At 40.3% G+C, this 144,179-nt stretch overlaps 1 protein-coding gene across 1 annotated transcript; it reads right to left on the bottom strand.

Annotated features, from left to right (window-relative positions):
• Positions 1-48,348: 48,348 nt before the first annotated feature.
• On the bottom strand, positions 48,349-108,057 carry khdrbs3 (KH domain containing, RNA binding, signal transduction associated 3; the record flags this gene model as incomplete). The annotated part of the gene is made up of 9 exons (XM_083680093.1): positions 48,349-48,440; positions 51,317-51,375; positions 60,954-61,036; positions 66,924-67,110; positions 68,303-68,442; positions 69,243-69,389; positions 73,348-73,464; positions 79,313-79,431; positions 107,967-108,057. The coding sequence occupies 9 exons, from the start codon at positions 108,055-108,057 to the stop codon at positions 48,349-48,351; spliced, it is 1,035 nt and encodes a 344-aa protein (XP_083536219.1).
• Between the last annotated feature and the right edge of the window lie 36,122 nt (positions 108,058-144,179).

The following is a 144,179-nucleotide window of genomic DNA, read 5'->3' as shown; positions in this document are numbered from 1 at the left end:
CACAACAAAATATGGAAAAAGTGAAGGGGTCTGAATACTTTCCGAAGGCACTGTACTTGTAGAGGTGGTTCAATATAAGGGAAATGGACCCAATAGGATCTGATGATTTAGAGTGTGACTTTTCAATGCGTTTAGACATATATGTATCTTCAGACACCCCCAATATAGAATAAGTAGATTTATCTTCTTTTTTTTTACCATCGAAAGATGACAGTTTGAAAAGAGAATATTGGCTGTTTTATGAAAGGTGGTGATCTTTAAGTGACAGTTTTGCCCAGTAATGACCTACTAAAAGAGGTAGTAAATTGACAAAGGAGACACTTAACATGTCTGACTACATTATAACGGAAAGTCACATTTTCAGTATAGGCCTACATCTTGCCCTCTCAGAATTACCAAATGGATTATAACCACAGACAATGATATTTGGAGAGCCAGTTTACTATATATACAGCTGAGAGCAACCATGCCCATGGTCTAAGCTATGACACAATATCGCACTGCATATTTTACAGGGCACCAATACTTGGAAAAAAGGGACCATGATGTGTTTTGCGTGACTAATATAGAGTTCTGTTCGTGTTTCCTGTCATTTTGAAAAGTCAGAAAAATGCTCACGATGTGTTCTGTTGTGTTTTCAAAGGTCTTTCCATGTAAAATGTTTCATTAGATTAGCTAAAACAAAATGGCCGCTATAAGCCAAAAATGTTTGATAGCGCCACCCTGTGGACAAACACAACTATATTCTATGGGTTAGGTGAACACATACCCCTGACCATCTGTGCCACATTTCATGACTTTAAGTCAACCAGATCAAGAGATATAAATATGTGCTTGTTATACCGCCACCATGTGATAGATCAGAAAATTACTGCACATATTAGGTCCTAAGAGTGTTAGACATATGTTTGCCAAGTTTGGTAGTGATACCATGTGATACCATGTCTGATTTCTAAGCATGTGAATAATCATCAATAATAATCATCAAAGTTTATTTGTTCAGAGCGACCATGTTGTTTATGCAGCTTTGCGTTGATGTTTTCTCAAAATTCTAATTGGCAAAAAATCCATCATGGTTTAAGTTATGGGTCCTTGTGAAGAGACAGACCTTTGTACCAAATTTTGAATTCTCATATGGTGAGGCTTGTGGCCTTTCCAAATGTGCATTTTCAATTGCATGGTGTTCTGCCACCTTGTGGCTAGATAGCATGACAATGCATGACAGGGTGTGGCCTACGGCCTTTTACCATTGTGCCAATTTGCAAGCTCTTCTGCCTTACATTGCAAAAACGGCGGATGCATGATAATAATAATAATAATAATAATAATAATAATAATAATAATAATAATAATAATAATAGGCAACGGCAACATTAACAATAGGATTCTACGCAGTTTCTCTGCTTAGACCCCTAATCACCAACGCAAACAAACACAATAGGATTCTACGCAGTTTTACTGCTTAGAGCACTAATGAATGCATTTCAAAGTGAATAAAGCACATCATCAACATGGACAGTAAAACTAATGACTTTGTTGTATTTCCTCTTACATTATTCATCTACGTTGCCAGTGTGGCCCAGTGTGTTATGGAGTTTATGTTTGTCTCTAACAAAATACATTTTAGGTAATTTTATTCAATTAAATTATGTCCAGCACAAACAGGTAGAATACAGTAAATTATTAGGCTTTTAAGATGGTCTACATTGCAAGCAAATACCAAATAAACCTTATTTTACTTTACTAGTAAAGTAATAATGTTTTAAAAATGCTCCATCTCTGTCCTGAATATCTCAAGTCTTAATTATATTCCTGGGTCCTGTTATCCTTAAAGAGGTAAATAACAATATGATTTAATATTACGACTCATCGACTTTGCCTCCTGCAAACGTTTGAGTGAGAGAGAGCCCCATGTCATCAACTCTCATTAGGTAATGAATAGTGATTGGTATGAAATTACTTCACCCCACTCAGCTGCCTGTCCATTAGTCCGTTAATCAACAGCATATGACTGCCAGGCAGCGCAAAATCCTCCTGCAAACAAATCACCCCAGCCTTCCTTCCTACCTCCCCAAAAAACACAATCCCTCATTTGCATAACGAGGGCGAAAGGAGGCCAATGTTTGCTCACAATCAAAATGCATTTATTCACAGGAAGCTGTCGTGTAGCACCTGGTTAATCCAGACCTGGTCTTTTCTGTAATCAAAGCTGAGTTCCAGGTTAAACTACAGGTTTATAATGCGCTCTCCTGAGGCCCCAGACTTTGCATTCAGAACGAGAGTGTGAACTCTAGAGAGTGAAGTTCAAGATTCAAACAGACTTACAAACAGGGGCATTCTACAAGTAATCATGATGAGGGCAACCACGACCTCATGCTCTGCATAACACAGGGAAACACACCCGTACCACATGCCAGAGGTACCATATCCATTGATAGATATCGACATTTTGAATTGTGTCAATGTCATAGTACCACAGACAGGTGATCACCACCCACAGTATGAACATGTATTAAGAGAGAGGTAACAACAGTCTCCCAGGTGCCTCATGACAGGACCAGTGAAATATGTAAATATAAACAAGATTGCTCTAACAAGGACACCTTGTTAACCAGCGTCATGCTATATGATGCAATGAGAATAAGCGCCCTTATCCATCTCCTTCAGAGAACACACATCATAATAGATGGGATAAGGTCAACACTAAATGTCAAATGTGTTTACCCTCAGGAGTGAGACAGATTGGCCAGTATTTATTACAACCATTACAGAAACACAGTGGACCACCTTTGAGCTCAGAGAGCCCCTTGCTGACATTTAATTGAGTGAAAATAAAAAGAAGAAAACAGAAGCAGAAAAAGCATAGCCCTGCTCCTATATAATACAATGTTTGGCAGTAAAGGTCATTTCTGTGTTGCACAGAGCGTAGTTCATTGATGATGAGAGACTGCCTCTTGAACAGTTGGTGGGAATGTTCATATTTGATCATATATTTTCAATATACTTAAGACAACAGCTTTCAAGCTCAATGGATGCTAAATTGTACTGCAACAGGAACACTTAATGTGTTTGTGTGAATGTGAGAAAAAGAGAAAAAGAGAGCGAGAGCAAGAGAGAGAGAGACCACTTTACATACGTACTGTACCTTTGCATATGTCAAAGGGTAGGTAACCAGGTAATACTGTAGAATACACTAACAACTTGACTCGTGTGACAAACACGACCACAGACAGGTGGTACAATCAGGAAAAATTCTATTTTTGAGATAATAACATGGTAAAATCTGAAATAGTTCTAGCACACTTCCACATTACCACTTCAATGTGGCAGTCCTAATGGTAAACTTAGTCAAGTTTCATCACAGTTCGTGTGTATCCTCCGTTCGTTCTGCTGTGTGATGCAGGAGGGGGTCCAGTGTTGTAGACATCAGTGTTAGACGGTGTTCCCCGACAAGTAAGCCCTTTCCTTTAGCAGTGCCGATTTGGCAGATTAGCGAACGTCGTATGAGTGTCTTCAGTTGTGTTCGGGTCCGCACCAGCTGTCTCAGTCAACACTACTACAGTAGTTCATGCAATTAAATTTCACCCGCAAAAATGTAAGGGTAAAGTGAATGGTAATCCTTGTAAACAGCACAGCACATGTGATTTTAAATAAGTTAGATATGCTCAGAGGTAATTATTATACCCTTGGTGATCTAGTGTACAACTATTGGTCTTTCTATTGTAAATGTGTCCTTTACCGGAAACAAATTTAAGAAAAAAAGGGAAAGCTCAGAGTTTAGAGGTAAACTAGTATGGTAGAGTAGCTTCGCCAAACACCAGAGGCCATACAGAGCCTCTCTTGTGAGATGAGGGTAAATATGATTTTGTATTCATGGGAACACAATCGATTGCTGTATTTGTTGTTCACTTGTCCCCTGAAAATGAAAAGAATGTGAACAGCTAAGTGAGATAGATTCTCCTGTTACTCCAACAACTCGGCTGTAAATATGGGGACATTCCCTGTTGCTTTAAGCTTGTCAGGCACTGTATTTTTGGAAGTCAACCACGAGGACCATCATCTATAAATCTTAAAAATAAATATATTCATGGTGAGGTGACCTTATATTCCCCTGTGTCATAGTAGAATCCCACTGGTTCATTACCTTAATAATGAAATGTGACTTCTCTAACAGAGTGCCACCAGCACTGGGACAATTTATTATTCACTACAAGCCTTAAACTGCACCAGATCGATAGAACAGGAGTAAGTAGCAGGTTTGCGGTGCTATGTGTCATCATTTTAATGAAATATAGATTTGGGACTATTAAACAGCTTGCTAGTGGTGGTAAAAATTGCTCACTTTTTCACCGCTAAACAAAGCCATCCATTTAAACTGGAGAAAAATCGATAGCGATTCATGACTAATATGTACCTTTCAAATGTGGGTACAGTTACGTTGGAGACTAGTAGATAAATCAAAGCAAAGGTATCACATTCTTTACAGTCATTGCTTCAACATATTCCTCTCAGGGCTGATTTTAAACAGAGTATCACCCTTCCAAATGGTGTGACTACAGCAGCTTGTCTATGCAGCTCATTATAATTTCATCTGAATAATAACCGTCAGTAATCTATTCAGATATATTTAATTATGTCATCACCACATACATTAGTTTGTGCTTTCATTGCCTGGGTCACTCATTATTGTTTTCATTATCCTGGTGCACTGCAGTGGAAATCAAAACGGCAATAGTTACTGATACCATCCTCATCACTTTCCTACATCTTTATAGAATCGTTTTAGGCGTATTGACACTGAGGGATTGCAGAGGACCCCCACAGAGACAGGTGTGTAAGATCAAAGCTGAACATTCATTGTGTCTGACCATGTCTGCTTCTGTCATGCTCTGACTATCTTCCACTATGGGTAGAACCTCAATGTAAAGATACATGCCTCTCTCTGATCAGTTTTTTTGGTGTTTGTGAATGACATTATTTTACCCCTCATCACTGGGCACTCTATCATCTAAATCATAGATTTGTTTAAAAGCATTCTCTTTTCTTTCATTTAATTACTGACAGTGTGTGCAGACAGATTACAGGGAATCTAACATTTAAAAGGACTTCTTTTCACAATTTTGAATTGGATAAGGAACAGAAATGCCATACATGCCATACAACAGTCAAGTGTTGTGATGGTTCTAGCTGGTAAAGAAACAGTCCTGTCTCTGAGTGTCTGTGTTAATGGCCCGTTTAAAGCCAACTGAGTGACCCATAAAAATATGGGGGAATGTTTAAGTGGAATAAATGGCTCTGTAAAAGCCAGCAGATCCGTTTTGTCATAGCTTCCTGTCACAGGGAAGTGTTCAAAAAGACGCCACATCCCCCCTCTCTTAGAGAGACACACCCACTCCAAACATGTATTTTTCTTTGACTGTTTTGTCAGAGAGATATGAAACCATACCCCCGTGCTTTATTTCATGCATCCAAATAGCTCTCTGGCCTATGACTTGGAGGTATTAATTTGAGCTTGGCTGAATTGAATCCCTTTTCCATTTTGTATAAAATTGACAACCATCTGGGGAAACCTTGGAAAATTGCCTAGCATTTAATAAGTGATGAAGAGATGAGGCCACTGTCAGTTGTAATAATGTGGCTGCTTTAAATGCATTGGCACCATTGCTATGCATAATTACAGTGGGCAGGGAACGCCTGTAAGCTCCCTCTCCATATCATGTAATGCAATTGAGCTCAGACCGGGTCATTTCATAAATGATGTAGCCCATTTTGTGTGGTCTGGTCTCCATTATCATATTACTGTCTCTTCGTATGTTAGATACAGTGCCTCCGGAAAGTATTCACTTTTTCCACATTTTGTTGTGTTATAGACTCAATTTAAAATGGATTAAATTAAAAGAATTTGCCATCAATCCACACATAATACCCCAGAATGACAAAGTGAAAACACATTTTTTGAAATTTCAGTAAATTTATTCAAATTGAAATACAGAAATACCACATGTACATAAGTATTCAGACCCTTTGCCATGACACTCTTAAAATAAGCTAAAATGCCAAAATGTCATGAACAATTCACTCAGAAAGTTGAATTGAGTCCATCTTAATGCAAGGATAATAGTTAATGTAATTTTGGAATTAATATCTTTGTTTTTATAGGGTCTCTGATTTGCATCTCAGGAATCGATTACACACTGTGTGGATTAGGATGTCACTACCAACTCAACTATTTCATAATTTTCTCTTGATCCTGACAAACTCCCCAGTCCCTGCCTGTGACAAACATACCAATAACTTGATACAGCTACCACTATTCTTCACACGAGAGATGGTGCGGAAACTGCATTGCATGTGCTGGATTTGTACCATCTAATGCTTTGTAGTAAAACCAAATAAACACATTTCCAGCCACTTTCTTTGCTGTATCACTTGAATTCATTTTTGCAAACACAATTATGGATATGAGATAGATTATTTTCCATTAAGGGATTCTTTTAGGCCACTTGGTTATAGACCAATTTTGTAGAGTGACTGAGCTGATGTTGTCCCATCGACTGTGCTTTTTCCTCTCCACCATTCAACTTTGTAGATTTTTGTAAGTCTCCCCAGGCCTCAGGGTCGCATTCCTGAGCAGTTTTGTTCCTCTCCATTTGCTCGTTTGTAATGACAGCCTGATCCACACAGTGTGCAATTTATTCCTATTCAAATCAGAGACGCTATAAAAACAAAGATATTCATTCTAAAATTACATTAACTATTATCCTTGCATTAAGATGGACTCAATTCAACTTATTGAGTGATTTGTTGATGACATTTTTGCATTTTAGCTAATTTTAAGAGTGTCAAGAGTCTGAATACTTATGTACATGAGGTATTTCTGTATTTCAATTTTAATACATTTACTGACATTTCTAAAAACCTGATGTCGCTTTGTCATTCTGGGGTATTGTGTGTGGATTGATGGCAAATTCTTTTAATTTAATCCATTTTAAATTGAGTTTATAACACAATAAAATGTGGAAAAAGTGAGTCTGAATACTTGGGGGTCTGAATATCTTTCCAAGGTGATTCACAGTGTACAGTGAATACAATGCTGAAGGCCAACTACTATACCAGGTGAAAAGTCAAAACAATTGTTGTCATGCACAAATGCACTGTTAGATTTTTGTGGATCAAGTGTCCATCACACACACACACACACACACACACACACACACACACACACACACACACACACACACACACACACACACACACACACACACACACACACACACACACACACACACACACACGGCTGTGAGTTGGTGATTAAGGAGGGAAAACCCAGACTCAGGTAAGCGGTTGAATAATATTGTTGATAACCTTTCAGCTGATTATTCCAATTAGAGTACACAGCTGGAGGAGAAAATTAATTCAACACTGGGCCATTTTGTCTATTTATTTACCAACATGACTAAATAGACCAGCATAAACAGAGCCTGATGATCAAGGCTCCTGGCTGTTTTTGGAATTACATTCAAGATATCCCATGTAGATGACCATTACTCCTTACATTTTTCTGGAATTGTATTGACATTTTGTTACACAATAATTAAGTCACTGCATTTCTATCATAACACAAGCGGAATATGGACAACTCCTTATTGCACATGATTTTTCTACTTTCTTTTTTCTTTGGAAAGTGTGTTGCGGCTTGCAAAATGCACTTTAAATAAACTTAACTCAACTTGACACATGTAGTAACAAAACACACTAATGTTAAATGCGAATTCCAAAGCAATTGAATTGCACGCATGTCACAAAATGTGTTGATTAAAATGTCGTTAGAATAAGCTTTACTACACAGGGATTGGGCAACCTAATACGTATAATGTTACTAAATTATCATTTGAAGGTATGGAAAAGCATCCTTACGATCAAAGTATTTTTTCAGAGCAGATAAGGAAAGACAGCACTATGGTAGTCTAGTCTTCTACCAAACCTAAGGGGTGTGCAGTACTTCAGTGGTTGATATCACCAAAGAACAGTGAAAAACATTCACAAATTTAAAAAGTTGGATATCCAACGGCTTGCACCTTTAAATATACAACTTTCATCGCTGCCAAGATGGAACACATGCTTTCTTTCTCTTTACGCAGTAATGTCGGTTTCCTCTGAACTAGTGTAATTCCCCTCCCAAGGGGAGAAGGTTGTTCCACATGAACTGGCACCTTAATAACCAGTTCAAGCCTCCCAGTGAAAAATCCATTAAGGTCAAGTCATGCATAGTTAATTGAACATCTCTTCTGGTGGTCTGCTAAGGAGAGCCATGAGCCTAAGAATATCACATTAATCTGAAGGAAAATGTTTTTATGATTATGGAACCCCAGATGTTCTTTATGGGAAAGCTGGTGCTTTTGCGTCATTATGATCATGATTCTTTCAGAAAAGCATCTAATTTTCCGAAACAAGTTAGTTCCTTATGATATAAGGCAAAAACAAAGCCTCCAGTATGGAAGCCTTTTTCTCCTGTCTGACCTGTCAAGGGGGGAGATTTCTGCTTTGCTGGCCTACTGGCTCTCCATGGGTCCAGTCTCTAACACATTATTTTGAATGATACTATCCTTCCACAGAGGATCTGCATGTCTAAGTTTCAGTGTGAGGATGCACAGTGAGGCTTCAAGAGCACCCTGATCTCTCCTCCACCTCCCTCTCCCTCTCCTCACAGCCAGCCTGTGTTCTCTGTGCTCCATTAGCTCAGACATCGCATCCATCCCGCCGCGCCGCACCTCGCATGGGGGAGGCAGAACCAAGGACGTCGGCATCTGAGGGGGGTAGGGAAAGGGGGGCACAGCACGCCACGAAACTACGCAGCCAAGCATGAAATCACCTCTCTTCAGCTTTAAAGGGCTTACATGGATTTTTAATGATGAGGCCGTATCTTTTATATGCCAAATATACTCAATGACTCCATTCTTTTTAATGCATATTTAAAGATACGGAGGAGGATGGGACTATAACAAGATTAATGGGATATGCATACTGAGATGGGGTGCCTTACTCCTTTTACATTAACATTGAATCTGCTATGTAAGAGAAACCAGGCCTCCACATTTTTTATAGAGGAGGGGGCTTTTCCCGTTAAGCAAACTGGCCAGCCAGCTCACAAATCAGACAAATTAGTCCACAAACCGTTTTAAACAAATGCATATCACACACAAAGGTGAAGCACCTAAAGCATTTAACACTATGATATGCATGGTGTAGTTTGTAATGTATTAATGATTCACATGTTCGATGCAGAGCAATTTTTGAAATGGCAAACAAAAATTATTAGGAAACTGCTCCCCTTCCTCTTTCGCTCAGGTGCTGCCCAGAGAGCTGAGATTATACTTGCATGAAATTTCATCAGGAGCACAGCACCAGGCCCATCTGCTCCACACAATGAAAAACTCTCACCAAGTGCATGGCAGTACAGCCAGAGGGAACTCGTGGGGAGCCCCAATCAAATAAATCACTCACTCTAAATACCGTTGGGAATCTGTGTGTGTGTGTGTGAGTGTGTGTGTGTGTGTGTGTGTGTGTGTGTGTGTGTGTGTGTGTGGAAAGTGCACAACCTGTATTCATAATGGAGCATAATAACTAGGTTATGTCTATTAATTGGTCTCATGTTGTTTTTTTGTGGACTTAAGAATCCGGAAATGTTATCAATACTCAAAACCATGCCTGATCACATATTGTTACACATTGACACCTGCGGCTAATCATCTGTAATATGGACGTTTATTTGCAATTACGGACGTTTAATTGTGGTCAAGTCCTGTTTCTCCCATGTAAAGACATTGTGAAAGGCTGAATGGGTTCTTCTGACACTTCTCCATTCAAGACCAGGACCCACTGAAGACTCATTGTGGGTCCAAGCACTGCTGTTTTTCTTGGTATATTGTTTCTCCACCACCCAGGGTAACCCTGAGAACCCTTAGATTTTTGAATTTCTTAGTAACATGACTTTGAACCTACTGTAGCAAAGGAGCTGTGTGATTTTTTGTGAATTGTAATTTGCAGCATTTTTTTGTTTGGAAATGTACAGGAAGCAAACTTAATAGTGCATATAAATGCTTCTAAACGTGACTCCAAACCAAAGTTTATATCACATTTTCATGTTTTTCTAACATAACAAGTAGAAGTCCCGTAGACTAGCCTAACCAAACCATGGAATGGCGCAGTACACATAGCACACCCAAACTCCGCCCAAACTCCTCCCAAAAATATCCCAAAAATATCCCCAAGGTCGCAGGTCGGATCTTGGGGCCATGGCCCTGGGCTAATTTCTGGCTTTTTTATTTTATTTTTTTCAGAGATGGAAACACAAAAGTTTGAGGCTTTGGGCCAAGCAGCAATGCCAAAAGTGACATTGGAAAAACGCCATGTGTTCACCTCTCCATTTCACCTAAACATGACAAAGAATGATCAGAAGAGCACTGTTTTGGTCCAAACAAAAGATCTGGTGTCAAGATCGAGTGCTGGCCTTTACATACGTATTTTACGCTTTGTTTGTTTTCAAGGATATGCGTATGTTTGCTATTAGAAAACGTAGCATATGTACGTTTTTACATTTTTAGTGTGGCTAGAGAGCGCAGCAACGCACAAATCAACATGCTTCACCTTTAATGGTTGAAATGCATAGTTCTATTCTTACTATCAGTGTTGATAAGTTACACTACATTTCTATTCCATGTACGACCACATTGTCCAAGTACACCGACTACACAGAGTGATGAAAGCAGCTTCAGAAGAAGGATGTATTACAGATAAAGTGACAAACACTAGACAGAGAATCATTCCACAGCCAAAGGCTCTTTCTCTCTCCAGTACTGATGTGTGTCGCCACTGTCAGTGTGAATATTCGCAACATCTCAGAGATATCTTTGTTGGGTTACAAGCCAATTGTATGCAAATGTGACCTTCACTCGAGTTGCTTATCTTGCGACACTTGAAGAAGGTCTGTGTTTAAGTCACTCCAATAGCCCTTCATTTTACAGGTCATGGAAAGGGTCAAACAAGCTCCCATGCGTTTATAGATATTTTTGAATTAATAATTAAACATAATCTCTTTGACAGAGGATAATGCTATCTACAGTAATTAGAAGAGTGAATTTCCACTACCGAAACAAGTCCAATAAGAATTTATCCCCTTTCCTTTGCCTCTTCAGAAGCACATTTGGCTCAATACAGCACATTGATTCCGGACCTATATAAATCCTCGCTGCTCATTTGGCGCCTAGCATTAGCGGGGAAAGTGCAGTGGATCTGCTGTTGGTGGGCGCGAGCCATTAGGTAGCAGACTGATCTGAGACAGAACTGAGATCCTGTAAGCCTAATGTCTCATTTGGCTTGATCCGTGCATTTGGATCTGACGCTGACAGGGAAAAGGCCATTACGAGACGCCAGAGAGGAGATTATCTTTCCTTGTCCAAAGCAATATGACATTATACCTGGATTATGAATACAAATTAAGTCATCACCCAGCCCAATGTTTAGATTTTTAAGGACATAAAATCACTGACTATAACAATTTTGTGGTCCACTTCCCCAATGACTTACTGTATCTTTGGATTGCTCTTCATTGCTTTGCTATGCCGTAATAGTGACCAACTCTCCATCGCACATTGGATTTGGTTACTAGGAAATGGTTAATAGGAAACAGAAAAATGCATGTAAAATGCTCTGTCAACAAATTTCAGACCAGAAGAGGGGTCACACTGAAAGTTAATATACTTGGCATTTTCAACTAAATTGCATGAGACAAAAGGCTAACTGCTCTCTAAGTAAGTGCCCTTTAAAAGTAGAACCTCAGAAATTACACTAAGCACAGAAAGTATAAAACCAAGTGTGCCAAGTAAAAGCTCACATGTCATATAGACACATATACACAGTTCATACACACAGTCCATACACACAGTTCATACAGAAAGAAAGAAAGATAAAGAGAAAGAAAGAAAGATAAAAAAGTGTGTGTGTGTGTGTGTGTGTGTGTGTGCGTGTGTGCGTGCGTGCGTGCGTGCGTGTGTGTGTGTGCGTGTGTGTGTGTGTGTGTGTTTCAGTCATCTCATTGCATTGGCTCCAGATTCTTTGACAGCTGAAAGTTTCTCCACAGAAACAGATTGTCAGTCTGAGGCGATTTGTCACAGAGGCCCTGGCGTGTCTCCATTCTGATCCAGACGCCATGGCCCGACGCTTGCTCCACTGACAGGATTGTCAGAGCTATTTGTCACAGCTCTGTTTAGTGATCGGATTGGTTGTACCCCCAGTGCCCTCTCCTTCGCTTGTCCGCAACAAATGCCAACAGTTCAACCTTTGCAGCTTAATCAAATTATCTACTCCCTGTAAAGTTTTTTTTTCTCTTTTACCTTTCATGAAATATAAAACCAGAAGCTGTATAGGAGATGGATGTGACATGACCTCTGTGCTTGCTTTCAATGTTAGCAGGATGGTGATTGCGAGACTGACCCCAATGTTTGAAAGGGATTCTGACTCCTTAGTTGACACATGTTGAGTCACTAATATAGATTATTTTGAAAAAAAAGTTCTCAAACTAATCTTTCTCTCTCTCATTCTCTTGTTATCTCTTTCTCTCTCCTTCTCTCTCCTTCTCTCTCTGTATTAAATAGACATTTGTGTTGGTGTCTAAAGGGAAATCAATAGACAAGGAGCCATGCATGTCTACAATGATGACTTTGGTTGCTGAAAATGTACATAGATTCAACTGGGAAATCCATTTGCAGAGGAATAAGAGATGCTGGAACAAATCGAGTTGTTTGAGTGTCTCTGGTGGGTGTGCACTACAACCATGAAGGCAATACTGGAGGAACTCCCATACAGAAGGACCATAGTGGGGATGGAATCTTAATTTAACAATTCCATTTGGTGTTATCTCAAAACAGATCCCACAGCTCTCCATGTGAAACCCAAAGCAATGCTCATACAGACGGATAAATAGTATATCATATCTGGACTAGAGTCTAAATCTAGTTAGAAAGCACTCATTCTTACAAGTCAGTGACTGAAGGATAAAACGCTGTGTTACAGCTATTAGGGCCGTATGACTTAGCAATGGGAATGGGCAAGCACAGTCAGCACAAAAACACCTCGGTGTTGTACTTCTTTCAGAAATGGATGAATTGCTGCATTTTACATGACACAGGAATTTGCTGTCACACAAACTGTAGAAGAGAGAAGTGTTGTGAGAGTGTGGTATTGCACCAGCTCAGTAAACAGCCGTTCACACTGGTGGTCCTCTTTTTAATGGTAACTTGACAGTTAATGAAAAACTATGATTCTAGCTCCACAGATGCCAGACCAGAAATATATTGAGCCTCACTAAGTGAAGACAGGGCAAAGTAATTGCAGCCTCAGACAAACGTATCATAATCTATGTTCTTTCTATATACTCTAGCGTACAGTATGTATGTCAATATCCATTTCAGACATGTAGTTGTCTAATTATGCTAGCTGTCCAATCTTGCGGCACACTAGATTATAATGAGGACCACAATTGAAATAAATGTATTATTTTTAATCCTCACACATTTTTCACATGTGTATTGTTGTACTCAAATGGCTGTGGGAGCTCTGTGTATTTCAAACATGTAAAATAAAGTAATTAATTCATTTATTCATACATGACAAATAAATAAATTAAACCCCCTTCTCTTCTAAACCCCCTTCTCTGTAAAGATATGAGCTAAGCATGTCATTGGATTCTCTTCATACTGTTGGCAGAGACAATAGGGCTTCATATATGAGACACAATTCTACACTATCTATTTTTAGGGTATTCATTTTTCCATCCTTCACAGTCTGGTACAGTTAGTGCTATAGTGGAACTCTGTTGCATGAAGACAAATGGATGGGTTTATGATGTCACCTATTTGAACGGATGAATTTATGATGTCACTTTTTCATGTGCAGGCGTGAACACATCATGTGGCTGTTGATTTGTGGTGTCTGCACTGGCCAGGGCTGTGACAGCGGTGCATGGCAGAGGCCGCCTCAGGGGCCGTAGAGTGATGGACACTGGGAACACAGTGTAATACTTGGCTTCCTAGTCGTTCCCCTTTCACCTTTAGTCTTCTTGGGCACCTACTCACACCAATGATGCATATACACATGCTATATAATATGTTGAAAATTGAAAATGTTGAAACCCTGGTAAAGTTGTCTGACCTGGATTTCCCCCCTTTCAAGTCACAGTCCATTGTAAAACGATATTCAAGATTCAAGATTCTTTATTTGTCACGTGCATACAAGTATGCAGTGAAATGCAAAAGTGACAGTGCCACAGAGTGCAACAATACATTTAAAATAAATCGAATATAAACAGCAGTATAAACAGCAATGTAAGCAATGTACACAATGGAATGACTATATACTATGGCATTGACAGAAGGTCAGTACAGTTAATTACAGTGAAAGATGAGTCTGCAATGGGTAATTATGTGTGTGCGTGTGTGTTATGATGTCAGTGAGTGTGTGAGTGACTTGAGGGGGGCACTGGTGGGGTCATGATTGATGATCCTGATGGCATGGGGGAAGAAACTCAGTGAGAGAGTTCACACATATGAGTGAGGTGCACAAGTTATTTAAATTAGGCATGTCCTCCTCTTTTTGCACCCACCTCCACACACAAGTGCAGCATAGTAATATCTTTGAAAATAGCATCTCATTAAATAGGTGCAGCGTGCACATGTCAGCATTTAAGGTTTTTAAAATCACCATGTTCATATCCAGTTATCTTTGCTTATGAGGGAAAACTAGAGGCAGAGTGAACATGTGTATTTTCCGTCTCTTTAGTCCATTCTGAGACTAATGTGCCTCAATGGAGAAACAGTGATTCTCTTTAGAAAATCCTTCACCTGTAGCGGAAAATTGACAACCTGAAAGCCTTGTCTGGAATTACACCATTTTAATCATTTCCCTGTGAAGTAACAGTGTAATTCCCATAGTAACAACGGATAAATTCAGAATTTCTTTAACCAAATCTTTATTTTGGGTGTAAATGGCATACTGTAGAAGGGTACAGACAGTTTCTTGTGAATTTGCTTGGTTTTGTGAAACTTACCTCACCAGCGATAAGCAAATGACTGGTGCATATATCTTCTTGCAAATATGTGTAATGATATTTTATTACATGTCATTATTTCTTCAGATTTGTGTTCTGTTTTACTTGTTATAAAGCATTGGTGCTTGTAGTAATGAATATTTGTCTTGGGCACTTGCTCATCATACTGTCGGATATCCACCACTTACGAACATCACTGACTGAATTGCCAAACAATCAGAGGATATAGTAGTTGTACACTACAACAGAGCGGTATATGATGGTGCTCTGTGGTTCAGTTGGTTAGAGCATGGCATTAGCAACGTTAAGGTTGTGGGTTCAATTCCCGCTGGTACCATATATACAAAAAATGTATGCACTCACTGTACTGTAAGTCGCTTTGGATAAAAGTGTCTGCTAAATGGCATATATTTGAATATTAATTCCTTCTAGAACACTCTGCAAGGTAACTCGTCTGCAAGGTAAACAGGTATGTAAGCATTTTAGTTTTCCCCCTTTATTCATCCAGGAGTCCCATTGAGGTGGAAATACCTCTTTTACAAGGGAGACCAGGCCAAGAAGGCAGCACATGCTAAAACAGACAAAATGAATGTACTGCAGTCCTAATCAAGGGTTAGATCAGGGGAAAGGAGCATAACTGAGGTCCACCGTCTGAGGGTTGGACACAGTACACATACAGCAGGAATTGAATAGATTGGTAAGAAAAAAATGTACCACATATTAGTTCACATGAGTAAAAACCAAACAGACTGTTGACCCGCAGCATGCGAGCCCAAATCTCCAATCTGTGTGTGGTCAGGGCGCTGGCTGAATATATGCCTACTTACTGTCAGAGCAAAATGAATAGACACAGATGTACTCCACAGCTTAGGATAATCATGGAGCCGCCAGTGCTCTGAGGGAAGAAAACCAACTACTAAATATCTCATTAATTTAAATTCAGACGGGTCATAAGATGGCTTTGCGTTGGCGGTGCTGACATTTTAATCACAAGTCAGACAAACTCTCCAGTTCTTAAACAGGGGTATGCACCGACCAATATCTGTGGACATCTGGAGAGAAATCTAAACCCAAGCCATTTCCCCCCTCGGGCCACCTGTGAGAATTATTCATGCATTGATTGCTGTTCTTCTGATAACCTGATACTCAGCACAGTAGAGAGGATATTCTGCAGGTCTGTGCTACTCTTTTCTTTGCCCGTCCCAGCGTGAGATATTCCTCCCGCAGGTGGAACTGTGATTTTAGCAATATCCAGGCATTTAATTTATGGCCTGAGGTCTTGCTAAATTATGCACTTACACAGTGAGGTCTGGAAGGGATGTGTCTGTAGGACGGAGCCACTAGTTCAATATTGTAGCCTTTCAATGCTCCTCACTCCAGAACAGACATGACGAGGATGGGTATGTGCATGTGTCTGTGCGTGCCTGTGTGAGTGCATGTGAATGTGTATGTGTGTGTGTGTGTGTGTGTGTGTGTGTGTGTGTGTGTGTGTGTGTGTGTGTGTGTGTCTAATGCTTTACAAAAAAAGTTCAGTACTTATGAAGGATTCAAAGTGATCAGTAATGAAGGATCAGAAGGTGGATCTTCAGATTAAAAAGAGAAGATGGTGTTTTTACAGGTGCAGACAATACAGGCACAAAAGCAGCAGACAAAACCGATGCCTGGTAGGAAGTTCTGGTATATCGATCAGCCATTCCTCAAAGAATAATTCATTGTGCATTCACATTTATACCTGGTTCTACGTCAGATTTAGTGTTGCACTGGTTGGGCAGGGTATGAAGTCAGATGTGAGACCTTAACCAAATAATGAGCTCATTCTTCGCCACGTCTTATCTTCCTCTGTGCCAGACTCTGCGGACCACAAAAGGAGTAAAACTCTTCTCTAATTAATGCTGGGCACCTGCATATGACTTCACACTCACAGACGAAGAGACGGGGGTCTAAAGTTTACTACAGCACATATGTTGTGAGCAAAATATGTCAAACAGAGTAATAGTATTCAGATACTATAGTATAGTAACAGAGTAATAGTATTCAGATACATCAAAGTCAGAATCATTACATTCATTTCCGCTTCTATATTCTAGGTCTTTATTCACTTGCATGGCTGTGGGGGCACCAAACTCTAAAGTTGACCTATGACCTCTTTTTTCCCGACTCTCTACTTACAACATCATCCTGATTGTAGGTGTGTAATATCTGTGCGTGCGTGTGTGTGCGTGTGTGTGTGTGTGTGTGTGTGTGTGTGCGTGCACGTGCGTGTGTGCGTGTGTGTGTGTGTGCGTGCACATGCGTGTGTGCGTGTGTGTGTAGGCCTATCTGCATCCGACATAAGTGTGTACTGTATGTGTTGACTTTGTGAATGACACCTTACTGCATTAAGGAGAAAGTGTGTTTGTCATACATCCCAACAGAAACAGGTGAGGTGAAGTGAAGATTGCTACACAAATCATTCCTGCCCGCCAGACATCTCCATTGGATTAATTCGGTTAGGTGACACGATTGACACAGTGATCCTATTCTGTCAGTAAATGCCATTTCACTCAGCGGAGAATGTATTCCAATTGCCCGCCTTATCCATGGCGGAGACTGTATTAAAATTGAAAAATAAAGTCCAGACTCATTGTATAGCCGTCCTTGACAGTGTGTGCGCACCTTGAAGAGCATGTCACGGTAAAGCAGTTTTAATAGAGCTTAATCTGTTTAAGACACAGGATTTAAAATCTTCAAAGCTGGTTAGACTGTGTGTATGGCACAGGAAGGTACTAATAATAGTGTTAGGAGTCATTGAATAAAGAGCCTGTGATAGAGAAGAGCATATTTATAATTGATCTTGTTGTCTGAATTTATTGATTAATTTGATCTCACTCCAGGGTAGAAGCTATTCAAACATGACAGTTCAAATAATTTGATGTAAAATGTAAGCTGTGAGAGGAAATAGAGCCAACTGATGATATGGTCTCTATTCATAGAATAAAGGTAATACATCTAACTGGTCACATTGAAGGAATATGGGAATAGGAATGAGTTACATTTTTAGGTCTACATTTGATTGATTAGTCATAAGTATTCACCTCATTATGTGCTGTGTGATCATAATGGGTTTTTGCATGTAGATTTATCTTTACTTGATAAGTTTGTAGACTGAGGTAGTCTTGGTATCTTCTTGTACCCTCCACCATCACAGGTTAATAGTTTTGATTGAAGCTCTTCAACACGTGATTAATACATGATGAAACCATTGTTGATTTGATTACTGAATATTTCTTTGCTCTGAATGCACAGGAAGTATCCTGAATTGTGTCAAAAGGAGAGAAATGTGCTTGCTGCTAGGCAGGGCACATATTTTGATATTGATTGCAGCCTATCGTCGCCTCCTTGGAGATTAGCTAAATTACCCTCGCCTTAATTGGGACTTGCACTTAAGTAGAACTCGACTGTGAGGGAAGATTTAAAATGCCATTAGCGTCAATGACAGCTCTGCAGTGGGTTTAAGATGGGCCTCGTCTGATCGTCGTCCAAAATGTTCAAGGTAATTGATGATAAAAAATGAGCCTGCCACAGCACCGTGATTGATACCAGTGACTCCCTAATTACAGAGTCGAGCTCTTGAAGGTCCCCTCTTACTCATAAATTGGAGGAAAAATCGGAGCCTCATGTACTGTAAGTACAAATGATTGCAGATCATGACTCAACAACCGCATACTTACATGGACTAAATCTTTGTATGGTAATGGTCCTTGAATCATGACAAGACTTTGAGCTTTTCATCCACCTTGTAAGATGATTCAAAGACTTCAGGAGGATGTGAAATGTTAATGTCATTATTGCTGGGTTGTTCCATACTGTTCAACTTAGAACTTTGGCTCATACCGTACTTTGTTATACTAGTTAAAAAAAAGTCTGGCAGAAAAAAAGTAGTGTAGGCTATTTACTTTCAGAAGTTACTCGTCACATATGCTATGCCTAACTGTATAACCCCTCAGATGTGAGTGTTCCTGATTTAAATAATTTTGTTATGATGTTGTGTGTAAATGTATTTTTCTTTGATACCTGATCCTCAGAAAAACATTGTTATCATATAAACATTGGAACTGAAATGTTGTAGGAGTCAATTAGAGTTATTTAGTTCTACAGTTAATTTGGTAAATACAAAATGCATATTGCATTGTGCGCCATTGCCATAACCATTGTTATACATTGAATCTAATTGGATGAAATGGTGTGAAAATGTAATCTCCTCTGTGAATTATTATTCGTGAACATCTCAGTAAATCATTTATGGATGAAGTCAACTCACATTCTAACCATGCATCCCTGGCAACCACCACAAAGGGTATAGAAAATAAATCCCCCATAGAAACCATTCATTGTAGTGCAACAGCTACCACAACACAGTCTCCTATTTAAAATGTGTACAGTACCTATACATACGTACATGTTCCCAATTCATGTCCTGGGTCCTGGACGATACGTCAAAAACTGAAGATACGCTACGTGAGGTCAAGTGAATTTGCGTGACTTATCTAAGACGTTAATCTTAATTAACTTTGAATTGCCTGGTGGTTAGGCAGTACTAGGCGTTTTGAGTGGTTATAAGGAAAAGCTGTCAGGGGAACGCAATAGCAAACATTAGCATTAGCAACATAAATTGAGCATTCAAATTGTGCTAAATTGGCATGATAAATCGGTAGCTATGAAGGAATGATATCACATGATAAAGAAAGCTCAGTGATGAGCGCCTTTTTGGTCGAAAACAAAGCACCTTCTAAAATCTGGTGTCATGGTCGTGTCATGGTATGATACTTTTTTTTTTACAAGGATATGCACACAGTTGCCACTATTAGAAAATGTAGCATATGTACGTTTTCACATTTTCAGTTTGGCCAGAGAGGGCAGCAACATGCAAAACAACATACTTCACCTTTAACCATGAGTAGCCTTCACACATTTGTGAGTAAGATGAGTGCAATGATATCCTAATGATAATCAGTGTCTCATAAAACCTCACCCCTCTATAAGAAGATCTCCATCTCCCTTTATGTATCCCATGAAAGAACAAGGTCTCATCTGCTGCTTTATTTTACACTTCATTTCACATATTCCTCATGAACCTGGGGCTCGGGACTCATCTTAGACCTAGATTGGCTGGAGAAACATTATGCAAATGTGGCCATGGTCTGAGGATCAGGTGAAGAGATGGAGCATATTTTTACACACCTTAATGATATGACCCACTCTTATACAGGCTCTCTACAGGAAAAGGGCAAACAATTACTTAGATAAAATGGTAGTTGTACATCCTAAATGGGTCTAAATTCAGTAATAAGATGATTGATGAATTTTGTTTATTGTTTCATTGATTCACAGATGCCAAAATAAGTACAGCATAGGGGTAAACTGACTTTCTACCTTATGAGCAAAAGCAGGGAATATCAAATCTTCTTGAAAACCCCTGAGTAGGGTTCACTGATATTGCAGTTCGAGGGTAAGGGCGAGTTTCTGTTTTTTTTCAATGCACCACTGTGGCATGGCAATGAAAACAACCACATGCCATAATAATAAGGAAATCCATTTGATGAATTATAAATCCCTTTTTATGAAAAAAAAAAAGCTATGCCCGAGGTCTGCCTCACTGGTGACCTCTATTTCACCTCACCAGTGCTCCAGTTTAACACCAATGGTGCCACACCTTCCTCCACTGCTTTAGCATCAATAAAACATTTACCATGAGCAGCAAACCTAATGGCTGAATATTTAATACAGTTCAACATTAGACTGTCATGTTAGTGTTAAGACATGGAGAACTCTAATGAGAATATTTTTCCTCGACTTCCCTCATTAGAAGTTAGAAACTTCTTCGCTTTCATCCTCTACTGTACCTTTGTATGTTGTTCCCCATTCATTTGATAATTCTGACAAATTTAATTGCACTAAATCTATAATTAAGGAAATTGTTAATTCAGCAGAAACAGTACAATTATACTGAATAATGAAGAACAATTATAAGGCATATGGCTGGACTAGGAGGAGTCACTATCTACTGAGATACAAAACAGACCAGTACAAATAATTTTGATCTAAAGACTTTTGTTGTCCATACTTTATTGTGGCTATTTCTTCTCTTTCTCTTTTATTTTTTTTTATTTTTTTCAATAATCATGTATAGTACACACCAATGCACTGACAGTGTAATTTATAATTATTTAAAATTATTCTAATTTATAGTGTACATGCCCCATACCCATGTCACAGCCTCTAGCCTCATTGCCACTTAGCCTCGCACAGCCTACAAAATGTATTGTTTTATTGTTCTATTTTGTAAATGTGTTATTGCTAATTTGTTAATATTTTGCTATATTGTAAATCTTTTGTTAATATTTGCTTATATATTGTTTTTTTATATTGTTTTTTATGTCCCATGCACCAACCTCACCAAGTCAATTTCCTGTATGTGCAAATATACTTGGTCAAATAAAAGAATTCTGATTCTGATTCTGATTCTGATTCTAATTCTGATTCTGATTCTGATTCTGATTCTAGTGCAGTTGTCACTTGACTAGTGATGCCTTTAATGCCCATGGAATTCAGACATGATGCAATGAGTTAAAATTGAATGACTGTTCTCAGTGCCAACATTATGGGTTGGCTGCCTGTAGTACTGTATGGCTTTTAACAGGAGAGCAGAAACATAGCTCACTCAGAAGAGGTATCTTACTTTTATCCATTAGGACAGACAGTCACAAAAGAATATCAGAGCCAAGGCTCTTCATGAAGCAGAGGAATTCAGTTATTTTAGAGACACAGCAGTCTGTGAATGATAAAATCAGAATGGTCATATATCTAAACATCTCAGTACAACAATAACAGACTATATAATCTCAAACCTATTACAGATCATATTGCTGAGCCATTTAACAGTGTATGATGGGTATGAGACTGACTTGTGCATGCAAGACAAAACAAAAAGAGATCAGTACTGTATGAGATTTAAAGGTCAGCTATTAATTCACCCACCCCTGAGGTCACAACTGCCAACTCCCTTCATCACCTCAGCAATGAATTTTCTCTCACCTCTGAAGTAAATGAGTGCTGTGTCATGTTAGATTGTGACATGTTTGTATAATTTCTCTCAAAATGTCCCTCATGCTGTCAAAGTCTATGAAATGTTCTTGTTGAAAGTCTTCAGGCTCCCTTAAGTTGATTTGTCAACACATTTTCAGGAGCCAAATCTAAAACTATAGAGCTGTGAGGTATGTGTGAGGATGGGGGTACAGCCAGGGAAAATTAGCTGACTTGTCCATTCATAACAACGTCAATGCCAGTTGACATGGTGACGTATAGTCTAAGACCAAACATACGCACAGTGGCATCTTCATTTGAAAAGAGCTCGAAGACTATTGATTGATTTGAATTGATTATTGGGTTAATTGGCTTGTAATAACTTGTATTAATAAGCATCCAACTCCTCACTATGGTGTTTGCTTATGACGGGAGTAATCCAGCATTTTTGAGCATTCATAATCACAAATAAAATATATATTTGTAGCATTTATTAGGACACATAATTTGAATACAGAAACAATCTACAGTCATGTCCAAGGAGCACGGGTACTGTAGGGAGAAATCTTAAAAAGCATCCAATCTTTAAAAAGCATCCATTAACTCTTTGACAGTGGTACAGGGCTCTACAATATAGGTTACAAAAGAGCTCTTGAGTTATTGAAATTCTCACATTATGTGCATAATTTATATTATTGTCTGTGGGCCTTGTGGATAAGCAGGGTGGCACCGTCAAGACCTGGGTTCAGGCAGCCAAATGGTTGGGTTTTAATAACTGTAGATATGATGCTTTCCGAGGGCCTGGAGGGGGGGTGACTTGGAGGCCATTGGAGGGTCTTAATGACCAAATTAAGTTAGCTAAATCACCACCTGGTGCCTCACTAACCAGGATCATTTCAGTTTAGAGGGCCAGGGCACAGAGTGTGCACTGCTGTCATTAGTCTCTCTATCTATCTCTCACTCAGGATGACTAGGCTCAAATGGGGCATTCTTTATCATCTGAATATAATAAAAGTGAGCAAGTCTACAGACGGCATGCCGGCCATTTTGTTGAATATTTAGATATCTTGGAATTGTCTGTGATTTAAAATGACAGTTTGATAATGCGTGACATTTCTTTTTCTGTTTATACAGTTTCATCACCAGCATCGCACTAGGTGCGACAAAAGATCGGTCAAACCATGTTTGGCCATTTTAGAACTTTGAGCATAGGAAAAATCTATCATGCCTGTGTCAGAACTGTAGTTCACAGATTGACAAGACCAACAGACTTGTTAGTTTGTCCTCAGTGTGCTAAAATCTTACATACTACACTGTATGAAAATGTTTTAATCTGCCCATCATGAATAATTAATACAGAAAATAATGCTTAAAATTGTATAATTCAAAATCAGATGACATTCTCACTCAGCGACGCACAGAACACAAGGCAGAGTAGTGAATGTACAGCAGACCCCCCTAAACAGTACCAATGATATCGAACTGTTGAGTGCTATGGCAGGAAGAGCTCTTTGATGACTAATTAGTGTAGGCAGCTGTCAGAACAGTAATGGCATCAGTTTGAAAGTTTTGATACTATGGTTATATTTACACTTTCACAACTCTTCCGGCTCTCCCAGGGATTATTGGGTTGCTAGTTAAGAATATGCTTGAGAGAGCGAAGAGAGGGAACATCAAATTTCCCCTTCCCGCTGTAAATGTGACCACATTAATTATAGATCTTGGAGCGGCAGTTAGATTCTTTCCACGTATTTTTAGAATACGAAGGGCTGATTTGTCTTTAATCAAGATGACACGTGTCAGCTCAGTTCAGATATACTGCAAAATACTGAAATGTACTTTAAGTTGTCAGGACGTGACATCATTAGGAGGTTGAGGTGCAAGGTGTCTATTTGTAGATTCAGGCGCAAGGGGAAAGAAGGGGGGTTGTGGGGTGGGGTGGCTAGGTGGGGGTGTTGGACAGGTATTCAATTATTTCAACCTGTAACTTCTTAAATGTTCTCACAAAATCACATTCCATTTGCATGACAAATGTGTTAGGCATGCAGTAGGCAGTTTCTTCAAAGGTCTACAGTGCCATCAAAATGTAATGGTTTAAGGCCACTTATAACACTCCTAAACAATATGTATGTAATATACATCATTTAGCTGACGCTTTTATCCGAAGCGACTTACATTGCAGTGAGTGCATACATTTTTCAGTATATATGGTCCCAGCGGGAATCAAACCCACAACATAAGCATTGTTAGCACCATGCTCTACCAACTGAGCCTCAGGGGACCTTCAGTGTTCCTTCAGTGTTCCAAGAACCGAATTTGAGTTCCAGGAAAAATAAAACCACTTCAGCAATGTCTATTTTTAAATATACAGTATAGCTTGCTAGCAATGTTAGCTAAGTAGATACAAACCGTGTTTTAATGTTTGGATGTTGCTTTTAAGTGCACCGAAAAAACGAAATGTATTTTCGCAGCGCTCTCTTGCCACACTCTCTAAACCAAAATGTGTTTTTTTTGTTGCACTGTAATTCACATGAAGTGTATCATAACACCTTTTTGGGGAGATTTACATTCAAACACCACTCAAACATCAGATTTTATCTCAGGTACAACACTTGTTATGGTTTGAAAACGCAATATGCATGTTTTGAGTCACTTTCTTTCTTAGGCTCTTCCTTCGAGGCATATACCCATTCTTAAATGACTTGAGCAATTTAGTCATTCTTTTTGGGTGGGCGGGGGGTAGATCAGCTTTGAAAATATGTAATTAACATTCAAATTCTATCAGATAGCATTGTTTGTTATTAGGCCTTGAACAGTGAATGCACTCCAACAGTCATTTGCTCAGTACAAGAATGAAATGAGAGATGTCTCTGAGCTAATGAATGAATTTCTTCAGAGGCCTTCATTTCTCTTGTGTCTTTTTTAGATTCACCTTGGGAAAAAACCTGGCGCAAAAAATGATCAATACCCAGAAAACGGCAGGTGACATTCTTTGAAGGAGAGAGATGTGATAATGGACCAACATCTTGTCTGATACCGACGCCGTCTGCGACTTCTTTCTCCTGTCTCTCTCGAGGTCGGACCCAGGTATATCATATCAACTGATTATTTCCAATGTGACTTTGATATCAAATTCACACTGCTCCCTAGTTCAGGGACATGATGCTTGCTTGTCATGCTGTCATAGAATATCAGTTACTGGTGAGTCACCACATTACCTGCAGTGCCAAATATATTGTGATACATATGGCACTATCATACCGCGATCATCTCCTCATCTAAATGATATGTCATGTTTTGAGATCAAGAGCAGTGGATAAAGCCACTCAAGCCATATCTGTCATTACATCCGTAAAGGAGAACTCTGTGACTGATGGCTGAAACACAAACTGTCTCAATTTCTCTCAATTTTTCTCTGATGGAGAGTAATGGCTTTAGTGTGGAGAGATAACACGTTAGGTGGAGTTTGGCTGAGCGGTATGATGTGAACCACTGCAGCACACCTAAGGAAGGCCTCCTGTATGTATAGTCACTGTTAGGGACAGGAGAGGGTGGAAGAACACATATTTAAGAACACGTATTTAATTCCTTTCTCCTTGTTGTGTTTTTTCACTTTATGTAGACAGGTAGAAGGTTTGAGGGGGAGACAGGTGAAGAGGATGCTACTGAGTCTGCAACACTAACCTCGGGTCCAGACTCAGGCACTCCGTCCTGCACGTGTGGACACTTTCCTGTGTGCTCTGAGGAAATGGAATGTACTTTAGAAAACAGATGTAATCAAAATATGTAATCAAAACTGGTGTATTGCACAGGATGGTATATTACATATACCATCTACATCCCATCCAGCACATAGGAGTTGAAAAAATTATTCTTTTGAATCTGGAGAATAATAATGCTTGCTCTTTTTTCCTTATGTCGAAGTTGTGCATTCCAGTTAAGCCAAATGATCACATTCCTCCCACTGATTGTGTATTCTTGCCTGCTCGGATTGACACTGTCAGGGCGCTTGTCAGTTGAACTGCATGCCCTCATGTTGCATAAGGCTTCAGTACTGCAGAGTCTGTGGGTAGTCACACTGATACCATTTAGCAGAATGCTTTTTCAGTATTCAGCTATTTAGAAAGCAATCCCAATCCATACATCGCATTTAGGTTTTTCCATAAATACAAAAATTTGATGTATTTTCAGGGACAATGTGAAAAAAACAACCTTATCACACAGGTGTTAGAGAGAATCACATCTTCTGCATGTATGAATAAACAATGGCCATGGTCAACAAAAAACACATTGTGATTCCTATCCATGGAAACGCAGGCAATTTGTGCAGAACATTTTTTTTTCTTTTTTTCTTGGGTCTATTTGCTGGATTTCCATGCACCCACTCCTGCTTCTCCACAATGTCTCCACTTGGCCACCAGCAAATGGGCATTCAATGCTTTCTAGATGACTTCCTGAAAGAAATGAATCTCTCATGGAAAATGAGAACAATGAATAATGAAAGCCTGAATGGGATGTGCCTGAACCATGTTATTCATACAACCTCTCTGCAGACACAGAGGCCCATGTATGAAATTGCAGGTTTGTGATCACAGGACTGGAAAGAGTCATTGGTGGGGGCCATTAGATTGAGGGGAAACAAACAGTTTTTCTTGGTGCACATGTCATCTTCAGATTTGGATGCAGGTCAGGCAATCTTGGTCAAGATAAATGATTTTATGGTCTATGTTGGTCTAATGGTGGTTTCAGAGTTACATATGCGTACATATTTTTACAGCAAAACATTTAGATGTATTTTCATTTATTTTTCGAAACAGATCACTAGTTTAGATACAGTAACGGTTGGGCAATTCCTAAACCAGCCTCATTTACCATATGTGGCCAATCAGTTATGTTAGGTTTCAGTAAAATCCAGATTTCAAGTTGTTGCTATTTCACCTCCCATAAATAGGTCAAAGTCACATTTTTAGCATACAACATATGAAGAACAAATGCACAGTAGGAATCCTACAGCTGGCACTACCCCTTCAGAGACAAAACAAGCCGACAACTATAGTACGGCAGCATAAGAATGTTGTGACCAGGAGGTATTCTTGGTCTTAAAAGCCTGCGCTCTCCCACACATTAGGCTCAGCAGGACAGCCAGGAACAGGAAGCCAACAATACAACTCTCATCATTTAAAAGACTCCAACTGCACCCCTCCAGCTACGACCGCAATCCTGACAGGAAGTAGCCAGCTAGAGCACTTACAAATCTCTCTAATCCCTCTCTACATTGTGCAGCGTGTGCCAGACTCCTGCTCCTCAGGGGTGTGTGTGTGTGTGTGTGTGTGTGTGCGTGTGTGTGTGTGGATGGGAGGGTTGCTTTTAAATCAAGCAGGAGTAGGAAAGTATAGTAGGCCCTTGGCGTGAATCTACACATTTTGCTGTAGAGCGGTCTTTCACCCCTTGGGTGACTCTCCAGGCATTTGATTCCAAACACACATCATGGCAGGCCCTCTATAATTATTGAATATAAATGTTGTGTGTGTGTGTATGTGTAAGTGTGTGTGTGTGTGTGTGTGTGTGTGTGTGTGTGTGTGTGTGTGTGTGTGTGTGTGTGTGAATGTGTGTGTGTGTGTGTGTGTGTGTGTATGTGTGTGTGTGTGTGTGTGTGTGTGTGTGTGTGTGTGTGTGTGTGTGTGTGTGTGTGTGTGTGTGTCTGTGTGTGTGTGTGTGTTAATGTTAATGTTCTGGCCGGTTTGACTGTGTATCAGTGTATTGAGGGGAGTTAGTGTATGTTTGACTGTGTGTGTGGGTGGGCTGCGCTTCATTTCTTGGTAGGGTGTCTGACACTGAGCTTTGGCTGCAATGTTTTGGGTCAGTGAACCCTCTTTTACGATTCATTGATTTTGTTGTACAACAGCACAAGACACAAACAATGCCTCTCCCTTCACAATCCCAGCATTCCCGGTGAGCGACCAACAATAAGGGCACAACAAACTGCCACAGAAGCCTAATTATGTTTTTGTAATATGTCACTGTGTCAGGCCACTCACAGAACCCCCAGGGAGAAAGCGCTGGCTAATTCAGCTACAGTAACCGATTCTAATCTAATTCAATACGTCATTCTCATCTTCTAAATGTTAGGATAGTAATCAGATGATTGATGGAGGAGCAGTTTTGTTCTGACAGAACACTGACGTGGACACAGCTGGTTGCTTGTCAATGTTGGTGGATGAATGATATATGAGTACCATCACTAAAAACAAGCAAAAACACCCCCCCAATGCAATATGATGGCCCTTGCCAAAGGTGCGTTCAGCGTTACAGTGTACTGTAAATTTGATGTAAGGAATATTGAATTGAATGTGATAAATAAAGTATAACTACTAATGAGACAACTTCCAGAGACTTTGAATTGCTGATGGTGTTAGGTTAACCATCTCTGGTAACAGCCTGTCACACCCGAGAGCCACAGTGCTAAGTATGCATTGAGCAAGTGGCAGAATATACTGCCGCTTGTTAAGAATCCTCCATCTGTTCCTCTTATTCTAATGAATGCCATGGCTACTCTGGTGCTGCTGAGTGACATTGAGATGCAAGAATACTCCCACACACACCAATATTTCACTTCATCTTAAGTGCTGAGCTATGCTTGTGAGACAATTACTGATAAACAAGAGGAAAGATCCTCCATACAATTTCAACATTCATTGACTTTTCATAATGATATTTGACAAAAAAAAACATATATTTCACACAAACAAACAAATGTACACTACAGTACAAATGTATAATATGATAAAACAACAAGGCAGTTACATTAAATGTCACCGTTGTCCTGTGATTTATTGATTTTATAAAGATAATTGATCATGTCTCGTTACTGTGTTTATTAATAACACACATAATTCCAGTACGCCATTGTATCAGGCCTTGAACGTCTACTGTCGCTCTTCAGGGAGGAAAATTGCTGCTGGTAATGAAATATGAGGATCCATTAAATCGGAGGAATAAATGCTTTCGAAAATATTTCTCTCCAAAGCTCAATTGGCTGACTTCTAAAATGATTGTTATTTATGAGGGAATGAGACAGCTGATGACATTGCGGATTATTTTGAGCATTTTTCATGCAACAAGATACTACAGTAAGGTTAGACAATATCTTCACAATAGCACACTGTCTGAAGGGCGAGGAAAGAAAATGTGCATCTAGCGATATGCTTAAAGAAAACAGGATCAATAACCAATCTTGGGGAAAAGAAAGGTCCAGGTTCAGCATGGAGAGGTTATCATATAGCGAGCCCCATGTAATGAAGGGCCTCTCAGACAGAGGGGAGAGCTTTAGGATGGGTTTCAGGGCAGAGAGTGGTTTTGGAATGACCACAGATCCGTGATGTATGAGGGGCAAAATCATAGTCATACTAAAAAAGGGCAGCCAGCGTTTAGTAATAATTGAGATCCACGGTGAGTCAAATGTGATTTCCTATTGCTAAATGTCGTACTGTAGATCTTATTGCCAAATACGTACTGTAGATCTAGTGAGGAATATTCACCTGAATGTTATTACTTACACCTATAACTGCCAATGTGCTACACTTATATTAGCAACGTGATCTCATTTGTACGACATTGTAAATAATGTACCCAGAAATCGCAGACGTTTACGTGTGACCTCCGTGTAAAATCGTACATTTTTCAATAAGCATTAGCAACGATTTACAGTATGTGGCTCTTAGGCTGGTTAAGATGGTTAAAGTTAGGATTTAAGGTTAGGGTTTGGCATCAACTTTGAGTGGTTAGGGTTAGGGTTAGGAATTAACTTTGGTGAGACATAAACACTAAATACATTTTGTCAAAAAAGCCAAGTCGAACGTTCGGGTTGCTAGTCTTGGTTATATGGACACGCCCTCCCCCACCCCCAAACTACCTCCTAGCAAAGCATTCATCTTTTGTAGTTTCCTGCCTGTTGCCATTGCCTGCCTGGAGGGGATTTGTAAACATCTGTTGCACTGACTGCCAATATGTAAACATCTTACAGGAAACATCCTAGGAAGTTATTTCATCTCAGATATTGAAGAAATTATTGAGGTAGGCTCGAATCAGTTATCCAGAGTTGAACACACTGCAATTTCTGCTCGATTTGCAGGTTTTATCATGTCACAGCTGTGTATGGATCTCAGAAACAGGCTCTGTAGATCCTCTCATGGCAAATATCATCACCCTTCCCATTATGTCACTGCATTGCCTCTGATCATTAGATAAGCTGAACCCCACCATATCACCTGATTGCTGTTTACACTGCGTGTCAGAAAACCATTCCAGAATACGTAGCTCCTCATCATATCTAAATTGAATTTGGGAAACAAACAAGATTGAATTGCTTTTTTTCTTCAGAGATTAAAATGCAGGAAAGGAGAGGTGGAGGTGGAGGCAGATATGTCACTCAAGCAGACGCTGCTCATCCTGAAGGACATACATGACGTAATACTGAGATACTCTCACTTCATCTTCCTTGGTAATTCTATGTACAATCTAATGGAATTACTGGAAAAAGTAAACTTCAGTATCAACATGTTGTTACTATACTATACTATACTATACTATACTATACTATACTATACTATACTATACTATACTATACATTCCTCCAAGTGAGTCCTTTTTCTGAGATCCATTCCATGGGAAGGTACTTTAGGAGATACAGCGAGACCTCCATGGTAAACCCTTTGACTGTTCTCAGGAACACAATCAGCTCTCAATGGATACTGCAGAGTCCGACTTTTCACAACAGACTTGGACTGCTGCCAAGATTTACCCCAATACATCCTTCACACACAACCATCTAACCCAGGGGTCTGTGTACTGGTCCTGGAGAGCTACTGGATGTGCAGGCTTTAGTTCAAGCTGGCCTGGAACAAAAGCCTTCACACCCAGTAGCTCTTTAGGATTGAATTTGGAGAGTCTTTCAAGAAGGAGAAAACCAGCAGTAGTACGAGAAAAACTGTTTAAATGGAGCCGGATAGGAATGACAACACTTTTGACGTTGATGAGGAGTAAAATTGGTCCCAATTACATTAGGAACATCAACTCCAAATGCAAGTCTTTGCTACATTGATTTGGAACCAAGGTGATTAAATTATGTCCCAAAGCAACCAAGGAACTCAGTTAAATAATTAACACATACAGTAAGTAAAAGCTAAATAAACCTGGCTGGCTTTGCTTATTTTAAGACATACCAATAATTATAGATATCTGCTTTGAAAAACATTTTTTCTCTTTTATATAGTTAAATTGATTGTTCATGCAAATGACAAAATCACATATTTGGTTCCTTGCCCTGAAATTAGTCTATGGAAAAGGACAAACTTCAATCAACACTTTGATTCTGCTTATCAGCATTCGCATTTTTAACCAAAACCTGATGCAAGTCAATGGATCCAAAATTAACATTTTCATTCCCAAATCATCTTAAATTCTCTGAAGAGACTAAATTACTTGATTTAAATGACTTTGAGCATGGAAAAACAAACATGCTAACTTGGGGTCTATTGACTTGCATTGGGTTTTGGTTAAAAATGCTAGTAGTAGACTACTGGGTTAAATCAGTAGGATTTTTCTTTCTGATTTCACTCAATTGTCAATACGGTGTCCTATTTTCTCAGTTAGAGTATAATGATTACAATTCTTACCAAAGGTATACAAACAGAACCAAACGTCGCTGTTGCTGGAGCCATAAACCAAAGAGGACAGCATCAATCTGCTGTAGTAGCCTCAAGCTGAGGAATATAGAGGGAAAGGCTTTAACTGCATTATAACCTTGACCAGCGTGAACCCACTGCTCTGTACTTTGGTCACTGCTGCACTCGGGGGCCACTTTGTGCTAGTGTTACCCCTCCATGTCCTTTTACCATCAGAGTGCAGAGGGCCCCGTGGCCCAAAAAAATAAAAAATAAAGTCAAATGAAAGAGAGGACAGGAATGGGTGTTCACTGCATGCCAGTGAAAAGTGTAGGCTCTAAATTAACATTTTGATCTATACAATGAGCCTACTGTAAACTTAACAATATATGTATAAGCAAAAGGTCTTTCTCTTTCTTCCTTTGCTCATGCAATGATGTTATCCGTATTCCTCCTTTCAAGCATTTCGGACCGCCTCCTGAAAATCCACATCTGGTGAGAGAGAACGAGTGAGAGAAAGTGAGAGAGTGCTAAAGGGAAGGTCTCCTCTGACCTCCCAAAAGACCTGGGATCAGGGTGATATGGCCCCGCGGTGATCATCTAGGGGCCCTTTTAGATGAGGTGTGCATAATGGGAGGTTTCTTTCACTGAAGGATGAATCAATGTGGCATGAAGAGGAGAATTTCCACCCCATTTCCCCTTCTGATTACCCCACCACATACAGCTACTTAATAGCTTGTTGTGTGTCATAAATCTCTTTTTACCACCCTAGCATCACAGATGTATTACACTGTATGCCTTACATATTAAACGAAAGGTGTCATTGCGACTTGATGTGGGTAATGTGTTAGGACAGTACTGTGTGCCAACGGATTGGGGCTATCCGGGGGCGGTGTCTCCCATTTGTTTGGCTGTCAAGAATGTCTTAGCCAGCAAGATGCTCTGTGATGTGCAACCTGCATGCTCATCTTCAAACAGCTCTATGGACAGCAATAATCAAATCCCTCAGAGGAGGGGCTGGTTCGACCTTTGACCTCTTCGTGATGAGAATGTGGGTTAAGAGGCCCAACGGCTATCTGCTCCTACAGCTATGGAGCCGAGGCAGATGAGAGGTGCTGTGGGAGAGCTTTGTTTGTCTATGTTTGTGCGGTTCCATGGAAACCAGAATAAGACATTCTGTCATTCTGGGGATTCATGCCGATTTACAGTTGGTTTATTTTCTACAGTAGCATTACATGAGCAGCAATGGCTCTACTGTATGCCTACTGTTGACTTCACGACAGCTACTGCAGTTCTCTCAGGACTGTTGTGACTGAATCATGAATTCATATTGATATCTTCTCTAATAAGAAAATCTAAAAAGCAGACAAAATCTAATTGGATGAGATTCATAATCAGTCAAAAGAAAACATGTCTGGCAAAGAAGCTTGTCCTGCCATGAATTTGCTATCGATTCTGTAGTATAGAGAAAATAAAAGCACCGCATTAGGTTAAAGATAGTGATCGCATATATCTTAATCCAGTACACCTTTCAAAAATAAATAGGTGTTTCTCAAGATAGTCAATACAGTTTTCGGACAGCATTTTTCTTTGTAACACAAGCATGGATCCATCGGGGCGACAAGAAGGGGGAGGGCAGTAAAACAATCAATGAAAAGCTCAATTGAAAGAGCCATTTTCATAACGTTAATATGAATTCATTGCAATGTTCACTAATAATTGGCTTTTTGTGGACTCAACCAAACCTTTTACTTACACTGCATGATTATTGCATATACTTCATGCACAGAGGCAGAAAGGTTTTTTTCAAACCAATAGCTGCAGTGCATTGGTCCATAGCAAAAACAATTGTTATTGCGATAAACAGGTGTCTTTTGGTTCATATTTCCAAATGAGAGGCAAGGAAGAAAGAAAGTGCCCCAGTGACTTCATTCTCAAAACAAAGGTTGACGTAAACTCCACTTCACCTCTGTGACAACCGCTTTGAAAACAGATCTGACACCATTCCCTGAGAAAACAAAATTCACACTATTATTTTGGCGATGGCTCTGCAAATGTGACTGGTTTACGCTGGCACTCTACAACTCTCATCTGAAATAGATACAGTACGTTTGCTTCTCTGTATGATTGTGTAGAGACTATTATTATTATTATTATTATTATTATTCATGTCTTATTAGCAAAAACTTCACCCAAAGTTTATGGTAAATCAAGGATGACTAACTACTCTACAATTTCCATGAGAACAAGCCGGGTCAGGGTAGGGTCAAAGAGCAGGGTCAAAGTGAAAACCTCAATCTTTCATCACAAATCACTAATTTCTCCATTGACAAAAATGACCAAACGTTTCTGTTTCTAAATGACAGACATCTCAATCAGGTTATATTTGGATGCCCATATTTCATTTAAAAGTTCAACATCCATACATAAATGAAATATGCCCCGAGAGGCCCAAATACTTTTTCAAATAAGAATCCTCTTTCAATTTACATATTTTTCCATTTATTTACCAACTCTCATTTACACTTCTCTTGACCTATAGGCAAAATAAGTGTTCCGACTGTAACACAGTGAAAATCTTGTGCATTCAATCTTTGCCATTTATTTCAGCATACTAATGCTTGGCCAGAATAATTCAAGGATTAAATAGTAGGGCCTTAACTAAAAACATGGATTTTGCTCTGGGATGTTTTGAGCTTGTGTATTGTCTCCTAGGTTTCGAGTGTCAGCTGTGAAACAAGATTCCTTTTCCCATTCTTGCAGGAGATGATATGGCCTGCTAATCACAACAAAGTTCTAAATCCCATTTCAATCACATCACAGGGAAAAAGTAAACATTTTATAATTTAGGCATATGCATTTTCCATTTTAAATTGCTTACTCAAATAACATGCTGCATAACCTATGCTGTTGCGGATCATCAATTATAAGATAAGAACTCCTGCAATAATTGGAATATTACATATCCACAAATTTACTGGTGCGTCATTGACTTCAGAAGCTTTTATGATGGTTTGCATGATGCATTACCAAAAAGGAGGACCTATCCTTGTATTCAGAGTTAGTTTTGACAAGACAACATGACCTAAGGTGACCTGCCATCCACTGAAGTCCAGGGTCATCTCTACCCCTCAATTCCAGTTCTAAATAATATTCAAAGGTCACAACCAATTCTCTGCTTTATTCATTTCAAATTGTTATGACAGCACAGCACGTAATCAGTGTCTAACACCAATAAGTTTACAATTACACAAAGGACACCTTATAACATATTATCATATTAACTTATGTACTTAAAAGTATGACAAATATCACTAAGGCGAAACTATGAAAACAAATACACTATATATGCAAGGACTTAACGGGGGAGCAGAATACATTTGAGGCAAGCCATTATCATCCCAGAGGACAGAGATGCTATTATAAACTGATTAGGTGGAGGAGAGCTGCATGGAAATCATTCTTGAATCTTTTTTTAAACCATTAATTAGTGGTTCTGTCACTGAAGTTCATTCTGCAGGGATGACTAATGCATACTGCTCTCCCACTGGTCCTCATGACCAGTTGGTACATTGCTGTCGCATTTGCATATAAAGCTCTGAGAGCAAAGAAGAGTCCTATTGCCTATTAATGTACCCTGGCTGACATACTGTATGTGCACTTCCTATTATCGGGCCCAGACTGCTCTTCCGTTTTAGAAATCAAAGGACATAGAACCAACACAATAGCCTTCTGCGGTTGTACAGTCATTTCTAATGTTAAACATGATGAATAGGTTTTGGAATCTGCATCCATCGAGGGACACAAATAGGATTACATAAGTGCCTGCACAAGAACAAAAGCAGAGGCGTCCGCACATTTAAGACTGGAAGTAGCAATTACACTCTTACTATACAGGTATAAAAGACACTTCATGTAAAGCTGTTTTTCATCTTATTACCTAGTTTTTCTTGATGAAATTGAACAAAAAACGACAAAGCAGCGAAGAGACTTGCCGGCTCAGTCTGCACGTCAACGTCGAGTCATGAGCTCCTGTCTGCCTGCACCAGCCGATCAGAGCAGCCACCAGCCCACCTCTGACCCCCAGTCGGTCATGGGTTTTGATCCAGCCGTCACCCCACGGCAGCACAGCTGTAGCGCAGGAGATGCAGGCCTCCTCAGGCCCCAATTAGGCTCCAGCGGCCCAGCCGGCCCCCTCCACTGGGTTTCCTCCAGGGATCGCAGACGTGACACTGATGTAGGCGTACAGCAGCTGAAGGGGAGGGCAGCGGGAGGTGCAACCTTTGAGGCGATGCCAATAAGTGGTTTAAAAATGAATGCCACTCTTGTCAAACTTTCTCTTTTTTATGCTGCCACAGCAACCCAGTGCTCATGGTACTGTATGGTCTGGGGCTACAATACTGAGGGTCACATTCGTTTTCTGAATCTCTGTCGTTCTCTACAGTATCTACCTCTCAACATCACTCCATAACTGCCTGTCTCTCTGTTGTGTCGTTAATTATTATTTTTATTTTTTTATTTAATTGATTTGAATTAAGACAATATGCTTCAGTTGATGAGGAAAAGAGTTGCACTAGTACTGTTCTTATGACATAACACTTGGCCGATAACATTACCTAACTTATGTTAATGAGAGTCTCTCATAGCGACTAACTGGCCAACTGCCACGCAATGTGAGCAAGTGAGAATCTATGCTGTCAATTAGCCAATTGAGCTGCCAGAGTGTTTGGGACAGCTGGTAGCCTTGACGGTCCCCATCTGAAACATATATTCACTCAGCACAGTCTACCTCTCGCCATTTATTCCATCAATCATTTCAGAATTAATTCCTGAACTCATCCAGTCAATATCCTGGCTAGAATTCCGTAAAATGGAAGCTCAGCTATGCATGACGAACAGTTCCCAGCTAGCAAACTTGTGTTGTCTGCAGAGTCAGCAGCCCTCTATAGCAAAAGCTGTCGGCATGGCTGTCGGCATGGCAGAATTTAGCTCGACGACTTTACGATGGCCCAACAGTGGCAAGCCGACACCACAAAAAGTGGTTCATTGTCACACTGCCATCGGCTAACTGATTATTCATATCAGTCAAAGATAGGACCGCCATCGGCAAGCCGAAAACCACAACTGGCCCTCAGCCAGTCCACTGGTGGCACACTGCCATGGCTGTTGGCAAGCCATCCTCTCCGCTCCTTTGCCATCCTCTTCCAGTAATCTTGCCGCCCTCCTACTAGATTTTTAAACTAGCCTGAAAGTTCATGCCTGACCTGACTCGGGGGCCCATAGAGAAAAGGCATCAAACCTGACATCAAAGACGTTTTTATGAGCCTGAGGTTGAAAAAAGCCAACATGTCAGCCCATCATTAGGTACACTGTCGGGCTAATAGTGGCGTAAAGCCATGGTGGATGCCATCATTTTACTGTTAGGGGTCTGATATTGGCTGATGAGCCGCTCTGTTGTGGCTCTGTTGTGTCAGTGGCTCGATACGCGCTTGCTGGCTGGATTTTACAGATTCAAAATTGTATTTGATTAAAATTGTGAATTGAGACTTTCACTAACCTAGAAGGTAATTGAGAGGATTGGGGGGAGGAACATAATTAATTGACTATTGCAGTACTATCTTCTCTATGCAGTATTTGCATGGGCACATGACCGGAAAAATGCTTTCATTGGATTCAAAATATAGTCATGCTGGTCCTATCATCTTCCACCAGACCGACTGGAGCTATTCAGCCGGGATGCAACTCTGTGGTAGAACTCTCTTAGGCTTCAACTGTTGCCAGTAATTCCCCATACTTTGTTCATCTCTAATTTTGGTCTTTTTGTTACATTTAATTATATTTGAGAAAAAGTTAATTGTTTCTCTGACATTAAAATGATTGCATATTCGGAGAATCCAATTTGTCAAGTTTTTTTGCCCTATGAAGAGCGCCTCAAAGGACACATAAGATCCTCCTCATTCAGGCAAAACACAGCGAAAGTGATTGACAGGTCAACTTTGACCTAATGCCAAAATGTTATGTCTTTGTATTTTGAATAACTTTTTGGTAGTAGCAGAATTGGTGAATTATCATTGTAATTTTGAGATTGAAAAAAACTCACAATTACATTAGACAAATATTAAACCCGAAAACATATTTTGACTGTACCAGTCCTTATACTGTAGCAGTGTAACAGTCTCCTACATTAGTAAAACGTGCATGCAGAAACGATAGTACAAGGCTATCATAATATGCATATCTGCACGTCACTATAGCATGAAATCTGCACGCAACCAGGCACTACAGGACATACAAAATAAATACAAAATTAAATATGTTAGCAACGTTTTTTGACTAACGTGGTGGTTAGGCATTACAGTAGCAAACTAAAACACTTTTGTCAAGATATTCCAAAAGCCAAATCGAACATGCAAGATTCCGGTTGCAAGTCTTGGTTTTACCCCCACCCCCACACCACCCCAGCCTACTTCACCCCACCTGCACCCCCAACCTACCTCCTTTGTAGCTTCCTGACGGTTGCAATTGCCTGATGCGTGCATGCACACACACCTGGCTGTTAGTGTCATCAAACATTGTTTGATTCCTAGGGAACAGAAGGTCATATAATTTTGCTTTACACCTGAGATAAAAGAGTCATTGTGACTATTGCTGGATAGAAACTGAACATAGGTGGCCCAATTTTGTTCATGTGACAAACAGCTTGGGTGAAGAAATTCTAATTTTGCCAGACCTTGTAAGAAAGTGACCCTGTTGGAAGTCCAGGGGAGGTTTTCTAGTCTGAGGTATCCCCAGAGAGTTATATTCCCCCCCCCCCCAAGTGATTTATTAAACCAAGCCTGCTGTATTACCATGAATGGCTGAGGGGGGCTGGAAGGGGGTTGATGGTTGGGGGAGGGAGCACTATCATCTTCCCCAGGGATGTGTGCGCACACAGCTATGTGACAAATTAACGTCAAAAAGGGCCTCTGTGTTCCCGGCAGCACTAGAGAAACCTCTCCACTACTGATTTATGGCATCTAACCACTGTCAGAGACTGCGGACTGATCACTTCCCTGACCAATTGGAGTACTCTCATTCACATAAAATGAAGCAATTCAATTAAATCAAGAACTTTATTACACCTCCCTATTGACCCCAAATGTGATGCTTGGGAATATTAAAATACCTTTTACTGCCAACCTACAGTAGGTGGGATGTGAGAGGTGTGCATAAAGATAATCATTAAGGTGAGGAGGACAGAAAATGTAGTTTCCTGTGATGCAATGAATTTATCCTGTAGGTGATGTGGCCTTAAAGGGGCAATCTAGGATTGGTACATACATTTTTGGACTTCTAAATTAATGATATATACTGTAGCTATTGATTGTTGAAGAATATAACTTATATATGCCTCATAAATGCTTAGTGTTACCCCATCATAACCCAAAATATAAGCTTGTTTTAAAAAAAAGAAAAACACGGTATAGCTTCAAAACATGGTTCAAACTATCATTTTGACCTCACTGATGGTCAGTCCATGCATCTATAGCTCTGTCTATGAATTTGATAGTGGTTACATTTCTCCAGCCCATCCCTCAGCTGTTTACCAAAATAAGTGGCGGGAAGACCGCTTTGCTGTTGTTTGAATCCCAGATTGCCCCTTTAGAGTATCTGTGCAATGCTTCCATTTCCCCAAAAAACATATCCATTTGAAATGTCAATATGAGAAATACATGTGTACTTTTTTCCATTATTTAGTACATTTATGCTACAGCAACAAATACAAGAGAGGCAACAAATGCAAAAGAGGGACGAGTCAACAGCAAAAGTATGATGCGTCAGAATATGAGCTTTTAAAGCTATGTTTTTCAATGTTTATATACATTAACACAGTACATAATTTAACACATACTGTACATATTTTAGTTTCTATGGTAAGTGCAATAGAACTCATGAAAAATGCACACCCCCTGATGTTTAAACATTCACCCATCAACCAATTCAGAACCTGTCAGGCATATCCTTCTGTACACTTCAATCAATCATTGAAATAAGTACACATACAGTATAAAGTAAATACATATATTCACTCATCACCATTGCAAAGGCCTATGTGTGCCATATCTGTCACTCAAGCCTGGATCTTAAATGATGTCTGTAAGTGGAAGCTGTTACTGTTAGTTTCCCCCACTGTGACCCAAGCGTTTTAGATCCATTTGAATCTGCATGTTCACGAATACATATGCATTACTGCAAAGTTGAGAATTGCATGATGAGAACTCCTTGGGAAAAGGGAGATTCATCTGTTTCTGAAAGTGATGGAAAGCTTACTTTTACTGCTTCACACATGCTGAGGAGAGATTCTATTGAGAGAGTGAAAAGTTTAAAATGTCACACCAACACAGTTTCAAATGAGCCAAATGTCAATTGGAAGGTCAATGTTCCATGAGGGGAAATGAGTGGAGAGGTAAATGGTGGAGGTGATGTGCTTTTTAATTTCCTCACCATGGCACTGCCAGGTCCTCGTCTAATGATAATACACTAGCATGGTTTGTCATATAGTTTGTCAAGCTTTGTCCTATAGTCGGATTGGATATAAATAAACTGTCTTGGTATGATTGGTAACAATCATACAAGCTGCTGTCATTTCCCTATAAGTTAAATTGAGCATTACTTTTTACATATTTTTGTTCTTGAAGCAAACATGAATTCAACTACTAATCCTTCAGTGCTGTTTTGTTGGTCTGTTTTTAAGCTCAATTTCCTCTGTCTTGGAAATGAAGAGCAGCAAAAAGGCTCATAAAGTTCAGACTGGATATCAACCAGGCACCAGAAGCCTATTACTAGGTCTGCTGTCAGAAGCTGACCGCTGAAAAGGGCATCTAAACTGCAGCAGCCTCAGCCCAGCACAAATGAGCTAGCCTCTAGACCTCAGGGTTTATGAGTGACTCTGTTGTTAGTCTCACCTGTGATTAAAAACAGAGGAAAAAACCCTGTAGATCACACACAAGCACGCACACACACACACATACATAAACACACACACACACCCACACACATGCATGGATGCAAACACACACACACACGCACGCACGCACGCACGGACGCACGCACGCACGGACGCACGCACGCACACACGGTATAGCCCTGCAACATAACACAGTAGAGTAAAACTTTACTGTAAAACTTTACTGTCAAGATGTTCTAATCTCATGAATAGGCAAAAATGAAATCAAAGATCCATCTTCTGCTATGAAAAGGGCATCTAAACTTCACTGTAATCTATCCAGTGAAGCTTCAATCGGCCACTATATGAGTTCCCTGAAATAACTGTCCTCGTTTTGAATGAGACTCAATTTGGCTAAAGGCAAAGCCACCTCCCTGAACACACCATTGACTAAACAATAATCTTTTTTAGATGTCTTTCGATGAGGGCATGAACAGGTGGACTTCATCTAAAACTTCATCCAGTGGAGGAAAAAAAGCCTTCAAAGTCAGAGCCATGAGATTAAGGCAGAATAAAGATAAAAGAATAAAGAATTCCATATTTACATTCAGAAGAAGATGTATCCGAGACAGCAGGAGTGAGGAACATACAATATTAAAAAGGTTTGGACAGGAAGACAGCCCTTCCTGCACAAACTTGTTTGATCTACAAGTATTGTTTCATGGGCATCTAAAGGTAAATAATATCATGGAATTAATCCTTTTTGAAGTTAAAAAATCTGCCAAACAGCCAAAATCCATCAAGAGTTTCCCTCCTGAGTTTTTAAAGCCATAAAACTATATTTACCCCAGACTTCATTACTGTGTCAGTTGAATGCAGTTAAGATGCTGTAAATGTATTGGTTTTTATTTCCTAGACATTGCACGCTGTGATTCTCATTTGGTTCCTATATTGACTTTGAGGCATAGCACAGAAGGGCAAAGACCTTATGGGCTCTATTTTCAGCAGATGCAGAGCAGACGCAAGACGCAGGCATATTGGCAAGTTGTGTCGGCGGTAACAGGTGAAAATACCATTGCACTAAAGCGCTGTCTTGTCTGCACTCACATGGGTGGAGTAGCAAGTAAATAGAGGCGTGTTCGTGACAATAAATTGGTCAAGTCCCATCAGTTGCGCTGGAAAATCTGGCCTTGAAAATAGCACTTATATTTCAGACACACCCCCTAACCTAAGTGCCTGCGGTTGCGCTAAGACTGATGTTTACGCCATTCAAATATATAGCCCAGTGTATCTTGTCAGAACACTCAAAATCTACTATGACTAACAACCGCAGCAATAACCTTTAGCTCTGGCAGAGCACTTACAAATGCATTCAAATGTGTGAAAAAAAAATCATCAGTGTCTGAGGATGAGCCATTTGCAAAAAAGAAAGGTATTCGTTGGTCAATAAATACGGCCTGAGGTAAATGTTAAACATTTATTAGCATAACATGTATGCACAACATGAAAAATGGCATACAATGTGAACATAGCATGGACATATCTACCCATCTGCAAAATAGTATTTTGCTCCTAGAGAAAAAGCATCAACATGATTTTAAAACTACCTCTCCTCTTCAAAGGCAGTGTCAAATTGATGCCACATGACCACATGACTTCTGATGATAAAAGAGGAGCACTTCAAAATTGATCACAGCGTTTTAATCAAAGGAAGATTAAGAGCCCTTAAGTTAATTATGGAACAAAAGCCAGGAAGGGCTGGTAAGAGCTCTTGAACCTGATTAAAAAGAATACTAGTCTCTTTATATTGCTGATGAGAATCAGAGAGCTTTGGTTATCACTTTGTTAATGTTTATCTTACCACAATATTGTTAGCTTAGCTTGTCATTATTCTGAGTTGAGCCGGGTCCATATAAACAGCTGAGTGGATAAGCAACGGTTTGAGAATGCAGTTTCATTGATCTGAACTAGCCAGTTTGAGAACATCTCCCGACAGCTGTTGGCATCTCCAAAATTAATCACGTCAAATCTTGGTTAAGTCTTAAGACGAGACGGAGCTGTCACAGCACTTCTGCTATGGATCACTTAACTAATAACTAACTAACTGGCCAACTTTTGTTGTTGTTTTCCGTCATGGACATTTTGCGAGTTAGCAATATAATTTCGGTTACATAATTTTCTACAGTCGTGATCAGAACTGTAGCAACATTTTATCACAACATTCTAAAACGGGGCAATGTAAAGGCACGTGTTTCTGACCTGCATCGGGTTCATGTAGTCACGACTCACGTGCCTTATCTTTATGCGTGCTTTATGCTTGTGACGTTAAATTTGATAAAAGAATATAACAAATAATATGCCTCTAACTTGGCTTGTGGGCTATGAAAAAAAATAAAAATAAATCACAGACATTTCAGAGAATGGAAATCAGCTAAACTCTGTGTCAAATCCATTTGACACAGAAGTCATGATTTACTTACTCACAGGTGCATTGGTTATGTGTTCTCTAGCTGGATAACCCTCAGGTGTGCTAGTTGGCATTGCAATTGCCCCACAATATATCAATAACTGTAAACATAATTCTACTCTCAACACTGTGGAATGAATTGGATGTTGAACATGAGTGTGTAGACCTCGCATAAGACACCATGAATAGACTTGTCTCACAGTGACAGGATCACGATTTCCTCTGTGTACATTCATAATCAAATAAGCTTACTTGCATTAACTCCGACAGGCTAACCCAAGATAAGGCTGGCATTTTAAGCCACTCCATTGAGGAGCTGGGCCCCAGGAGGTGATGAGAGTTGACTGGGATCCAGAGAAGCAAGCTTACGCCTCAGTGTTATTGTCTGGGGGCTTGGCCTGAGAGTAAAAAGAGAATCACCTCCCCTAATGGAAAACTATTGTCTGCCACTGAGGACATAGAACTGTGAGGAATACAGATTGGGCTCTATCCAGACTTATGCACAAGGATATTTCCTCTTAGAGAAAAGCTATATTTTATTTGAAAGTTCCCTTTTAACCTCATTTTAGACCTGTTAAGAAATCTGTATACCCACGGTGTGTATCCTTATCATACATCACATTTTCATTCATACTTTAAATATTGAACTGCCGTGTAATTGCGGGAACAAGTGGTACATGGAAATTGGGTTTAGTCCTGCATTTTTATTTTCAAAACAGTAATAAGCCTCAATTTCTAAGCTTCTTGACATACAATAAGGCACTGCAAGAGTAGTATTTGTTCATTTGAGTGGATTAGATATAGGGTGATGAACAAAACAAAATGCAATTAGAAGACTGTCATTTTAGCAATATAATGTCAGGCCTGTGGCATATTGCATTATTAATTTACTCTTCTTCCCTTGCGGAGTACAGTACATGTCTTAATGTGAGGATGACACACATTTCCCCATTAACAATCTGAATCAACAAAGACACTGGGAGTGGGTTCACAGTCAGTTCAACCTACTGTATGTAAAAATTTATACACCAGTGAAAGCTGGTGGAGGCAGAAATCGGAGGACTGGCTAATTGTAATGCATGGTATGAAATGAGGAATAGTATCAAACAAAGAGCCGGTCCTCCGATTTCTACCTCCACCAGCCTCCACTGGTATACACAGTCTGTGCCTCTGTGAACTAAACATTCTCCGACAGAGTCCTCCCAGAGGATGAGGAACTCCATTTGCCTGGCAGGTCTCTTCTCTCTCTTGAGGCTGGTGGAAGTGTGATACACACATTAATCTCCTTCCTCTTGTGATCCTCCACAGGTGGTGGCTGGATCCCCACTGACCTCCACAGAGTTCACTTCAGTTCAGTCGGGGGAAATTGAATGCCCACCATTTTGGCTTGGAGAGATCCATTGTAAAGTCTCTTACAGCAACCCTATCCTTGGCTGGGGGACATTTTTCTTCTTCCTCTTTTTTGGCATTGCATTGGACATTTTCTTATGTGGTCTGCCACATGGTTCTCTTAGGTTGGAATCCTATCTCAAGATCAGCACGTGTAATTCAGACATTCAGACAAATCTTACATTGATGTCAATAGGAAATGTGGGTGATACTCGAGTTATGCAATCTCGAATTAGGATTCCACCCGTAGAGCTTTCTTCAAAATTGATCTTAGAGCCACACCACGTCAACCATGTTTGGTTTCATCCTAAAAGGGTAGAAAAAAGCTTTCATCAGTAGCTCGACAAAAACAAGAGAACAACAACAACAATGTCAACAAAAACAAAAAGCTCCTTAATCACTTTAAACATATTTTCCTCTTGGACATACATTGTGTCAACTGCTCTTTGAAGTAAATGGCTTTTTGTCAAAAACAATCAATAAGTCATTATCTTTCTCTGTTTTATGACAAGGATTTGCGTTTGCTAACGTTTTCAAATGACTCCAGCTGGAAGGGCCCCCATTGTGGTTGGCACATGGCAGAAGACCCCATCCGCACAGAGTGCTCTTGTGCACTAATCGCACCGCCACAAAGGGTGGCACAGGCTCCGTCTGGCACAGGACACCCACAGCGATTGTGGGATGGTAAAACAGGAAGGATTAGCCTCGTGCTCTATGGAGACGTCCAGGCTTTTTGCGTCTGGAGAGAATCCCAGAGGCTTTAGTGAGTCTTGGGATGGATTTATCTCATGTTTAACTCTAGGCAAGGAGCACCCATGACTGAGTACTGGTTACTACTGTACAGTGGCACACACAAATCCTAATTTCATATAATCTACAGTATGTAATTTCTTGTTCTTGGCAAATACCTATGACATAAGTGACCTGTTCATGTTGATAAAGAAAAACACAACTGAATGACTTTCCCGAAAGTTTCATAGCTCTTTGGACAATCCAAGCCCACTCTTCCCCTAGACCAGCAAAGTTGTAAATTTAACCACTTTTGTTAGTTCACACACAGAAGATTAACCAACAAAAGTAGATTTTACAATTGTTACTCTCTTGTGGCTTTGCAGCTGGGTTGTCGGAAATTAAGTACCACTTAAGCTATGAAACTTTCAGGACACTGACCCCAGATCAGCCAAATAAAATATGTAACTCACCTTCAAAGCTATTAGGTGATCAAATGTATGATTTCCTGTTTGCAGTGGCATCAGCCTAAAACAAAGAAAATAGCATGACTGAATAGAAAAACAACAAAACATTGCCACTGTAAGTATCAAATTAAGCAATACAATAAATATGTTTAGTATGGTTAAAGAGTAGTTCATTTTACAAACAATAGGACATATTTTATCAGAATCTTATGATACAGTTATTTCATTATAGAAGTTGCTAAAATATTACAGCTATTTATGATACTTTTTACAATGTTTACGAAATCTAATTATCCCCAGCTTTGACTTTAAAAACCCCTTAACTGGAAGACTTTAAAGAGACAGGAAAAAAACATATTAAAGGTCCTTTAAGTTTTAGAAAAGGTTTATGTTAAACTACATTAGGGGTGATAGTTAGATTGGTTCGGTTTGATTACCTTGTGGAATGGAGGCCTTTTTAAACAGCTACTGCCATCCTCTCTCTGCTGAGGTCAGCTGGGGGTCATTTAGAGTCTTTAACGGACAGGGCAAGGGCAGCCTCTTTAATAGGCTCGGAGAAGGTCACACGACCAGAGGGGAACAGAAAGAGAAACAACAGAAAAGAAATCCCCTGTACAAAAGCTATAAAACGTGTGCAACAGCCATAGTTTACAAACAGTGAAATACTGTGAAGAGTCCTGAAAGTTTCTGAAGGTATCACTCAGTTTGTTTTCATAATTCAACATGTAATATCCATTTGATATATGATATTATAACACTGACTATTATAAGATGTCCACAGTCAATTATTTGGATTTCAGATGGGCAGCAAGCAAAAAAATATCAATGTTAATGGTAGGTTTTGGTATTGCTGTAAAAGTACACATTAAACTGAGAGATAGCATAGAGAAACAAACCATATTAATAAAACTGTATGTGTGTAATTTGCATTCAATGCCTACAAAATACATCAACTGGATTGCATACTGTATGCCTAAAACAAGTAAAACATACAACACAGTTCTATGAAATTGTTACGTTTTGGGTGTTTTGTCTTTCGAATTTTGTTAAGTTGATTTGTGCCATATCATTCTCTGAGCACATTGAAGAGGTAGTGAGAGGCTCTTTAACTCAAGCAAAATAGTTTTCAGGTTTATGCAGTTTTACATCTTATTATTTAAACGCTAACTCTTCGTCAATATGATATCTCTCAAAAGTTGATACAGTCATTGTGGGCTATAAAACTTTTTATTACAGTAAGACCATTTCAAGATTATCATCATGAAACATTATGATATTATATTTCTTAGTTTAGATTATTGTGTTTGTCTATTTATGTAGATACAGAATTATTGTCTGGAACACACTTCTTTCTTTCAAAACGTTTATTCAGCATCAACCAAGAAGAAGATATTAAAGGGCTTACATAAGCTAAGAAGGTTAATATACTAATACACTATTTCTGTTACCAGACCCTTACCAAGTCTACATGGTTTAATTTATCAAGAAAACCTACTTATTACAATGTCTGAAAGCATTTCAAGTGTTTTAACCGAAAAGATTGATTGAAACTAGCTGTAAAGAGCATCACATAGAAAATTCTAAGTGCTCCCGGACATTTTTGAAACTGAGGATAATTCGTACAAAATAAATATGACCTGTGATTTAAGATTGAGCGGGGAATGTAAACAGAAACTCCCACATCTACACAAATTTTAGAGTAGAATAAAACAGTTGACACTATCCACAATGATTGCATACCATGCTTTTATAAGCCCTTTAACACTAAATAACTATCATTTACAAAAGGAGAAAACAACAATGTGTACAGTATCATGATCTTTCTGTTTTCGGTTTGTAAAGGAATATTTTACAAAGGACACAATTTACGAATCACCCCTCAGAAAAAAATATCTACAATACTTCACCTCTCTAGAACTAAATTACTAACACCTTCAAGTGATCAATCACTCAATTTCTCAGAGAAATTAGTGTAACACTTAACATTAAGTTGCTCTAATACCAGTCCAGTAATGCTGTAGTTACTCTAATAACAATGTTATATTGACCTGTTACAGTATATAGTAATTTTGTAATTGCAATGTAATCATACAGTAATGGAGTTGAGTGTTTTTGTTTTTACACAAGTGGAGTAAGGGACAGTCATCTTTTCACATGTGTAATAACAACTCTATTACTATGCAATTACAAGTAATTATACATACTTTGTCAAAACATGTGAAAACATTGTTGTAACACGTATGATTACAGGTATAAGAGGCACTTAATGTAAAGTGATCAGAATTTAGATATCTACTTGTTCAGGAGTGGGTAGATTACCTAAATTATATACAATTTTCCTGTGGAAACAGTCTTGACATTATATGGAGGTCTTCGATTTTGAAACCAACTTTTATTGTTGATTCACGGTCTTTACCTTCACCATTTCCTCTGCGTTATTGTTTGGTTTTGTTTGTTTTTATTCTAAAAAGGAGGGAGCGTCCATAAATCCATTACTTGGGATGACACGGCCATGGGGACTCTGTGTAGATTGTATAAACAGTTCAATATCTGGAGTATGGTTGCTCTCTGTACACTCCCTTAGTTGTCCGTGCTGCTGGCGCCTTGTTGCGATTATTTGTCCACTCCTCCTGACCTGATTTAGAGGGAAACAACAGCCAAAGGTAAGGAACACTACTAGATATAATGTAGAGGGCTGAATCCTAGCTTGATATTATCCTGTGTAATTCTATGTTAGTGTAGAGTAGTAATGCTGATGTCACAGGGACATACAAAATGTGCTAAATATTTCAACACAGATCTAAAATGAAAGTTCAGCCCTTATGATTCAGAAAGGTACTCATTCAGTCCAAATGGGACAGATTATAAAAAATCCAACAATGAAAACAATGTATCATTAAGTTCTTCTTCTGGAGTACGTTGAACACCTTATACTGTACTGGCAGGTCAATACAGAAGGCCGTATAAGGAGGATAATGGGGTGGTGGAGGCATTAACAGATTGCCTTGCAACCCACACGTCGAGAATTTGCTTATGATAATTTCCGAAGCATCTACTTTAGAAAAGCCTTATGAAGTGTTTTTTTAGGCTTAAAGGTTTGTTGAAAGTGGGACTGGATCATCCCAACTCCCAAGCCTCAGTTCAAACAGAAACTCAACCAAGAAGCTTGCCTTTCACCTGGAAGGATGCATTTTAGATAGTTGAAACCGAAGATCAAATAGCTACTTGAAAAGAGCCTATTAAGTGGCTCCTGGCAAAAGGTCACAATTACCATTAGCCCAAATCAGCCTTCGTTCACCCCCATTGCTGTCAATGTGCAAGTGCCTGCATCGATGGCAGCCTTTGTCTGATCTCCAGCCAGCACAGACACTTCCCTGGAGCTGCAGCTCACAAAGGGCTGTTTTTCTGGTGACATGCTCTGTGTTGGCAGCCCATAACCAATACTCTTTAATTAAGCCCGTCACCCATTCACTGACAGTCACTTTAGAGAAAGTGACCAAGGTAACCTTGCGTTTTGAGAACAAGGATGTACATCAACCCTGTTTATCTGGAGGCTTCCTTTGAACTGTCAAGCACCCTTTTCTTTTGACCTGCAAAACAGCATTTAGTGTTGTGTTGCCCCCAGCATTTAGTGGGTGTGTAGGTGGGGGGGGGTGTTGGTGTGGGTGTGGGTGGGTGTGTGTGGATTTATTTAGAACTTGTCTGCCAGAATATGTCTCTGTGTGGCTAATTGAAATATGAATCAGCTTGCTTTCAGTTATGGTCAATTACAAGGCTGTTATGGACTAACAAGCTAACTGCATACTGTGAATCCTCCGTTGTACACATCTTGTGGCTCAGTTTGGGATCTATTGTACACATCTATTGTGAAGAACGCACAGACTGAATTGACATCTGCAGAACCAAGAGGAGAGCTTCTTAATGATATCACATTAAAAGCGCAGCGACTGAGACATAGAGAAGCCCTGAAGCGTAAAGCCAAACAAATAAAAAGTGTAACGTCACTAAGTTGTTTGGACCACTTACTATCTCGTTTGGACGAAATACTATCTCGTCAGAACAAGTTAGCTATCTTGTTATAACAACATATCTAAGTCGTTATAACGAGATAGCTAACTAGCAGTAACGTGTCTAATAAAGGCCATAGGAGCCTATTCAATAGGCCCATACATCAGCCCATTCCATAGGCAATTGGCAAATCAAAACAATAGGCTGAATCCGCTAAATCCGTTGTTTTGCAGCCCGTCAATAGCCGTTGACGAAATTGTTCTATAAGAGAGTAAACATTCAGTTGTGTCCTTTTATTTGTATGCATTGTCTAGCAATTATTAAATCACAGGTCAAATGGAATGAACTAGACTGAACCAGCAGAACCAGCAGTGTCTTTGATTTCCTTGCTGGCAGAGAATGGCTGATGGGTGACAGGAAAATGTGGCACATACTTGCTCCATTATGCAAAATTGACGGATTAAGAAACAAACAATTCACAAATGACATCTCATTCTCACTTCCAAGGATTGCGGATGTTTTCTTTTGGATAATTCAAGAGGAGAGTGTTGAGTTGGATTTGAACTTTTGGGGAAGATTTCAAGACAAATAAAAACTAGGCTAGTGATGATTAATTTGCCAATTGTCTATGGAATGGCCTGATCCAAACTCCATTCTGCTTGTATTCTGTGAAGAAACTGAAAACATTTCAATGTAAAATCTACAAAAAATCACTTAATTCGCTTAATACACCTATTCCTTTTTGCCATTTGGTGGGTGGTGCAAACTGGAAGACCATATAACAACTAGAAACAACTAAAGCCATTCGCATATCAATTAATGAGACACAGTAATTTACTATTTCATTCTAACGAGTTAGCTATCTCATTATAATGACTTGGCAATCTTATTATAATGACTTAACAATCTTGTTATAACAAGATAGTATATCTTTCGGAGGAGATAGTAATTCGTCCAAACATTATAGTAAGTGGTCCTAATGACATAAATGTAGTGGAGAAATACTTTTGTTTGTTTTTGCTTTATGCTTCAAGGCTTCTGTAGTGGCATGAAACAGTCAGTGCAAAAATATCTTCCTACACATCAAAGACTCATCAGATCCTATATGATTCCTCTTTCAAACAGCTTCTGTGTAAAGTCAGTCCTTCATGCGGCAACTTCAACCTCTATATCAGAATTGTTTGCGATTGAGGGCTTTTCAGTTGCATCAGAGAGGTCAAAGCCAGTTGTAAAGTAGGAAAATCATTCATCCATTCTTTGAACGTTATGATATGAAAAGCCATGACTAATGTTGTCCCACCACCTGGCTTCCAAAGTAAATCAAGATATAAATCATTAAAAGGAAACAGTACCACAGAGGAAATTACATTGCATGGGGTTATGACAGAATTTTAACTGATACTGTGTGTATAATGTATATGATGAACAGATCCACAGTAAGCAAGCATTTAGTGGTGAGATCATTTTGACATCATTTCCCTTTTTCATAAAGCAGTAACTCACCATATGAATCATAGGATTCCCCGCTTGCACCGTGTCCATATTCATAATAGTCGTCTGCACTGTAAAGTGAGAGACAGAGGAGACATCCATCAGACAGAATAATTTTCAAAAATACAAACGAAAAGGAGGCACATTAACAATTAAACAAATTGCATGTCGAACAGTATATAGAAAGCAGATGATAACTGAGAATGGGGATAACATTGTGAGGGAACGTCAAAGTGACACACTGAAGCAGAATCTACAATGTAAAACAGAACCTGTAGGTGAAAAGCAAGAGGAGTCATATAATTACAAACGTACAAACGTACAGTATTCTACAAGGTACAATAAACATACACACAATACAGAAGGTGTCTTTCATAACTACACCTTCCCTCAGAAAAGAAAGAACAGAGAGAGGGCTAGGCAGACTACAATCACTCATAAGTTAGCTACAGTACATCTGTGCCTCCACATGGCAATTTCCTTCCCCTGTATTTCCACATAACCTTACAGTTCCATATCAGTGCATATGGAGATCTATGAAAGATGGCAACTTTAATGAAAACTAAAAAGGAGCCCATGTTGCATTGTGGTTCATGTATTGCTTTCTTTCTTTATTTATCTCCAGCTCCCTGGTGAGTTGCTGACAGAACAATCTGGTGCTGGCATCATTCAGTATCAGTGCTATCATTCAAGCCCAGAAAGGTAATTCATCATAAGGCTGCCATTGAGCCGGCACAACCCATCACAGTCCTCTCCCCTTGCCTGTCAGTCGAGACAGTGACAGGAGCCCCTCTCTTCTCTCTGGATTAGAGGGCTGGAGGTGCCACCACAGGGCTCAGCACACACCAGCTCCACTATACAAGAGGACTTCTGAGGGTGACTTTTATGATATACTGTAACTATTCAAAGCACTTAATTCAGCAAAATATTGGTTAGCGGCAGAACATGTTTTCTTTTTTAAAAGCAACATGCTGTACAGGTGCACATTAACATGAACAGTTGAACATCATGCTAAGGACAGGGTGAAAAGGTCCATGGAGATCTATAAATGTCTGCTTGAGATATAGCCTAGGGAGATCACCAGTTTGGCATGTGTATTGAATTGCTCTCAGAGCCTATGATTCAACTATGAAACAATACCAGGAGAAAAGACCAGCCATTTTCCTCTTATCTAAACTGCAGTGCTGCTGAGGTGTAGGTGACTATTTATGGTCCACACACAAAGAGAGACCAGACGTTGTTATGCAGGGTGTGAGCTTTCCAATCAACTCTCACAGCAGAGGTGCCACCAGTCACTAAACATCACTGGCATCACTCATCATGAGAGAGAGAGACAAAGAGAGAGAAAGAGAGAGAAAGAGAAAGACAAATAGGTAGAGAAAGATAGAGAGAGAGAGAAAGAGAGATATTGAACAACTGAATGCTTGTTTTCTCATGCCCTGTGATATGACAGATCTTGACAGGGCATACAGTAATTAGATTTCACACCGTGGATAAACACAAGGGTGCATTCCAGAGTAGGATCCCTCTAAGTAAACATACATTTACAGCCCTGTTACAAAACATACTGTAGGTGGAATTCAGAAAATAAAAGGCTATGAGAACCAATAGTTGTGGTTGGAATCTCTGCAAGCTGCCAAGTCAACCCTTCCCCTTACAAAAGAAGGATTCTATAAGCTGTTTGGCACCTCTAATTTCTGGGGTGACATTTTGTCAATATCTCCACACTGCCTCTCTCGACCAATGTCCTTTCCTTCTCAATTACCCTGGTCAGAAAGCCCTCAGGAATGTCCTCAAGGTCAAACTTCCAGGAGAAATTAACTGTGTATATGCCCTTAAATCAAATACAGTCAAACTTCTAAAAATCTTGCCATTCAGAGACTTCTAAACATCAATCAACAATTCATAAGGAGCTCTAATGGAGTAAACATGGTGCTTTGTATGCATCTGGGACAAACAATCCCTCGGTACCCAACTTAATTCACTTTTTAATGTTTTTTAAATCACAAGCAGCAAACTCTGCAAGCACTCCTTAACAACTAATGATGGAGCAAGGAAACCCAGAGATCACTGCACTGGGTAATTATATCGTTGGCTTCAAAGGAGAAATCTATTTCAGTCAACTCGGTTCGACTCCTCACTATGGGACACGCACTCTGTGTGTTATTTGCTGAAACCCTGTTCAATCACACCTGTACAGGAGGAGGAGGAGGGTTGCAGGCACATAGCCCCGACTCGTGTCCAGCCTACAAAAGCTCATGCACATTTATTCTTTCCACTCTTCTGCGAACTGTCCGAAACTTCCTATAGTGCATTCCTGTGGCTCGCTAAGATCTTGATTCTCCAGGGCCATAAGGTTGTCTCTACCCGAACCCTACGGTTTCAGCTCGACATCCACTGAAGAACTCGTAAAATTGTAAAGCCAGTGTCAATTGTTCCACCCTCAACCTGAGCTGATGGACTTGAAAAGGTGAAAGGTCCAACCTATTATCGGAAGGCCTGCCTCTGAAAGATTCAGAGTGCTAGAGTGCCATCCACCAGAGGTCTTTATGACCTAAAATTGAAGCTTTTTTGAGGTTGAAAGCCGCGACACGGTGCCTTTTTAGAACCCTTTCTTTACGAACATCTCCTTCTTACAGGACCTGCTCGATAAGGGCGAAGCCTTCTCCACAGTGAAAGGCTACCTGGCTGCCATCTTAGCATGCCATGTAAGTTTCGGTTGATGTACATCCTTGCATCCCCATGGGTTTCTGTTCGTACCAGGTTCTCTGAAGGAGGTGAGGGGGGGCCCCTGACCTCGTTGCCCCTCTCACGCTGACCTTGTAAAGAGTGGTTCATGGAATAAATTAGCATGCTATGTATGAGCCTTGGTTGGGCTACGTGCCTGCAAGCGTCCTCAGTCTGTACAGGTGTGATTGAATAGGGTTTCAACCATGCAAAATCTGTCTGTTTGTTTGTCATGCCTGGTATACTGTACATTACACATTTCTCATCATTGATTGTGAATCACGGCTTCTTGGGTGCAAACAGCGCAGCCGGCAGCATGTGCGCAAGCATAAGATTAGTTGTCTGGGGTGTTTAAAATCTCGGTGGAGATATTGCCCTGTCATAGGTGTGAAAGTGATTTGACTTTATAAATAGGTCAGCCTTTGATTTGACATTCATTAGTTGCATGTGTCCAGAGCTCTGTGTCTCCCAGCGTCTTAGCTGGCCAAGACACAGAGAATAGCAATCTGTCTTAACCGCCAGCCTGGACCTTGAGAAATAAACACTGTTCCCATTAGGTAACCTTGTCTCGTGATCAGGAATCTGATCCCAGGCCTACTTTTCCAAAGGTATACGCCTGCCTCTCAGAAGCATCTGTCATCTCCATGAATGGCTGATCTTAAGCACTGATGTTGGCATTCCCTGGCGCCATTAAACAGATGGCAGTGTCAAATCTGAATGATGTAGTACACGTCCCCGGTGGACTTTGTTTTCTTACACTGCCATTACTCTTCCCTTCCTATGTGATAAATCTGCAGAAATCTGGTAGGACATTTAGAGAGGGTCCACAGGCACACAGGACCTGTCTACAGGCACAAGTCATATGGAGAGGAGCCACTCTTTATATTTCATGGGATTAGAACATTCAACAGCTTTTTTTTTTTTCAAGCAGGTACAGTATAGGAGGATTTCTTAAGGGGGAGAGATGTCTTAGATATCTTTCATCCCAGACTCTAAGGAAAATTATATGTTCTACAGGAATCATATGTCCATTTGTACATTGTGTTATGTATTCTAACATTTTTGGCCCACTGTTCAAAAAAAGGATGACGGTGAAATGGAAATGCGAAACGGCCTGATTGTGATACAGAACTGACTGGTCTCGTTGAAGGTCAACAATAGACTGAATCAACATTGAGGAACTTGCGCAACTGTCCCCTGTATATTGTCCAAAATGAGGTTCACATAATTGCAATTGAAAACTCCCTTAGGGATATGCTGTTGATTGCATGGCACAGTAGCTGATTGCAAGGCAACCTCCACTGTTGAACCCCTGCTGAGTTGTCACAAAGAGGGACCAAATAGACGTCATAGATTTACATATGAGTCAAATCATCTGCCTTGTCTGAATCTGACCCCTTTCACTTTTTTCTCTTTTTTTTTGATTGAGGAAAAATGTATTATTATGATTTTCTTTTTTATGTAAGCGATTCCTCATTGGAAGGGGAGGAAATCTACCACAATGACACAGAAAGATAAGTCGGTGTACAGTTGCATTTACAAATTTGCACTCACTTGATTCCCAAGACACCTTGGGTAATATTCTCTACAAAGGTAAACTCATAATCATTCTGGGTCAATTTGTGAACATTGATATGTATATGATTTCACCGTTGATGTTGATATTTACCCAAACCATCTCCTTCATTCCCCAGTCAGTAATCTTCAGTCATTTAGATTTCTAGACTAGGGGAGACCGGGGACAAATGCAACTGGGATCAATTGTAACACCCTGCTACTCTCCAATCAGTTAGAGAGATGAAACTCACTCAGCACAGTTAGGTTTGCTCCCTGCATTTAGTCAAGTATCTCACCATCTACAGATTGTATTGGGAAAATTAGTTGTTGAGGGATAAATGTATTTTTGTTTAATCTATTGTGTATTTTTCTTCTGCTGTTTTAAGGTTTAATATGAATCCTAACTTGTATCATTATGATTACTCTTCTGTTGGCTACAAATTGTGACATAATTAAGGAATTGTTGCCAGCTAACTAGCACAAAAGGTTTGTCGTGGCTGCTGCCTGGGGGCAATTGTAACACAGTGTTAGGAAAGTCCTGGGCATGATGGGAGTGACACTATGTTTGCCAGCACTGTGAATCACACTAATCAGTCTGTGGCTGGGCATCATCATTATTTTGAGCATTAGACTACTGTTATTTAGCCTACCTGTTCATGAGGTCTAGCTCAGATGTAATTTTGTATTTTGTTTCTCAGAGAATGAAGATATTATTTTTTGATGATGATCCATCATGATTCAAATCATTGTTACCATTAAACAGTCCCTCCAGGATTTTGCTATTCTGCAATCGCATAATTCAATGCAAAATCAACCATTCCATTCCTCACTTCTTTTGTGAGGGCTTGCAATTTTAGCCAATCACTGAACCTTTACCGCATAAAAAAGCCCAATTACCATACTGTTACAATTACCATACTGTTACAATTACCATACTGTTTTCTCATTATCCAGTCCAATCAAACCACACATCATCAACAAACTTGTTTTGTCTTGTCAGTGTGTTCACTTGTGAAGCTGATGGTGGACGACTGACAGGTAGCACAAAATCTCATTTGCCTATAAAAATATCAGCTACAAGTCCAATATAGTGCTGGAAAACAAGAAGAAGTCGTCAATCTTATTAGAACTAAGCACATATGTCATTGTATTGCTTTACCTGAAATTGACATTATCAAAAATAAAAAGCAATATAAATTGCCTCGCAAAATTTCTGAAAAGCTGCAGCAAAGTCAAGCATTAATGGCTGCAGATATCACAAATAAACATTGAGAAATCCTGGAAGGACTAATTAAAGGTCTTAATGGAGCATTAGTCTATGTCTATTTATTCTTCCGCATTTTGTTTTGAGTTCAGTGGGTTTATTTGGTGTTTTTCTAAAGGTGTTACATTTGCCTATACCTACTGTTACGATTGCCCCCGCTCACAGGGGAAAATGTACTGTAAATCAGACTTTTTGGATTAAAATCAATACTGTGTGGCTTAGGGTGGTCCAGTGGTCTATCACCGTGGCCTACAGTGCACGCATATGCCCATGTCGGCATGGGTTCAAATCTGGCCCATGCCCTCTCTTCCTTTCTTTCCTGTCACGCTCCACTGTCTCTATCCAATAAAAAGTATAAGAGTGAGACTGCCCCACAAAAAATAACCTCAAATACTGTGTTCCAAGCATCAGAGACCGACACATTTATGAATGATTAGTAGACAGATGACTGGTCTAGGTTGAGTGGTCTCTGAGTAAGAGAATTAATTGCAAAACAATTTGTGTTAAACAATTGCCCCCGGTCTCCCCTATATTCCACAACAGAGCGATACCACTGGTGGTCTACACCAGGACAACCCTTGCCATTCAGACCCACAGAGCTGTTCTATCCACTCGGCTCCTCCACACCTGTCTCTGTTTTACATGCAGTTGTTCCTCTGGGATGTGTCTGCCCTTTAAAGTCACAACTATCCCTGTAACTGTGGCCCGTTGGGAGCCGGATGACGAGGTGGTACAGGAGGGGTGGGTGAGAGGCGTCAAGAGGAGCCCCCCAGTCTCACAGGTGTCAAGAATGAAATAATGCTCTGATCAAAACAGAGCTGTGAGTTCAACCCTGGAATGACCTCTCCCAATGTCCAGCCGGAGCTGGGCCGCACCTGTCATCCTCCTCATTTACCCAGAGGGAGATTACCTCCTCTCGACTAATCAAATCAAAGTGACTCTCCTCCACACTTCCTCCTCCAGTCTCGCCGACCTCAACACCTGATTAATACCCACACACTGCACCTCCAGCCAACTCTCCCGAGAATCAGCCCTCTGCTGCTTTTAATAAGGAGATGATAATTTTGTGGGGTGTATTAAACGCTTTGTAAAGAGGTTGTATGATCGTCCTTCTACAGACTGACTGCTCTTGACTGTTGCTGTCTGCCGTGGCTGTCACGATGCGGTAGCTTTCCGTGATTCTCCCCATGGCTTCTGCTCTCTTCTGAAACATGTAAATGTCTCTTATAATCTGACACAGGGTCGACTTTTATCTACAGTCTCATGTCTCAAGGTTGGAACCATCTCATCTTTCCTTGCAAGTTGTGAACTTCGTTCATTATCATTACATTTTGTCCTTGATCGTATAGTAAACATTAGTCTACCAACTGTATGTACTGCAGGGTGTAACAACAAATCAAAAGCTTGAAAATTAACATGCTTGATGCTTAATGCTTAATAACATGCATGTTTTGGGGTCTTAACTTAGAATGAGAATTAGATATAATACTTAGAATAGAATGTCAGTACAAGTAACATGTTCTCCTGCTCCTGCAAAAGTTAATTTGATATAGTATTCAATTTCACATCCAGAGATACGTACTGTACTCCCCAATAAAATATACAATATGTGCACCTTAACTACTCCAAATCATCTTCTAATTTCTAGAACAAAATCTCCAAAAATGGCAGCCCAGATTTCCCACAAGGCATAGGGGTGATATCATACTGGAGAGATGGTAAATTGCTCTGCTTGTTTTCCTCCAGCTACTGAAGTCCTGCCACACAGTCAGAGCTCAGATGGGGTGACTGGTAGTTCCTAAGGCAGTGTGAGGCATTGTTCGGATGCGTCTTGTCCACATAGTACTGTATCCAGCTTCACTCTCCTCAGGGCCCCGGTCAAGCTCTGACTTGCCAAGGCGTTCTTTTGCTCTGGGCAAAAAAGTATTCTACACCTTTGTCTACCTTTAGCAGATTAAATTGCATGACCTTTAAGGGATGGTTCAGTCTATTTTCATGTTTAGGTGAAATATCATCTCACCCTGAGTTTGTCCTCATTGGCCAGTAGTGAAAGCTTCTCCGATTCTCCGTTCTCCACTTTGCTACCACAGCAAAGGCTAACAGTTAGCAGCGCCGTCTCCAATAGACAGGATTCCAACAGCAATTAAGTTAAGTTAGCATTGTTGAAATTAAAGCCAAAATCTCCTTAATATGAAAACAGCTTTAACCATCCGTTTAAAGAATACCGTTACATAGATGCCTTAGAATGGGGATTGTGATGATATCATGTACACAGGGTATTTTCACACGCCAATTTATGTGAGTTTAGTCTTTTTTGTGCAGTATTTAAGAACATATTGATGAATGAGGCCCATTGCATTTCATGTATTTCCTTAGAGGTGATTATTGGCTACTACACCAACTAAAGAAAAACACTCATAAGTTCCATAAGGATGGAGTGTACTTCATACAAATATCCACAGTGTTTATGGGTTCACATTCTCAGAATAAATACTAGACTCAGAGGAATCAAAGAACTGTCATAGCACCACACTTGGAAGCAAGTAAGCATTATGTTGTAAGAAATTGCAAGAGATCTTTCTTTGATCATAGACATGCTCCCAATACATCTTTCACCAGATCTGAGACATAAGAAATATAAATGAGTACACAAAATAAGTAAATAAACGGAATCAACGGCCTCTGGAGTCACATGGGCTCTCAAGTCTAGCCCCCATTAGTTGCCTCGTCTCCAACCAGATAACAGATCTGAAAATCTCTTTGAGTCTAGCAGGTCTCTGGGCGCCAGCTTTTATATGATGGAATCCATTTTTCTGTTGCCCTAAGCCTCTGCAATTATTCACAAGGTTGCTTTTAAAACAAATAGCTGCGGATAGGGGCCAGCATCCCCTTAGTGAGCTTCTGTACATCTAACAGCCAGCACTTCAAGATGTGCCTCTCAGTCACTGAGCACCACATTGAGTAGAGAGAGGGAGGCTGGTCCAAAAAAGAGACAGTGTGTGTGAGATGGAGGCATCCCACTCAGAAAAAGGACAGGATAATATGTTTTTTCCCTCCTTTTCCCCCTCTCTCTTTTTCTTTTTTTTTCTTCTTTTTTTTCTTTTTTCTTTTACAGCTGCCTCTAATGCAATTTTTGACACCTTAAGTGCGGTAACAATCATACCCTCCTTGAAACTGCCCATGCAAGCTCAAAAAAGATGGAGCATCGTGTGACACAGATACAAGATTGATAAAACGGAGAGACACCAGCATACAAGCCAACAAGCCCAAGCAAAGCCTTTGACCTTATGTGACATGGGGAGGGTAATAGATACCATCATGTGAGGAAATCAATACTGTGCATTTAGTAGTGCAGGGTCTTCTGTTGTATGGATACTATAGAGCAATATGCCACCAAGACCATTTACTGTATGCCCCATTGACATGAGGCACAATGGCATAGACATTGAAATAGGATCACATGGTGTGCTAGTATCTGTCAACCCATGTCCTTCCAAACAACACCTTGGAAAGTGAAATGACTGCTACATGGAATATATTTTTGAGCAACGCATGTTTTGTCAGTTACTTTTGGACATCATACAAAGAGTCAAACTTCCATGGATACAAAAACATTTGACTTAAATGTCATTCACTTTATATACAGACAAGGCATCTCTTACTAAGAATCGTGTTATGTAGAGTAAAACAGTTTCCAAATGGCCCCAGTCTTATTCTGAGTCATCTGCTTGTTGCCAAGTCAGAAGAAAGACATGCACTGTGCCTGGCTGACATCCCCACCATTTTGCCATTATAATTCAATATTCACCTTTTGTAATGCTTATTATAATGACATTGACATCCTCCTTTTGGTGCATGCCATTATGACTAGCTTATCCTCATCATTAACCCCCCATTCTCACCATTCACAGACTCGTCCTCACTACACACATACTGTACTGCTAATTGATAGTTAGCACATTACATGAAGATCTGGCTTAGTATCCAAGTATTCTTTTTGGTGCAAATCATTTTGGGCCCAACTGAGGTTACGATGTCTGATCTAGAGTCCTAGGGAGAAAATGTATTCAGAGCTGGGAGAAACAAGAGATGGGTCCTTACTTTTGTCCTTGATTGCTGTAGTTGTTGTCGTAGGAGTCATACCCTTGGTCATCGTAAGCTGTTCCGTATCCGTCATCATATTCCTGGAGGAAGAGAGGATACACTTTTTAAATAACATTTGTGACATCATCACAAATGAATTTGCTGTGCTCTACAAAAAGCTGAAAAGATATTTTTCTTTGGAAAATGGTTTGAGGTCAAATCTGTGTTTCTGGTGTGGAAAACTCAGTTCGCCTCAGTATTACAATTGCAATTGGCCATGAAGTATGTTTAAAACATCCACTGTGTTTTCTAAGTGGGGAATACTTGAAGTTGTCTACAAGTGCTGCTCAATAAATCAAGGTGAAGGGTTTACCTTCAGTGGCATTTATTGTACTACTGCCTGCTTAGAAATGCCCTCCAAATGATCATGTATCCATTCTACAGAACATAACTAGGTTAATTACTTTAATGGCCCTAATCACAATTCAATTCTCAAGTTAACACAAAAGGTGACCAGTATATTGAATCAAGAACTGAATAATGAAGCAGACATACACCTAATTAGTTTCCCCATAACTGTGTTATTTTATAAGTCATTATTTATCTCTGGCAGCTCAGAGTTTGTATCTCTGTTGATTCTTGGACGTATGTCAAAAGCATTTCTGGATCCCGAAAACGAAATTGCTCCCATACAATTATAACAGACAACTGAATGTTTATGTAATTACTGTATATTTTATCAGATAATATCAGCACAGATGCTCCAAAATTCATTTTTTACACATTTATGTATTATTCTGTTCCTACAAATCAGACTTTTTAATGTGTAAGTATTTGCTTGGACTAAAGTTGACAGTTGTTGAGCTGATTTAACTAATCCTCCTTTATGGGGATCGTCCTCTGTGTGGGGCAATACCACAACTACAGTACTTTGACATTCAAACTGATTCATGGTTTTCATATTACTCAATAAAGTATAATCTTTTGAAAGCATCAACACAAATAACATGCATTAGAAGTTAGACACACATGCTAACGGCAAATATTCTGCTATTGTTGTGAACATAGGGGTACAGCAGGACTAGCAGCCTATGTATCAAAGTGACAACACAGCTCTGTCCTTGTCTCAGTGTTTGACTGTTTGACAGCCAGATGTATCGACTCCAGCCCTGACTCCATTTCATCACCATCTCTGAAGATGAGCCTTGAACATCTGTTTGTGCTCCGGCAACACACCCCACCCCCTCACCCCACCCCATCCCCGTCAAGAGGAACATCAAAGGGAAACAGTGCAGCACCCGTCCTAATTTAGGATAAATGGGACTTATGTTCCACAAAAGACATCGACCCCTCGCGACACATCTCTCATCCCCCACACAGTTCTACACTAATTCCATCTGCCCCTGATTTGCATGCATGAAATGAATGGCTGTAGGATTTAGTAACAGAGAAAATGCTCATCATATCCATGTTATTATTAAGGCTCTAATGCCTGATTAGAAACATGCTTTTGCCAAATGACTCTGAATTCAGTCTTTTATCTTTAATCCTCAACGAAACGAACTATGTCTGCAAAACTATGTGTTAAGTTCATCAAAGTAGCATGGGTGCAGTCAGTGTACCATATACTTCCCTTTGATACTTCCTCTGGCCTCTGATCCAAGGAACATCATCAGAATAGATTATGTGTATACAAATGTCATCATCAACATTACCCAGTGAGCAGACAATTGTGGGCCAGATCTGGTCTTGTGGTGGCACATACAGTATGTATGAGTGTCGGAAACGGTAGTTCTTACATTGGCCAGACCTCGTGTCTGTAAAGGGGCCAGCCCTGGCTAAAACTTTGGTATGATTGATGTGGCCCTGATACATTCCTGTAGCTTCTGGGTGATCTTTGGTCTGAGTGGGGTTGGGACCTGAGATATATCCACATGCTGGCCAAGGTCTGGCCTTTTCATGTCAAAGATAAGGCTCAAGAATGTCAAAGACATCACAAAATGTGTATGCAATATATTGCTTATCTTTGAAGATCAAATTGAAAGCAAAAGCTAGGATCTCATTTTAGACCATCAGCTATTTATAACGTAAGTTAGTTCTATTGTAAAACTGTTGCAGGCAAAGATATAAACCTGCCCTTTATGAATATTAAAAAAAAAAGAAAATCGCAGCAAAATGATAAAAAGTAAAACCATGTAGCAGTGATCAAGTATGCATAGCTAGCCTCACTTAAGTCTACTTAAGTATGAAAAGCGAGAGGGAAATGATACAGTATCCCAGACTGAAGGACAAAATCTAACTATTGGAAAAGAGTCAGCACTGTGGACCCTCAAACCCATGGTCCAGTTGTCCATAATAAGTCAAGCCATAGAAAATCTTAACAACATTAAGAGTCTAAATACAACTCATGGAAAAGGTCTTTGTTCAGACCTTGTTTTCATTTCCATTTCATACAGTGTTGAAACAGCTATACTAATATACTAATACTGAGTAGGACCTCCCTTTATTAGGAACACTATACTAATACTGGGTAGGACCTCCCTTTATTAGGAACACTATACTAATACTGGGTAGGACCTCCCTTTAAAAGGAACACTATACTAATACTGGGTAGGACCTCTCTTTGCTCTCACAAGATGTTGGAAACATTCCTTTGAGATTCTGGTCCATGATGACATGATTGCATCATGCAATTCCTGCAGATTTTTCAGGTGCACTTTCAAGCTGTGAATCTCCCGTTCTACCACATCCCAAAGGTGTTCTATTGGATTCAGATCCAGTGACTGGGAAGGCCACTGAAGAACACTGAACTCATTGTCATGTTTATGAAACCTGGGTTAACACTTTACATTAACGTGCCCCTTACAAAGGGTTTATAATTGACTTATAACTACTTTATAAACTATTGAATACATGTTAATACATCCTTTTTCAAACCATTGTTACAACACATTCTTTTAAACTGTTTCATAGCCTAAATGTAAGGTCACTGTTTGGCAAGCACCAAGCCGCTATCGAACAATTTAACTCATTTGTTAAAAGTACTTCAATCAAATAATCAATCATTTATAACCATTATTAACCATTTATAAACGGCAGCTTAATGTGTTAAACAATTTGGGGGAGAGCTAGCTGAGGGACGTTTATTTTACCAACTATGCTATCTAGCTAGCAACAGCTGTTATTGTGTTTACTGTACTTTATTTCAGTCAATGGGTCTTTGGCAATTGGAATGGGTTCTAAAACAGAAATAGAGCGTTATAGATAATAGTCATGACAAACCTCTGTTGTATCTCTTGCAAAAGCACATCTCAGTACACTAAATTAAGTGTGTTGGAGAAAGAAATGAGAGCACACAATGCTAATACAATATGGCTACATTTCCAAGTTTGAACAGGATTAGCATGACAGAGAGAGAGGGCAAGAGAGAGAGAGAGAACGTAAGAGCGAGAGAGAGAGAGAGAGAGAGAGAGAGAGAGAGAGAAAGAGAGAGAGAGTGAGAGAGAGAAAGAGAGAGAACGAGAGCGAGAGAGAGAGAGCAAGAGAGAGAAAGAGAGAGAGCAAGAGCGAGAAAGAGAGAGCAGACAGCTACTCCTAAGTGAGTCTTTCATTTGTATGCCAGTGGATAGCTGAGAGGCGTGTTGTTAAAAGATAAGGGCTGCCCTCTGAGGGCACTGAAGACTTACAGAGGGCCTGGCACTGCATGTTTGAACAACAGTATCACAGCCGCTCGGCTGTGCTCTACAATACAGCTGAAACAGATAGGGACGCCTCCAAAATGAAGAGGGGGCTTGCAGCTCTACTTGTCCAAAGAATGTCCTCCTCCTCCAAGATTCAGACAACATTATGTACACTCATCATCCACCCGAAGTGTTTTTTAAATGCAGTTTTTTTGTACCGATTCTAAACATTTAATTAAATGTCAGTATTGAGCTAAATATATGGTGTTAACAAGTAGGTCTACGGTGTTGTAAACAAGGACCCTATACAGTAATTACCGCACAACCAGGATTAGTATTGAGTACAAGGCCGTCTGGAACCTGCTGTGACGTACATTATGAACAACAGACCTGCTTTACCCATGACAGTAGCATAAAAATCACTGTAACAAAACAGTATAAACACAAAATAAACACATATTATACAATCATACAGTAGTTCAAAAAGTTAAACCATTTCAAAGAGTGATAATAATGTTGTATGCACAGTAACAATCACTTGTAATCTTCTGCATGGACACACATCCATCACAGTGCGTTCAGGACAATTACACTGTCATCAGCAACTATTAAAAGAGTTGTCTACTCTTTACAGAGTCAGCAAGAAGGATATAGCCTCATAACACCCAGGAGAGAGCCCTCTGGAGAAATCTGCATAAACAAAACTGACCCACTTGCATCACACATTGCTCTGCCCCTCACCCAAAGGGATTATGGTTTTCATCTGGTAGGAATTCAAACAGATGTGGTCTTTAGATATATACACTGTTTGACTTTACTATGTAGGCTATAGTGTTCTCCTGTTAAAGATGAGACATTAGCCCAGGTCAGATCCAGATCACGAAGATAATCCTACAGGGTTGTATTTATTCATGCACTTATAAGCATGTGTTGAAGGCATCATCCTAGCATGGGGAGCAGGCCATGAGGTGGAGGGTATCAGAGGGCGGGTTATGTGTGTTCACATCACCAGACAACATCCTGGAAATTACTTCAGCTTTCAATGAGGGAGTCCTCCTCTTGCTATCTACCCATGTCTAATTATTGCTCCAAATTGAACTGACAAGGGTCCCAAATGGTTTGAATTGGGTAACATGCAGAAGAATAAGATATGCATTATGACTAATGCCTTTCCAATGGGACGAGTGGCAGGTAAGAAAAGGGTCCATCGATGCCCTGTGAAATACATGAAATGAGATTTGGATGTAATTACTGAGCCATGCAATCAGATTGAGACTGCTAGACTGATCCACTGTGTAATCAGATTTCTTTGATTTTGTTTTATTACAATTGGATTCCAAATAATTTGATATCACTACTTACTGTTCAAATCAAATCTCAGATTTCAGAAGTGAATGATGCAAAGCAACTACAGTAAATTACAACTACAGTAAATGTGTTTGTACTGGATGACCAAAAGAATGATATTAACCTATCTTTATGACAAAATTGTCCATAGGCAAACTAAGCAGGGAGGCAAAAGGGAGAGAACAAACCAAACTCTTCAAATTGTGTAGCCAATGACAGACTTGGGAAGCAGACATGAGCAGGAAATACGTTTCATTCTCAGCAGTCATTGCCTCGATGGATACAATAGCCTATTTGTTAGCACTTGACAACAACAGTAGACCTGGGCACCAACACACTCAGACTGCGGAGAAGAACTCATTCCGCCTCTAATTTGCAGCAATATGGTAAGATTTATCATCAGCCAGATGTTTGGAGTTTTTTCCCTCTCTGATACACAGGTGCAGGTGTCGGGGGATGCAGTTTACAACTGTGACAATGATGGGAACAGCTGGTCCAGGAGTCGTTCTCTATGACCTCCACACATTTGAATTGCAACCTCTGAATAAACCTGTCAGATGTTGTTAGGTGTGGGCTGGCGGGGCAATTTTCCAAATGAGGCCACCTCCTCTCACCCCCTCTCTGCTAAATATGCTATGTTGATGCCAAGTCCCTGGGGAACCTGCTTTGACAGTACGGCAGAAGGAGTCCTTCTTGGCAAAAGTACAAAGGTCTGACCATGTGTCTGTGTGGGATTAAGATTAATATTCATCTCTGGCAGATGTTAATACAGTATTTTAGCATGAGTCCCTTTAGACTGGACAGGTAAGATAAGACGCCCGAAAAATACAACAACATATGTGTGTGTGTGTGTGTGTGTGTGTGTGTGTGTGTGTGTGTGTGTGTGTGTGTGTGTGTGTGTGTGTGTGTGTGTGGTGCGTGTGTGTGTGTGGTACATATTTGTTTCACTGTAGATACTCACATATTCCCCATACGTGTCCTGTACTACGGGTGGTGGTGGTCTGTACCCTGCTGGTGGGGGTGCCCCTCTCGCTCTCTGTGCTGGCACACCCCTCCCTCTGGTGGAAGGCGCCCGGCTCGGTGGCGCCCCCCTTGGTGCTGCACCGCGGGGCACTGCTGCATGTGGAGGGGGAACTCCTCCTCGACTCCTAAAGCACAAGACAGACAGAGGTAGCAGGTGTGAGACAGAGTGGACAAAGAATATCTGTCTCGCCAGTTCAAGAACTAAATTAATACAGCAACCCCACAACCGCATACTATAAACTCCCCTCACACCCTTCCAGTTTTCTGACTTAGAGGTTGTGTGTGTGTGTGTGTGTGTGTGTGTGTGTATGTATTTGTGTGTGTGTGTGTGTGTGTGTGCATGTGTGTGTGTGTGTGTGTGTGTGTGTGTGTGTGTGTGTGTGTGTGTGTGTGTGTGTGTGTGATACTAATGGAGCTATAGCATATCAAGTCTTGTTATGAATATGAAGCATACATATGACTTACTGTACCCGCCAGTGGGACCTCTTCCTTATCGCACTCAAATTAGGCATGGTAAATGCTAATTATAGTGTAATTCAAAACAGATCCAATTATATTCTACCTCAAAGCAATACAAACATCCCTTCTCAATGACCTTGTTTATCTGTACATCTGATGAAAAATATGTTTGCTTTTGTAGACACAAAGAACAAACAACACCATACTTTGCATTTTCTTTTCAAATATACTGTTGACGTGGAAAGCTTAAGCTTAGCATACTTGCAACAAATAATATTACGATGGCAATGACTATTTGTTTATTCTTTTGAGTTCTCAGAGGAGCTAGATCTCAAAGTCAATACAGTAGATCAGTAGCAAGCAGTGCATATTAAAATAATTGAATATCAATACTGTAGTTGTTACCCACATTGTTGTGTTGTTCACAGTGTATGCCAGATAATGTGTTATAAGAGGACCCATACTGTCCTGTACTGTATCCATAAGTGCCCTATAATTCTGTCCTTAATTTGGATCATACTGTGCAGTGGAAATTAATTCTTGTCCGTCTTTTGTCGAGTTGCACAAGCATTTCTAGCTTGAAGTCTATTTATACATGAAAATAAATATATTGCATGTGTCCATCAATAAACATATTCAATACACCCCCCTACAAACACACACACACACACACACACACACACACACACACACACACACACACACATGCACATCTGTCTCTTCGACACACACTCTCTCTCTCTTTCTCTCCCTTTCCCCTTTCTCTCTCTCCCTCCTTCTCTCTCTCTCTCTCTATCTCTCTCTCCGTCTTTCTCCTTCCCTCCGCCCCTCCCCCCTTCTCTCTTTGGCAGCAGGTACCTGAGAGGCCCTGGAGCAGGTGTCCCTCTACCACGGGCGGCTGGCTTGCCCCTCACCGCTGGCACCTTGGCATCCTCTGAGCCACCATTCAGGTACGTGAGCTCCTGCAGCTGGGCCTGTCTGATCTCATCATTGTAATCCTGTAGACAAGAAAGAGACAGGTACACACACACACACACACACACACACACACACACACACACACACACACACACACACACACACACCCACAAACACACACACACACACTTTCAATTACACCATATTAAATTACGTCCTTTATCTCCAGGGTTACAGCCCCGGGAATATCTAATTAATGTACTTTACAGTACTGCCATGACCGCTGTTCCTGAGGCAGCAAAACATTTCTGATCCCCCGTTGATAAATCCAGGGATCCCATTTGGCTTTATCATCGCACACACAGTTGTTTATACCGTTGAATGAAACACCCAATTAATATGGAAATAAGTCTTTAATCATAATGCAATTGAGATGATTGTCATGTGTTTTCCCTGTATCAATACGTATATTTGTGAAGGGAATTACAGGCATAATTAATGTTAGGAAATAAATTATCAGCACTCAAGACCATGGGACGAATCATACATAATAAATGGACGAAGAGTAAATAAACTCCCAGTATGTGAGTCCCAGAGAGATTGGCCTCACGCTGAGTGATTTCTGCCTGTGTTATTTCACTCTGTTATACCCACGGCTTCTCACACAGGGACGTGCACTGAATCAGACAACCTCCAGAGTCTTCACAGCATCTGCTGACTTGTATGAGGCAGAAGGCTGACTTGTATGAGGCAGAAGTGTTAGGATTCTGTAAGTTGGTTACTTCTGTATAGAGCACAATGCTGACATATGTTGTATAACTATTGAAAGGCCAGGGGGTGAGGGAGCTCTATGGAGAGAGAGAGAGAGTACAGTACGTACTGGTATGAGAAACTTCTTGATCTCCTCCAGAGCATGACCCATCCTGGCGTAAGCCTCTGCAGGAGGAGCGAACACTTCAATGAGGACATGGAGGTCTTCATTCAGGTGATTATATTTGGCCTCTCCACTCTTCCGTAGCTCTTCCTCCTGTTCAAAAAGAAACATACTGCCAGATGAGACTTCCCCTTTTAGAAAATGGGTCCATTGATAGTTGCACATCTCCCCAACAAACCTTCCAAGATGATTGTAGCGTTCCACTGGGGATAATTTGGTACTTTTTAAATGCATTGTTGACTTCGTTTGTAACCAGCACAGAAATACAAATGGTGACAGCAGCATTTGTCAGTAATCGGAAAGCTATTCAGAGAAGACATCTATTCCTCCGTAAACTATTATCACTTATTATCACTGCTAGGTGAGACTTCGCCTTTTAGAGAATGGGTCCATTGATAGTTGTACACCTACCCAACAAACTAGAATGTTTAGAATGTTCCAAGATGTGTGTTCCACAGGGGTAAATTTGGCACTACCCAACAAACTAGAATGTTTAGAATGTTCCAAGATGTGTGTCCCACAGGGGTAAAATTTGGCAATTTGTATAGTGTCAGCAGCATTTCTCAGTCATTTGAAAGCTATTCAGAGAAAACATCTATTCCTCTGTAAACTATTATAATTTCTGTGAACAGATGATGCCCCCATCCATCATCAATCACCTTAAAGTTCCTGGAATATTGGCTCTGATGTCACACTCAACTAATCACTTTGGTCTCAACCTACAGCTGTCTTCATTACAAATCTACAGATGAAACCAGCTGAAAACAACACATGATTGTGAACCCTCTGATGCACTTTATCAAAGTGTCTCCTCACGCTGTCTTCACAGTTCATTTCAACCAGACAGGGGAGTGTCAGCAAGACAAATTCAGCAAGTGTGCATGACTAGATTATTGCACTATACACAATACTATACAACACACTATTAATTGAACTTCTAATGCAACAAAACACTAACGGATACTGGAATTACGTTTAAAGAGATAAATATAGATTAAGGTCAACAATAATCCATTCAATGTCACTGTAACTACATGAATTGACTAAAGGAAAGGGCAGTTAATACATGGCACCATTTGAAACATACATTGGTTGAAAATGGTGTCAATTTTAATGGGCCATCTAACCCAGACAGAAACAGGCCAGTCCATGTTATAGATGGGAGGAAATAGAACAGCCAAACCCTATGTCAACCACTACAGAACAGCCAACAACAGGAGGTTTAGCGCCCCAGTTTCCTCTTTTCAACAAAACCCCCCAGTCCTCTCCAGGGCATTCCAATGGCAGCATGCAACTGAGCACTTTCCTTCTCTACTACCGTGCAAGGCAGTGTCTCTGATGTCACCTAATTATAAATAACCTTCTTTTAAGATTGCTCGTGGTATGTTAATGATATGTTAATTTCCCCCATAAATCTAAGCTTTACGAGGAGAGGGCTCCTCTGTGTATAACACCACTGCTGATGGAGCTGCTGGGCACACGTGGGGTGTTGTGTGTGTGTGTGTGTGTGTGTGTGTGTGTGTGTGTGTGTGTGTGTGTGTGTGTGTGTGTGTGTGTGTGTGTGTGTGTGTGTGTGTGTGTGTGCGCGCACTCTCACAAGGAGGTACATAGCCCCTCTTACAGCACTGATAAGAGGCATCAATGATACACTGTTGTCCTATAGGGGCTAAGCAGCCCATGGCAGGGGATTAAAACTGTCTGTTCTTCATATCTATTGGCTGAATCTTCCTCCTGTTTACATTTATCAAAGCAAATCAGTTTATCAAAAGCCATTCACTTCCTGGAAACAGAGAAGCACAAAGGCAAAAGAGGAAATCCACAGGAAAACAAAATGTTCAGCTCAGAGCATACATGCACATGTACACAAAAGGGCTTTTAGTTGTTGCAAGTCTCATCCTATTAGTTAATCTGAATAATAGTATAAAAACAAGCACCACTGCAGCTAAGTATTACAGTGAGGTATTCTGGACATAAATAAAGCCACAGAAGACAAGGAAACCTGAGTCAAAACTATACATCATTTAATCATCCAATATAAGACACATTTTTAAGCTCCTTGTAATCCAGTATTTGTTGTTTTCATCCCGTTTTAAAACGATCACTGTGTCAGGATATCTGGCTTTGAATGTCCTGATGTTCCAAATTGCCAACTTGAGTCAATTCCTACCACTCCTATAATACCCTTCTCCCTCCCATTCAAGGTCATTGGCATAATAGAGCAAGGTCAGAGTGCAAAAACTCTTGCCTGTATTTTAATGCAGTATGAGAGATTTTTAGGAAGTGAACACAGGCCTGTCGTTTCAATAGCTAGGATGCAGCTGCACGTGAAATGATGACAGTTTGAGATGGAATGCATCATGAATTGACCAGGAATACACATGGAAATTGATTTCGGGTAAACATCCTCTTTAATTCAGACCACTGAGAGGAAAATGTACAGTGGAAAACAATCAAATACTAAATAGCATGTATTTGAGACAATACATAACATTTACAGGTATTTCAACCTGATTATGTTGTTTTCTCTAACTCAATATTATGCCTTTCACATGTATATATACATGCCCATTATCTCTCTTGCATCAAATGAATTCCAGCAACCAATACATTAATTGAAGACAATGTAGGTATTTCTGGCCGACAGTTCGGTGATTTAAATCAATGCATGAGTCATAGAAACCGAGACAAAGAACATTACATTGTTTTGTCTGTCACAGGGACTAAGGGGGAGTAGAACTCCCAGAGAAGGAAATGGATGAGTTAATTATGGCCCAAAGTGTGGAGCTGAGCACTCTGAATGCCTTTAGATCATCCTGCTGTGACAGCACCAGGACGTCGAGGGTGTCATCACCACAACACTCTGAGAAACAGAGGGAAGGGGAGCCTGATTCAGTCTGATGTGGTTGATGTGGCTCCTCCACTGTCCTTGTTAACAGGTGATGATGGTCCTGAGCAGCACACACAACATCTGCTCTCACACACACACAATTCCTGCACTGAGCCTTTATGTCAAAGATATGACACCCCTAAATAAACGCTGTATGACAAAATGCATTGGTTCTTTACAAAAGGCTAGAATCATTTTTTTTACAATCCAACTGCCATCGTCCTCCAATAATACCTGAACATCTTAACATCCACTTTGCTTCTTTACTCATGCACCTGGGTTGGACTGTGAGGCAGGGCTGTACAGTACAATTTCCATTACGCTGAGCCTTTATCCTCCCAGAATGCCTTAAGAACCCAAACATGTATCACTGCATTAGTCTTGGTGGTAGTAACATGTAAATAACTGTGGTTCTGCTCTTTCTAAAGATGCCTCCAGGCATATGAGGACCTTTATCTTCTACAGTATTTCAGGTCCTCTCACAATAAACCCATCTCTCTCTTTTCCACAGCAGAGCAGCTTCCTGACCTCTGCACGGTATTTCAGGCATTGAGAGATACAATGAGAAAGGGTAGAGCTCCACATGCTGTAATTTATTCATGTTAGAAAACTTGGAGCAAAAGACCAAGGAACAGCTTTTCAGGGAGCATCATTTTTCAAAACAATTTAAAGTATAACTACTGCAGCATGCCTCTTTCTGAGAGACACGTCACTCATAGATCCTCCAGTGAGTTTGTGGAGGCCTGGGAGTCTGCTTACTGTAGGTCAAGACATCTCTATGACAGGCCTTTTCACCAGGTGTTCAAGAGTTGTCTGCCATCAAAGGGTATTGATCACAGCGATCAAACGGAATGTGCTGTATGATACCGAGAATCATTGACGCCACAAATCATCCATGACAAACTGATGAAGAAGGAGACGATCGCAGACAAGCCCAGCCATAATACACCTCCTTCTGTTATTGATAACTTTCCACTCAGGGTTTCTGCCTCAATTTACCTCACAGCATTACAGAGATAGAGACAGAGAGATAGAGATAAAAATGAAAAGAAAGGAAGACATGGGGAGACAGTGAGAGAGATAGAGAGAGAATGAAAAAGATAGAGAGATAAGGAGTGCGATAGAAACACAGAGGGAGAGCAAGAGAAGGGGCTTGGGTGTTACCTTTTCTTTGTCTCTCATGGATCCTTTTCCAAGAATTGACATCTTTGTGAGAGTGTCCTCCTGTAGTCTCTTTAACGAGTTCCCACGTGGCCCAAGGAGTTTGCCGACAAAGTTGAACTAGAAAGAGAACAAGCAAGGCACAATAAGTACCTGTGCTTTGGAGATAAATACGATAGACAGTTTTATATGTCAAACAAATTTGGCTCAAACAGAGTACTTTGATTAAAACTAAACAAGAATTGTTAGCATTTTTCTTTGCATGTGAAGAATAAACGATGAAACAAATTCAGACCATCGTTTAGTATGAGAACAATCTTCCAAAAACAGTCTCAAACATTGTCTCCCAAACAGTGTTATCTCTACTAAGCTTTCTGTTTGTCACCACTAACACACAAAATATATAAAATGTATAACCGCATAATAATATTATTATTATTCAGGGCTGGTAGATCGATTGAAACCCTTGCTGCTGAAATGTTGGTTAAATAAATAATTAGCATCAGAGCAAAAGCGTGAGGCTCGCTTTTTTTCTTTTAAGTTTCACCCGCCAGCCTGCACCTCACCAAACTATGGTTTGTGTTTATGTTTTTTTTACGACTTAAGGAAAGAAGCATGTTTTGTATAACCAAGACTTGCAACCCGAACGTCATGGGATCAAGTCGACTTTGGGGCAATTTTGACAAAAGTGTTTTTAGTGTTTTTGTTGCTAATTCATATTGGTAATGCTAATGTTTGCTAATACATTCCCCTGACAACTTACCCTAACTCTACCCACTAGAAATGAATGCCTAACCCTAACCCTTATCACGTGAAGTTAATGCTTTAACACTACCCCTAACCCTAACCTTAACCACTCAAAATGAATGCCTAATACTGCCTTGTCGCCACATAAGTCATTGCTAGCACAGTGCTTTATAGACATTTAAAGATTTCAAATGATCATGTTGGAAATGAAGATGCTTGTGCTTTGTTCAACACCTCAATACAGTACCTTTGTGTATTTTAGGGACACCATTGTGAAAATAATGCTACAATTAGCATATTTGGTATTTTCATTTGGCTAGTGACTGACTGTAGAGTAACCCTTATCAGGGTCATGCAAGATCAAAACTGGGAGTGGGACAGCAAGACAACAGTTGGAGATGGTAACAGAGAGAGAAAGAGGCTGCTCTTGCTCGCGCACAGGCTCTCTCCCTTTAACAGTGAGTTATAAAGCTGTCTCCCACAACTCTCTGGGTCATTAATTAACGAAGAAGAAAAAAAAACGATTCCGTTTTTTGTTCTACACCTCACCTATGTCTCCTGCCTTTTGTTCCCTTGCAGGGTGCTTATTAGTAGCCTCCTGCCAATTCCTGTGCTAGAGGGATCAGTCAGTAACAGAGGACCAAGCTTAAGAATGATTCCCTCAAATGCTGCAACCAGGTAACCGTGGTTGCCATGGCCAGTGCACTCAGGTGAACTTGGGACACATGTTGTAGCCTCTGTTCTCAATTGTGTTGCCTGCTACCCACGCCTAACTTAATAATAACAGAAATAACAGATGCAGACTTAGTAAGTGCTCAGTAAATTTGGCCCCAAGGACCTTATTAAAAACAGCATCAGGGTTTTAGACAAAACATCACTCGTCTTATGCTGTGAGACCATGCCTTTCATTAATAACATCAACAAAACAGCCTTATCTGTCTAAACAAAATAATAATAATAATAAAAAAACTCCACAGTTATCAATTCAAACACACTCTGTCTCACTGTACCCCAGAGACAGCCCAACATTGGTGCTGATTGAATAGGTCCTTTAGTGCATATGTGTTAAATCCTAGTTATTTACAGAGAGATCATTGATATTTGCCTTAGATCAGATCTGTTTAATGCCTCTAAATGGCAGAGATAAAGCTTAATCTGGACATTAAACACAGCCATGTCGATATGTTTGCTAATGCAAAGCTTCTAAACCACATCTCACAGTACAGCCATTTACCTAATATTCATGTTTATCGATAATTACACAACATAATGATTGCATATGTGCTATGGCTGTATAGATGTCCTTGAGTGTGAATAATTGCATTTTTGAATGAATTTTGTTTGGATGTTCTGGGACTTTCTTTGTTTGTACGCTGGTATGGTTTCTAACGTCCTATCTGACTGCCCAAGTTTGATCGATGTCTGTGACCGTTTACAGCGCTTATGGCTTTTGCTATTCATAAGATGTTTTCCCTAACAAAACCAATAATCTAAACCGCTCCAGTGCTGGTATGTTTGTCTCTTAATCATAGGCTGTCTCATGACACTTTGCCTAGATGTCAGTTATGTAGTTATGCACCACAATATTAAAAAACAAACGCCTCACACAGCCATAGTTTAGGGTTGACAGATGAGCATGAGGGAGAGTGGTCATCATAACAACCACGATAACTAAAACCATAGCATTTTCCAATGACACCATCTTGAAGTTGTCACATGAGAAGGAGAGGAATGGGGTTCGTGGATGATTAAAAAGTCAGCCGACATAAGTAGCGAAAGGATCTATGATTGATCACACTTAACCGTGGAGGATGGGGATGCACATCTAACATCTTTTCATCATTTCCTGAATGCATTACTGTGGACCTGGCAAGAGGTGTGTTCAGAGAAAGCCAGCACGCCACTATTCCGCTGAGGACAGCAGGACGGAGTCGACAGTAGAGGGATAAATCATTATCACAGCCACAGAGGAAAGACGTAGTCCAAACTGGAAATGAACCAGTGGGACTCTTTACACCTCTGAGCAGGCTGGTGGTGACTTTTGCCAAAAGATGCTTTCTGAGAGGGCATGTGGAAAAATGTATCGAAGTAAAGAAACTAAAAATAAATCATACTGCACCCCTGCTTAGCTGGCCAGATATTTTTTTGTTGTTGACTGATTTAGTGGAAAAATACTGATTTAGGCCATCTTTGTTACACAGTGGATGAGCAAACAAAATAAAAACAAATAGAGTGAACTTACTTATACGGTATCACACTAAATGGTGCCCAGGGAATGAGATTGCGTGATCAAAATCGATCAGTGAAGAGCACTATTTTGGTTCACAAAAGTGCTTTCTAAAATCTGGTGTCAATGTCAACCACTGGCCTTTACCTACCATTTTTAAGTTTTGGTTGTTTACAAGGACATGCACATATTTGCCACTTTTAAAACACGTAGTTTCACTGTGGCCACATAGGGCAGCAAAGCAGAAACTACATGTTGCACTTTTAAAGTGCTCTTGTTGCTGATACCACCAACAAGCCAACAAGCCTGATTTCCCATACCTTACACAAGAGCATCCTCATTCTGAGGCAGATCAGTCCCAAAGTAAACAACGTGTTATGACTTTAACCAATGTACTGTAACTACTGTACCTTCTGATCAATGAAATGTCTTCATGCTATTAACATTCCGCAGTTTTGTATTTTACAAAACTGCAGGACTCCATAATCTCTTCACCATAAAAACAAGACATAAGGGTTCTTAAATAAATGTTAATCTCAAGTGCCTGTTACCCTGTTTCCCAGCTGCTGACAAACTGTTTGTAAAATAAGGACATGCATAAGCCATTATCCATGGCCGCAGGAGTCACTGACAATTAACTGTGCTATATAAAGTAAGCATAGTGTTAGGTTCAGTCAGGGGTGTTAGGTTCAGTCAGGGCACTCTAAGTCAATGTCGCAGCTGTCCGTCAGTTGACAGGACAGCTTGTTCACACCTACTGGATGCAAAAATATTAATCACATGTTCAAGGGACAAAGGCTTAAAAGTAGCCAAGTTTACGGTTCCTCCATAGCATCCAACATTTGTGACTTGGTTGCACTGGTTATGAGAGTAAGTTTTGTGTGGTCGTCCCACCCAACACCCCCAGCCTCCACCCGCTTGGTCGTTCTGTACTGTATGTAGCCTACTTAAGGGGTGAGTGATAAGTCATGGGCTCCCTGCCATATTGTCTACTTGTACAGTATGTTGTGGTTGTTTTACTCCAGGCAGGGAGCTATACAGAGCGGAGCCATCCAATTATGCCAACCTTAAATGTATTATAATTTTCACGCAATATATGGTTAAACTGACTTGAGTGTTTTACAAGACATGTGGCCCAGTTTTAGGTACTGAATTCTATGTCTGAAGTATAATTTAATTTGTCCTAGAAAAGCACACATATGGAAACTGCACCATGTTGTCCTTGCCTGCTTCGAATTAATATTAAAAGCTAAGATAAAAGAAGATAGATTTTGGACCCTTTGAACATGAGCCTAAATGGCCGTTTGGAAAATGGCTCTGCCACTTCAATGCGGAAAGCCAAAAGGTGATGTTTGTGGTTCAGGAGAAAACCCATTCGAGTCACAGCGATCACTCTCGCCATTGCTACCTGTCAGATAGAACAAATTGAATTTGTCTTCCTTCGGTGGCTTGTTGAAGCTCTAAACAGCGTATTAGCGGCTCCACTTATCAAACCTGTCAAAGCAAATCTGTTTAGCTACAATCCTATGAGACAAAGATACTGTAGGCTTTGTGATGACATTACGTGTCATGTATGTGTCATTATTTTACACAGTGGAAAAATTTTGCTCTCACATTCAGTATATTGAGTTCAGAGCATCAGAGAATGTTAATCATGTAGGTATACCCCCAAATCAAGGCACTTTTTTGCTCATGCTACCATGATCTACAGTATCTTGCATGGCCAGTCAGTAACATCACCAATGGAGCCAGGCTACTAAGGCCATGACCATTGATAAGGAACGCAATACATCCAGATACAACGACAGCCAATCTAAAAAAAAAAGTTTTCTTTAACAGTTCAATAACATTACATATCAAATTAATATTGTGATTAAGCCAAAAATTAAATACATTAAATGTTACCATTTCAAATATTCTGAGAGCACAAAGAAAGGTTTTCGGTGTCGCTTCTGCAGCTTCCTGCCCTCATAAGACGACCCATCTATTGACAGTCCCTCCCCGGAGGACTGAGGTGAAAACTTGAGCGATGTCACCATTTGAGAGAGGGGCTCTCACTCTTACACCAACCTCTCTGCCATGCTCCCTGTGGGGTATCCCTGTCATGCACCAAGCATGTGGCTCCATTAAACGCTGCTGGTTCTGAGGGGCTCTGTCTCAGTGGGGCTGAAGTACTCTCATCACATGGCAACAACATTATCACTCAAACAGCATGAGGCTTTTTATCCTCACATGGAGGTCATTGTGAACCTGCATCTGTCTGTGTGCTGTGTGCATGTCAGGCCCATTTGTTGTTGTAGTGAGTAGTTGTGTCACTGGTGAGCTTAGTGTCTCTCTGTCTAGAACCATGCTTTTGCAGTTGTTTCAGAATTTGATTTGAATATGTAATTTGTCTTTAAAACCCTTCTTTATGCATGGAAAAAATACTATTTCTGTTTTTGTTTTTTTTAATACAGATGACAAACATTGGCGAAAAGCAAGAAGTTAGAGCCTGAAGACCAAACGCAAATTAAATCTACACAGAAAATAACATGTTAAAACAAAATTGTATCAGTGTACAGACATTTTCCTTTAATCATAAGCATATTCAGAATGATTATTACTTGAATACACACATGGACATGTGTGCGTCATTGACCAACAACAATATTCCCAGGCAGACCAGTGGGGATGGGGGTTGGAGTCTAAAATGAGGAACATTGTTTGGTATAACATGAAAAGAAATGTGGATGTTTGTAGAACAAAATGTCTTCTGAAAGTGGCCTAGTTCTGTCAGCTCCCAGTGTGCTCATATTTTTCTTAACTTTTACTAAGTTATGAATGTTACCTTTCATTATGAAAGAATAGGCACACTAACACTGCCAAATGCCATCTGTCTGGAATTCAAAATGTAAATGAAAGAGAAAAAACATCACAGGCTAATTTAATTCAAACCATTGTCTAACTATTGTCAAACTATGATCTGAAAAAGCCCTGCCCCATATCTCCACTTACTTTGGGAAATTGTTTGACAGGTATTAACACTTTCTGTCCCAGTTTCATGTTCTTGTTGATGACAACGTCAATGAATTTTTCGTCTTCTTTATCTTCATCTTTTTGATTTTTTTCGATTTCTAAATAGGAAGAAAAAAAAAGGACAAACAGTCAATGGCGAGAAACAGTCAGATAAAAACACTCCAAAAGTAATCGAAGGATCAAAGGTGTTTGTCCCTCTATCACAATCATTTGATGAACTGAAATAATAGCCTTTATGTTCGTCGGTTGTCGCTCATTCCAACACCGTTTTTTGTCTGCTCAGTCAACTGTGAAATAGGCTCTTTTGGCAATGCTGTAATTTAATTGGATATGGTTATAATCATATCATGGCCATTCATCTTACCCATCGGAAGAGACTTTCTGGTTGTGATATTTTGCAATTTGATAGAAGATCCCAATTTACTTTTTTCCAGACACTTGAATAGCGTTCATACGCGTTTTGAAAAAAGAAAATGCTAATGAGGACACTTGTGTGTTCAGAGCTGTATATCTCGAGGGTACAGAAAATGTTGGCCGTCATGGTTATTCCCGTTAAAAAGGTAGTCTTTGATGTATTTGCAGATTTAACCTTGAAGGTTTAATAAGATGGATAACATCTGTGTTTCAGTGCCAATAAAATGATGGTAATTGAAGGGGGGAGGGGGAGGGGGTGTAAGAGGACACAACGCAAGCCTTCAGGCTTGTACTGGTCAAGAGCAAAGACGGAGAAAACGTCAGTCTGACGTGCACTCATTCTTTACACTTATCTACTGAATGCATGTTTGAAAAAACTATGCTAAAAATGTCTAAAAAAATGAATGGATGACTGCCGGCCGCCAACATTACAGGTAGTGCACACAATATAAATATTGGAAAGGCTCAACATTAAGCCTGTGAGACATGAGATCCTAAATAACAAATGCAGGGCATACAGTAACAAATGCAGGGTATACAGCTATATTCCGCCAGAGTTGCAACCCAAGCTGTCTATAGATTTGACTTTCTCAATGAAGCATATCATTATCATTATTGCATCTTGAATTCTTAGTTCTTCAAGTAGACTTTCAATAGACTCAGACTCACAGTAGTGGACAGTGTTGGCAAAGCAATCTTTAAAAAAAAAAAAAGAAAAAAAGGTAATTGTCCAAGCTCCTCAAAGCTATACAGCATTCCAGGTATTGCAAATTCCAGGAATGTCATGAAAAGCTTTCAGATTTGTCTTTACTCGGATAACAGATGTATTCGTAAGCCGGGGATATCTTTAAAGCTTCATCTTATCCCAAGAGGGCTAGAAAAGCCCGGATTAATATTAATGCATGGCCTAATAACATGCCAAGAGAGAGTCTTCTTCCCTCAATTCCTTGGTCGTCCTCAAAGCACTATTCAGTATCGTATGGTTCATTGAATGCCTCAGTGTTAGTCCCAATAGCTCCATGCCAGGGAAAACACGCCGGTTGTTGTTGGAATCTTTTAGAGATCTCAGTAAACCTTTCCATGTATTTTGATCATTTGTCCTTGCACACCTACTGCAGTGGTCCTCTATCCGAACAAACAATGATGTTATACAGCATATGTTTCAATATTCACAAGGGCAATATTCACAATATTATATTTACACCAGTAAAAACATTGTGTAATAAAACAAACCACCCAAATCTAATGACTATGTAACAACATGATAACACAACGTTGTTACAACAGTAATCATAATGTTACTACACAGGTATAGGGGCAATTCAATGTAAAGTGTTACCCAACATTTAGACAAAAACCTACAAAGATCAGAGAGTGAGTAAGAACAGTGGCCTCCTCTGAAGCAGAGTTGACTCAAGTGGAGGATGGATTTCTGCAGGCCCTTGTGGAGCTCCTGAGCTGATGAAATATCTTGTTTGAGGTTGGGGATATTTTCTACAGCTCTGTCTTTCCCACAACGCTGTCCCACATTAAAATTGTATTTACAGCCTTTAAATGCATGTGTTTGAGTGACGGCAACATTCAGCAGGGGGCCATCCCAGCTGTCTGCTTCTCTATTAGAAATGGAATCACTTAAGAGCAGCCCAGTGATTTAGGCCCCTCCATTAAAAATTCATAAGCTGGGTAGATTTGCGGGATTATGCATGACTTCCACTTGCACATAAGCCGAGTGTTGAAGTTGCGTTAGAGGGATGAGGCAATCAGGTCATTAAAGGCCAGATCTGGAGTTGCTGAAACTCCAGTGGCTGCTCCACTGTTTGTGTTGTGGAGGAAAACAAGCAGGTTTGAATGGTCTTTTGGACAAGATGTGTCTAACTGCGCAAAATCCCACCCACTCAAAGAACGTTGGAGAACTGAAACAACAGAGGCTTTCAAATCACACCCCCAAAGCATATTTTCCCTTTGGTAGCTACGTTACTGTTTGTGCAGCATTTTCCCCCTCAAACTTTAAATACCACTCGGCTGTCTGTGCTGTGTGTGTTTTATTTTCACTCGCCTCCGAGAGACTTCTCCAGCAGAAATAAATATGATTTCCTTTCAGTTACAATATTTGCCTTCTAAGTAAGATAGCCACGACAAATATAAGCAAAATTATGGTGACTGTTGGCAACTATACATGTTTTCTCATGGCTTAGTGCCCTTCCTTCCCATAACATCAGGATCATATCGGCGGCCAAAGACTAGCTACAGTAGCAACCTCTCATTGGTACTGTAGCTAGATTTGCAACTTGATTAACAATGTCTCTCTTCACACACACAGACACACACACACACACACACGCACACACGCGCACACACACACACACACACACACACACACACACACACACACACACACACACACACACACACACACACACACACCCACAAAGACTGAACAAATCTCTCCTACACGCACACCAGCCTACAGTAATAGCTAGCTAGCTTACTGCTCTATTGGCCAGTGCTGTCGCTAGTAACAATCTAATAACATGTTTTAATAAATGAAGCCAACTACAGACTACACACCTCCACCTTTCCAGGGGGAATTCATCTAGCCAGCAAATGATGAGTGCAGTGCTCTGTACAGGCAGCAGCTAGTGATGGACAATGCAATGGCAACATCCCTCATGATGACGAATTTCCATCTGCCAATAACGTCCAGGTTCTAGCCAGGTTTGTGTGATTGTGTGCAAGGTCAAAGACACACCTTGCCCAAAAGGCCAGCCCTCATGTTTTCGTCCAACCCTTTTTTTTTTTCTTCCTGGGGTGGGGCGGCCACTGGAGTTTCAGCAACTCCGGATCCGGCCTTTAAGTCCTCCAATCTCATGTTGATCTTTCATACGGCTGGACAAGATTGACTGATGATTGATAATGTAGCAAGTACAAAACAGGCCTTTCTAAACACATAGTTAAAGGAGAATAAGTAATATTTTATAACCCCATATCTAGATTAAATTAGCTAGAACAGCCTAGTGCTTTAGTGTTAACTATGCATAAAAGTCACTTTTTATATATATATATGTTTTTCCAAATGTGTGCCAAGAAAACATTCCCCACACCATTATACCACTTCCACCATGAGAAGGTGTACAGGTGTTCCTAATAAAGTGTTCAGTGAGTGTATATTCCCTTCAAATAACCCCCTGCTTGTGAGTGTCTATAGATTTTCATGACAACTGTAAGACTCTGATGAAAAAACGTTATAGTGGGTTTCAATTGCTACCTTGAGGCGACGTTAACACAGGGGAGGGAACAAACCTTTCTCTCAACATTTCAGAAGACATACTCTAAGGGCCAAGGTGTAAAAATAAATCTGATATAAAATTCAAGAGTGTTGTTCCATCCACTTCTGAAAGTTTCCTCATAATAAATGTCATATGCTGTATTTTACTTTTTTCAGTGGAGACAATGAGTCACTCATTTTCAACAACAGTATGCTTTGGCTTTTAAGTGCAATTACAGGCCAAATTATTGAAGCGCTAGAACAGGAAAATCATATAATTATTCTCTTATTTTCGCCAAAGCCCTAATGAATTGTAAAACTATCAAAACACACACAACAGTATCAGCACAACATGAGGCCAGGCACTCCTCTGTCAGTCTATTAAATTAATGTAATGAAAATTGCATTTATATATATATATAGAGAGAGAGAGAGAGAGAATATATTATTTATATATATATATATAGTACCAGTCAAAAGTTTGGACACACCTTCTCATTCAATGGTTTTTCTTTATTTTTATTATTTTCTACATTGTAGATTAATATTGAAGACATCAAAACTATGAAGGAATACATATGGAATTATATAGTAAACAAAAAAGTGTTAAACAAACCAGAATATGCTTTATGTTTTAGATTCTTCAAAGTTGCCATCTTTTGCTTTGATGACAGCTTTGCACACTCTCGGCAAGGTGTGTCCAAACTTTTGACTGGTACTGTATATATATATATATATATATATATATATATATATATATATATAAAAATATCTATATATAAATATAAAGAAAAGATATTTAAATTTCAAATGCTATTACTTTTCTTTCTCCCATTCATATGACCATACCTTAATAAATGCAACCTTTTGACAAACTGCAACAGTACAGTATGTCTTTGTTCAATATAAAGATACTATCAAGACATATTGTAGTGGGCTAGACTGTGACACGATGGATGTCAGGCAGAGTTTGGCCCAGGCATGTTTCATGTGCGCTGCCAGTGTGACCGACCCCACATTTAGTGTGAATCATGGTGTCAGCCTGTGACCCTCGAAAGAGAAACGCTAACGCTCACAGCCCTTCGCACCCAGCCGTCCTGAAATCTCAATTTCACTCTGGCTCCTCCATCGCCTTGACAAGGTCAGACTGGCGGCAGGAATTCGTCTCGCCCCCTAATCTGGAGATTACATTCTCCGCGCCCGGGCCCGGGCTCTCCCTCTCTCTCCCTCTCTCTCCCTCCCTCTCCTTCCTCTCCCTGCAGCCCTGCCAGCCCTGCTCTCTGCAGCGGGGTAACGAGCCAAGGTCCGCTTACAGCGAGGAGATAATGTCCAGGATTAAGACTGAGAGCCCCTCGAGTGGGGCCTCTTTCATTTCAGCATCCGGCCCATATGCATCATGGATACACCCAGCTAGCAATGGCCTCAGTTCCCTGCTCACCTGGGTCTTCCACTGACTTCCACCCCCTATTAATTTATGTTGACCCACCCTCCCTCAGTTACTCTGGCATAGGACATATGTATAAAGTCATCCATAGTAAACACACCCTAACCCCACAGTGAAAAGACTACTGATTATTTTCCATTATTATTATATTATATATTATATTATGTGAACTTTGTGCAAGTGTAATGGTTTGATGAAGTGTTCAAAATTTCTGAATCTCATTGATTTGGCATCAATAACAAATTAAGACACTCCCTGTCATAGCAACAAGGAGAACATTACGTTTGTTTGTTTTTATCCTACTGGAGTCTTTTGAACTGTACAGTATTTGCATTTTTCATGTTTCCATAGAACAGTCTGGGGAGACAGAGATGTTGAAGTTCTGAACTGAGTCAAAGACATGAAAGGAACCGCATGGGTTTGTGGGTTATCATATCTCATCCATAACCAAACTGAATGTTGAGATCCCCTATCTCTTTCTCCTCAGATGTCAACTATAAATTATAACAATACAGTATACTCCAGGTACAAATGCTTTATTGCAACTTAACTACATAATCACAACTCCTCACAAGTCCTCTACATTTTCAGCTAATATTACCCTCAATAAAGCATTTGCATTATGTCAATTTCCTAGGGTATACTGTATTTTAAGGTTGCCTAGAAACTGTGAAAATCTTGCTATTTCCATTCTGAATCCCCCTGGAGGCAAAGGTGCCAGTTTTTTAAAGAAATCAAATAACAATTGAATTGTGTCTGGATTAATTTTAACTTATTCCTGTTATGGAAATTGCCCCTTCGCAAAGCCTCGTCTGATTAAGCAACATTCTTTAAAAGGACACTCTGTCTCTCTCTCTCTCTCTCTCTCTCTCTCTGTCTCTCTCTCTCTGTCTCTCTGTCTCTCTCTCTCTGTCTCTCTCTCTCTCTCTCTCTCTCTCTCTCTCTCTCTCTCTCTCTCTCTCTCTCTCTCTCTGCCTGCCAGGCTAACCATCATCCTAATTGCTGTACACATGGAATTACATGTGGCCCAACCAGTGTGTGAGCCATTTTCTGTCACAAACATTCTCATTTTGAAGTTCAAGAAGCACCTCCTGTGACTTATAGTGATGCAGACTGAGAAGAATACCATGTGAGTCAGTATTCACTCAAAGCAATCAGACCAAAAAAATGAAGACCAAAAGAAAACAAAGAGGCTCAAGCTGGGAAGTAATTTCCCTAGATATTCGTCTTAAAGAACGCTTTGGTTGCATATTCAACAAACCATTATGCAATAAATGTTGTTTACAAAAATACCTGACCTTTCTTAATTGAATTCCAGACAGGAAATGTGTAATTTATGTGTAATCTCCAACAGTAAGTGTAATATCAAGGGAGCCAGTCCAGACAGTAACTAAGTACAACAATGCTGTTTTAAACACATCAGTACCGTATCACCATAACATTCAACCCTTAGTTCTTCTGACACCGCAGTGAGACTGAGCTCAAGTCTGTTTCTCAAATATCTTATATAGGTTAATAGGATTCTATATGCATAATTCAAAATATTATCTTCATAAAATATTCTGTTTTTCTCACAAAACAATAGATTAGCAAAAAAGAAGCTGCTCTGAAGCCTCATGAAACCAGTGGGATAAAGCACACCCTTGTATTGAAATCGCTGCATACATTTAAGGTTCAGTCTGGAACCTCAGAGGTACACTCACCGAACACATTATTAGGAACATTATACTAATACTGGGTTAGGGCCGCCCTTTGCTCTCAAAAGAGCCTAAATTCTTCGTGACATTGATTCTACAAGATGTTGGAAACATTCCTTTGAGATTCTGGTCCATGATGACATGATTGCATCACGCAATTCCTGCACTGAAGGCCACTGAAGAACACTGAACTCATTGTCATGTTCATGAAACCAGTTTGAGACGACTTTTGCTTTGTGACGTGGTGCATTATCATGCTGGAAGTATCCATTAGAAGATGGGTAAATTGTGGCCATGAAGGGATGCACATGGTCAGCAACAATACTCAAATAGGCTGTGGCCTTCAAGCAATGATTGATTGGTATTAACAGGCCCAAAGAAAACATTCCCCACCTCAACCATTACACCACCTCCACCATGAGAAGGTGTACAGGTATTCCTAGTAAAGTGCTCAGTAAGGTGTACAGAGGAAAGACCTCCCATGGAGTTGGATACTGTGAAGCTACTGTAGTAGGCGGCTGGAATGGCCCTCAGCTCCAGTGAGATATGGCTGAGCCCTTCCCCAACCCCCACACCTGTCCTGTCTGCTTGATGTCTCCATCAGTCTCCCCTGTTTCCTGGGCAGCACTACAGTACCGACACTTTGAAGGTGTCTGATTAAAAATGCAGTTTAAGGGATTGTGGAATAGTGAGATGCAAGTGGACGTGTGCCGTCCTGTGTAAAAGACCCAATGCCTTTTTCTTGTCAGATTACATCTAAGATGAATTGCTATCTTTGTGTGCCCGGCTAAACAACAACAAAGCCTGCAGTGTTTCAACACTAGAGCCTCTGCAGGCCACCAAGAAAGAATAAAAGAAACACCGCTACATCTGTGGATTCTGAATTAATGGGAGAAGAAAAAACGAAAACACACTTTTCATTTTGTTAGCTTATAGGGATGTGAGCACCCATGATAAATTATCCCAACATGTGTGTCTTATTTACTATAATTCATTGTTCCAACCGCAGCGACCCACCTCCACGATAAGCCGTTCCTGTGCACACTTATAAAAAGACCACAGCAAGGCTATTTGAACTCTTAATATATAATTAACATAAGCTGATGTTTATCGGTTCAACATCTCTTCGCCTAATGAAGTTTCCCATAAAACTGTCATTAGGCTCTGAAAAGGGGAGTGGGGGGGGGGAGTGGGGGGTTGAAAATGAAAACTGTGCTGCTTAATGTACATCATTATCTGGAACTCATCTCAGGTTGCATTATCACAATGCACTGAATCATCATAACTCATAATGACCAGAGCGCCTTCATTTTTCATTTCAATTAATGCTCGGATGTCAATTAAAACTGCAGACGAGGGGAATGCTTGAGAGAGTGGAAGTGCTTTTAAAGAGATATCTTTACCTGACCATACGGACGGACGTTGCATGTCTATGTAAACAGAGCAAAGCACAGCATAGTCCATCTCAATTAATTGTGTGTGTATGAGCTTTTATATGGCTCTGTATTGTTATCTATACAAATTTTGTATATGCATATGAAGTATTTTCCATGTATTTGAGAGATAATTCATCTCCGCTAATAGACTGGAACTCCACCATGCATGTCCTTCGAGGGCCAAAGGCTTTGGTTGTTATCCACTGCTCCTGAGCCGAATTCATTGAATTACACAGAGTGTCTTTTCATGTCAGCAAGCATCAAACAATCCCAGAACAAAAGGAATCAATATCATAATTGAAATTAGGCACTTTGTGTCCTTCTGCAATGATACACTATGTATGCTCAGATATGAAGCCGATGTTTTGCATCAATAGCAGGGGTCAGAGGGATGACACACTTGATCAGGTTTACAAATGTGGATTTACTTGTTTTTATCACATCGGATTATCTGACAGCTCTGTATAAAAAGCTAATTCCATGGAGAACACAGTCATGATTGAAACCCGCCATATCAAATGCATTCATAATGCATTCATAATGCATTCAACACTGGAGTGTTGACAACTTTTTATTTTCCGGTAGGAAGACACAGGCCTTGGCTCACCTATCACAAAAGCCACAAAGGCCTCGTAATGGACAATTCCTCATAATAGGACAGGGAAAAGATGGGTTCTCTGGCTCACATACAAAAGGCCTGCCAGACAGCCTCATACCACTACTTCTGCCTCTCTAGCAAAGATGAAGACATGCCCCAAGAGACATGTCAGACATGGCCTCCTACATGTGTGAGGACAGAGCGATTTCAAGATTATGCAAAATCTTGTTTGCACAGTATGTCACATGTTATGATTATGCCTAATGATGTACTGTAACTTCTCTATAGTAAATCATTACATAATGGGTCAGTGCTGCCCAGTGACTCTTCACAGTTCATAATAAAGTAATGAAGCGGATGTCCATGAAGGCATCAGTACAGCAGCTCATTCTGATTCTCATGAGTTACAGAGGGCATTTTATCAGGGACAAGATCAAGTATCAATGGCTATAATTAATACAGTATCAAAGTAAAACAGTAAAAAAATAAAAAATTTAAATTTCATTCTTAAAATAAAGTATTCATTATAATGTGAAAATATGCCCCCCAAACACATATCAGGCACTTTCTTATTACTCATTAAGAAACTTTACTCATTATCTTTGTTAATTGTTATGTCCTATCTACATCATTAGCATAGTGTCCAACATTCAAACTAATGAAGGAACATTTGAACTGGAACGTCTGTTATGTCAGGCTATAGATTATTACTATTGCACTACTATTACTACTATTGCACAACTTGAGACGCTTCAATAAGAACGTTCTTACTTTGACTGGACGGCTCTGCTCCAGCAGAGTGAATAACCCTTAATGAACCCATGTGGGAACAGGGTACTATGAAAACCAAGACACACAAAAACGAGGATGTCTTGATTAAGCCCAGGACAGACGTTTTAAAATGTAGCCAGCGTACTTAAAGGATCCAGGCTCCGTTACTTAGGGAATTGAGTTTTGCCATGTTATGAGGGGGGACATAGCAAGTCTTGAATAGGAAAAGAGGAGGGGAAAGCCCCATCCTTGTCCAAACAGTCTGAAGGTAATGTGGATGATGAGGTAGACCCAATAACATGTTAATCAACAGTGGTGTAACTTTGTTACTGTATGTCTCAAAGCCATTGGATAGTTTAAAGACCCCATAAGGCATGGAAAACAAACAGGTCGCTTCCATGTTGATTCGTGTGTGTGTGTGTGTGTGTGTGTGTGTGTGTGTGTGTGTGTGTGTGTGTGTGTGTCACTGTCTCTCTGTCTCTCTCTCTCTGTCTGTTGCCCTGTGACAGTGCGTCCCAGCGGACTAGAGACTAGATAGCGGGGAGATCATTAATCTGGCTGTTGCATATTATGCATATTGCTCTCAGCCCCTCTTTTATATTGATGCATATGAGTAATCATTTATTTATGTGTACTTTTCTTTGCATGTGGTGTGAAAACTAGTTGGCAACAACTTTTTGAGGAGTGTAGGAATATGTTGTAAGATCTAAAAAATGACTTTATACATTTCTCCTTTCCGTCTTCTCCTTTTTCATCCTGTTCAGTGATTCAAAATGGGTATCATGTGATTCCTGAGTTGAAAGTATGAATCATTAGATTTATATGCAGTGAATATGCAAAAACTCTTTAATTACTCTGTGGACCTAATTAAATAGTTATGCGATATTTTATACATTTCTTTTACAGATTTGCCATTAACACACTGTCAAAAGTTTAATTAAAAAAGGAGACTAAAATGATTTCATAATGATCAAATATTAATACAGGGACTGTGATCATTTCTCCTAGTCATCATATTTTTTAATGATAAGTTTACTTGTCAAGGAGATTCATCTCTCGTGCCCTCTGTATGCAGGAAACTTGAACTCATGAAAAAACCTTGAAAAAATTAAGTGCAAGACCACCCTAATCACTTAATTTATGCCCACTTATCTATTGGATGTTTTTATCAGCCCCATCGGTAAATGTACTCTTGCCAATGCAGTTTTCAGAAACAATGTACAGGTTATGCTTATAAAGCATGATTTGTTATCTGTCATCATCATGATGTACAGCGCTTATTTCCTTACACAACAAACAGACTGGACAAAATGTACTCAAATTACAGATATGACTCATTCTGAATTGCTTGGCTTTGTGCTCTTATCAACCCTCAACCTTTCACAGAGAGGACATATTTGGACATCAAGGACTTCATTGTAACAAGGAACTAGGCATTTCATTACTGTACATGTACCCTGTATCAATAAAGCCAACATGTGCATAACATGTACAGCCCATGTATTTAATCTCCACACAGATTTGAATATGATTTGGGCCGCACGGCAAAGCACTTCAATATGCCACTCAGTGTCCCATGACGGCATATTATGTTACAGTGAGTGATATCCCTGAATGGACACGAAACTGATACAGAGCCTCTCTCCTTTCCAGTCGTGCACTGAAAGCCAGGCTCACTTTTCCTTTCCTGTACACCTTTCACTCTGCACAGAGGGGGAGAGAGAGGGGGACTGGGGATGGGATGGGATGGGACAAGGGGTCTAAATTTAGCACTCTTAGCATGGGGGGTATCACTGGGACAGGAAACCAACAAGATTGCATCAGTTTTCAGGAAAAAAAAAGACCTTGTTCAATTACAGTACAACAGGATGATAAAAATCTGACCATGTACTATTCGTGTGTCAAGAGTGTTGGGTTGAGTTTTGAGTCTCAATTACAGAGCATTTAGTGACACAATTTGCCTCAATTGTCATTGTTTCCTCATAAATTCTCAATGTAGCTTTGCAGGTAAAGATATGTACAGTAAATGAACACTTGGACAGGTTTTGAAAGGTGTCAACGTGTATATCACCTATTTCATAGACCTCAGGCTATAGCCAAGAGGACAGCCTGGCCATTATGAAAGGATCATGAGAACACAGTTTTTTCTCAAGTGATGCTCAGACTTATCATGTGCTCTGTGAAAATGTAACCTTACTAACTAAAACTGTTGAGGTGCAAAGAGATGGACACTGGAGTGTGAGAGAGAGAGAAAGAGAGAAGAGGGGGAGGTGGAAGAGAGAGAGAGAGAGGGATAGAGAGAGAGTGGAGTGTGGGGTAAGGGACAGGGAATGAGAGAGAAACAAGAAGGAGTAGGGGTAGGGGGGAAGAGAGAGGGGGGGGGGGGGTTAAAGAGAGTGGAGTGTGGGGTAGGGGACAGGGAAAGAGAGAGAAAGAAGAGGGAGAAGGGGGAGTGGGGGAAGAGAGAGATGGAGGGATAGTTAGACAGCTGGGGCTGACCGTGCTGAACGGCCAGCCAGGCTGATGGATTACAGTGGCTCTCTCCTGGGTAAATGGACACTGCCACCACTCCCCTTTAACAATGTCTCAGCCTGTATCGTCATTGAAATGTTTCCAAAGATGGAGGCCAACATGCAGCTGAGCCACTTAATCTGAGAGGCTCCGATTCTACCACAAGAAGTGGATTTGAGGGGTCCTAAAAGATCTTTTCTAATCAAATTTGATATCATTTTCGCAAATATGACCTGTCTACCAATACCAATCTCATCTCAAGCCAAGAATAATGCAGAAACACAGACAATCCAACAGGCCATCGATTCAGTCAACACTAATTGCCGGGAAGCAGCCCCATATTGTTTTCATACATATTTCCTTTCGCGTTGTCATTTGCAGTCGAGCCACAAGTGCAACGACCTCTTGGTCAATGTTCTCCTTGCGGTAACACAGGTTATGACAGCAGGGACAATCTGAGCCAGTGCTGGTGAAATGAAGCCATAGAGCTGGGCCTCAGATCACAGTGGAACAACTGTTCCACTCATGAATGGAGTATTTCAGGGTAGGATGATTACTGTACAAGCTGTATCAACTTGCTCTGTGTTGAAATGTCACGCTGCAACGGGCATACTCCCAGTATATAAGCAATGGGAAATGAGAAGGCACCGGAGCAAAGCCATTCAAATGAACCCCTTTACCCTAACGTTTACTCTCTTTACTCCTATATTAGGAAGAGTTGCATAATACAGTATCCTGCACTGTTCTGAATTACATTTTCATGTCTCCATCAATGAAATCCCAGAATAATACATTGCACTTTAGGCTACTGAACTCTCCACACCAGGTTTATCGTGTCTGATGAGCCTGTAGTAGGTGGCGGGTGGAAAGGACCTGAACAGAGCCTTCCTGTATTCCCCTCACCTATCCACAGTGACTAAATCAATTGTGAGTGCTTAGACTCGCTTCAAGCCCCATGCTGTAGGAGCGATAGTGTCAGTCTGCTGATTTTGTGCTCGCTGAGTCACCCGGCGTGCACTGCCAAGCACTTACCGGATCCCCGGAAAGCACATCAAACCAGGGATTTTATGAAAGAGGATACAGAGGATACAGAGGAGACCACGGCGGGGAGCTGGGCCGGTGACAAGATCAACGGGGAGAAAATGAGAAAAGCGACAAAAAGAATATGCCTTTCTGTGGCTTATTGTGCTCGGCTAAACCTCGAGCCAGAGGGAGGCCTTGTCCTGTGACCACTTATCCCTGTACAGCCTGATAGGCTGATGGACTAAAGTCACCTGTTGCGCTGGCCTGGAGTTGAAGGGAAGTTTGCCAATTAATCATTTTAAATGGAGCTGAACAGGCAGATTTGTTCCACATCTTTATTGAGGATCTTGCATTACAGAGGGTATTTCATGTGTGAACAGATCTCTTTTCCCTTATTCATCCTACCCCAATGTGATACTGCATATGTAATCAAATAGCGAAAAACAAATGGTGGAAAGTAATGACTTAGTAACTGAACCAGCAACATGAGCACAGATTAATGAAATTAATGAGAGTTCATGGAGTTGTTCTGGTGCTGTACCAATCACAACATCGATATACACTGGAGGGGATGACACTAGGCTCTCGGCACCCACTCCCATGTGACCACAGCTACAGTAGCACTGCTGTTACTTCAGACAACACCATGTACGATGTACGCACTTAATACACACATGGCAATAGAATCAGACTGAGGCCTGAGGTATTGTGGTGCTGTAGGAGAGGGAAGTTACATGGGAGCACTGAACGGAAGAGGCTGCTAAGAATTTCATAGTTCTGACTAGTTCTGATTGTTCAATGGACAGGCAGGCATTGGAGGATGAAAACCCATACAGTTATTCTTTGCTGTTTTGAATGATTATTTGCTGTATTCAACAAGACAAAAGGGAAGGTGAAAAAGCTATAAAGAGACTCGTTTTCAGAAAGGCATTGTAGGTTAGAGACATTGAATAGACTTCCCCAGACAAACTGGAATACGACTTGTAGATAAAATGCACCTTTAAAGTGTCAGAGCGAATAAACACAAAAAAAAAAATCATTAGCACATAATTTAATCATAATCAGAACTACTACAAAGCCTCTGACAGAAAGAGATCTCACCTTCAGCTTCCCTCTGTGCAGTGATATTCAACAGCCAAGCCTTTGTGTAAGACTGTGCTGGACTCTCACATTATCCACCTTCAGCAGGTGACTCACACTGTGTGGGCCACTAAGGCCCAGGGCTGGATTGCACTAGAAACCAGATATGTGCATTCAAACCCTTCCATCCCTTCAGAAGCTCTTCCTCTGAATGTAGAGCACCAGAAGACCAGCATGAGCGTTTGATCTGGATTCAGGGATTTTTTTTACCCTCCAACGCCTCAGAGGAAAGGCCTGGAGGCGGTCATGGAGGCCAATGGTCTCCACTCCAGTATAAGCAGCCTAATCACATTGCTGTATGTTCAGTGGATTAATGTAACCGTGAGTTATCGTTTTGACTTACGACTGTATCTGATGAGCAATGTGCTAAAATGGTTTACAGTAACACACAATTCATTTCAAATGCAAAAGCCCTCATTTTGTGCATCAGCATCTGGGCCATCCATGTTATTTTTTTCTTCTCAGCCATCCACCCTATGCACCAGAATGCACAGGCCAGTGCAGACCTCCATCTCCCATGGTTACAGGCCGAGCCAGGCTGTCAGGAAGATGAAAATATGCCTGGCTTCATTTAGTGCTGTGGGGATCCTGGGGAGAAAAGGGGCAGGTAGAGCTAATGGACTACTCCAGGACACAGCAGGCTGTCGACTCAGCACTGCCGCCGGCTGTCTTTTCAGGACGCGCCATTTTTATGACAATCTCTCTGAGGGCACAGCAAGTAGACAGGGGCGCAAAAGCCATCACCCTCCCTGACTGGATTGTGCAGGATTTACAGTAACCATGAGTGTTTGTGAAATGCATACATACATCGTATCCCACGTTAAGGGTTTTTCTGATAGTTTTGAGCCCGTCAGAAAGACATCAGGGTAGCCATTTATATCACTGTGTGTCTGTGTGTGTGTGTGACTCTGTGTGTGTGTGTGTGTGTGTGTGTGTGTGGGGGGGGTGGGGGGTGGGGGGGGGGAAGGGAGGGGGGGGGCACTTGTGTGTCTGTGTATAATCACAACTTTCGGTTAGTCAACCAGAACTAGATCTATCCTGAACTGTCGCTCTAATGTAAACGAGAAACATAGGGACTGCATTGATTGACAGAAAAGAAATTGAACTGTCACATGAAACATGTAAACCTGTTTTTGCTTGGTGTTGTCATCCAGTGGCATATGTTACTTTAGTCAAGCAGCAAGCAGCATGTGAGCAGGGAAAATGTCAACAGAAATCAGAGTGGAAGAGAAGGCAGCAGCCTGGGAAATATCTACAGTGAGAGAAGTATCTTTAGCATTAGAACATAATCCTCTATGTCCTTGTTCTGAATAGCCTACACTTCTGCCTTATTCTATATAGTCTCTCTATACACTTCTGCCTTATTCTATATAGTCCCTCTATACACTTCTGCCTTATTCTATATAGTCCCTCTATACACTTCTGCCTTCGCACACATAATAGGATTATAGGAATTGACAATGTCTTCAGTGTCAGAGCCGTGTCATGGACCTTGTAAGAGAATAACAGAGTAGAAGTGAAAGAAAACAAGGAGCTCTCTGAAGGGTATGCACATTGAGTCTTCAGTAATGCTATTTCACAGTGTAACACATTGAAGATGCCTTGTCAGCTGGACGCAAGAAACGACTATTAACCCGTGGCAGAGACATCTACAACGGCTCAGCGCATCCCTGCCCGCTGTACACCATTACCATAGCTCCTACAAGAAAATGTATATGCTCTCCATGGTTTTATTGTAAGGCTTGCCTGAATACAACATGCGTTGATACCTTGGTATTGGTGAAGTTGGGTAAACTGTATCGCTAGCCTGCAAATTTGGGCTGAAACTTTGACAACGCTTGTTATTTGTCACAACCATTTTTGGCTTGCGACTCAGCTGGCACCCGAGGTTCTCACAAAAACAATTATTGTGCATTGCTTGGGGTACCATGAAACCCGAGGTGTGAAAGAAGGCTTTGGAACAAATGCAAATCCCAATGGATGATAATGTGACGGAAGCTCAGTAGCTAAAGGGCATGCATACATTTGCATGTGTCTGTTAATGGTAGACAAATGTGCTAAACATAACTGAATTAGCAACATAATACTAATTTGATGATGTACAAGTGTGGTTTATTTGTATGCAGTTGCTGTTTGGTAAGACGAAACACAGCTGTACTGCTACCCATTTCACACCCACACTGTGGCTGAGAATATCCAACACTCCTCCTCCTTCTCCTGGCCTTAGCACCTATCCTCAGTCCCCACAGGCATCTCTCTCTCTGCCTGCTTAGAGCAGAACATATAAGCACATCTCATTAATAATGCCTCAGTTGAAACATCAGTCTAGAGGTCCTGGCCATTTGACTAAGTTAATGCTAATGAGAAGCTGTTCTCTCAAGGGGCTGGGGCTGGAGTTGGGGCTGGGGCTGAGGCTGGAGTTGGGGCTGGGGCTGAGGCTGGAGTTGGGGCTGGAGCTGGGGCTGGAGCTGGGGCTGGGGCTGGAGTTGGGGCTGGGGCTGGGGCTGGGGCTGGGGCTGGGGCTGGGGCTGGGGCTGGGGCTGGGGCTGGGGTTAGAGGTTAGAGGTTAAGGCAGGGCTGAGGCTGGGGCTGGGGCTGGGGCTGAGGCAGAGGCAGAGGCAGAGGCAGAGGCAGAGGCAGAGGCAGAGGCAGAGGCAGATGGGGCTGAGGGGATGGGGATGGGGATGGGGATGGGGATGGGGATGGGGATGGGGATGGGGATGGGGATGGGGATGGGGATGGGGATGGAGATGGGGATGGGGATGGGGATGGAGATGGGGATGGGGATGGGGATGGGGATGGGGATGGGGATGGGGATGGGGATGGGGATGGGGCTGAGGCAGGTGGTTGGGGCTGGACCTGCTCTGCTGGACTGCTCCTCTGGTCTCACACACCAAACCACTATGAGGGGCTCATCATTGTGAACCATTGGTGGCAACATAAAAGAGCACAGTGTGATATGCATGGTATGTCCCCTGTCCTGGCCTGTCAAAAGTGTTGCCACTGCACTGGAAATGGTGGTTATCTCTGGGGGAAAACTGTGAATGAACAGTTCTGGAACAAGAAGAGCAGCAAAATTAAGACCAACTATTTTCAGACACTTTTAGATATGACCAAAAGATATGTATACATGTCTGTTTTCTGTCTCTCAAACCATCTACTGCTCCTTCTACAAACTGGTACACAAACAGCAACGTTGGTCCATCTGATATAGTATGTCCTGTATATATACTAGAAGTACAGCCAGGTATACGTTCTGTATATATTATCACTTGACATTACAGGAGAAAAATGAATTAAGTGTTTCTAATGATGGTCTGAATATGCTTTCCAAAATGAAAAGCATTGTGAAGGTCATGGTGGTTATAATGATTATAATGATTTAATGGATATAATTACACAGATGATGCCCTGGCTGTCACTGAGGGAGATTCCGACCAATGAGAGGGACAGACAAAGCACAGCTCCATCCCCCAGCAGGTCTGTGGGAAGTCAGTCACTGATTTCTATCTTGGGTATCCAAGGGAACCCATTCAATATTTCACATCTGAAATGGACCACCTGCACGTAATTCTTCTATTAAACACCACAGGGCAGAGGCCATATTAGGTGGGGTTTAGAGGGTTAGTGACAGGACTAACCAACAAAGCGGAATTTTACCCTGTAATCCAGTGGATTTGTTGTTTTCATTAGTCAACAGTAGACACATCCACAAAAAGGCGATCAGTCCCGATGTTCCAAATTGCCCATTTGAGTAAATTCCTACAACTCCCAAGATTCTCCTCTCCCTCCCATGTGAGCTCCTTCTGTTGAACAGTGCAAGAGCTAGTGTGTACTGCTCTCTGGAAATCACTGGTATAGTAGAGCAGAGTCAGAGTGTAAAACGTCTGACGTATTTTAAGTTTCAGACGTATGCAACGTGGATTGACCAGAAATACACATAAAAATGGATAACAAAGGTACTTAACCCTTTAAAAGGTTACACAGATGTTACGAGCTACGGTAGCAATCAGAGCGATTTCTCCCCACACGTATTATTGGTAAAGCAATGAACATCCATCAGTTGTCCAGCATTAGATTGGTCGGGTTACAAGGAGTGCACTATATGACCCCTGGCTCTACCCAGCATGGCTCTATAAACTCTATCATTCGTCCACAGGCCAGATTATTCATGATGGTATTTCATTACACATTACAGGACTGATTCACCATCCTGAAACGTTTTAGCTTTCTACTACAGTACGGTAGCATTACAAAGAAATACGGTAGGCCTTCATTGCATTTTTGTACAGGTCTAAATCTGAATGTATTCACCTATGATTAATTCATCATTGTAAAACGATGGTACAATTGAAAACAGAAAGTGCTAGATCTATTTTTTAAATGAGTAATGATAATGATAGTCATGTAACTGTTCAGTCATTCTCCCATTAGAGGTTCCAGTGTTTAATACAGGCCTCCCATGGGACTACCCTTAAATATGGGCCCACTCAATCATGACGGGCCAATGCTTGAATAAAATGGGTCATATGATACTTTAAATAAATATGATAATGAGGCAGACACTACTAATTGCCAGGGGGCTTATTTGTGTTATGCTGAGGGAACAGAAGCAAGCCGTTTCTGCAGATGATATTTGAATAATGCTACAATTGCAGTACAGTACAAACCCTCCAATTGAAGATCATCCAGTCCCTCTACTAATTATCTCCTACAGAGATTAAATACTATTTTATATAAGAAATCATACAGTACTTTTAATGGGACATTTAATTCACGACAGTATGAGTACAATATTGTACAATATTGATTGAATCACAGTTATCAGATGAATATGTAGTTATCTTCCAGAAAATTTAAATTTGGGGCAGGAACATTAGCCCCTGTTTAAAAGAATTCCACCCACATATACAAAATGAAATAAGTCATGACTGGATGATCTTCAAAAAAACAAACAAAAAACATACAATTCGGAATGTTTTCTTTACACGCGTGACTGACCAGTAAATCAATGTACTTTGGCTCATTGGTTTTCAATAATGAAAGGGCACAGGACGCCTCACATACATGCAGCTGTTTCAATTGTGCAACTTGGTGCCTGAGGTCCTTGTTCATGCATTACCATCTGCTGCACTTTTTTCTTCACCAACTGTGGATTTAGCGTGGCCATGCGAGGCTCTGTCAGATTTCAACCAGCCATCACTCGATTCCCTCCTCAGGAGCTGCATATGAGTATCTGACAGGCCCTCTCTGGCCCAGAAGCCCCAGAAACAGCTCAGATTCCTGGACCTGAAAAATGATCCACTACTCTCTGTGTCTCCCTGGCTCCGGCTTTCTTATCAGCTCCTCCAGGATGTGGAGCTGTCAATACAACAACCACCAAGGCAACAAACCACCCTTACACCCCTCCCCCTGTCTCCCACCCCAACGCTGTCTTCACCAACGAAACCACCGCTGGATGGCAATTAAAACCATGGCCCAACACCGGAATTGTGAACACGCCTGAACCACCGATCTATAAACTTGATTTCTATTCGTACACCCCCCAACACCAACTTAACAACATAATACCATGGAAGATCTCTTATGTGTGAACTGAACGCTGAGTATTATTATCATCCTAGTCGTCAAGGAGATATTACAAATGATAGCTTAGAGCTGGGATGTGGCGTGACTGGGCCTTTCCCGATAATAACCTCATATCGCTGCTTTCCATTACACAGAACTGTTTCTCTGGAATATGGACCATCCACTGCTACTGTCAGAGGCTGCTGCAAGGTCCTCATTTGGTAAAGATGGTCAAAACAATCTCTCTTAATGGTGTTCCAAAAAAACGTTCCAAGCCAGCATTGGAATGATTGGACATCTGTAGGACAGACCAAGACAAGGATGGAGTGGGTGGTAGTGTGGCGTTGTGTTGTGTTGTGTTGTGTTGTGTTGTGTTGTGTTGTTTTGTTTTGTGTTGGGTAGTGCTGGCTTTAACAAGCAGCGAGATGCAGACCCAGGTCAGACTTTAACAAGCCTTTTGGTCCAATCCCAGGTCAAACTTTAACAAGCAGCGAAGCCCAATAGCAGGGTCAAGTCACAAATAGGAGACATCAATTTCAGCAACAAACAGACACAGCCAGCAGCAATAGAATTGAGGTTTCATTACTGAGGAGAGAGAGAGGCTAACTGTCCTTGTTATAAGAAACATAATCTATACTTGACCCTATGTTTATGGGATGGCTATGAGAATAAATGAGCATTCAATACACAATCACAACAAGGATAGAACATAAACAGATAATGTCAAGCTTGTTGTCTTTGGCTGGTTTCTCAGGCATAACTTCAGTGCATTAAGTGACTTCAATCATGTTTTAAGTTGATCAAGTGCCATTATTCTACACTTTGCACCACATTAAATTTGGGTTTGAAAGAATTCATGTCGCCCTAACAAGCAGAGGAGAGGGAAAGAGCAAGACGTCCCTAGAATCAGAATAAAATTAAGCATAACAACAGCCCTTAAAATAGAGACGGGAGACAAAGTAAAGCAAGCGTCCTAGCAGGACACGGAGAAGAGGTCTCTTGGCGAGGGGGGTAAAGGAGCTTCCATCTCCCTCCTCTTCAGTGCATTACAGCATAACTTCTCCTGCTCCAAAAACCCAGAAAATGCACTTAACTTTCAGCCACCGATATCCTATTTCCACTGCCCTCTGTCATTAAAGATTCATACCCACCGCCACCATCACCACCACCACCACCACCACCACCACCAATTTTTTTCTTCTTTCATGAGGTGAGCAAAGCACTAAAAGCACAAAGATTAATAATGTAATTTATTGATACAGCTCCATGCACAACGTTCAGGGCCAAAACGAAGGATTATTCCCAGCATTATTCCTGAGAGTCCTCTTACTAGTGGCTTTCATAACAGAACCTTAATGAAAGCAGTGCGGTTGATGGAGGATTGTTTGAGACAGAAAACAGAAAACATTCTTTTAGTTTTCTTCCTCAACACTTGTTGGGGTGTCACATCTGGTGTTTAGCACACATGATTACACTGACATTGGCGGCTGGGTGTGAAAGGATGCCTCTTTCTGCTCCTACAGAAGACACTGGGTGGTACAGTAGCCAAAGGGCCTGAATGCATTTAATCTCAAAATTCATTTCATGCTGTTTTGTGGCACAATAGCTATGCTGGGCGGAAAAAGGGAAAAAAAAGTTAGATCTTAAACTTTGGTCAGTTTTTTCTGGGTTTTTTCCCACAATGGAGCTTTAATTTATTTTTACAGAATGCAAAGTCTATCATTGGATTTCTTACGTAACTATTTTAAGGTTCATATTGTGAGCTTTTTGATATTGCATGCAGGGGATTAGGCTCGCCAAAGTAATAAAAGAGATTGTATACACAGTGTGTGCACACTTCCATATTATATCAAGGAGCGTGTCGACCCTGATGCTGCTTCAGAGGGCCAACGTGCACTGTTTTAATTTCACCTCACAGAAAAAAATCCTCACCTCAACATTTGACTTGCTTTGCTTTCCAATACAATAAGGAGGGAGATACATACATACATACATACATACATACATACATACATACATACATATGACCAAAACAATACATACATATTCAGAGGAATACTATGTTGCGTGACAGGCCATTATCATTGGAGGTACAGTATATGTAAGCCTACCAAGAGTCTAGGTGACTCAAGACAGTTATGGATCAAAACTGACACAGACTCACACCAGAAACAAGGCACAAGCTGTGAGGCACAAATAGTGAGGAAAAAGGCCCCACTGCTTATCTGTGGAGGTGTACTGCAGGGCCCAGACTCCAGCGAGGTGGAACGATAAACATAATTAAATTTAGTTGGATTACACAAAATGGATCGGATCAGTTTGGAAGGCAGAGGAGCTAATCCAGCGCAATCCCCTCAATAGAGGTGCCAAGCACACAAAACCACATAAATAAAGAGAGGGAAGAGGGGAAATGGGAGCTGTCACAGGGAGATCAAGGTAAGGGCACTGAGAGGGCCAGGGCTTTCAAACCAGGACAAACACCGAAACTACTCCAAAGCCAGGCAGACTGCTGTGTGTGAGCAATCAATAGCAGCTCATTGAATCTTTGAAGGTTTATAATCACTTGAAGGAAACCAAGGAGCAACACAGTCATGAAATGTTTGTTTTTGGATGTGCTATTATTACACAGGGCGAAAAGTCAGTCAGAAAGAACATAAAACATTGCTTTACTTTATTGTCATTCTCAAACTTCCTTGTGGTAAGTACCCACTGAATCTGTCAAGCCAGCAAGGTTGGAAATGAATAAAACACTTCTCAATATGTGAAGACAGTTGTCTGTTTTGAATTTGAAATGCTATGCTGGTGACAAAAATGAATAATCATTGAATTTACACCTTTCGTATCTTTTGAGGGAAAAGGACATCACACCTGTCTCTCTTGGCAGCAACAATGACACCAATCAACTCAGAGAGACCGTGTTAGGTGCTTCAGCTTTTTCTTGAAAGCATAAACTCACCTTTGCCTCTGAAAAGCTGTTTTAGTCATATAAAACCTGAGATTCAGAGAGGGAAGTATGACAGCAGGGGCCTTAACCTGTGTTTCTCCATCACATTTCCTTTTAAGACATCTACCATCTTTTATTCACATTTTTATTTGTCAGTTTCACATCTGTAGCCATTTTCCCATTACCTCTTTTTTTTCCATTTCAATTTCAATTTCAATCCACTCCTCAATTTTGCCTCCTATTGCATTTATCTTTTTAACCCCCCCCCCCCCCCTCTCTCTCTCTCTCTCTCTCTCTCTCTCTCTTTCATGCCCTTAGGTACAGTAAACAGATGGATACAGACTAGGGCTTTCTCCTGCACTCATACTAATCCAACGTATCCTGGTCTTTGAACAAGTGTTGTGGCATGCTGCACGGTGCATTATTATCCAATAGAATATGATTAATGAATCCATAATTAAGGCAGGGGAGCCTGAGGGAGAACATAATGTAAGTATAACATGCCCAGGATTAATCCAGAGTAAGAGAGTTAATATATTGTAGTGGTGTGGTGAGGAGGGCTGGGGGCCGTGCTCTTCTCTGAGGCTGCCCCTGCAGTTAAAGGTCTGTGCTGCTGGTTGAGCTTCCGACCTCGCTGCTCGCTGGGTTTAAATGATCTCATTACAGAATATCCAGGATGTGGGCTCTCAGAACACTTTTGCCCTCTCTAAACAAGCGCTGCTTGCATTATTTAAGATGGCCTTGGTTAGTTGGAGAGGGTTTAGATGAGAGGCCATAGCTCTCCATTTGGATTGGAGCCCTGGTACGGTACTTGAGGCCAGCCCTCAGGAGTGTGTGTATGCAAATGAAAATAAATGCACATCTTTATCACATTTAAAATTGCAACAGAGCATTCATAATTGTGGATCATCATGTTTTGCATGGTGTTTTGTCCACCCCAGTAGGGTATGTTAGCAGGCTATCATGACTACAGATTATCAGCCTGCTATCAGCCAGGTCGGGTTTTTCTTAGATATCATTCCAAGTTTGTGTGACAGTTTATTTTGATTTGGTTGCAAGCTATTCATTTTGATAAATGTTCTATTCAAAGCAGTAACAAGATGCAAAAAAGCAGTTTAAACCTGGGGCCCTACTGTATCAATGCCCTCAAGATCCCGGCTTTACCTTACACTTATGACAAACCCTAACATCAGCAGCTGCTGACAATGAAAAACTCCATCTTTAACAGTTCCTCCAAATTTCACAAGAAAATTACTTTTTCCACGCAAGAAAATTACTTTTTCCAAGCCAATGGATTTTACTGAAAGGCATGCAATGAAATCACAAATCACAAGAGAGAGCAGGATGATGAGGATACTTGCTGAGAAATAGTTCCATCGCATTCCAAAATTTGTGACATAGGAAAACACGGATAAGAAAGACAACTAGGCAGTGAGAGAATCGATTTCTTGAAAATGTCACTTTTGACTAAAGCAATCATGTTCCCACCAAGTGAGACAGAAGATTGCATTCAATTGCCCTCCATCTTGTCTGAAAGCACTGTGGTGACATAACGTATCCTTTTCCAGTGATAACTGTGTTGTTTATGTGGAAGATAGAATACTACATTATGAATAATTACTGTTTACCCACACTATGACTCCCTTTGTCAGCATTTTAACTGCAGTGAACCTGAATATGTCACAACAGCTAGATCTTGGTGAGAGTATGGTTGAATAACCACATCATCAACTCATTACTGTCCAAGTAACAAGTGTGTGGGCATCGCACATTAACAGCGAAATCAATGCAAGCATGTTAACTCATCGCACCTGTAAACGACATGCCATTAGGTTTTATGGCTAGTCTGTGTTACTCATGGCCTACATTTCACCCCTGGCGTCCTATGGGATCCGCTGGAGAGGAGTGAAACACTGTTCTGCAAACACCTCTGAGCCAGCACACCACTCAACACCCCTGCACTACTTGTCTGAATGCAAAGTGGGTTCTCTGAGGCTCTCCCCGTCTGGCCTCTCGCCGTTAGTTCACCTACAAGTTCAACACTGTAGCGCATCTGTAGATCAAATCACAGTGTTACCAGACCCCTGACCTCGAACAAGTTCAGCAGCACGTTTGCGCAACAATCTCACTGTGTTGCTCAGTGTGCCGGCTACCCACTGATGATTATCGCTATCAAGCACTGTTTTCCCAACACAACAGTATCTCTGCCTTTGATCCTTGGCCAAGGCCTATTTTTGTTCGCTGCCGGGCGTTCTACCCCAGTCTGCACTCACTCCGGGTACATTTCAGACTTCTCAAGCTCATTTCAGGCATCATCTCATACAACTCGTGTAAAGTTTCTGTCTTTGTTGATGTGTATAAAGGACGTCTGAATTTAAGTGAGTCCGCCATACCTGCTTGCTTTGTTTACAACAGTCTAATGCGTTGAGGATCACCTGATTCTGGGGGTCTTTCCTTTGTGGCCTAACCTGTTCTAGATGAGGTCATCATTGCTGTCTAATGCAAACATTGTGCAGAGTCCCTGCTGTGGAACATCCAATTATAAGAGAGGGATAGTGAAAGAGCAGTGCTGTTCAAGCGCAGCAACTGCAGGTTGCCTCCACAGAGCTGGGCCAAAGGTCCTCTAAAATTCAGTGGGCAGAAGGTTGCACTTACTCTCAGTACTGCATATTTACAGACATAGAGTGTAGAATAGCACACTTAAGAACAAATGTAATATCTAATTTCACTTCACAGTATCTAATAAGATGCATGGTAAGTTAATGACAATTCATTTCAGCAATTGCATCACTGCTTAGTAGATAGTTGTATGCATGTTATAAATCTGAGGTGTTACACTTATTATTAATTCATAGTACAGTATAACAAAACTAATAGGGCTACATTTGCTCATTGTAAATTATGAAACTCCTTATTGTTTCCTATGCATTTCAACCTGGTAATTGACCAAAGCCACCATGTTATACAGTCACCCCAATAGGAACAGTGACTGCCAGCAGAGGAGTGCAAGGTTGTGAAGACCTTGGTAAAGGGCAGAGACATGCTCCCCAAGGGGGAAGGGTTGCAAGGAGCTCACCAGGAGTGGACTCTCAGATTAACCAAGTCCCAGAACTTCTAGCTTTGAGTACAGTAGCACCCCAACTTTGCCAGAATGTGTGCCTCTCCAGACATAGTGTAATCTAGTATGCACTCACTGTCTGTGTATGTGTGCATACTCTTTTGAGTTCTGTTTGCCTCCCCTGCCAATTGCATAATCAAGTCCAGAGCTCATCATCAAGATGCCAGAAGAAGTGCTCTATTAAATTGCATCATGTGCCATCTGTTGTGTAAGAGGGAGATAACAGTATTTACAGTTTTGGAGTCGTGGCATACTGTTACAGACAGATTCTGTGCAGCAACTCGTGTTGCTTGATTTAGAAAATGTCATGGTTTAATGCTGCTGCATATGATTGTGTCCAACTACAAAGCTGTTCCTCGCCAGGAATATCACAAACTTCTGAATTTCTTAAAAAATAATCTCTTTATAGTCTTGAAATATAGGCAAGGAAATATCTAGTATCTCTTATAACTAGATACTGTGAATGTGAAACAGTTCTACACTGGGGAATATTGTATGCAAGGGTTTGCAGTATATATTTTTCTTTGCATATGCCATTGACTCACACATTATTCAACTCATCTTACAGTAGCTCCAATCTTTTTAAACATTAAAGGAGTTGTCTACGAAAGAAGTTGGAAAAAAGAAATGCTACAGTATATCATGCAAATATACATATATTGTGCTTTATTATGTGAACATTTAGAGCATATCAATCACAGTGCTCCATTCAAGCATTAAAGTTGTTCATTAGAATGTTTTTTTTTTTTTTTTTTTTTTACTTTCCTTGACATTCTGTAGAAGAATTGAAAGCTAACCATGTACATTTCCTTCAAACCCCATTTATCTCTTCTGGCGAGGGAAATCTGTGCTTGGAAAAAAGACCAACCCAATTTTGAAGACTGAAACCAGCTGATAAGGAAAAGTGCTGAGTAAAATACTGCCTTATCTGTCCCTGACTACAGTGATTCTACCTTAAGTGAGAGAGCGGACAGAAACTCATTCATAACAGCTATTCTGGCCCTGTATTGCCCTAACTCAATACCTTCATGCCAAGACACAAATTTGTTACCACCTGCAGAAATCCCCCTCTCCATCTTGATATCTTCCAGCACATTATGCCTCTCAGTCCCATGACAAAAGAAGGAAGTGAGTCTAACAAGTAACTGCCTCAGTCTACATTATTTTGTTAAGACATTCATCACTATACATTCCAAACCAAGATATTACACATTCTTAGCGACTGAACCAGCATCTATGCGGGGTACACAATGGGAATAGGAACAGAGTAGGCAAGTGTTCAAGTTGCAGTCTAACTGTTAGGGACTGTGGGGTATGTTCACTATGCTTACATTGCAAAGAAAAGAGTAAGAAAGGTAGCCTGCCAACTGCCAAAGGTAGCCTGTCACCAAAACCTGGACAACATATTCTAATCCAAAGCGTTGTAGCAGTATGACCTTGATGACTTCTGTAACTTCCTCAGCTGTAATGGTCTACAGTAGTATACTGCGTGTTGCAGGTTAAATTGCATTTATAGGACATTTGACTAAATGTGATATATTAGGTAAGTAAAGTTTGTTGCCTATGAACTCAATGAACTCCAATCCTAATTTAGGATTTTTAGGATTTTTATTTTTAATATTTAAAAATAGTGAGATTGCATAGGTATTTTGAAAAGCTATTTGTGTTGTCTCACCCACACTTGTTAAAAACAGTAATTAAACGCATTTTTCCGCTGTAGGCCTAAAATTCACATCTTATTCACTGTTTTGCAAATAGGATTTATTTTCTCAGAAACGCCTAGACGACAACTCTATACACACGACTCATTCATTAGTGGTACTCGAAGGATGTGCTTGGATGCTATTCCAGTGCACTTCCCACAAGAGGTGGTCCACGGGGGTGCATCTGGAAGGAAGTATTTGCAAAATAAATAAAAAACTGCTTCAAAGCAACTGTGCGCACGGCGCAGCAGTCTAAGCAATGGATTAATTAAAGCGTCTTCAAATCGCTATGGAACACGCGCTGCTTTATCCTTTCAAATTGCATTTGAATCAAGTTCTTCAAAGGGGAAAACAAATGCACCTTTGAATGAGAGTGTGTTGTTTCCACTGTTAACACCATAATTTACAGATGTCTGTGTGCTGACAGATGACTGAGCTACTTGAAGGGGCGCTTATATTGTTATGAGTTCGTCACAAAGACATGGATTGCCAAATGCCGAATATGGAAGATTCCAATTCATAATCATAGTGAATGCATTTCTAGATAACAGAGAGCGGCGTTTTGTGGAAACCATGACTGTGCTTGCCATACGTATGTTAAATTGAATAGTTTATGTTAATTTGAGTGTAGCCTATTGAAATGCACAAATAAAACCACTCAGAAATGGTAGCCTTGTGACAGTTACACCACCGGTGCACCACATGGAGAAGCCGATGATTCGAGAGAAAATGTGTCTAGTCTATTTCATGGACACTTATTTCAATACAGTGTAGGCTACAGTGCTCGGCAAGCGTTTCGGTGTTGAGGATCTGGAAATCGTGTTGCAGTCTGGACAATCAGCTCCTCACTAAAAACTTAATATTTATTGAAGGTTTGTGATAACAGGCCAAAGTGGCAGTAACCGACCTTGCCCAAACAGAACAACTGTTTGTCCTGAACGCAAATGTTCCTAACTCTATGGAAACATTGACATGCCCGATGAATAGGTTATTTTCTTTACCTTGATCTAGTAGCCGTAAAGAGTGTTGAAAAGAGGGGTCGAGCGCGTCCTTTTCTGCCATCAGCTCCGGCAAGTACTTTTCGCTATCCATTTCGTCTTGTGCCTTTGGTCCACGTACACGTAAATGATTCAGCAATGAGAGGCTACAATTCAAAAGCTCGCTTTATCCAAAAAACTACCACGCCAAAATTAAAAGCGATAAATTCTCAAAAACGAAAATCTATGCAGCAATGTCATTCGCAGACGTTACAAAACCATTACAAGTAGTTATGTACGCTGTAACAGCGACACAAAAAAATTGTCTGTGCGCGTCTTTGGTTGGAATTCCGTTATCCCATCTGAGTTGCAGTCACCGTGCCTCATACATGCAATACAACCAACCTGGATCTCTCTTCTGTAAACAAGCACTTTGAAGCTCCCCCTGTTCTCTCCACTAGCAACGAAGGCTCATTCAGGTGCTTTAACTATTGGTCGCTGTTCACTGTGCTCACAAAATTCATGCAATGTATGCGTCTATCATTGAAAGGGGCGGGCAGAAGCCCCGGCAAGCAGAACAGCTGGAACTGTCCATGGTGCTGATTCCGCGCGGCTTTCGGTTATTCAATGTGAAACGAGCCAGGACCGACGTAAATTGTATGCAAAGTGGTCACAACAACCATGAATAGATTTAATGAAATGCAGCATGAATATTTGTCTTTATATACCAATACACCTATACCAATATCGTATACCAATAACTGTAGTACGCTATCAATTTCATAATTAACTTCACCTGAATGGGAAAACGCATTATTTGATATATCTTTAATATGATCACATTCTTGCAGTACCATGACATTAGACAGCAGAGTGAATGTGTGTTTACTTCAAAAGGGTTGGGAGCTGGTATGAAAAGTGGGTCGGAAAATGAGAAAATGTGAAGAAGTGTGGTTTCATGAGGTTTGTCATATTCAAGCTGTGGGGCTCTCAAAAAACAATTCATAACCTTAAGGGTACAAGTGGGGTTTAGTCCAGACAGCAGTTTAAGTCATCAGCTTGCTTAGTTATCACTCCTCTATGTCAAAATAACATGAACTATCATCCGTAATGGAAGACCAAAGCTTGATGTGTACAGCTGCAGGGGACATCTGTTCTTGTACATGTAAGAGCTATGCCTCCTTTCCCTGTTGCAACATGTAGTGGATTAACCACAGTTTGAAAATGCCAAACAATACTTCAACAAAAGACATGGCTTTGCTGTATACTTTGCCCATACTTAGATTATCACATTGCATTTTTACTGTGTTTTAATCTAGTTTCAATCATTTAGGATTGAACCCCAACTTTGACCTGTAATGTGTAAAGATCATAGTTTAATTGGACAAACAAATGATGAATGAAAGGATGCTAAGTTGTCACTGGATCATTGGAACTGAAGAACAATGCTGCAACACAATAAAGCAATTTTTTGTGGCTTGAAACTATGTTTTTTAGAAATTGATTGTTTAGATGCAAGACTCCTCAAGTTCCTTTCACAAGCAGTCAATACCTCTACTATAGGTCCTGCTTTCCATTTTAAATAATGAAAACCTGTGCATTTATGATGTTCTTAATTGCACAAACAAACATTGTGTATCATATAAAGGATCCTTGTAGTGAACGCTTTTGTTGTACACAATGATATCCATTTGGTTCAGTTTGTCATGTTTAATTTTGCATTATCTCACACCATTGAACTGGTTGTAAAAATGATAGTGATGGACCAGAGCTCATCCCTAGATTACATTAGATGTTTCATCATAACCATCCATGCAGGTTTACCATGCTGATTTAAACTTTCCTCAACCCAGAATAAGTGAGTGTATAGTAAAAAAACAACAACAACAAAAACTTTACTTTCTATGTGTTTGAACATATCATACAGTATGAACTCTGCTGTATCGATCCACTAAACAGAGTATAAGCCTACTTAAACACACATCATACAGTATAAACCCTGAAGTACAGAAACCTATTTAGAGAGTGGATAGTGTACATAATTCACATTAAGTTACAGGGAGCAGAAACAGACTCTAAACTGGAGTAAAATAATTTTAGTAGAAGATCTGGGCAAAAGACAAGGCTCCTGTCGATATTTGTGGAGGATGCAAAGGTAGCACCTTAGGTGGGCGGTATCCGTGGGCTGATCAGCAATAGTTACATAATTCAGATTACCAAAGGTTGCGAAAGGCTTCTTTATTTTGTTCTCCATCTCAATAACTTGGAAAATATGTGACCCAGAGGCTAGAAGCAAGATGGGTTTATGTATATTTATCATTTTTTTTTTATATTTGTCCTCAATGAACTTTGGAGAGAGCCATTTTTTTTTTGCTTTTATGGTTTGAATTGTGCTCTGAAATAACTGCTTGAGGCAATAAATGAGAGGTTTATATATAGATATAAAGGCAACAGGATGCTTGATTTATTCTAATTTTGTCTTTTGCAGCGCCATGTTTACTGTCATTGCAAGGCCTGATCCAAATGGAACAGGAAAGACTATTCAAATGTGATGCTTGGTTGGTTCAATATCATAATTAATCAATTAATAATCAGATTTGAAAAGGTGCCTGGTAACAGTAAGGTGATGTGTATGCCGCCATTCAAGCAGATATAAACACTGAAGGTTAAGTCAAAAGAATTAAAGGCTGAAGGAAAATCTGATGTAAAAGGAGCATTTTTTGAACCGTCATTACAGAGGTGGACAAGTAGTGATATCCCAATATCATCCCCAACCCCAGATTTGATCACCAACACCTTGTCCAGTAATTGTTTATGAATGTTTTGCTGTAAAGGGTAAAAAATTTTGTTATGAAACAGTTTACAATTTAATCTCTTTCATGGACCATTAAAAACAGGCTCAAATGCAGTAATCTCCTTTTCAGAGACTTATTTATAGATATGCTTACCATCTGTTGTTCCTCTTCATCTTGACAAAGAAAGTGTTGCATTGCCCTCTACATTTGAGCCAAAGATGTACATCTCTTTTAATTAGGTTGCTATGTCAAAGCAGTTAACACGGAGCACTCCTGTAATTGCAATACATAAATTGCAATGAAAAGAATCAAAGTTTGTGAACTAACTTTTTCATAATTCATGGGTCTCCTGTGGAGCAGTGCATAGCATTCGTGTAAACAAACCTATGAGGAATGTGCCGTCACATGCACCTAAAGAAGGTAGAACAGTGAGCCATTACATTGACAAAGTGTCATTTTTTTATCATCCAAGAGTGCCTTTACCTGCACCCAGCTGCTGCAAAGTGGTCACACATTCACTACCTGCCCCATAAATATAATGTTAATTACACCTTTGACTGAAGATGGCTACCCCAAGGTGTCATTTTCTAGGCTCATGTTGAAATAATTGTTCAACTGAAGCCAGGACTGATTAACATGATGGGATTGAAACACTGAGCAATTACATACTTGTTTCCAAAACAGATGAGTAAGAAAGTGTAACTTAAAGTAAAGTAATTCTTTTTAACTCAAATTCTGGGGTCTATTGAGCCAATACGCTTTCTAGACAAGCTAATTATGGAGGGAGAATGGGCAAAATTAGTGAGCAAGAAGTATTCAGAATGAGTGTGTATGCTCATTATCTCCTGATTGTAACCAATAGTAAAGAATGTCCCTATATTCTGTTTCCTCTGAAGAATGCTCTTTTTCAATCCCAAGAGGCAGTTGTAGGCAGTTGTTATGTTTCTTTCGAAATAACGCACACCATCATCTCTTTTAGAAAGGAAAACAAAATGTATTTTAACATGTTCTTATTTAATAAAACATCTGTATATGTATTTTTAAAAATACTTTTTATAAAAAAAAATACATTTCTAAAAGTGTCAAACAGAAAGGCCAACATAATTTTTATGAAGATTTTTTTTATTTTTTAAAGTATGCTCTCTGTTCACTGTTTTTTCTCCAAAATGTTTTCACATTGTTACTCTATATTTCTTTTAAATATAGTATTTAAAAAAAAAAAAAAAAAGAGATGACAAATGATGAATGTGAATGATTTCACATGCATCTTTTCAAAAACGTTACGTTTATTTGAACACAACCTCAAAATAAATGTGCATTATAATGCTTTAATACAACTTGTTTAAACTCGTGGATATTTATTTCTGAAACAATCCGACCAACCAGAGTTTTTCATTCAGAAACCCTCCTCTTACAATATTTTTTGTTTATATAGGGTCTCTGATATGCATAGGAATCAATTACACACACAACCTGATAAAATTGCGTGGATCAGGTTGTCATTACACACTGAGCAAATGGAGAGGAACAAAACTGCTCAAAGAGAGACTTACAAAAATCTACAAAGTTGAATGGTGGAGAGGAAAAAGCACAATCGATGGGACAACATCAGCTCAGTCACTCTACAAAATTGGTCTATAACCAAGTGGCCAAAAACAATCCCTTAATGGAAAATAATCTATCTCACATCCATAATTGTGTTTGCAACAATGAATGCATGTGATAGCATTAAGTTTGGTGCAAATCCAGCACATGCAATGCAGTTTTCACACCATCTCTCAAGTTATGGGTATGTTTGTCACTGGCAGGGACTGGGGAGTTTGTCAGGATCAAGAGAAAATTATTAAATTTGCTGAGTTGGTAGTGACATCCTAATCCACACGGTGTGTAATTGATTCCTATGCAAATCAGAGACCCTATAAAAACAACTATATTAATTCCAAAATTACATTAACTATTATCCTTGAATTAAGATGGACCCAGTTCAACTTATTGAATGATTTGTTGATGACATTTTTGCATTTTAGCTCATTTTAAGAGTGTCATAGCAAAGGGTCTGAATACTTATGTACAGTACATTAGGTATTTCTGTATTTCAATTTTAATACATTTACTGTAATCTCTAAAAACCTGTTTTCACTTTGTCGTTCTGGGGTATTGTGTGTGGATTGATGGCAAATTCTTTTAATTTAATCAATTTTAAATTGAGTCTTAACACAACAAAATGTGGAAAAAGTGAAGGGGTCTGAATACATTCTGAAGGCACCGTATGACTGAGTTCTGTATTATATGGGCCAGACCTGGGTGAGAGTTGTCAATTTGCTGTGGGCCAGCTCTGGTATGAGGAATGTGGCCTTGATACATTCCTGTACTGTAGCTACTGGGCCATTTTGGTCTGAGTGTAGTTGGGACCTGGGCCACATCCACATGCGGGCCAAGGTCTGGCCTTTTCATGGCAAAGTTAAGACTCAGGAATGGCAGCCTCCTGTTGTACTTGGTGTAAAAACAGCTTTTGCCCCTCTGGGCCACCGTAGTTTGCCCATATCACAGGTTGAATATGCAGTGTGATTTTCTCTACACTGATTTTGCCAGCTTTTAGTTTTCTCCCAGATTTAAAGAATTCACACATAGCAATTTCACAATTCAGTTTATTTTCATCCAGTGTATGGTGATGCTGACTGCTATAGAGTGACAATACTGCCTCCTGGTGACCATATGACCATGGCAGAAAGTAATAAAAACAAACTAAAAGCAATCTATTTAATTGGAATCTCATGATTAAGTAAAACATATATTTGTTTTAAACCTGTGATGACTGTATAATGAAAACTGTTATTATATTAAACATGCTTTCCATTTTTTTCCATTATCACTAGAAGCCAGGATAATTTTACACTACAGCTTGATTTCAGATACAAGGAAATGACTGTTGTCACAATTGTTATTGTATTACAGTAGGCTTCATCTACTGAGGGAAATGTAATGCTCCTGCTGTGCTCCTGCTGTGATTATGATGATATACCACAACAATATTCTCAACAGACTAACCAAGTTATTATATTGTTATTATCTGCCCTCGTATGGGAACGAACATAAAGTAATATTTGATGCAAAAAAATACATTTTAAGTGAGGTGTAGATTTGGTAATAGCCAGAAAACACAGAAAATGTAATCAAGCCCCACAAATCTATATCCTATGCACTGACAAGGTTTTACAGCACTCTCAGCTTTGACTCCCCTGAGAGTACATTTCATACATTAATTTAATTTATGTTGGGTGAACTTGTGAAGATAATGCAATGATCATATTCTGCTCATGTTTTAAACCTTTTAAGTAAACTTTTGAAAAGTCTTTCATTTTAGCCACTGTGTAACTTGTGTAACAAGCACTGCAAAGTGAGTCTAGGTTATCACCCTATGGCAGTGCACTCACATCAAGAGCGGGAGGCCCAGCCCAACAGTGCTGTTATCATACCTCATCCGAGTAATCAGGGTCTTGGATAATTAGTCTTCCTGATGAGTAAAGAGAGCAAATATATGACCATACTGTAGCTCTGGGTAGCACCATTCACGTGTGGAGCTGGGACACAGTCAATTACTGTATATAGGGGCTATTGTGAGTTTGCCTGTTATGATTCTGATGCTGTTTCAGAACATTATATATCAATGTCCGTGGCATTCCATTGCATTCAACTGTTGTTACGTGGCTGTATGGGCTATGAGAGCAAGTTTGGTGTGGTCCCACCCACCACCCCCAGCCTCTAGGTCACTCTGTATGTAGACTACCTACAAGGTTCTAATAAGTAATGAGCTGCCATATTATATACTTGTATGATGTGGTCGTTTAACCTCAGGCAGCACCTTAAATGTATTTCCAAATATGCCAAGCTTAAATGTATTAGCTTTTTCATGCAATAACTGGTCTATATTATATTGCTGCTGTGTTTAGCAATTCCAGAGTGTTGTGTAACATGTGTGATTATCTTTACTTTGCTTGCAACAAAGATGGTAATTACATTGTAGACCTTTTAACCTAGGCCTATAACCAACTGAAAACTTAAAGGCTATTCTTCTAAAAGTAGTCCACTGAAAGGTACTCTCTGAAGAGTTAGGCTGTTTGAGAGAATATGTGAATCCTCAACAACCTGCCCAGTGGTGATTGTATGTTGTTTGAAGTACAGTAGACCAACAAAGCTACTGTGGCAGGAGTCACTGCTGAGTGTGCTGGAAAAACTTGTCAGTGCATAGGATATAGATTTATGTTGCTCAATTGAATTTCCTGTCTTTTTTCAGCTCTTACCAAATCTATATGTCACTTATGTTCTTGCAAAGAATTTCCAGGGTTTCTAAACCTGAAGGTCTGATATTTCACAACCTACCGGGATATGCACTCACAGCTCAATAAAACAACCGCAATTTTCCTCCCCTAATGTAATTACAAAGTGTTAGGAATGCTCTTAAACATTTTTTGGTATCTAGACTTTGGAATGTTGTAATGCTGCCTGAGATAAAGCTAAATCAATTGAGACTTCTGACCATCATGGTCGTACAATTTTTGTGTAAAAAACTGATTGTCCATAGCCCAAACCTTTCAGAAGTTATGCCACATTTCATATGATTTCATAAATAGGCTGCATCGTGTTGTTATAGAAACGTAGCTACCAGTCAATTTTACAGTCCATTCCTTCCCCTATTATCGTTGATATTTTTTTCCATTGACTTAAATGCCCCTCCAGTCTAAATTCAAATGTTCCTGTTTTTTGTATGGTCTTTGCACAATGGGATATTGAACAAGCTATGTGAAAATGTGAAATGTATGTTCTCCGTTGTTTTATAAAGGCATACATTTTGACAAACCTGCACCTCTTTCTGCATTGGCCCTCTTTTTAAAGTCATAACAAGACTTCTTTTAATATTTTAATAGACCAACCACCGTTACCCCATTAGTCTAACAGGGAGGATAACATGCAGTAAAAATAAATGCATTAATACATCATAATAATAACATAATTCATAGGTCTGAAGTAGTTAGCCAGCAAGCTCAGCTGGTTATCGGAACTAGCTATTGAAATTGATTTGACAGCTGACATCTGAATGCTCACCAACTGAATTTGAATTAGCCACAATTTACCATTGGGATACATCCTTCAGGATCTGTTGCAGTGGTTCTGCTTTCTCTAGGTCTTAGCATTCTGGATCAGACTAAGGCTCATACATGTATGGCTGAAAATCTCTGGCTGCAAGGGCCTATGATGTTGCTTTGTTTTAGTTCTTGTGAGGCCTTAGGCAGTAACCGATACTATCAGCCAATCAGGGCTGTGGAACATTAATATTCATGAGTGATGTAAACACACTCACAACGGCAGACTGTATTTCCAAGAAAAATAGAGGCTTGGGAAAATAAATAATTAATTGACAACTTGTCTTCCATTCATTCGCACACATTGTTCTCTTTCAGTCGACTTGGTTTGACCCGTCCCTTTGGGACACGCACTCTTGTGTATCTTGCGTCCCAATAAAGGGATGCTACAAGTGCGCCATTTCATCCTGTCCATTCTTCTCGCTGACTGTCCGAAGTGTACTGTAGTTGTATTATTGTAGCTAGCAACAACTTCGCCTAACTGTTCCAATGAGAATCGTATGATGTCGAGCTGATTCTGCGGGTCAGCTCGACATTGAAAATCAGATATTTGTAGAATTGGTAAGCCATGTTCGACGATTTTCACCTGTTAACTCTGAGCTAGCAGGTTAAACACAAGAAGGTCGGTAGCTAGCCTGTGAGCTTACAATTCTTTGGAATTGCCGAACCCTGGCTAGCTCAATGATAATTCCTCAGGTTATTATTCTAACTTGCTAGGTCCCTTGTGTAGGCTACAACTAGCATTGGACGTGAGAGATATTAGCGCCCTGTTCGCACGAGGGTTGGCTAGTTTGTGTTCGTAGCCCTACAGGTAGGACTACTGAGCACGTTCAAGTTCAACACAACTCCTAGCTAGTTACATCGTGTAACGAACCTAGGTCCCTGGTGTAAACTAATCTGACAGCTGCTGGGTACTATGCTCTTCGTGCGCAAAAAAATGCTAGAATACATGGAGAGTTTTCGCACAATATGTTTGAATGAAAACCGCTGAAAGGATCGTTATGATATTTGGCCTACTATTCTATATTCTATTCTATACTATATTTAGTCAGTCGCCATTGAGAAATATTAAGTAACGGCAGAGAAATTATGATAGGCACATCAGCCTTTTCAGTGCAAAGCAGCCGACCAGTGGACTTTCACATTTTTAATCATTTTTCTCATCTATTTATTTATTAATCTATTTAAATTCCAAAGTCATTCCACCCCTTTGCCTCCTATTGAATGTTCCCTTTGTAACTGACTTTGGTACAATCCTTCACAAAGTGAAGTACACCCTTTCTCTCTCTCTGAATTCTCTAACTATTGCCTTTTTCAATAAGCTTTTTGTTCAATGTTTCCAACCCGACACAATGCAGCTTAGGTTACAAAGGGCACTTTGTCAATGGTGCGCACACATCCGCTAAATAGTCATTCAATAGAATTATATTGCCAGCGTCAATCTATCAGATGCATTGATCAGACATTTTCCTTTGGCTGTGAAGCTTGGACTCTGGTCTCCTCTCATGGAAGTGTTGTGTAAAAGAAACCTAATGAGAAGCTGTCAACCGAGCACAGGTAAACAAATCAATGGCACCCGGCAGGAGTGCTCCCAAGGTCGACCGCCACTCTCCCTACACACACCAAATCCCTCCCAACACACACACACACACACATCTCAGAGCTTTGAGCCAAAGCACTGTCCCTGCCACTCAGTTTAAAGGGCACACAAGATCTGCCTCACTGAGGAAAAATTCAGAGGAAAAGTCTTTGGACATAACCACATGTGACCTCCATTACGTTTGTGATCATTGTTTTGTGATTGCATGTTATTTTTTTACAGTACATCTATACAATTTACGTCTAAGGTACTTACTTCTGATATGCCAAATGTGTCCATGACATGCATTTGTTTGAAGGCAATTTGCGGAAGGCTGACATAGTCCACTATGAAATGCTTTAAAAAAGCCACAGGGCAAATATTCTTTCCTGTCAACAATTTGTGAATAATTAAATGCAACACAATGGTGAACATGTTAATCCATGTCTCCTGTCCTCAAAGTGCCATCCATCAGAAGTAACAAGTGTAGGGCTGTCAGCCAATTACAAAAATGTGTTTCTTGGTTGAAAATTTCAAAATATTTTTGCCTCATTTTTCACCCTGCAATTTCTAGACAGTAAACTCTAAGTGGTGCCTAAACAACAAGTGGGTGAGTAATAGGGTACTTATTATGCATTCACATTCTCATAGATTAAAGCAAAAGGGTGCTTATTGCTGGAACCAAGCTCTAGCTTTAAATTCTTGACCTTGGGCTGATATATACAAATCCAATAAAATGTTTTGGTATTAGTTGTTAACTAAAGCATAAGTTTATTAATCTTTCTGATTAACCGATTGATCTGTAGAGCCATAAACAGGTGTAACGGTTTCCTAAAGTGCTTGGCAACTATGTTTTGCCTTTATGCAATACAGTACATTAGCATTCTTGCTAGTATGCTTTCTGCCTTCATTGTGTGCACTTGGTCAACTGCCAATACAGTATCAGTAATTCCATTATACAGAGGAAAATGATGAAAGAACTTTGGTACAGCACTTGCATATGAGTAACTTGCTTTGCTATGATAGGTCATACCATACATGATGGGTTTCACTTAGGAAGTTATAAAGAGGAATTAGACTGAGAAGACTTTTAAGTACAAACGAACACAAGTGAAAGTGTTTGAAGAAAGCACTCATCCTCCAGACCACCTGAAATGAGTCTCTGTTGTTCCATTATTAATGCATTCTAAAAGAATGTCACTATTAGACTTTCGCCCACCACCATCGCTTCCTTACTTACCCTTTTGTGGCCCTTGTTAATGGTTCACTTTTTCACATGAAAAATAGAAAGGATGGTGGAAGGAGGAGGAGTAAGAGAAAGGGGAAGAGGGAAGAGACATCTCTGAGCAGCTTATGTGAAATATCACCACGTTCAGTCGAGAATGCCCGGGGCCATATCCTGTTTCCCCTCTTTCCTCTCTCACCTCCAATTCCCTTTATTTCTCTCCTTTTGTATTCCTAGGACACACAGACCTGTGAGTGATTTGTTTTCATATGATTATTTATTTTTCGGTGGGAGAGCCCAGTAGCTCCACTCCTCTATGGCTCCATAGGGTAGAGCAGGGCAAGGCGTGTGTTGTGTTGCGTGTCAACGGTGGTGGAGCTGGGTGAACGGTGATAATGACGTGGAGGGAGATGGATGGTCCTGCCAGCTGGGGTCCTCTTTATCCCCACCGATCAGCTGCCTAGCATGGGCAGGTGAAGCCTGTCCCCCCTACCGTGGTCCCAACAGCATCTTTGATCTGACATTACAATGCCTGTTGGCCCAGACAGGAAGCACAATACATCAGTGCAGTGTATGTCAACCCTGTAACTAAGGTAAAGATGATGAAAGGGTTCTTGCTCAAACAATGGGGGGTGGTGGAGACCACTTACCTCTTTCCCCATACAGTCCCCCTGAAATAATGCATAAAACGTTTTGTAATTTCTGAATGGTGAAACCCATTATGTACACAAATACCATCAAATAAAATAAAATACAAATTTCACTGTCCCATTACGCAGGGCACTGTATATAGAGTAGACCTTATCGAGGAGAGGATCAGGGTCTCCTGATAGTTGGACCTCCCACTCACCAAATTATTGTGGGAGAGGGAGAGGTGGTTAAGGAGGAATATATTTAAGGAATGGTGCTACAGTAGATACAGGCCAGGGAGGTGACACTTTTATATAATCACAGTTTTGTTGGTGAGATGCCACTCCATATTTTTTCAAAATCACTTTGTAAATACACAAAGTCAAAAATAAACAAAATCAGACTCTCGTCTTCAAACTTATAGTAAATGAATTCAAACAATTAAATACAGTAGGAATATTCATTGTCATGCTATAATCTGAGATAACTGAACCTTATTACTTTTGTTCAGGTTTCCAATAGCTCTGTTTCTGACATAGGCACTCTCCTGCTAGCCCTAATTTAGAACAGAGCAAAGGATGAAGAAAAAATAGGTAATTGGCCCCGGCTGCCTCCCAACCTAGAGGCGCCACGCCTGTGTCTGGTTCTTGCTGTGTGAGGTCTTATAGCAATAGGAACTTTCGTGTCAGCACAGGGATTGCTGCAGTTAACTACAAAGGAGCATCTGACTGCGGACGGGTGGTTGACAGGGGGATGGTTTCTCAGATTGATAATGATCTGTAAAGTGTGCATGTCACTCTCTAATAGTCCAGTGAGGCGCTTAGGTTCCTTGGTAATGAGAACACACTTAATTTTCTAAAGTCGCAGAGGACTGCAAGTGTGTGTAAGAATGAATCATGTTCCCTTCCTCCTTAAATGCTGAGAATCACTGACTAAAAATCCAAACATGTTCTGATTTCACACTCTAACTGCTACGTCTCATTATACTGAATGTCTAGCTGACCTTGGACTTAGCATTGAGATCTTATCTGGGATACCATTGCAAGAGCACAAGATAAGATATTGTGTGCATTATCTACATCTTCCTATAACACCTCAAGACAGCACTCAGAAATAACTAGGCCCTGCAAGGAAATGTGCTCTACCTGTGTCATAATTATTCTCTCTCTGAGTGGATAGCGAGATGCAACAATAGCAGTCGCTATTCAAATGAGGCTCAAGAACAGCCTGGCACTTTCTACCGGTGTAGTTAGTTCATCACGGCCTCACAAAGCTCTCTCCAGCAGCTGTCAGCAAGAGCGGTTGGCTATTAGGGTCGGGCGATCAGCTTCTGCTCTCCATTAGAGCTGTCATCTTCACTGAACAAGCCCCTTTAATCACTTCAAATGTCATTTAACACAAGGAATTCTAATCCCCTCTGAGCAACAGAGGAGGACAAAAGCACAGCAAGCAAGACCCAGCAAGCAAATTTTCACATTGGTAGAACTCAACCTCTCAGGCAAGGGATTGTGACTTCTGTGTTTGAGAAGTTGTGACTGCTTAGGATTCAGTCAGTGATGTGGGGGTGGTGGAGAACTCAGTACATAATAGCAGAGCTAAATGAGGAGATTAAAGAATGAAGTTATTTGAGTAGTATAATCCTTCCAAAATTACCTGCTCTATGATTGCTTATGTCAAATATAGTTGAGTAACCTCCTTTTACTGTTTGATTGTGACTCTACTAAGGTCAGTTTAGCTACCAGTTGTATGTGTGACTGAGAGATCACCCACTATTGATCACATACAATATTGTCTGGATTCTCCATCAATGCTAAAATCATTCGGTGCAAAATACAGTAGTAATTGTTTCAGTGTACTTTGAGACTTGTGCATTCTCTTTTTTCAACATAGGCTAAGTACTGTATATACCCAGCAAACAGGGGGACATCCCCATTCTATCCTCTCATGGTCTTTTTTGGATGTCATTTCAAGGACCTCCTGAGCACTTCCTGAGGATGGTCAAAATAGGACGTCTTCCACATGACCTAACAGGGACGTCCTGTTTTGGTCTCGACAGGACCAGACAGTAGGTAACCATTAGGGGACGTCACATACAGGTCCCCATTTGTTCGTGGCAGGACGTCACATAAGGGACTTTTGGGGACCATTAGGGGACGTCAAAAACAGGTTTCCATTTTCCATTTTCCATTCCATTTTCCATTTTTTTTGAGGATGTCTCAGTATGGACTAGCTCTGTGACTCACAGAATAATGTGAAAGAAAGAATTGGGTCATGCTATGGTGTCACTGTAAATCCTGAAATACAGAAATATCTTTAGCCTCAATTCCACCTTTCTTCCCACTCCCACAAACATATACTATAGTGTACAGCACACAGAACATCCCATAATAAATCCTTACCTAAGCAGCACAGTAAACCCTATGTTCAGCATAAGACTCTTCGGCTGCAAACCTTTGATCCCTGTCGGGGAGGACAAGTCGAGAAGCTGAAGAACCTGCTGATGCAGTAATCTTTCTCAAGGGGCTGCCTCTTGTGGGTTTAAATCAACTGCAGATATGGTCTCTCCAATTTGTCCAGCAGCTAAGGTGGATAAGTGGCAGTGGTCTGCTTTGAGGTGGAGAGGTCAAAGGGAGAGAATTATGTGGGGCTACGAGAGTGAGGTGGTTAAGATTACAGACTACAATAAGAGGGGTTTGAATTACATACTATGGGATACTTCAGTGCCCAAAAAGGACTTTAGACCAGCAGATAGAAACCAACGTCTCCAAAAACAATGCAGACATTGTGCATTCAAGGCAATATGATGTTGAAATAAAACTTTTCTCAAAGGTACAGTATGATATTTTAACAATTTTATACTCAGGCTTGCCAAGTCACTCTATCGATGCAGAGTGAGGGATATAGATTAGATTAAGTACAGTAACACCTTTAATTTGTCTGGACTAGTTGCATCTAGCACTTCAAAAGTGCCTTTTCTTTTTCTTTTCTTAATCCACACATCAGGCAAGGCTTAATCATAACCCTTAATATTATTGTTAGGTTACATATGTAACCACTGTTCCCTAAAGGAGGGAAACCAGATACAACATTGATATGGGGGATCGCTCACTCATGAGACCAGCTGAAGACTTTTCAATCAGGCCTGTAAAGGCCAATGGAGTGCCAGTGTCCTAACAAAACCCCACCCTCTTCAAGGTATACCTGGACACCAACGCCATTTCACCTTGCTGAGGTGACCACTCACACGCCAAAGTGTAAAAAGATGTAATCTAACCCTCTCCGCCTCCACTCATTTATGGAACCAAAAAATCATTATATTTAATACAAAACCTTGAATCAGAGACAATCAAAAGCTGTTCATGAGTAAGCACTGATCACACAATATCATCTAATAAGCATCAATAGTGTGTTTATACAGAAAAGTGACTTCAAATCAATTATTACGGCGTTCCTTTGGGAGCTAAATGTCATATAGAAGGAGACCAATTTATAATTGCAGGCAATATATTCATGAATAACATTATTGACAGTCTCAGATTTCTTCTGCAAAGCCCATCAGATCACTGCTGTTCTTTGACAATGAGAAGAAGTAATTAGATTGCAATACCTTACAAACGTAAGTTACAACATATAGTAACACACATCACCACCAAAGCATGTCTTATCATGTATTGAGATGCCCATGTCAAGCAATATGTTGCATCAATCATGATATGCTGAAACCTAAGTTATTAATATTTCAATTAAATGAAATCCAATTGAAAAAGCTGTGTGTTCGGTTGGTTTCACATGACTTGACTGCATTATGATCTGAAAGGGCAGTATTTAAAGAAAAGTAATTTGAAAACATTCATATTGTAAAGCACAGAATGGAATTCATAATCATGCCAAGGAAAGACAACAGAACACAACCCCGTCCTTCAGAACAGGAGGGTGAGCAACCTCTGAGCAGCATCTATATTCACTTGGCTGGGGGCTTAATGTCAGCTTTCTGCTCAGGATTTACTTTATGTTCTTTTGTAACTAAGGGATCCTTAATTCTTCCAAAGTACGGACCTGTATAAACTGTGAATTAGGTACAAAGGAGAGTTAGACAGCCCATGAATTCTTGGTGAGCAAGGCCAGAGGGCCAGTCTCACACTCTCACAACGTGGCTTTGTCAACAATTCCTACAATTCTTCCAAATTATCAGGCTACTTTATTGAGCAAGAGGGCTTGCTAGCAGTCCAAATTATAATATATCCAAATATATTCACCTTTTCAGGATATTCTGCAACGTATTCTAGGGACTGTTCCCAAACTCTTGATAGTTTTGCTACACTTCTTCTTACAGTCATCTCTAGGCATAATATACTGTAGGTTCAGTATCAGACAGACTGTGAGCCAGTGGAGGCTGGTGGAGGTAGAAATCAGAGGACCGGCTCATTGTAATGCATGGAATGAAATGATGAATGGTATCGAACACATGAATGGTTTGATACCATTCCTCATTCATTAAAATGTGCCCGTCCTCTACCTCCACCAGCCTCCACTGCTTTGAGCATATTATATGGGTAGGGTACTAGGGTGGGTTTCTGTATGTGTTGCACGCAACCTTTCGTTACACCGTCAGTGAGAGCTTGTTTTTCTGTGTGTTTCCACTGAGCGTGTGTGCTAAAGGTTACACTGTCAACCTAACAGGATCAAATGCAGTGTAAGTGAGAGCTACTTCTCCAAGTGATGAATGTCTCAATGTCTGCCTGACAATTAACTGTCAATGGAGGTCTGTTCTGTAGCCTGTTCCGCCATGGACTAGGGCCCACAATATCTATTACCCCTGTCCTCTTCAACCTTTGAGGACCGGTGGCCCGCGTCCCTGTGTGAAAGGACATGGCACCAGTACCGGACAGCACATCTCTCTCTGTCTCTGCTGCGTCTGCTGGGGCCTCTTAGGTGACAGCGTCACTTGAGCCCCTGCACTCCAAACTGAAGTCCAGGGCATCCTCCACCTGGCTGGCTGCCTGCCTGCCTCCCTTTCCCCCTGCTCGATGGGCATCGATCCCCCAGCAACGACGCCATGTCCCAGGGAAGGGTAAGCGGATACACCTCGTTGCTTCCAACAATCCCTCTGCCCCTGTAGGGACAGGCCGTGGTAAATTAATAGTGTGCTTGCAGCCACTAGATATTGTTAATGTATTTGCTATTGATGGAGTGAGATAACATGAGTAGCTTCAGCCTTACTTAACACAAAACATAAATCCTCCAAGGCCATTGTGTATGAATAGGATGGGACAGTCAGAGTTATTTAAGACTTTTGGACAGGTGTATCAACAATAGTATGCTTGATTGAATTATTTTAACAGTTTAGTAATAAACACTGTTTGCAAAGGTGTTTTACACTACTGTATATATAGTTAATTAGCTCTGTATAATTAGACTAGTTACCATTGGAAACATTTAAGTGCCCCATGACAATTCTGACATGTTTTATTAAATCAACATAATGTAGGAAACTTTAAGGACAAACATAACATAAGGACTGTAACACATTCCACCATTTTATCTTCAAAAGCAAACACCAGCTGCATAGGTAAGCGCAGCTTAAATCACTGAGCTAAACATGTCTAAAAGATTTGGCTCAAAACACATGCAACTCATACCACCTGCTCATTGATGCTGCAGCTGATGGTCTGTGGTCCTGTACACCTGCACATACTTGTACAGCTCTGTGCAGGGACACAATGTTCTGCACCACCGCACAGAGAAAATGAGTCTCTCTTATAATAGCTGAGGGCAATTACTGACCACACAAAATGACAATGGATCAATTTGTAGGTTTCATCCCATTACATTTTAGATGGATCTTTCTTCAAATGGTCTTTTCACAGGTAATGTGTGGGATGTGTCAGAATGTGAATAATTGAATAGCCCCATACCAAGAAACACTGGTGGTAAATACAGTACACTTTGTCGACTCAACACTGAACCCATGTCCTTGAGGGTTAGCAGATAGTTCTCCTCATCAGAATGAACCGTGGTTGGATAAATATGACCGGACATCATGTGGCCCATAAACAAAAACACATGTCACCACAAATATGTGGAGGTGTGAATTTGCAGCCAATCAATATAGGAACTGACAACTGCTAAGACAAGCCATATGTTTCTTAACAGCTGTTATTATATGGACATAAACCAGTAATTGATGAGACATACCCTATCTTTTTCGAAGAGGTGGAAATAGATTCCAAAACGTTTGGACGTTTTTAATGACAGTATGGACTGTATCTGCTACAAACAATGTGTAAGGAGTTGGACAGAGGCAGAGTTAAATCGAGTGCTGTTAATGCTGGCTTACCATGAACATTTCAGGGCTTTTGCAAACTCAATGCTTTACAATGCCCATGTTGTTTTGATACAGACTGATTCTGTCTGAAACTGTGAAAGCAGATGGATTATATGATCGGACACTTAAGAGAAACAGAAATCCACTGGCCTCATATGGTTTCCTGTTCAATAATGCAGTTGGCTCCTCTGGTGAAATGGTCAAATCTGTGGAGACCAGCTTGTCTTTTTTATGACATGGAACTCCTTTTCCAATATTTCCATGGTAATCAAGAACAGATTTTTCAATGATCTTGAAAGTATTTCTGGGTGACGTATTATTGGATTGCAGTGTTTCATGGATGAGAGCGTTTTATTCCGATTGATTGGGTGCCTTGGGGGGCATGCTTCTTACAAAGAAGGAACCCTGTCAAGGTCAACATCGCTGGTGGTTTTATTGCTATCCAGACTGTAGAAAGATTTTCCGTTCGTAGTGGGACTTTTTAATCGCTTTGATGAATTAGTCCCTGCTTAAACATTGCTTGTTAACTATTTGTCTTATTTAGTGGAGGACACATTGTTTACAGTACAGTACGATGCCTGTGTCGAGGAACAGAACAACAACACCTGATTTTGCAGTAGAATTTGAAGTCATGTTTAATGTTGAGCTTTTATTTAAAATGTTGATATACAGTATATGTATATTAATTGTTGACAAATTCAATGTGATAAGTGGATCGATAGGCCTAAGGAACTTTTTTTGTTGGGGATGTATGTTGCTGCAATAACATAAATGCACATTGAAATGATCAAGGTAGAACTGTAGACACATCTCCTTGTGCTGGTGCACGTGCTGGCTTTGATCTAGTCTTGTGTAGGACAAACAAAAGGTTATCAGCCTTGACATTTTATCATCCAATGAATGGTCACATTGCATGAATTTCATAACATTAACCCTGTTGTCAAGCAACATGAGAGGATTGTCTCTTTCTGGGCATTATCATGTACACATTATCTGTCTAGGCCCTTATAGTGTACAGTATGAGTACAGTAGTTATAACAACCACTTGTGTCTGCCACTGACAGCCTACAGAGAAGTTGAGAGACCATATGGACCACTCCTAAATGTAATGTATCTGATTCTGTCTTTCCTGTAATGTGTAGTCAAACAACCGTAGAAAAAAACATATTTGTACATATTAAGGGAATTGGATTGTTGTCCATATCTTCCAAAAACCATGGCGGATAAGTAACAGCCTGACAACAACTAAACGAAGCTCTAAAATGACTTTATTTGATAAGAATAGCAAGTTTTTGGTTAATTTGTTATAATTAGTATATGTATATTCCATTTGGTGTTGGTGTGTCTTCATGGCAGCATTTGCAATTAGATAAATTATATATTATACTTTTCTTTAAATGTGTCTCATGCCAATTACACCTCCCACACACAACCGTGTTGTTGAGATCAAATGAATTAGCTGTACAACATCTACGTTTCTGTTGTCCTGTTGTTAAACAGTCTAATCTTATCTTTTCACCTCTTCACGTGGAAAGATTAGATCAGGATTCCCTCATTGAAGGATGTCCTTGTACACTCACTGAACAGTTTATTAGGAACACTATACTAATACTGGGTAGGGCCTCCCTTTGCTCTCAAAACAGCCTCAATTCTTCGTGGCATTGATGTTGGAAACATTGTCCACAAGATGTTGGAAACATTGCTTTGAGTTTCTGGTCCATGATGACATTTTTCAGGTGCACTTTCAAGCTGTGAATCTCCCATTCTACCACATCCCAAAGGTGTTCTATTGGATTCAGGGTTAGGTGAGTGTATACCACAGGGGAAAGAGTGTGAGGATGTGAGCGGTACAATAGTGTGGTGTATGATGCCCCCTATGGAACGTTTATTGTAATACAATACAACATTCTTCTACCCAACGATTGTCTTGAAGGACTCCTTTGCCAGTCTCTGCATATGGTATATCACTATGGTATATCACTTTAATAAATGTAATGGTATTAAGGTTATGCTTGTGAAAGGAAGAGGTGATCCTGCCTTCAAGTGCCACCGTCAGTTTGCAGAGATACCAGTTGTATAGTATTTATGGGACCTACCTGCATACAACAGGCTCCAATTATACCTGCAAATAAAAGGTTGTTTTGGGACCTGTTCCCAAGCAGGTTTACAAATAAAACCTAGTCAACCTAATCAACCCCAAACTTGACGCAATGGGTAAGAATGTGACACGGAACCACCTCATGGAGGCTTCAATTTCTTATTCCACATTATATTATAAGTCCAAACGTGATATGGGAGACCCCAAATGAAGGTCCAAAAGTGTTATCTGGGCCATGGTGGCAACTAAATAGGCCACTTTTGAAGCCTACCCCTCAATTTGATGTGTTTTGAGTCACATCCTAAGAATGGCTGAGACCAGAAACATTATTCAACTGTGTACACACTCAGCAGACTCTCCCGATTAATGCAAATGTATGCAAATTAACCCATCACAGTGGTCACACCATATAGGTCCCCCCATAGAGAACTGCCTTCTCCCTTAGAGAACCATTGTCTGCAGCACTCAGAGAACCAATGCCTGTCTGTGGGCTACAATTAAAATAGCAAAGTGTCCTTTTACACAATCTATTGTGAACTTAGTAGTGATGCCCTGTACTGAATCACTTCCTATGTCCACAGAAAGTGGCTTAGTTACCGCTTAACATGGTCCTGCATTTCCCGAGCAACGTGTGTGTGTGTAAGACTAGCGAAAGAGGCTAGGAAGGCTAGGACAGAGCCAAATAAAATGTGTTTTTAAGCCATACAACAACTTTTAATGATCAAATGACCACACCAAATGTTTCTTCCAACCTTCTCTCATCTATCTGCCTATATGCTACCATCTGACCGTCTTTTATCCATTGGTCCATCCTACTATCTCACTTTCTTTCAACCCATCTTATCTATCTATCTATCTATCGTCCACAGTTATCCATCTTTAAACTGTTCCCACTACCAAAATAAGACTGCAAGGCCACAAAGTCTCTTCTGGAACTTCTTGTTCTAGTTTCATTTTTTGTGTGTTACTTTGATTCAATCTTTCACCCCCCCGCCATAGATCCATAGTGTGTATCTGCCTCTGTCTCCACATGTCTTTTCATTGACGCAATGCTGAAAGCATACACGGATTTATAGCTTAGTGTTTTCACTGGTTAGTGCAGGTGAAGGAAAAGAGACCTTAGAGGAAGCCACTGACAGACAGTAGGCGGGGTTCTGTTTCCATGACAATGACGTCAACGTGTCGGGTAACCAAAGGTCAAAATAAAGACAAGTGAAACGGAAGGAAACTAGAATATGGCAGTCGAAGAAGTTTATGAAGCTAAAGCTGTTGCCCAAAGAAAAGTACCAAAATTTGAACATTTTTGTTTTTAAGGATACCGCGGTTTACTTGGTTTGGGAATAGACGTTGAAGCAGTTGGTAAGGAAACGTGAAGTCAGGAAAGCATTAGCTAGTCAGCTAACCTAGCTAGCTGACTTTGTCTAGCTGACTTTGTCCACCTAGCTAGCTAATCTCTCAAACTGATTTCACAGACTGGATAACGTTGTCATACATTCTTTACATTCTTGAAGGGGACTTGGGTTTAGCTAGGCGATCTAGAATATAGTAGGGATAGTTAGCTAGCAAGCACCTCATTCACGGAGAACGGCTTGTCAATGTCATGTTAGCTAGTAGCTAGCTAGCTAGCTAGATGATTTGCTAGAAAGGCTGTTCAAGAGTGCCAAAGTGTTTTGACAGTCCAGAAAACCTTGATAAAAAGTTCATTTTATTTTATAACTCACTTATGCTAACTAACTGTGTGTTGTTAAATCAGTTAGCTAAGTTGACTAGCAATGTACCGTGTCAAATCATTAAAACTCAAATGGTAGCCGGAAGAAAAGGTTTATCCCCAAGTTTCTGTGTGTTTCAAATGTAGCCTATTCTCAGTGTTGGCTAGCTGATTAGTTAGCCTAGCCTGACAACTCTCATCTAATGCTGGCTACTGAATAAAGCAACTCTGAAGATTGAATATTATCATAATTTCAGTAGCAGTAGTAGCTATGTCATTTATCTTCATCCGAGTTGTTTATCATAGTGGCACTGATTGTGATGAGTGTACATAATAATGAAGGTCACTCGATTTGTCTGAATTTATTCGGCCTATGTCTCATATGGTGTATATTATGCTTGCAATTATTCGATGCACAGTATTTTGTTTAGCTCTGTATTTTGATGTAGCCTTACTAGTTAGTTGCTCTCAGACCTTACACCTTTACAACATCCATCTTTGCCTCAAGCCAGTGGCATTAGCTAATCGGTCTCAATTGTCATGGTCGTGCACGATGGGGCTGGAGGCCATGAATTGATACTTCGTTGAGGATGGTGTCGCTGCTTTATTTCCCACTTTGGCTTTGCCTATTGTTAGATCCACTGGTGGACCATGCCTCTGGGCTGGGAGTCAGATGTATTCCCCATCTGCTCAGAGGGATTCAGGGATTGTGGTTCTGGTTGGAACAGCTATGTTGACCCCTTGTGACTCAACAGAGACTTCCACAATGCATTTCCCTGTCTGTCCATGTCTTGACAAAGCTTCTGAAAAATAGGGAATAGGTCATTGTGGATAGCTGTTAACCAGTTTGACCACAAATGGTCCACTTAACATCACACTTAACAGTTAGTTAGAAATGATTTTTTTAATTATTATTATTATTATTTGAAAATGAAATGTAGGGGAATGTTAGTTGTAAGATGCATTTAAAATGTCAGCGATTTATGGCTTTGGGCCTATCTGCATAGGCCTACAACATGTGTTTCCTGGACTCAAAATAACAGTAGCTTAGCCAAACATGAGGCTTATTTTAACAATGTCTCTGGCTCAACTCAATTGCAAAGCACTGTATCAAGTAAGCTTTATTTTCAGTGAAACAGACAGCTGGATCATTTACCATTCAGGGTTACTCATGCAAGAAGAAGCCTCCAGTTTGTTGATGTTGGGATGGAATCTGGACCATACGCAACAATCTCTAAACAATTAGCTTTTAAGCTTACAAAGTAATAGGACACTTGGGGAACATCGGCCTACAGTTGTCACCAAGTGTAGGCCTAGCCTACTTTTACTTGTTTTCTCTCCCAGAGTTTACAAATATAATACAAGAACGCATTTTTTAATTTAGTTTTTTTACGCCATAATTTCTTCCTCTTTGACCCTGTTTTGATCTGTCAAGCCATGCCTGTTATAGTATGACACACACTCCAAATGGGCTGTTGGGGGCTGTAAACATCCCCGACTGGAAGCTGTACAACATCAGAGCTTTCAGTCAGGTGTTTGCTGCTGCCGACTGCCTCCAGCTCCTAGGAAACAGGCAATCTTCATGTGCTATTTGACCTACAAAATAACCGTTGCCACAGTTTGCGTTCTTGAAAAAGTCCTGGTCCAGATCACAATGGATCCCGCTGTCTTTGTGAGATGCTTGAAGCTACACATAAATAAAATCCCCCGGACAGCTCTTTGATATTTGTACATCTCATATAGCCTAGCCTATTTATGGAAACATCCAGAACGACAACATACAGATGGATTCAGACTTAAGTTAATGTAAACATCCTACACTCAGCTGTGACTTTGCAGCAGAGGCTGGGAGAAGGCTGTTTACTTTAACTGGCTTGAAGAGACGAGCAACGACGATAACTGTGTTGTGTGCAAGAAGACAGTCAATGGAAAGGAACATTTTCAAGTTAGCCATGTGATTGTATGGCCAGCGCAACCTCAGTTATGACAGCCTTTATATGAACTTCAAACGTGTGTGTGTGTAATTAAAATGAATAAATGAAATTAACTGAACTGTTTGGCATCAATCATCATCATCATCATCATCTACAATGGTAATGAGTTGAGCTGCTTGAGCAAATAGTGCTGAGCAGAACTCAAAATACTCTACAGCATGATTGTTATTAAACCATCTTAAACAATGTTTTGGAGAAAACGGTGATTATTGAACCACAGTTTGTAGTAAACAGTCTGAAAATGCTTTGCAAAATAAGTGCATTTAGTCGTGATGTTCTAAACTCCCATTGGGTTATGTCTCATCGCTTCTATTAGAAATATTACGGTAAGGGGGACCGTTTTTTACTCATGCAAATTGGAGCCCGTTATTTTATGTCACTACAGTATCACTACTACTCTATAGCCACTAGATGTCAGCCTTGTGCCGTTGATGGCAGGATAGAAGAACCTTTGATACACAAACCATTGTGCATTTAGGCCTACGCCTAGCAATTTTTTTTAGTGAAGGAATACAGTACATGTAGGCATATTAAAATATATTCATTATGAAGTGATAAGCAGTTCTGTTTTCGCACACCATTATTTAACTGACATGCACATTCAGCATGAGTTCTGAACAAGACAAGTAGCATCACATCCATTACCCCCTTCGGGTATTAAGAATACAGCTTCATAAACAGTGTCATGAATTAACAACACTACAATCATTTAGTTTAGGGGTATGAAAATCATGTATAAAGCATAGATGAAGACGCTATGAATCTACACAACTGGGGAATGATGCTTTATTGTATTGAAAATACCACCACCACTTTTGCCCAACGGGATCTAAAACAATATAAATGCTGAAAGGGTAAATATACATGAGTCCTACATGACAAGGGAGTAATGCTTCATATAAATATTGTGAATAAAAATTTGACCACCACTTATATGCTAACGTATATACATAGAGCATTTCATGAATAATTCATAGAAGTCTTTAAGGTATACATAGACAAGTCATGACAATTCACTAAGACAGTATGTATGCTGATTAAACTCATACATTTTACAACCAATGGTATTTAATCTTGGGGTCTCCTATGCTATATTCATGCCTTATTTATGCTGAGAATGGAGGATCTTTTTCACCCTGTCATGCGTTTTCTTACGTCACGGTAATTTCAGTTTAAGCATTCAATGCCACCTTGCTGTTGTTTTCATGAAATGCTTATGCACTTAGAAATGCACTATGAAGCAGTTATGAATGTGACATGAATTCACTATGTCAGTACCCTTCAAATAAAGTGTAACCAAATACACAGAAGTATCCTCGTTTGACACAACAAGATGAGCAACAAGCCAAGAACATTAATGCAAAGCAGATTAAGAATCATCCTTCACTCATCTATTTTGAGTTTTTGGCTTTTAAAGAGCTGCATAGTGACATTATACTTAATTTCCACCACGCACTCCAGTGAGACGGAGGTTGTTAGTGGTGCCAGTAGTGGTGCTAGTTTCCATATCTGTCTGCCCCAAATCCACAAGCTAAAAATGAAAAAGGAGGGCTTTGTATTTATCTATATTTCTATACACATGGGCGACACTAACATGCTAGCCTTGGGTGATAATGCATTATAGTCAGTGATGTTCTGCCTCTTGGTGTCAGTGTTGTTCTATTCCCAGTACAGGTTGTATGCTCGTGTGCCCTGGGCTGAGGTTTACACTCATATGTACCCGAATGGCAGAGCATTTTACTGTTATGGAAAGGAAGGCTTACCTAATCACATATGTTTATGCAAATATCAAAGCCAGGAATCCACTGGATGGATATCTACCATGTTTTCCATTCCAAGTCTCATGAAAATATTTCATGAAAGTAGGATGCAGGACAATTACCTGTATGAATTATAAATTATGAAATGTGTGGTGCACAAGCACTGGGATGTACCACTCTGAATGGGGGGGGAAGTGTTGTTCTTGTTGTTGATTGGTTGGTTGCTAGATTAAGCAGATTAAACCAATGGTTATTATGTGGACAACATGAGAATGATTGACATACTAGCCGAACAGGCATTAAGAGGTCACTGTTTCATACCTGTCTTTTGACATATCCTCTAACATCCAAACACAGCAGTTTTGGCTTGTACATCCATTCTGTCCTTGAGTTGGGTACCATAATCATCCTCTATTCAGGCTACTGTATAAATGCATCGGTTTCTTCTTACTAACTACAGTATAAAAGTGATCAGCTGAAAATAAATGTGAAAATATGCTCACTGTCTTAATAAAACAGAACTTTCGATGGGTTGTGCTACTTCCTTCAGAGGGTTGCCCCAGATGTCTGTGAAGACGCCCCATGTCAATGCTTAGTTTAAAATAAAAGTGACTCTTACTGAGTAAGGAGTGTGTTTTGGATTCGTAGGCTCTGTAGGATTTGTAGTGTCACTCTTGTTTTGAACTAAGTATTAGTTTACCAGGGCCCAACAGCTCTGTTTATTAAGACAGGTGGCAAGCCAAAGAGAGGGGAAGGCCCCCAGAGGGAGGCCCTCGACCCCTTGAAAACAGTAGCAATCTCAAGTTAATTGGCCTTCAGATGGAGGGGGTAGTTGTGTGTCCCCTCACGCTGTGAATGTTGTGATTTAGCATCGGAGATGTCCTTTGGTTTGTGACTGACACCACACATCACTTTACTCTTACTTGTTTTTTCCTACAGAAGCAACCAAGAGCCCTTTCCCTCAGTATACCAGAGGACTGCTTGGAACTGCAATTAAAGATACATTATGGAACTTTTGTCACTAATTACTTATAAGATTTTGGCTTGCATGTTGACAGTATGGTTTATGATATGATATTAATTTATTATCTCATTAGACCACACAGTCATTAGTTTAAGGCTAACAAACTTTGGCAAAATAAGCTTTTGCTCATGGATGTGGGGAGGTCCAATCAGGTAATTTCTTGACAATATTTCTGTCTGTTTAGGGGACCCACCTAGTTCAAGAACTCTCCCAGAGGTTGCAAGTTCTATATTGTAACTTTATTGGAAAGATCGCAGCGCTTAGATATGCAAACCCTCAAGTTTAATAAATGCTTTTTGATTAAAGAATGCTGAAATGTTTTGGTTTTATTTCCCTGTAAGTATTTGTTTTAAATTGATGCAAATTGAATTGTTGAATGCACATGCATGAAAAATTATCCCTATAGCAATATAGCAATATAGTATTATATATGATTATGTAGTTCATCACTATGGATAATGGGCATACAGTCAGTAATAGCTTTATGGTCGGTCCATCTCAAAATCTTGGTTTGTTTATTATGCTCTCTCCAACCACTAATTCAAGTCCCACAATCTCTACTTATGTATTTCAAAGAGAAGAGACCCCAGAACTACAGTATACAACTTTAAAACAACAACACATATTTCATACATAACTTGAATAGCCATTAAATGTTTTTTGTTTTCCTGTTTGAGGAACCTGATCTCCTGAGGTACATTTAAGCTCATATTCATCACCTTGGTATGTGCCACCTCCACACGGTAGGCCACTTTATGTGTCAGGGAAAGAAATTTAATATTTTACCTCCTGAGAGGAACCCCTGTTAATCCTGAGGTCAAGTAGGGATCATTTTTCAGTGCGATGGTGCACCCAGAGACAGTCAGTAATTTCACCAGAAATGACACACTCGCTGTTCTCTGACATTCTGCCCTACAAATCAAAAATGGGGTATTCTCTAACAGGATTTGTATGATTAACATATAAATCCTGCTGTTGCGAAATGGCAGTCATTGCCAGTTTTTAATTTCAGTTGGAGGACACGGAATAGAATTCATAAGGAACCATCCATTAAGAAAATTGCTCTCATTTAACACTGCTGCTGAAATGACTATATCATTACCAGGCAGGAGAAGCAGTACTGCCATGCTTTAAATGTCAGTATCAATGGCTACATATTTTGCTTCCCTCTTCAATTTGTTTGGTAAAATGATCGTATAGGGAATGATCATGAGGGGAATCTAAATCTTTTTAAGGTAAGTAGTGAGCTGTTCCATTTTGAGGTCACTCCCATATATGAAACGAATGCAGATATGCACACACTGAATTCAATTTTGCAGGTCACCTCTACTACTAGTTCAAGGTAACTATGAATAACAACAAAATGAGTTCGAGTTCTAAAAATGACATTCAATTGACAGTGCCTGACTGCTTATCTCACCCTCCAGAGAAATCGAGGGCAGGTCATGGAAATTTTTTGTTGATACTGTAGCAGTCAAAAATATAGTATACTGTATATCAGATGTAATTCTGTAATGAATGATTCTGAACTCTGTGATGGAATAATGTCAGTTCCTTGAGAGCCATCAGATCCTCTCTGCCGTGAATGTATGCTTTTTACAGTATGGTCTTGGACCTTGCATTATACATACTGTCTGCTCATTATAATTAGGTTCTGACAGTGTTTCTCAATTACTTGGTCATTAGATGGTTGGACCTCCTTCCTTACAAAGACATGTTAACAAGATAATGTATTACATTTGGAATTTAGCAATTAGTGAAATGTGTATGTGTATTCAAATCAATTATATGTCATTAAAAAAGCCAAAGGTTTACCAAAAGCATAACCAAACAATACATAAACCAAAACAAAATGCAGGGGCTGGTGCAGGTGAGGGAAGCACTAACGGTTACTAGTTAGTATCTCAACGTTTACTTTTTACAAAGCAAGGCATCCAATCTGCCACATCTCCTGCCAAAAAGGCATACTTCCCTCTCACTTGCACCTTCCCCTGGGCGGCCACATCTCAACAGAAAAGAACAGGTGTTAAAGGGTTCTTCCAGCCAATGAAATTGCAGTGTCAATCTCTGTTAGTCAGCACACAATCAGGTGAGATGCAAGGCATGCACATGTAATTAAGAGGATTAGTCACACCTGTGACATACATAGTAATTACTCTAGTAATAATATGTTATAAACATGTTGTTACACTAGATTCGATCACCCCTATGTAAGATTTCATTGCACTTTGAAAAAGGTGAAAAAGGTAGTTTTGCCTATCATTTGATAGGAACATTTGAAAGAAAATACTGATATAATTGTCAGGAGTCATCCCAACAAATAGCACTAGTCCCCATTCTCATAGGTATGCTAATGTTGCTCAACTGGTGGGTAAAATGTCACATTGATAAAATGTCACACTGGCCTGTGGTCATATTGAGATCTATGTCTTGCAGCCTCTCCATATCCTCCCACAACTATAACTTCTATGGTGCAATTCATACAAATTTCAAGAGGGTGGAGCAGATTTGTACTCATATCCTCCTCAGGTGTTTGGCATCCATTACAGTGGAACACTAGGATCCCATAAATCGTCAGTCAGCTCTCTTTGGCTCACAGATTCCGAGCGACACTGCAGTGCCTCTCTGTGAGTGGTTGCCATGGAACCTGTGACTGTGACAGTGTTGGATTAAGCGGGAGTGTCACTCTCGGTTCCAGAATGAGAAACTTGAACTCTCCTGATGAGCAGTAATGTAATTGCTTGGGCGAGATGAATGATAATGTAATTGCTCTGTACTGATGGATGGTGATGTAATCGGTACGACTGATGAAGTTGTCACTGCAGCTTAGTGAACACAACCATTTGTCACCCTCCTCAACAGAGCACGTTTTTCACAGGTGTAATGACAGCTTTTTAATGCCATGAAAAACAAGCTTGGAGGAAAGTTCTCCTTGTGCATTCTAGAAGAAAATCTGTAGGGGAGTAAGTTATTCATTCTCAGGGTGGTTTTCCATCCATCTTCGTTTTTTTTTGTTTTTTTTTAATCAAATTTGTATTTTATTTTGAAAATGGATACACAGACGATAGGGATGGCAATTAAGACAATGGACTCTAAACCACCTCCTACCCCAAGCTCGCTATCTAGTTGATATTCATTTAATCAAGGAGATGCATCCACTGGAATATGGGATTGAGCAATGAAAATTAGGTATCCTGCAGGAATAGATTATAAGTGTGCTCTGTGCTATAGTGTATAATGTGCTCTAAAGCCCTAAACGGAGCTAAATACCTCTACCCTGTACTATACAGTACGTTGGCAAAGTGCCAAAATACAGTTGACAATAGAAATACATCTTGTTTTTTCATTTGTTTTGAAAATGCATGTCATGCAAGAAGTTGCGTCACCACACACTACAATCGAATAAAAATTCAAAATCAGTACATTGTTCATACACTGCATTGATTGTCAGCACATCCTTTGACCGTGTGTGAGAGAGAACCGAGAACAATGCAGGGATGTACGTGTGTATAGTTGCCTCATTTAAATTAGTCTCTGTGACCTGTGGGATATGCACACCAAGGGAATAGCTGCCAAATCCAATGAGAGCCCATATGTCGGAAACAGACTCCAGCTAAATTCAATAACAGGTCCATGCCAGGACTGCCAGCAGAAACATGGAAAATAACCATAATGTCTCTGACAAGAGAAACAGACAGGGGAGCAGGAAAGGTAGTGACTTCCATCCAAACTTGTTTGCATTATGTGACCGTGCTCAGAATGCTGGATTTGTGTGTGGTGAAGGCAGACCTTTTGAAGAATGGACCATTAGTACAGACTCAAATGTAAAAAGTACAAAAACATGAATGAGGATAATGAAACTCAAGGCACTTTGATCTAAGGATGATAAATTAATATCCACAGAATCTCACTGTATGAACAGTATGCATTACATGTCTGGATATGCAAGCTATGAAAAGACAGGTGGTTGATTGTGTGGTGGTTAAAAAAAAGCAATTTGGATGTAGTCCAAACCTGAATTGCCTAGTAGTTATATTAAATCACACCCTTGTCATTCAGTAATAGCCATAACAAACCATTGATAGTACACACAGGCCGCCCTTATCTAATTGGATTTAGGTCCATTATCAATGAATAGCTCATAAAGAGTTTCATGGTGTAGAACATCAACAAAGAAATGTTAAATTATTTTCAACAGGTGCCATCTCTAGCTGCATCTAATTGCTTTCCTACGAATAACAGCAATTGTTATCAGTTGTATACGTCTTTATCCAAAATGACAAACTAAGTTTTCCTTTTGGGCATCGTTATTGGTAAGATAAGGTCTCTTTTCCCCATCTTATCTACCTTCCCCTTACACCAGTATCACTTCCTCTGTTCTTGCAGCGTTATCTACAAGAACAGAGTATGCCAGCGATCATAGCAAATGCATTTTAACCAAAGGATGTTGAAAGACTTTTCGTCGTTTGCAATGATGTTAGCTGTGTGTACTATTTCTTTCAACATCAAAGTCAAGAAACTATTAGTTGCAGCCTTACTGCAGTGTCATTTTAACTATGCCTGCCTTCCCCTTTAATGCGTCGCCAAGAAGTCACATAGGAGCCCAGGAATTTTGTTTGTTGTCGGTAGAGTTGAGAGTTGACCAGCTAAAGCTCAACCATAGTATTATTAATGATCATTCCCCAGAGTGTCTGAGATGTAATATTGATATGGTGGCACAATTATAACCCACAAGCAAGTGTCATGTCTTGCAAAATCCATGGCACTACAAGGAGCAACTTCTTCTACACTGGCATTCATCTCTGGAACAGTCTCCCCCATTAAGTAAAGCTAGAGTGAGAATATATAAGAAACAGGTAAAGCAGTATCTTTAAATGACAGTTACGTGGTACGATAGATCACCCCCCCCCCCCCTCCCCTATTGGCCAGACCTCCCATGGTCGTAAACATGATAAACTTCCCAGATTAAAACAATAGGGAACTGGGCTCCCATGTTGATTTAAACATAAAAGGCAGACATCCTCCTACTACCACCACTGCCCCGTCTTATCACCCACTTCAGATGTTCTCTGTACGCTTGCTCCAAAGCCTTTCAAAACATGTAACATGCATTTAATAACTAATTAGATTCATGCTTATATTGCACTTTGCAAGCATAAATGGGGGTGAGGAATCCCATTAATATTGCCAGTTAGACTACAGCACTACTGTACCATCATTAGTGGCTGTGTTTTGTGTTGCTCTCCATGGGAGGTGCATGCTGTTTGTGCTGATCATGACAGAGTTGAGCACTTTCGGCAGAGTGTAAATACACATAGACATTCACATAAGATACACAATCTAGCCAGGCTTTTTTTTCATTACCTTCGACACAATTCAAAGGACCCTCTCCTGAGAAAGGTTACAATGCCTAACATTTTTGTTTTCATGGCGAACTAGACTTACATGTTATTAACACCATAATCATATTCCATACAACAATTATGATAATTAAAGCCAAAAGCAGCCATTAAGCCTCATGGCAAAGTCACGGGATCAAACAGCTGTCTGAGAATGGTCAAGGGAGAGCCTTGGAGATGTAACCGGATGATGAAGTAATTGCCTAATATTCTGAAAGTTGTTTCCAATGAAAAAGTAGGCAGAGAAAATGTGTCTTCCAACTTTCATAATAATAGTGCCAAATGTCTTTTTTTTTTTCATAGGCATGATAGACCACGCCTACAAACCCAGCAGTATGGCCAATCATGACCATGTTTAAGGTATTGGCTAAGGCCGTGCCCGAGGCCATGTGTACCAAATGTCATACCATTTTTCATCAAGAGATATCAAAATATGGCACTCATGGCACCCCCTTTTGGTTTATTTGCATGTGGCTTTAGAGGGTATGATCCTGAGAGACTAATAGGCCCGTGTACCAAGTTTCATCATGATAGGATTAATTGCCTTTGACTTATAACATTTCTACACTGTGTTTGTAGCCCTCAAGCACTTTGCAAGGGAAATGCAGTGCAGGGACAGCACAGAAGGAAACAACATACCACTGGTAGAGGTGGAAATCGAAGGACAGGCTCATTGAAATGCATGGAATGGAATGGTATCAAACATGTCCACCAACCTAACCAGGACACAGTTTGCTCTAACTCACTGGATGTGGTTTGAATGTTGAAACATGGTTTTTGGCACCACCTACTGCAGTTCTCCACTTGGCCACATGGTACTCTATAACTGCCTTCAAAATATCCCAGCCGGATTGATCCCCTGTGTGGATTAGGGGCCGGATATGTGAAGTGAAACAGAATGTTAGCTTGCGATATCTAGTTGGTTTTCCAAGGTTAAGCATACAGAACCCTGACCCGCTTACTGCCCCATGGGCCTCACCAGCATGGCAATCACAGCTGCTGTTCTAATCTCTTGATGCTGGAGAACGAGAAATGCTGTTGTAGTGAAAGTGAGAAATCCACTCCATTGGACAACATTGCTCAGATGGGAAAACTTGGCTACTGTCACTGGTACACTAAATGACTCATGATGGTCATTTTTATTCTGGATTGAGGGATTACTCAACCAACACGATGGGCATTGGTAGTAGTTTGTTCTATTTGAGATGAACTTAATGTTTACCATTAAGTCATTAGGCTGAGTCAGACATGTTTTCACAACACAACAATATCACCATTAGCAAGGCTTCTCTGGCTTCTCAAGCCTTCTCTGCTAGCTCAGCAGGCCTGTGTCAACATCCAACAGTCAGGGGAACGACCAGAGAAATCAAATGTAAAAATGATTAGACCAGCATGTTATGCTATGCCTCTCAGCTGAGCTACATAACACATTCTGTCAGAGAAGAGCCAGTTTGTTTTCACATTTATATAGATCCATGCATTTGTATGGAATTACATGAATAGGTTCGATACTATACTCCCAATGCTATGAAGGACTGCAACTTCAGGAGCAGGCAGCTCTACTGAGACACACCCCTCAGCCCTGGAGTTGAATCACTTCAGCCCTGCCAGACAATGGGTTTGGGTCTATTAGTCCCAGCTCCGTTTCTGTCTAGCTGATCTATGGGGCGCATTTAACGTAGAGCCCAGCTAAAGTCTCTGTGATGTGTTTCTGCCTCACTGACTGCCTCAGTGTGGCTGCTCATTCATTTCCAGAGCAATCATGTTTAAAAGGGCAGGGGGTTACCGACTAGGAGGGCTCTAGTGGCAGTAGGTTGTGATTAATCTTCGTGCATCAAAATACAATGTCAGAAAAGATAACCTCACAGAGAGAGAGAAAGAGAGAGAGAGAGAGAGAGAGAGAGAGAGAGAGAGAGAGAGAGAGAGATGCAGTTTAAAGGCTTGGTGGGGGGGAGTTGGGATTACTACATGTAAGAACAGCGACAGAGAGGTCAGTATTTATTATCCTGGTGGGATTTGTTTTCTAGGAGGGCAGGTAAATATTTGATAAGTGGTTTCCTGGGCTATGTTTCTACAGTTAAGGGGTATGTGTTGCAGTATGACATGTCCAATTGGTACAGTAACTCGTAGACCATATTTTAGAACGGCCAAATGACAGTCTCCTTGCTTTGATTTCTGAGAAAGCTATCAATATCCAAGATACTTAATGGAACTCAGTTAAACGCATACAGATAGCCTTGAAAGCCTTTTCACTCACAAGCCGTCACATTAACTTGGATCCTCCAGTGCAAGAGAATGTAATATTTGGATTATGGGGCCATCAAGATTCGTTTTGTTTCAGACAGTGAACATGATTTAATTGTGTGCATGGTGCCAAATATGAACTCTCAGGGCACATTAAGTATAGGCCTAGTGGGAGTTTTTTCTTACCTGGAAACTCATATGCTAGTGCAAGCTATATGCTATTGCAAACTTAGACGCAACTAAGATTGAATTGGATCCTCTGTTGCTTATACTGTCCCTCCTCTTCATCGACAGTATGTTGAAACATGGTCAGAGTATCTTAGCGTAGCCTCTGAATGAAAATTCCACATTAGTAAAATATGAGTTATAGGGTTAAGAATATTCAGAACACACTGCATATCCTAAAGGCAGTGAATTACAATTGGTTATATGTATGCACTGTACATTTCCTGCTCAAATGTATACTGTAGGAATCCTTCACAGAAGCTCTGGAGATACAAACACAGCAATAACAAACTGTTGACCAACTAATTGGCACACTGTAAGATGAATACTCAAGTCAAAGTGTATCGCCATGTTTGCTCTATGACATAATCGTTCATTACATTACTGACACCATTTCCGTCAGTGTCAATACAGACTGTACCTACCTACATTGTGTACAATAAGAAGTATAGCCAAAAGTAAATTGAGCTGAGATGGCATGATAACCGTAACTCGTGCTCATTTGGATGCTGCTCCTATTACCCTGTAAATAAGTGCAGAGTGAAACACCAATTATGGGGTAATTGGAGCGCTGTTGAGAAGTAACCAGATGATAATGAAACTCCCTGGTTAATGACAGGGCGGAACGATTGCTTTTACAAACGAGGATGTTTGAACGGTCTCCCTCTCCGTAGATGGTGAAGTGGAAAAGACAGTGTTGCTCTGATGGAGGTAAGTTCAGGAGTCCCGTTTAGTACTGTAAAATCCCTGGGAGATCATTTTGGCCAATGATTTGGCCAACCGTTGGTGCCACTGCAGTCCGCTACTGGTCCCAGTCAAGGAAAAAATGGCATTTGGCCCCGTCAAAGTTTTCTCAGTGGTTTTCTCAGTGTTTAGCCCCTACTCCCTGGAGCTGCCCCCAAATGAATTATGGTGGCTAAAATGTAATCATATAATCATATATATGTTGTAATAGCCTAACATAGCCTAACATATTTTAAGATTTTATCATCCTTATCCATGTAAGGGACTATATTTTACCACCTAGGAATATGTTTTAGAGCAGGATACAAGAAAAAGAAACATATAGACAAATGGGATCATGGTTTCCATCATAAAAAGTGTGCCTGGTTAATTTGAGCTTCACAGCTGTAAAGGCTCGCCAGCAGTTTCCAATTCATCTGGGTGACTGATTTACTAAATGGCTTGTTCAGAGGAGGCACAGCCTCGATAGAGGGAAAATAAGCTGCTGAAGTCCCTGGTATCTACAGTATGTGTTAAATCAGACAATAAAGACAGAACATTGACTAAGCAGTGTGATGTGTCAAAGGAATCATTTATGAGACACGATTCATAAAGCCAGCATTGCTTATGATGGTTTTATCTGTGCTAGCTTGTCTCTTAAAACCCAAACAGTTCTAATGAGACGGTACATTTCTCCCTCTCTGGGCCTCAATCTCTCTCATAAACACTTGTTGTAAAAATGAAGCACTATACTTGAGATATGAATGCTGGAATGCTGGTATGCTTCTTTCACTCATCACAAATGTTTTCAAGTCAGTATTTCATCTGGACATTCAGTCCAGTTGACATGATGGACCCCCTTTGGGAGACATAAAGGGCTTAGTGTAAAAAAAAGACATTTTAAAAAGCCTAATACAGCTCAGTCCTAAAATCAATAGATGGAATCTTCAACCAAGTTTGAATTATGGGCCACTAAGCTGCACAAAGCTCTCCATATGAGCAAAAATAGATTTATGTTTTGATTTAGTTCTCATCCCTCTTTACCTGCTGTTTTAGGCCATTTTTTTGCTCTAAGACTATTTCTCTATTGTTCTTGTACTGTGTTGTTGCCTTGTGACATTATGCTTTAACGAAGGAGCTGGCTCCGAAACGTGTCAATAAAACATTGTTGATTTATACTTGCCTCCTCTATGTTGTGCATGGATTGTTCATTGTTGCATGTCTTAATCATTCAAGCCCATAGCTATTGAGATTCTGGCATTGTTTTTAACCTTATTTACTGGCCAAGTCACCTCTGATGCATGATTAATGATTTCTTCACTTGCTTTGTGTGGATGTGGCCATCTACATAATAACTCTATCACTTA

The sequence above is a fragment of the Argentina silus genome (assembly GCF_951799395.1).
Source record: "Argentina silus genome assembly, chromosome: 11".
Lineage (NCBI taxonomy): Eukaryota > Metazoa > Chordata > Actinopteri > Argentiniformes > Argentinidae > Argentina > Argentina silus.
This window is presented reverse-complemented; position numbering and strand designations above follow the sequence as displayed.